General features: G+C 43.9%; 2 protein-coding genes across 3 annotated transcripts; both read right to left on the bottom strand.

Moving 5' to 3' along the window:
• Positions 1-6,976: 6,976 nt before the first annotated feature.
• On the bottom strand, positions 6,977-22,291 carry MYOZ3 (myozenin 3). Its single transcript, XM_069953672.1, has 6 exons — positions 22,270-22,291; positions 13,565-13,651; positions 10,808-10,962; positions 10,212-10,416; positions 8,396-8,573; positions 6,977-7,532 (listed from the first exon to the last, which is right to left on the bottom strand). The coding sequence occupies exons 2-6, from the start codon at positions 13,641-13,643 to the stop codon at positions 7,346-7,348; spliced, it is 804 nt and encodes a 267-aa protein (XP_069809773.1). The 5' UTR covers positions 13,644-13,651; positions 22,270-22,291; the 3' UTR covers positions 6,977-7,345.
• A 2,578-nt stretch (positions 22,292-24,869) lies between these two features.
• On the bottom strand, positions 24,870-120,309 carry SYNPO (synaptopodin). Of its 2 annotated transcripts, XM_069969113.1 has the most exons (5): positions 120,237-120,309; positions 118,679-118,823; positions 76,980-77,843; positions 38,593-40,424; positions 24,870-27,408 (listed from the first exon to the last, which is right to left on the bottom strand). In XM_069969113.1, the coding sequence occupies exons 3-5, from the start codon at positions 77,386-77,388 to the stop codon at positions 26,866-26,868; spliced, it is 2,784 nt and encodes a 927-aa protein (XP_069825214.1). In that variant the 5' UTR covers positions 77,389-77,843; positions 118,679-118,823; positions 120,237-120,309; the 3' UTR covers positions 24,870-26,865. The 2 variants fall into 2 exon arrangements, with proteins under 2 accessions (XP_069825214.1, XP_069825216.1); XM_069969115.1 differs by lacking the exons at positions 118,679-118,823; positions 120,237-120,309 and adding an exon at positions 110,955-111,135.
• Between the last annotated feature and the right edge of the window lie 6,509 nt (positions 120,310-126,818).

The raw sequence follows: 126,818 nt of genomic DNA, 5'->3' as shown, positions 1-126,818 counted from the left end.
CACACTAATGACTCAGCCATCGTTTGTGGTGCCTGACTCATTAAAAAGGTCATTCAGTCTTAGAAAAACATGCCTGCTTTCTTCCAGAAACATCACCTTTCCTGTCCGCCATGTGGGTTTTGTAGCTCAGTTTCATTGAAGTGAATGGAGCTGAAATGTAATACCACAAACAACCTTAGGGGTGGTGCTGTTTTTGGCAAGAAAGTAGCTGTGCTTTTTGTAAGCCTGGATAACTCCTTTAAATGAGCGCCAACTTCGTTCTCGTTCCCCCTGTTGGCCATTGTAAAAAGAATCATTAAAAATCTAGAGTTGAGGCAAAAAGCTCATCTACAGGCCTATGTATCTCCATGGTAACAGACTACAAACAAACCCTATGCAGTCTGATCCTCCTGTCAGGACCTGACATCTGTCCATGCAGTTTCTTCCTGGATGGAAGCCTGACTGCAGGATGCTGGTTTGTGGTCTGTAACCTGACACTTTGGTCTGTACAGGAGCTGTAGACCTAAGTTGGTCTTGCACATAGGATGCTTGGCTGGTCCTGATAAAATCCATAGACGATATATACAGTGTCTTACATTGAGGCCAAATCGCAGCTTTGTGCTTTACAGCCTGATTGGTTAAATAGGGTTTTCCAGGATTAGAAAAAGTCAGCTACAAAAACAGCGCCACACCTTGTTCTCAGATTGTGTCTGGTATTGCAACTTGTCTCCATTCACTTCAATAGAGCTGATCTGCAGTACCAAATACTAACTGAGGACATGAGTGGTGCTGTTCTGATAGGAAGTGACTGTCTTTCTAAGACTGGATACCCCCTTTAAGGAATTGTTGTCCTTACATGATCTAATATTCCATTCTTATTCCAGCACCTTCCAGTTTAGTTGCTCAGACATATCTATGTTGTCTTTGCGGGATCACAGAGTCTGATTCCACCTCTTTCCTTGGCCAAGTTATTTGCCCCCTAGTGGTGGGAAACGGCTTCCAGTACTTGGACGCCTTATTACGTTTACACTGTCACAGCACCTAGAGCATGACCGCCAGGCGTAGCCTATATTTATTATATCTATAGTATTACCATACAGTGTCTGCTTCTTGTACACTATGTATCATCACAAGCCTTACCGCTTCGTGTTTCCTTCCTTTCTCCTTGGGCTAAAGAATATAAAGCGTTGACTTCTGTATGGTCCATGAATGCAAGTCTGCTGAAGATCGTTCTATTAGTCCAAATGTAGCCGCCTGGTAGGAGGTTATTGTCCGCTCTATCTGAAGCGCCCTGCGGGTGGTGCGGCCTGTATGATGTAGAGTATATTGATGTGTTACTAGTATAATATACAGACGTGTGTACGTTCAGGCCTCTCCAGGCTGGATACATTGGGGGCTCAGCACTTGCACAGTCACTATATGCAGGATGATAAGCAACTGGTGACTATTGGGAGACTTCCCAGCTGTTAGATGGTTCGCCTTATTGCTTATATGTAATGTTGTGACCGTACAGTAAAAGTTTAATAAAGATAATAAAACCAGTGGAAATGTCTGTGTGGTCATTAACTTTAAGGGTTATCCCGTATTCAAAAAAGCACAGCTACTTTCTTGCCGAAACAGCGCCATCCCTGTCCTCAGGTTGTGTGTGGTATTACAATTCAGCTTCAATTTACTTAAACTGAGGGCAGGGGTGGTGCTGTTTGAGAACCAAATATCATAGTGCAGAACAAAACACCTCTTGAGTGCTGCCAAATATACAGAATACAAAGTGGTGCCAAATCAATAACAAAATGTTTTTCCGAACCAGAGAGTGCAACAATTGATTACCAGTGACAGAAGATGATGGATGCACCCTTAAAGGGGTACTCCAGTGAAAAGCTTTTTTCCCAGTAATTGAAGCACATCACAAAGTTATAACTTTGTAATAAGCTTCAATCACCTATCTGCCCCCTTTTCCCCCCCTCAATCCCCCACCAGGAAGTGAAGTAAACTTATTCTTACCTAATGACTGTTGACCCCAGGCTGCTCTGTGGCAGCCATTTTGTGACAAGGACATCATCAAGAGGGAGGCGGGTCTAAGCCCTATTAGGCCAGCCTCCCTTTGTCAGATGACACAGGTTGCTCAGCTCTGATTGGCTGAACAAGATAATAGCCATGTAACAGTTTTACAGAGTCACTTAGACATCACAGGAGACAAAGTGCATCATGGGAAAGCTCAAACTAGGAAGTGAAGAAAAAATGAAGACACAAACTGGAGGTTCAGGGACCTGCAAACTGTGGGAAATTCAAACAGAGACAGACTCAGGAGGGATGGTAAATGTAAAAACTATATTTATGATTGATTTTTTTTTTTCTGTCCTGTAGCCGTGTTTTCCAGGCAGCTTTTGGGCTGCAGCCAACTTCTTCAGCCATCAGTAATCAAATGCTGCACGCTCAGGTTTGGATGAATCCGAGATCTTTATTAGGCATTGGGACTTGTTCCAGGAACTGAACAGGGAGAGGAGCTGAGCTGAGACACTGATAGCATAGACTGAGGTGTAGCTAATATTACCCCAGCGGATACCGCATGTCTGCACACACAGCGACTGCTGCAGTTATATAGGGCACTGGACACCCTGAAGCATCGTGTCCTTGGCAAGCAACGAGACCCATCCCTTCCAGTTCTACTGTTACCAATAGGTCAAGGCAGGTAGATCCTTATGTGTTGTTGCAGCACATACCTGGCTATGCCACTGCCATGTTTTCTCTCCTACAGCCCTTCCTTAAACCTAAGTGGTTGTGTGTCAAACGGAAAGCTCCTTGCAGCCATCTGTCATTGGCTGCTAACAAGAAGCTTTTTCATTGGCCAACTCTTTTTCTGCTGTTCCTTGAAGAGGAGAATGTCAGTCTCACCCGGAAGTGAACCACAGCTCACAGTTTGAGAATTGTTGCCCTGGAAGCTTCCCCCACAAGGGGGCACAATCCATATTGGTTGGACGTGCATTGTTTGCCATCGGACCGTTTAACTTTCTGGACCAGACAGCAATCTGACTGCCACCGATCACCCCAAGACATATAATTTACTAGGGGTATGTGCACACTGAGCAATTCTAGCGGAGTTCGGCCGCAAAATACGCACGGCATTCCGCCTGTTTAATTGCAACATTACTCCTTTCTATAGAGCAAAATGGGAATTCAGTCTGTCCGTGCACACAGTGGAAAATTCCGTCCGGATTCCACATGGAATCCTCGTTCCGCCTGAAGAATGAACAGGTTTTTCTTTGGGCAGATTGCGCTGGTAGAATTCCATAGAACTCTATGGGAGTTAATTTTTTGTGCGAAATTCCACGAGTGCTATAAAATTAGTGGTATTCAACATGGAATTAGAGGAAATTCAGCGAGAATTGCTCAGTGTGCACATACCCCAATATAGTGATATCAGTAATAGTGCTGGCTCCAGCAAGCCTTTCTGTAATTCACCCCTTACAGGAAGTAGAAGGTAGAAGAACTACAAAATGTGTATTGTCTCCAGCTCCCTGGCTCCTCCCTCTCTCTGTAGACAATTCGTCATTAGAGATGAGCGAACCGGGTTCAAGTCGATCCGAACCCGAACGTTCGGTATTTGATTAGCGGGGTCTGCTGAACTTGGATAAAGCTCTAAGGTTGTCTGGAAAACATGGATACAGCCAATGACTATATCCATGATTTCCACATAGTCTTAGGGCTTTATCCAAGTTCAGCAGCCACCGCTAATCAAATGCCGAAAGTTCGGGTTCGGATCGACTCGAGCATGCTCAAGATTCGCTCATCTCTATTCGTCATCCTCTGATGTTACAGAAGGCTTAGCTGAATCTTGATCTTTAGCCCCACCCCCTGAGTGATGCCACCATGTCTGACCAGTTTCTTCAGCCTGTATAACCACCTTCCTGTCTTATGCACAGATACATATATCTCTTTATTGGGACATTTAGGAAGAGTGAAGTGTGATTACAGCGTGCTGACTTGTGCTGAATGATGCTACAGAAAGAGCAGACTGGGAGTTAATGCAGTTGGTGCTGCAACCTCACAGGTTGTGCAATAGACTGCAGTGACATTAGATGTTCTGCAATAGCTTTGGGAAGGAAACTGGCACGAGTGCCGTGGAAAGGGATTAGGCAATGTGGGAGGACTGTGGTGAACACTTGAGGAAAACCATTGCTTTCTGTGACTTCTAGTGCTCGTCGACCAACTGTTTAACCTGGAAGTTCAGAACTAAAACCCTCAGAACAAATAGATTTTTGATCGTTTCAGAACTGTGGCAGACAGCCATGCTCCATGTTTCTGCAGCATTTTTACCTTCTGTCGGAGTACCCCTTTAAACTTACCTTCCATATGTCTACTATTTCTTGCTGTCCTAGCAAAAATTAATTATTAGGCCACTTTCACATATACCAGAATTGCAATCGATTTCACGATGCGGGTTCCGCAGCGAAATCTGCTGCGATTCCCGGTAGTGTCAGTTTGAATGGATTTACATTCTGCTGCGAGTATACAAACCCTTTCCCCCTTAACCCTACTTATCAAATGCTGCACGCTCTGGTTCGCTCATCTCTAGCAGAGATGATCGAACAGCGGGAATTTTCAGGTTTGTTTGAACTCGAACCTTCAGCTTTTGACTCCCGCTGCCTTCCCGTTCTGTGGGTAAGGTGGAGACAGCCCGAGTACCGCCTGGAAAACAGGGATACAGCCTATTACCTAGGCTGTATCCCTGTTTTCCAGGCGGTACCAGGGCTGTCTCCACCTTCCCCATGAAACGGGAAGGCAGGGGGAGTCAAAAGCTGAAGGTTCGAGTTTGAACAAACCTGAAAATTCCCGCTGTTCGATCATCTTTAATCTCTAGTAATGAATATTTGGAAGGGCGTATGATTGCAGGATCAGACTACACAGGGTTTGTTTGTAGTCTGTTACCACGGAGACAAATAACTTCATAGGAGCTGTAGACACAATAGAGTAGGAGATTTTTCATCAAGACTATTTACAAGGTTGCTCCCTTTTTTTTTTTATTTTGGAGCAATAAATAATGTATATAAGTAAATGGTCGGTTGGACATAATAAAATTATACTACAATCTAACGGAAAGATTGACAAGCATTGAAAACCAAATGAGCAGTAAATTCGAAAGCCCCTTCCTTTAAGCCCCCCTAGCCAAGCTTCTGCGAGTCTTACAGTCACAGATGGTGACACTTTGCTTAGCGAAAAGCATGTTCTAAAATAGCCTCCAACCTCGCCACCTTTTTTTTATATCCTATTTATGTGCAGGCAGCCGAATTTTACGACTGGGGCTATAAAAAGTCTCTCTCGAAGTATTTCTTCCTATCAGGATCGGCTAAGATAACCTAGCGGGAATATGATAATGACTGCCTCCACTATATTTACTTTCATGAGAGATTACTTTTTTTTTTTCCCCCACCATCCAAATGTAAAATATTGCAGAATTGCCTCGGAGAGCTGGAAATGTAAATGTACTTTCCATAATTTATGTTAATCTCCTTCCTGTATGAATAGCCCAGCAGGACTGGTAGAGAGAGACTATAAAATCAGCCACATAAATGAAGCAGACGTGAATGAGCCACAAAATAAGCTTTTATTGAGCCGAAAAATTTTGTTTTATGCACAAAAGAAAAAAATAAAATAAAACTGCATATAAATAAGTTGTGTATTGTGCGCTGTATGGAGGGGATACTTTATAGTGGACATAGATAAAATATAGTTAAAAAAAAAATTATATATAGTCGCCTTCTGGTTTGTTGGTCCACTAGAAAGTATAATTACATTGGCTGAACATCTTTTTTTTTTTTTTTTTTTTTAAGCAATACGAGCCATAGGTATTCTAGTGGTGGTAGCCGCCTATTTAAGGAGACCATCGCTCTGAGATTTTTTTTATGATTTAAAGGGGTTTTCAAGGCTTGGAAAAACAAAGCGCCTATCTTGTCCTCAGTTTGGGTGTGGGTTTTGCAGCTTAATTCCATAGAAGTGAATGGAGGTTAATTGTAATACCACACACAATTTGAGTGTTGCTATTTTGGAAGAAAGTAGCTGTGTTTTTTCTAATACTGGATCACCGCTTTAAATGAGCACCAACTATGTTCTCATGCTCCCTTTTGGCCATTGTAAAAAGATCTATGGTAGAGTTGGGGCAAAAAGCTAATCTATGGGCCTTTGTATCTCCATAGTAACAGACTACACACAAGCCCTATGTAGTCTGATCCTCCTGTTAGGATCTGTCATCTGTCCAAGAAAGTAGCAGGTTTTTCTTTTTCGTTCTAATCCTGGATAACCCCTTTAATTTATTTTTGTTTACATAATATTTTTTGAGTATTCATAGAAATAGGTAAACATTGCATCTATAAAAGACTATGATCTGTGTAATGATTCAGAGTTATAGGCTGTGTTATACTTCAGAGCTTCATTCACACTTCTGCACAATTTAGTATTGAAATTCCCAGTAACATCTGTGCGGAGTTTATGTTGGTAATTTACCCTCTGGATATTGTATACCTCACCCTAGACACTATACAGTAATTTGATATAGTAATGCTGGTCTTAGCTAAACTGTTAAAGGGAACCTGTCACTATGAAAAAATATTTAGTGTGAACTTATAGAGCAGAAGGAGCTGAACAGATTGATATAGTTTTATGGGGGGGGGGGGTGTGGAATTAATATAACATGTATTTCCTTTATTTAAACCTCTGCTTCTTCTGGGCTTAGGAGTCCAGTGGGCGGTCCTAATTAGCGATTGGCCTTTATCACTATGTACGTTTATGCAACCATGCCGATCATTGATATCAATCTGTTTAGCTATTCCTAATCTGTAACTTGATGTTCGTAGATTGACCAACATTGTTCTGCTGACATTTTCTCTTTAAGAGTATGTCAGTAAGAGGCGCTCTCTCCTAGGTGTTTTAGGGTGCCAGATACCGTTGGGAAACCTCAGATTCAGCAACGATAGTGTAAAAGAAGACTCAGCACTTCAGTTGGTGTCATCAAAATAGTAGATTTTTTTCATACACAAAAAAAAACAGAAAGTAGCACCACCCCATCACCACCAATATCACCATGAACATCTCTTCTCTATGAGGCACTATGCCCTGCCATAGTACCCCCTACTCACCAATACCCAACACCCACCCTTCATTTTATGTGGACCATCAGGAGGCTCAGTAGAGTCTCCTAGGTTATCAAAATATTCTTACTCCTTTGCCCCTAATAGCGATATATACAGTATAGCATTTACCTATTTTGCCACCAGGGATCGCATTAAGCCAACACAGATATGCGAAGCAATGCCAAACCAGCCTGTTTTTCCCCCTTTAGGACCCTCCGTATAATGTATCGGCAGATACAAGCCTACAAGTCCGGAGATTCCGGGACATATTTATTGGCCCACCCCCGAGGAGCTCTGTTGAAGCTGGGCCTGTGGCACATGAGGTCCAGTCCACTGGTGGATTCCTCAATTTGAGCCTGTAGTTCTTCAAATATATTTGGAGCTTCACCATTGTATTCTATAGATAGACTTCCAAATGGGATTGGTGTCCTGAAGAAAGGAGGAAATATATGAATTCATCTTTAACAATAAAAATGTCCTTTCCTGTCTCTAAAGTCTATAGGCACAGGCCAGTGTGGCCTACTATGGCTCTATTGGAGTCCCCCTTATTAGGGTATTTTCAGACTGAGGAATTCGCGCAGAGAAGTTTCGGCGGATTCCGTTGCTCCCCATCGCTAACGGCTGCACACATGTCCGTGTGGCGGCTGTGAGGGGTGGCGAGCGACGGAATCCACTGGAACTTCTCTGCGCAGATTCCTCAATCTGAACATACACGAGAGCCATCCATAGTCTGCTAGAATACACATAAATTTCCCATAACTTCCCATTCTCTGGGGCCAAAGAAGTAATGTTTCTCTTCGAGGAGAGCATCATATAGACGTGCTTCACTAGGGATTCTGGGAAGAAGGATATACAAAGTAGCTCTCTGATGTCATGTCTTGGAGGTAGCTACAAATGGGTAACCTCCCCTTCTGGAGAGATTTCTGGCTCGGCTTAAATCTCTAGTCATGTTGTAAGGCTTCTAAAGTCACAGACTAAGGGTATGTTCACACTGAGCAAAACAGACAGAAATTCCGAGCGGAACCCGCGTCGTGGACTCCACTCAGAATCCCGCCTGCCATAATATCTCAATGTGATGTCTCGCGTGCCTCCACTTTCTGCCCAAAGAATTGACATGTCAATTCTTTGAGTGGAGAGCGTTGAAGCGGTGCATGAGACATCACATTGAGACAGTGAGGCAGGCGGGATTCTGTGTCCACGGCACGAGTTCCACTTGAAATTTCCACCTGTTTTGCTCAGTATAAACATACCCTTAAAGGGAATTCTACATTTAAATGATGGATTTTACGTACCTGTTAAATGTGCGGTATGTGACGTTGAGAGGTTTCTGTGGGGGAGGTGGGAGCTTCTCGGTGGTCGGTATTACATACTGGACATTGTGGCTTTCTACCCAAGGAGACTGGTATGATTTGGGGATGGCGGTGCTGTTAAATTTCTCATATGGAACATTTCTCCATGGTCCAGCATAACCTGTCATCAAAAGTAATAGACTGAGTGAAAAGTCCATAAACTCAGTGCAACCATAGAGAACATCAGCCAGTACTGGGGTCCAAAGATCTTATACGGCTATATAAGCGATGAATCCAAATAACATACAAAAAAAGCCCAAAATGCTATTTTAATGGCCCAACTGCAAAAGCCAAAGGGAATATTTACTATGTACTGTTTATTTTGTGAGGTAATGTAAAATGTGCGCTGTGCGGCACTATCATTTCGGCACTATTATAGTCTCTGACACTAGTGGCTGTGTCATTCTGTACAGCACATTTTCCTCTGTACCATATGGGACAGTTAATCTCTTACTGTAGGGCACTACTATTTGTATACTGCATGGCACTATTATTTGTGTACAACATAGGTCTCCAAACTGCGGCCCTCCATGATGTAGCACTATTATTTATGTACTGTGTGGCACTGTTATTTGTGAATGATATAGCAAAATAGTTTTTATATGGTGTAGCATTATTATTTGGGTACTGTGTGGCACTATTATTTGTGTATTGTGTAGCTCCATTATTTTTATAGGGCGTAGCAATATTATTTGCGTACCGTGTGGCACTATTATTTGTGTATTATTTGCATACAGCGTAGCACTATTATTTATGTACTGTGTGGCACTATTATTTGTGTATTATTTGTATATGGTGTAGCACTATTATTTATGTAATGTGTGACACTATTATTTGTTTATTATTTGTATATAGTATAGCACTATTATTTATGTACTGTGTGGCACTATTTGTTTATTATTTGTATATGGTCTAGCACTATTAATGTACAGTTTGGCACTATTATTTGTGTATTATTTGTATATGGTGTAGCACTATTATTTATAAAAGTGTGGCACTATTAGTGTAATATCTGTATATGGTGTAGCACTATTATTTATCTACAGTGTGGCACTATTATTTGTTTATTATTTGTATACAGTGTAGCACTATTATTTATGTACTGTGTGGCACTATTATTTATGTATTGTGTAGCTCCATTATTTGTTTACTCTAGTATTGTAGTATTATTATTTATGTACTTGGCACTGTTATTTGTGAATGCTGTAGCACTATTATTTCTATACGGTGTGGCACTGTTATTTCTGTATTGTGTAGCTCTATTATTTGTATACGGTATAGCAATATTATTTTTGTACTTTGTGGAACTGTTATTTGTGTATTGTACAGCATCACTATTTGTATAGGGTATAGCACTATTATTTATGTATTGTACAGTATCATTATTTGTATACAATGTAGCACTGTGGTCCAGTTATATGTTCTCTGTATGGCAATATGAGACATCATAATTTACCCTAAGCTTAGGACCTCTGGTATCTGTTATGGAATATCCCACATTTCTTTTCTCACAGATTTATACGGAATTTCACCAGAAAGCATTTGTGGTATGGTGGCACAGTATGACCCTTCGTACACTACAGGTGCCATATAGCAAATCCATATATGATGGTCATTCGAGACAGACTGGTTGCTAAAAGCTATAGAAGCTAGAGCCTTCAAAATGTAAAGCAACTATAACTATGTTTTTTTTTTTTTAAACCTGGCAGCCAGTGTTTCATTCTGCCCGTAGTTTCCCCAGCATGAAAATTACAATTACCTGGAGCTATACCATCTGGATTAAGGGACATCTTCATCTGCAAGACTTTTGGAGATTTCTTAGGAACATTGGGTGGAGTCTTATTGCCTCCTGGGACTACATGAATTTCAGTGCAGAAGTTCTCCTTTCCATGGGCCCCTCCTGTGCCAGATACATCATTGGGTACTGACTGGTTAGCATTTATGGCATTGGCGTGGCCTCCTGCCTGGTAAGAAGAAAATAATTTTATGGGCTGAACCAATCCATACTTGATTGCTGGAAACAAGGATACCATTCAGATAATTTTATGTTTATCGCTCTCCAATGGGATCAGACCTAGGTGTCTCCATGGTAACAGACTACAAATAAACCTTGTGTTGTCAGAGCCTACAGTTTCCATCTATCTGTCCGCTACTTCCTGCTAACCTGCTATATGTATGTTAGTAAGAAATAGGGGACAAATTAAGGCATCTAACCACAGGTCTGCATAGTTGATGCAGATACAAGACAACGGATTTTTAAATTGACTATTTGCAAAATCCCTTCATTTAAAATTTTAAATGAATTGGAACAATACAGTGGTATATAGACATTCGCAATGTCTCTTATATACTCACATTGATACGATTTGTGGGGTACTCGAATGTAAACCTTTGTGCGCGCTTCTGACGCTCCAAGTACATACAAGAGCCGCGGTTGCGCTGCAGTGAGAGCTCTTCCATCATTAGATCTTGGGGGACGCTAAGTTTTTTACCCAGATCTAACAGAGGGGCTGCAAATAAATAAAACAAAAATATATATATGTATATTTATATATATCCTGTGTATGTGTGTGTATATATATATATATATATATATATATATATATATATATATATATATATAAATTATATATATATATATATATATATAATAAAAAAAATAAAAAAATATATATATATACCGTGTATATATATAGTTTTTTAAAAAAAATTTTAAATCATGTATAGCAAGCTTCTCACACAAGATGGCGCTGTTTTCCTTCTTACGATTAGATTATAAAATAATCTACGGCTTCCCTAATGACTGTTCCAGACGTATCACTAAATCTCCAGCTGTACTGAATCTAGCGGCACTTTCTAAAATTTAGAAGCCACTTAAGGTGTCCATACACTTAACCATGGTGTATCGGAAATCCAAGTGTGTCACTTGTAAAAGCCACGTGCCCCCAAACTGCGATGCAAATTGATACTGCTATGTGAACTGGCACCTTAACTCTAATAAGGGGGGAGTATACTAAGTAATATGCGCTGGGATCCTGTCACATACTCCAGTATAATGGAGAACATAATGTGAGGAGAATTTATTATGTGTTTTAGGTACTTTTCATATTTACTTCAACAGTTTGGGAGCTGTAGGAGTAGTAAAATATTCCAGATTTATTTGGATGTGCTACACCAGGCATGAGGTGTTTTAAAGGAACATGTATTGAAAATGCAGCCCGATCGGCAGGCAGTATATTATAGAGTAGACAGAGCTGAGCAGATTGCACATATATATATATATATATACATACACTCACCGGCCACTTTATTAGGTACACCATGCTAGTAACGGGTTGGACCCCCTTTTGCCTTCAGAACTGCCTCAATTCTTCATGGCATAGATACAACAAGGTGCTGGAAGCATTCCTCAGAGATTTTGGTCCATATTGACATGATGGCATCACACAGTTGCCGCAGATTTGTCGGCTGCACATCCATGATGCGAATCTCCCATTCCACCACATCCCAAAGATGCTCTATTGGATTGAGATCTGGTGACTGTGGAGGCCATTGGAGTACAGTGAACTCATTGTCATGTTCAAGAAACCAGTCTGAGATGATTCTAGCTCTATGACATGGCGGATTATCCTGCTGAAAGTAGCCATCAGATGTTGGGTCCATTGTGGTCATAAAGGGATGGACATGGTCAGCAACAATACTCAGGTAGGCTGTGGCGTTGCAACGATGCTCAATTGGTACCAAGGGGCCCAAAGAGTGCCAAGAAAATATTCCCCACACCATGACACCACCACCACCAGCCTGAACCGTTGATACAAGGCAGGATGGCTCCATGCTTTCATGTTGTTGACGACAAATTCTGACCCTACCATCCGAATGTCGCAGCAGAAATCGAGACTCATCAGACCAGGCAACGTTTTTCCAATCTTCTACTGTCCAATTTCGATGAGCTTGTGCAAATTGTAGCCTCAGTTTCCTGTTCTTAACTGAAAGGAGTGGCACCCGGTGTGGTCTTCTGCTGCTGTAGCCCATCTGCCTCAAAGTTGGACGTACTGTGCGTTCAGAGATGCTCTTCTGCCTACCTTGGTTGTAACGGTTGGCTATTTGAGTCACTGTTGCCTTTCTATCAGCTGGAACCAGTCTGCCCATTCTCCTCTGACCTCTGGCATCAACAAGGCATTTCCGCCCACAGAACTGCCGCTCACTGGATGTTTTTTCTTTTTCGGACCATTCTCTGTAAACCCTAGAGATGGTTGTGCGTGAAAATCCCAGTAGATCAGCAGTTTCTGAAATACTCAGACCAGCCCTTCTGGCACCAACAACCATGCCACGTTCAAAGGCACTCAAATCACCTTTCTTCCCCATACTGATGCTCGGTTTGAACTGCAGGAGATTGTCTTGACCATGTCTACATGCCTAAATGCACTGAGTTGCCACCATGTGATTGGCTGATTACAAATTAAGTGGTAACATGCAGTTGGACAGGTGTACCTAATAAAGTGGCCGGTGAGTGTAATATATATATATATATATATATATATATATATATATATATATATCCAGGCTGGAGTGTATACCATGGGGGGAGATTTATCAAACATGGTGTAAAGTGAAACTGGCTTAGTTGCCCCTAGCAACCAATCAGATTCCGCCTTTCATTTTCCAAAGAGTCTGTAAGGAATGAAAGGTGGAATCTGATTGGTTGCTAGGGGCGACTGAGCCAGTTTCACTTTACACCATGTTTCATAAATCTCCCTCATGGTTTTAGTAATACCTTGTAATACTGTGATCAAAATCTCTGCTCATTCTGGAGTCAAGTGGGCGGACCTTATTGGTGACTCCTACAAAGAAGGCTGTCAATCACTGATTAGGGCCGCCCACTGGACTCCTAAACCTAGATTTAGATCAGTTTATTAGAATCTGGACTATAGTACAAAAGTATATATCAATCTAGTCATCAAATCTGCTCTATAACATCGAGAGAATACTGCCTATTGAATATAATAAATCTCTGTGCGCCATATGTAGACATTAGTAGTATAATATGATACTATCTGCGAGTTGTGATGATGACCTCTATAATTAAAGTCAAGTCATCCTTTCCGGTCTTACCTTCCCCTCTAATTTCCCTGACAATGGCTGATGCCAGGCCTTTCCTCTCCTTCACCAGGTCTGCATACGTGGGAAACATTGTGCCGGCTGCAAAATAAAGAAGAATAATTATAGAGCGTCATTTTATCTAATACAGTCATTACCCCCAGACAACATATTATCTATTGTCATGCACATAGGAACCAGAGGGAAGAGCGGAGATGGGAAAGTACAGATACGTGAATGAGGGGGGGATTAGAGGAAGGATTAGAAACTATGCAGGTTATTAGAAAGTGCAGAGTCAGCAGTTCTGCTTTTGATGGTGAATGAGAATTTTTTTTGTCTGCGAGTGGTGTATTATGGGTAAATTTCCTGTAATCGCTTACTTTGGTCTGCAGTAACTGGAAATATTGTAGGATTACTAACCAGTTTAGTCCATTCCTATATGTATGTTAGGACCTGGGTTATACAGACCTATCATATATCTGTGTGTGTGACACCTCACCCAAGTGTACTGCATATTCATGGATGTGAAGACCCCCTGGACTACTCCACCCATCCTCTTTAGGTGGTCAGTTGCTCGGTAAATTTCAGGCCCTGGTTCATTACTTAGAATAGGAACCGTACATGATAATTGCTGACCGCCTATCCTGTAGGTGTCTCTCTCTAATATCAGAGTGGACAAGAAAGTATGATAGTACAACCCCTTTAAGGGTATTCTCACACAGGGTGGATACTCTGCAGTGGAAGCAAATTATGCAGATTTTGGTGCAGATATTAAATTTGCCATTGAAGTCAATGGGAAAATAATACAAATTGTATTCATACTATGCAGACAAGATATGCAGATACGGTAAATCCTTTCCACTTTGCCACGACCAATATGTTCCACCATATGTAAACAAACCCTGAGGATATATTCCCACGTCTTTTTCTGGTCGTTTGATTCCAAAGTTTGGACTCAAACGGCCAAAAAGAAGATGTTGTAGGAATATACCCTAAGGCTATGTTCACACAGTGTATTTTTTATGATGGCTGTTGTTTCCAATTAAAACAACAGCTGTTCTTGTCAATTATTTCTGGATGTTATGCATTGATTTCAATGCAATTTTCAATGCGAAAACGGCTGTTGTTTGACACTCGCTACAACGGCCATTGTTTTTGAGTGCCAAACAGCGGCCATTGTTTGTGCATTGTGTGAACAAAGCCTAGGGCTATGTTCACACGATATACTTTTTATGAAAAGAATGGACGTTGTTTTCAATTTATGGCAGTGATTTACACTGAAGTCAATGCAAACAATGGCGGTTGTTTTACACAATGTATTGAACAACAGCCGTTGTTTGCTTTGGCCGTTGTAATAATGATCATGTCATTTTTTTCCGGCTGTTGTTTATATACTTCAATGCAATTTTTATTTAAAACCACATACATTTTGAGTCCCAAATTACGGACGCTGTTTATATGTTGTGTGAACATTGCCTAAAGGTAGATGCTCATGCATAGAGTGCTTTGAGACTTTAAAGATCATGACACAGTACTCTGCTATTGTATCCACAGTTAAAAGGATTACAAAAAACAAGCTGCTTTCTTCTAAAAACAGCACCACCCCTATCCTCAGGTTGTGTGTAGTGTTACAACTTGGCTCCATTCACTTCAATGAAACTGAAATGCAATACCGCTCACAAACTGAGATTGGGGTGGTGCTGTTTTTATTTAAAAAAAAAAAAAAACAGTTACATTTTTCTAATCCAGAATAACCCCTTTAAGAAAAAATATAAAACCCCATTTAATTGAATAGGTTCACTTCAAAGACCTGATACTGTAAGTTATCTTCACAGAATATAAAACTTCTAGGAGGGCTGGATAAAGCTCAGTGAGACATTGGGAATGTGCTTAGGACTGCACAATGACGTCTTTTGGGCTTCTTCATTACAGCAGGGCATGGAGGGCAGCGGGATTCTACCATAGTGTACATAACACACAATGTACTCATACCTATTAATAGTAGGTACCAAGGGTTAAATGTCTATTCCCAGTGTTAATTGTAGAAACCTAAGAAATATAATCACTTATTATACAGATATAGGAGAGGGATTCCTCGTGGTATATTAGGGAATGGATACAGCAGCTATAAGTCGGATTACAGCATATGGAGGTCAGAATCTCTTGTGCCCTGACTGCTTGGACTAAATATCAGTGGAGGAAGAGGAGATGGGGTTTGTGGTGGTAACCAGTTCTAGTTCTCCTATACCAGTGATTTTCAACCAGTGTGCCGCGACACATGGTCAGGTGTGCCGCGGGGAAAGTTCCCCAAACTATGGTGCCCCTGTGTTTTGTTCGGCAATGTGCAGCGATCAGTGGCAGATTATAATGTGGGCGGTTGCGTGGTGCGCTGGGGCGGGCCATGATGCACGTATCCAATCAACGTGTGCGCTACGGCCTGCCCACATGGGGGAGAGAAGCACAGGAGAGAAGCAGGGGGGAGAAGTATGGTGGAGAGAAGCACAGGAGAGAAGCATGGGGTAGAGAAGCACAGGAGAGAAGCAGGGGGGAGAGAAGCACAGGAGAGAAGCAGGGGGAAGAAGTATGGTGGAGAGAAGCACAGGAGAGAAGCAGGGGGGAGAAGTATGGTGGAGAGAAGCACAGGAGAGAAGTAGGGGGGAGAAGTATGGTGGAGAGAAGCACAGGAGAGAAGCACGGGGGGAGAAGAGTATAGTATAGTGAGTGAGAGTGAGTATAAATACATTTAGAATCTATATTATTAACTATATGTATAATATGTACTGTTTTAGTGTCATTTTGTGCCATTTTGGTTGGTGGCATGCCCCGGGTTTTTTTAAGTATAAAAAGTATGCTGCGGCTCAAAAAAGGTTGAAAATCACTGTCCTATACAACCAGGAATCTATGGGTAGGGTGCCTTGACATGTACGTCAATGACTGCTCAACCCAACAATAGTTTCTGGTTAGCTTTGCCATCGTTCATGTTCTAAATGCTGAAGCCACAATGATAAGTTGTTGTCCTGGCCCACCACTTACGCATTGAGGCTCTCCCTCATGACCATCAACGGATGACGTCGGTGGTGATAGGGGTCGGGTGTGATGGAAAGTTATGGCTGGACCCCTTTGCTGTGGGAGAGAAAAGACGCAGCCAGAGCTCTCTGGCTGCAGCATACCCTTCCCCATAGAGAACACAGGAACACACTGCCATATACCTTATGAGTTTGTTATCCTTACCTGCCGCTCGTGCATGGAGCTCTCTGGCAAAACCTCCAACAGATGATGTCGTTGATAGAGAGAGGACGCAAGACAGGATGCTTCCTGCTGTAGTCAAGCTGGGCCCTGGCTCTGCCAGGTCCCCTGTCAAGGACACTTAGTCAGTCCAGTGTAGTCTAGTCTGGAGTGTGGTATTGGACAGATGTATGGAAAACACAGAGACCCTTTTCTTCTTTAAAGCAACACTTCTACCTATAATGCAGTGCTAAACACCAACAGAGAGGACAAGTCAGGGATCACCCCAACCCACGCTGTGAACAACTTAAATACAGTGCAGGACAGTATCCTACAAGCTAAAAAGGAACTGATCCGGATAGAGCAAAGCAGTCAAGAGCCTATGTACTCTATCTCTTAATGCAGGTGAAACCAGATAACGTTGGACACCTTGCTCAACTCAGGTAACAAGGTCTGGGGCTTGTGTCAGCCTAGGAGGACAGGTCACCGACACTGTAGGGCAACAGGTGGTTACAGCGACACAGGTCGAAACACAAGCAGTCTTCTTCTTTCAAGTATTCTTTTTCTAAAAATCTGGCAGAGCACAGTACTACATTGGGTTGGGACTCTCAAGACAAACTCCTTTACACTACTCAGAACTCTCACAATCTATTCATCTCCACTTCTTTGAACTCACTCAACTCTTCTCAGCACGCAACCAAGTCAGCACTGCTACTTTACGCTCACTAACTCTACAGTTCTCGATGCAGATCTAGTCAAGTCCAAAGTAATTGTCTACTTGTATGCCAACATATTCGTCAGTAAAGGTAGAGTTTATTTATTTTACCGGGACTCAGTGGTTATTGTACTAGCACCTACACATCAATTACACTGTCCTTGGGTTATCTCCCCTTTCTGTGGGTGGCAGTACCGACAGTCCAGGTGGGTCATAACTCCACTCCGGATCACCGTGATAAGCGCCCAAGGGACCCCTCACAACCCGGCAGGACACTGACCATTGGGGAAAGGGTATAGCCAGCCTCCAAAGCTAAAAGCAGGTGTGCTGTATACCTGTGTGCTGATTCAGCACTGGCGTCACAACACTATACCACCTGGCTGAGCTATACTCCACCGACCAATCACCATTGTCGTGGAGTCACACTCTACCACCTAGCAAGTGACCGGTCGCAGTTGCTACAACACTACCCGGCAACCCTGAGACACCACCACAATAGGGGTCGGGTGTAATGGAAAGTTATTGCCCAATTTCTTTGTTTTGGGAGAGATAAGCCGCAGGCAGAGCTTTCTGGCTACAACATACAGAGAACACAGGAACACTCGACCATGCTGACTACAGATAACTAATGGCCGAATGATTGTTAAAGAGGACCTGTCACCCCCCCGTGCTGGGGTGACAGGCTCCCAACCCCCAGTTAGATCCCCTTATACAGACCTTATCTGACCGAGTCCCGCTCCCGGAGCCGATCCCGGGACGGAGATATCCTGGTCAGAAGCCGGCGCGCGCACGGCTCCATTCATTCTCTATGGACGCTGGACCTATCTCCACAGCGCGCCCCCCGGCTTCTGACTGGGATATCTCCGTCCCGGGATCGGCTCCGGGAGTGGGACTCGGCTAGATGAGGTCTGTATAAGGGGATCTAGCTGGGGGTCGGGAGCCTGCCACGGGGCACGGGGGGTGACAGGTCTCCTTTAAGCTGCCAGCAATTAAAGGTGTATGGGGGCCTTAGGCTGACTGACAGCCATAGAACATATATGTCAGAAAATTGTCAAAACAAGATGCTGTTGTATACATACGCAGACAGGCACAGGCTGCATTTACTTTATTGGCCTGAACGTACTCAATTAGTGACTACATTCAGGTCATTAAAGTCAATGTACATTACATAAACATCCCATTTTCACAGTTTGCTGATATACATATGCCACAGACACCATATTCGTAATATGAACCCTGCCTTAAGAGTTGTTCACATTGCCGTTAGGATCCCACATCAGCACTTCTGTCAGTTTTAAAGGAAAGCATAGCACGTAGTGCCCGTGACCTCTGCAGAACCTGACTGACTCCATTATAGGTCAGTAGGGTCCGTCAGTCGTCATGGCTTCCAATGTAGGCACAAGCTCCAATGTCAGTGTGAACATGGTTTAAGATTACAGGGATCATAAATGAAACCGTCCTAATGAAAAGTGTCACTAGTGTCGCCCATAGCAACCAGGGTTGGCTGGTTGCTATGGACAATACTGGTGACAATCTGTTAACAAAGAAGTATTTTTAGGAACAATACACATTTAAAGGGGGCGATTTATCAAACCGGTGTAAAGTAGGACTTGCTCAGTTGCCCCTAGCAACCAATCAAATTGCACTTTTCTTTCTACACAGATTCTTTGGAAAATGAAAGATGGAATCTGATTGGTTGCTAGGGGCAACTGAGCCAGTTCCTATTTAGACTGTCCTTTTTGTAGATTATAAAAAACGTCACCATGTTTTATTAGAAGATAATGAAAGTAATTCTGCATAGGGTTTGTGTGCCGCCTTGTGGCCTTCCACATACAATTCCATCATAGGCAAAAGCCATACACACCAAGTTACAGATCAGACCCTCTAGCGGCGGCTAAAGTTTTACAAGTTTTTTATTGAAAATACAGATCTGTCACATGATAAGACATTGAGGAAAGGTTGACGCGGTGACACACCAATACAATCACCAGGTAGAGTCTGTCTTAGGTCACGGTGTGGCATTTTCTGCAGCGAACCCACTCAGGATCTCTTCAACCATTATAAATAAAGGGACAGTGATCAGCGATCAACTTTGTCTCTTTGTTTCTTTTCCACTTTAAAGTTGAATGTATAAGTATGGACACCATCATAGTCCCATAGAGATACATAGAGACTGTCATGGTGTCTCCAGGGAGCTCTGCTTTCAAAGAAAAGTTGAGGAGAATCTAAGGGACAAAGTGATCATATAATCTCATCTGTCTCTTCATTCTATCGATGGGTGTCTGTGCAGCTCGACCCCCACCATTCATGTCAGAAGCTAGGTAAACTATCTTTCCCTATAGGATGCATGCAAACAAGACTACCATAAGTTTGTTGGTGCCCCCATCCTCTTACCCTCCAGCCTCAGAGGTCGTGTATGGTCATGGTCATTTACACTATGGAAGTTGTAAAGCGAGTCAAGTCTCATACATAACTAAGTCCACTGACATATTGTCCTCATAAATAATACAATAACAGTATATGATATGGCTCGTAGACCGCTTTAGTCGTACGGTTGAGAAGCTCACCTGGTGCGGATGTCACGGATGGAATGCTTCTTTCCTCTTCAGATCTTTATAGCCTTTGTATATTTGGTTTCTTGTATTCCCTTGTGTCTATATTTCTTCTGTCGCTTACATTCAGCCTTTATTCCCCGTTGGGTGCTGAGACAGCTCTGCCTTATCCCCAGCTGTATTACTTCTTGTATTACTATCCTTTACTATGTCTTGCATCTGCTTCTGTCTATCTCCTTCCTTAGTGCCCCCTCCCTCTATGTTACTTTATTACTTTCTTCTTCTTCTCCTCGGTTCCTTCTACCCTCTTGTCTCTCACTCTCTCTTCTGACCCTTGCCTCTGTCTCAGGATATCTGTTGATGGTCGTCCACCCATGATGTAATGTCACTATTACAGGGTCATGAGGTAAAGTTAGCACAGAAGACTCCAAATGTAAAAACCATCATGGCTCTCGTCTTTCTAGCATGACTTAAGTTTACAGTATGTCCTGCCTTGTTGCTAGGTGTCTATTACTGATGTAGGCTGATGACCGTCAAATTCCATTACCAATGCAAGCTCATATCGAAAATTATTATTTCTGTTATTTAGAAGCATATGGTAACATTCACAATTTGGCCACTTGACCCCCTTCATTCTACCCAGTTTTTAGGTAGGGCCCATTTATAGTAGTCAATTATTCTCACTTGTTTCTTTTAGAGTGCTATAAAGGTATATATATAATCTTTATCAATTGTGGGACAGCGCTGTTGGCGGTCCCATTGGATTAGAGAGGGGAGCATTTGAAGTTGATGTTGGCGGGTATCACTCCTCCGTTCCTCTCACTGACCGTTGGAATCAGTTTACCAGTTTTCGCGGACTTAGAGATTGGATCGAAAAGATTCTTCGCGCATGCGCGCATACTTAGAAGTTTTAAGTCAGTTTGCCGGTTTCGCGCATGCGCGAACTTAGAAATTTTTGACTGAGGATGTCTCCGGCGCATGCGTACGGACTCTGAAGAAATTGTCCACGTCTTCCTCAGGCGCCTATGCGTTGGATACGGTCCTCTGTGGTACAGGATGTCCGCGTCTGCGTACGACCTTGGACATCATGTTGGAGTCCGGTATAACAGTCAAGTCACTTGTGTGTCAATGCTTATTACAATACAGTATTTAATACAAGTCCTAATTGATCTGTCTATAATTGGAAAGTATCTTCTGTATTTGATGTTGGGTTAATGTATTATTGTGGTGGACAATGAACTATATGCTATATGTTCATTCTCTATTTATGATAAAATGATACAATGGAAGGGGGGAGGGGGGGAGATAAGTTTGGGGATTTAAGACCTAAAAAGAGTACTGTCCATTCCCTTAACTGGGTATTGATGTATTGCTATATAATTAATATTTATAAGAAGGGGGTGAAGGTGAAACCTTCATTCAACCCTTGAGGCGCAAGTGTCTTGAGCCTATGTATCCAGCTTATGAACTTAAGCTGGATGAACTTAGCAGGTTCGGCAGTGTTCTCCAGACCCAACTAAAGGAGTTGAATGCATCCAACTTCTCCAGCTGCCGGGAGTAGTGTTGAGTAAACTTACCGATTGTTCGGGTCCCACCGAATCCAAACGCTTGGCAACTGATTCCCGCTGTCTGGAGAAGTTCAATGCAGCCCTAGGGAGTTCTGGAAAACATGGATTCAGTCTATGGCTGTATCTATGTTTCCCCAACTCCAGAGGGATGCATCCAACTTTTCCTGCTTGATCTGTTTGTTCTAGAAGAAATAAGCCGCAGTCACAGCTTTTTGGCAGTGGCTTACCCCTACTCTCCTCATAGAGAAGACAGGAATGCTCGGCCGTGTCAAATGTTCCATGTTTTCCCCAACTCCAGAGGGATGCATCCAACTTTTCCTGCTTGATCTGTTTGTTCTAGAAGAAATAAGCCGCAGTCACAGCTCTTTGGCAGTGGCTTACCCCTACTCTCCTCATAGAGAAGACAGGAATGCTCGGCCGTGTCAAATGTTCCAGTGTATGGGGAGGATACGTGGTGAATAGGAGAGATAACTCATGGCTGAACAGTTATTAAAAGTTTATGGCCACCAGGGCCGGCTCCAGGTTTTTGTGGGCCCTTAGGCGACACAGTCTCAACGGGCCCCTCATTCATCCACTATGCGCAATCATTTGAGACACAAACACACATTACTCACACACACACATTATTGACTGACTGACACACATACACACAACACTTACAGCTCAGTCTTCTCCCTCTTCCTCTTTGTCGTGCTGCTCTCCACCCTGTAAGGTTGAGGACCTTTGGGTCATGTGATCAGATCCTTCACCCTTTTCTCTCTCTGTGCAGGTCCTGCTCTCTCTGTGTCTTCTAATGTTTAGCGTTCACCCTGCCCCTAGAGGCGCTGTGGGCCCCGGGTAACCCTTGTGCTGATGCCAGCCCTGATGACTACCATAATACACATTAGTCAAAATTGTATCGTTGGTCATGTTGGAGTTGTAGAATTTTGCACCTAACAAAGTGACATTTAAAAAATATAGATTTACGTTAGGTGTGTTCAGTGGTCTTCCTCGTACATTGTTCTATGATGGTATTTATGGCCATATGCCAATTCATAAATTGTCAAAACTGAAGTATTATTTTACTGGAGACCAAAATATCCCATAAATAGAGGCCTGATATCTCTTCTTCTTTTTTATCAGTACAATATATGTAAGAATTTGTGCACTTGTTACCGGTCAGTTCTTTATAATAGATAGTAGGGGCCTGCCGAGCCGCATTGCTGAGGGTTAGTGATGGATGCTTGTCTGGAGGAATTGTGACCGCAACGCAAAGAACACACAGCAGGTAAAGCATAAAATAATGTTTATTCAGAAGCTGGCTATACACGGTAAACACAATGATGCAAGCACATACATCGCTTCTAGGGACATATACCAGGTGATCCCTTAAAAAATGGGCCAAGAAGAGACACGAGACTAGGCCCAGAATGCATTGCAGGTCCATCCAGCAGATGAATGCATATAGCGTTATGATTGCCTGATCATATTATATGATATCGATGTGTTTGAAATGCTCAACATCACTTTAACTACTATAATGTGATTCTTAAATGGGCTGTCCAGGAATAAAATATATAATTTAAAAGGATCCGGTCATTGCTGTGTTCAGTGATTGGCTGAGAGGGTACTTCCTGTTTACAGATGGGGGCCAGGAAGTGCAGATCAACAGGGAGTGGGCACTACAAAAATGGCGTCGGCAGAGATCAGGAAGGTGAGTAACATTTTTTTTAAGTCAGCCTGAGCACTTACAAAAAAATACTAGAGACAATTCTCGTGAAATACTGATTTTCCCCTCTAGAGGGCGCCATAGTTTGTCTGTTTTCTCACCCTGAATAAAGTGGTTAGTGTATTAATTAACAGACAAGAGACTGATTCCCGTTCCAGGATTATACAGACCTCATCTCCTCTTTGGTCCTATAGCACCACTCAGTGATGTCCCCTGTAGGCTGTTCTTTATGTAGTTCATACTACAACATCCATTCCTCTTCCAGAGTTTTTCCAGGGTCAAAAAAATAAAGCTGCTTTCTTTCAAGAAAACAGCGCCACTCTTGTCCTCTCAGTATGTATGTGGTACTGCAGCTCAGATCCATTGACGTGAAAGGAGCTGAGATGTATTACTTCAAACAACCTGAGGACAGGGGTGGCGCTGCTTTTTGAATCCTGGATAACCCTTTTAAATGGCAATCCTCATCTTTATAAAATGACGCAGGTGGGAGGGGTGTTGTCTCCTTCACTATAAAAATTATACAGATCTATGGTAAGTGCCGATACACGTTGATCATCAGTTGTTTCCAATTAGCACAGGGTACTTTTTTTCTCTATTAATGTTTCAATGATCCCGTAGATGTTTATCCAGACATCCGTAATGCATGTTGGATGGATATCTATGCCATGAGTGCCTCAGATGCTTGGCTCGGCCTTTAAAGGTTATAAGACTAAGAATAGAATGGATAAATTTCATCACACCCGAACATTGCCACCTGGAGCTATCCAAGAGCCAGGAGCTCCTTACATCACGGCTACAAGGAGGAGGGAATGGAAGAGATGTGGCAGTGACCACCAGCTCCCCCGGTCATTGTTGTTGTGGGCTCCTTCTATGAAGTTGATGAGGAACTAGTCATAGTCATAACTATCTATCACTATATTTGCCAACTTGGACTTGCTAGTTCAGATTTTTTCTTGAGACAATACTGGGAAAGTTACAAAGTGGGCATTTAAAGGGCGTTCCTTAGAGATTTCTGAAGCTTAAATTATTTGATTTTGGTCCTTAATTTTAAAGGGAATCAGTCAGCTCTAGATTATACTCTGAGCTCAATTGTCAAAGAGAATGTGCTGAGCAGCTGCATGTATGCTTCCCCCCTCCCCCACCCCTTCCTGTCCCCAAATTGTGCTTGGTATTTCAACCCAGCCCCATTTAGTTTTACTAGAACTGGGCTGCACAACCACACCCAAACTGAACAAGAGTCTTGCTGTTTCTAGAAGAAAGACCTGAATATCTTCTTTAAGGTATAGAGTTCATCTTTCAACACATCGGTCATGGAGAGGGGTAGGGAAGGGAGGAGACCTGCATGCAGCCGCTTAGCCTGACGTCTTTGACTTTTGAGCCCTGATCATATTCTATAGCTGATTCCAATTAAGTCTAGTAAAACTTCCCCAACAGACCACCTCACTGAGAAGACCACTTCTGATCTTGAACAAAAAAATCCTGAGACTTTCAATTCTTTATGTATATTGACTGAGGAAACATGACCCCTCTAGAGGATCATTTTTGGGGTTTAGTGATATTTCATCTCCATGTAAATGCTGCCATGGTCTAATGACTTCAAACCACTCAGATTTCCATTGGGTCTAGTTTTCCACACTTCTAGATTCCTCCTATGTGTGTGTGTATATATATATACCTTCACATTGTTAATTTCAACTTACTTCTGCTGCTAACTCATTTGCATCTTCCATACTGGGGCCAAATTTCGATAAATTCTATATGAATAAGTAGGGGAACATCCTACGGGAACTCACACCCAATGACGTACAAGGTTGCATGGGACTTTTTACCCCAAAGAATAACACAGGTAACCTAAAAATTTATCATGAACGTCAATCAATGAAAAGTTTCTGTGGATACCAGGACCGCCTTTAGTCTACTGTCCACCATGGTGTTGTAAGTGATGTTGAGCATTGTTCTGCATTATACAAGCTGGTGCCCTTCGACACAATGAAGTTCAATGTAAAGCATGTTCCTTATAATACAGCATGGACCAACATGGTGCATTGCATCAAACCGCTCCTCAGTGCATTGGTATAAACCATATCCAACCATGTCTTTCTTGTTTTATTTTGACTTTTCTTTTGAGGAAGGTTAAAGGACCATGAACTAAAGTGCAAGATACCATATAGGTGTATATAACTAAGAGTAGTGTTCCCAATATATAAAAGAATACTGGATATTATAATGTAAATCCATCTCGTCATTGGTAGAACGATAGGTCATGAGGCCGATCCTGAACTGGGTATCTACACAACATAGAAGCTTTTATAGACCCTGGGGCTGCATACAACATCCCATGCTTTTGCACTTACAATCGTGACTTTTCATTCTATATTCGTGGTCCTTTAAGCAATCCACTTAGCTTCAGCTATTCCCAAATTTTACTGTTTCCAATGGAAACTGTTGGGTTAGGGCTATGCCACAAGGCTTGTTACTATAGCTTGAGCCTAGTCTGAGGAATATCCATAGTCATCCCTACTTACTAGGGTGTCCCTAGTGACTGTTTTTATCCCTGCACAATGGCCACCAGCCATTCATCCATGTAGATAAGTGCCGTTGGAACCCATTCAAGTGAATGGGGCAGTTTGCAAGTAACCAGAAGCACTACTGCTGAATAAGAAAATGCGACTGGATCCCAGACATTTTGAGATTGAAAAACTCAAGCTGTAGCCTAGCCTCCATAGCTGTCTACACACTTACACATCCCTGTATTCTGTACCGTCACATTCATAAATCCATCTACGTTTCCTTCCTTTTTGTCTATCCTCTTTCCATTCACATATATTGAAACCTAACACACTCTCCCGGCAGTGGAAAGTTATCAGCCATTGTAGTGCATTGATATATGTGCAGCCAGAGGCCTATGCATAGAATACTGAGAGGTTTTATCAGTGCAAAGGCAACTGTTCAGTCCCGATTCTCAAGTCCATAAGCCATCCCGAATATCGTCCTGTCATCGGGTCATAAATCGCAACCTCACAATATCCCATCCCATGTTGTCATTTCCTTCTTTACAGACTAGATCGAGCGGCTTCCAAAAGATCTTTGTAATATATGGTAATCTAAGGAATTGTCCATCCACAAAAACAATCCCCTCCCCCCCCCAAAAAAAAAAAAAAAATTTACGTTATGTTCCGATATCAATCTCATATATCATCACCATTTTCTTTTCTCGGTAAATCATTAAAAAAAAAAAAAGATGCAACCTGGCGGATCATGACAAAGTATCTCCAAGAATAACGATATGAAGGCTGATTTAGAAGAAAAATCTCCAAAAAATTACAAAGCATTAAAAAAAATTCAATGGTCCATATTGTTACAAGTTTCATCACACCCCGTTCAGTGTTTTTGGATGAGCTTTGCACTTTAAATTCCAATCTGAAAGTTCAAATTTAGAATTTTTTAAATTTTCAATTCTTACTATTTGGCAGTTTGGGGAATGTTAGACTTTTTGTGTTCTTTAGGCTGAGTTGGTGTATTCCAGACCACTTTGTAGGCAGAGTAATTTATGGGGTATACTGGAAAGGGGAGCCAGTAGGTAGACTATCCCTCTTCAGCCGCAGACTCCCATACCATCCTCTGGGGGAGAATGGATAACTCCGGAATCCTGGAGATTTGGCCCCAGAGTCTTCGGACTCTACAGAAATATCAGAACCGGTGGGAGATCTTCTAGCTCTTGGTGTTTCCGGCAGAGAAGATCCATTGCCTACAGTGGGGCTCCAAGGTGTGCTGATGTGAACTGGGGACTGAGGACTTGTGACCCCCCATGGGGAAGTGCTCTTACGTTTGGCTGCATTGATGATATTCCGAGCTAGTAAAGCTTTCATCTGTTTGCCAGCCTTGAGGTCGTTCTCCATTCTTAGAGGTGACGGTGACTGGGATCGATCGCTCCAAGCCGGAGACATGGAGCGAGGTGGTGGAGGACTTCGAATGACCATTCTTTCATCATAACACTGTAAGGGTGCTGAAGAACTTGCCCACCCATCCAATGATTTACTGTGATGAAGTGCCCTGTTGTTTGAGGATCCAGGTATGAATTCCTTTGATTTCTGTCAACAAAAAAATATAAAGGGTTAAAAAAAAAAACTTACGGCTTGAGCTTAGACCAAGAAATGGCAATGGCAAGTGATCTTACATGGGGATTACCACAATACTACAGGATTCTATCCCTTATTTATCCACCTTAAAGAGGATGTACCATAAGGTACCGGGAAGCCGGTGCTGGGGTCCGTTTTTGGAACCGCGGCCCAGTTCCGGTGAACGGCACCATTCTATCTAAGGGTCCCGGGCTGGCCTGCCCCCAATGAGAGGGAATTCCCTCCCCTCTATGACGAGGCTTGATTCTAAAGGAGACGCGTCATAGAGGGGAGGGAATTCCCTCCCACTAGGGGCGGGCTGGCCCGCCTCCTGTGCTTCAGCATCGGGACCCGTTGATAGAACGGCGCCGTGCACAAGAACCGGGCCGCGGTTCCAAAAACGGACCACTGCACCGACTGCCCCGTTATGGCGCCGTTTGATCCATGGGTCACATTAAAGAGTATGTACCTGATGGTACATCCTCTTTAAGCTTTTGTGCCTTTGCAGCTGCTGCTTGACATTGAGTACTGTTACGTAACCAGAATACTCGGGTCCTTCTCCTGTTCTGTGTTTCCCAATTTTATTCTAGTTAGGTAAGGACTTGCCCTTTGGTCTGAGAGATGAAGTATATATATATAATATATATATATATTTTTATTTTCATAAAAAAACACCTTTATTTGAGCTATGAACGGTGTCAAAGAGGCGGGGCCTATTATTATCTGGGCCCTCGCGCCACAATGCTTTACCATGCTGCATGCCCATCCCTTGCAAAATCAGTTATGTACACTCTGCATACAGCACAGTGAAGTGTAGCAGTTCTAGAGCTCAGTGAATAATAGGCTCCGCCTCTTTGACACCACAGCACAAAAAAGTTTTTCTTTATGAAACTAAAAACACAAATACAGGCAACAACCATATATTCTGAATGCTTTCATTGATATCTATACATCGGTGGCATCAGCTTAGTAAGTGGTCAAGGGGTTACAGATTCACTTTAAGCAGCCATGGAATTTTCTTAGAGCTGGTGTATAATTGCGGACTGTGATCCTTACATCAGTGCCCGGGGGTATAACTTGCCCTCATTAACTTCATGTACATTGCCAACTCAAGGAAAGGTCAAAGCTGTGTCGGCAAAGGACTATCAGCTATGTTACCAGTAACACCCTTTAAAGACTGTCTGTACCAGCAGTAAGCAATGTTGTCCATGTTGTCCACCCCCTCACCGGCCATCATACTAATCCTTTAAACTTGTGCTGTTTATTGACCCCTGGACTCTTAGCAAGAACACAATAACTTCTTCCACCCTCATTTCATCGGCTGGTTGTGGCAGAGTTATATAATGTAATGGGATCTGTGTATAGTAAGATGTCATGGACGGCACCACCCTCTCCATTACACTGCATCATATTATTATTCTATTCAATTGTCTGGTATTTCATCTCATGCATGACTAAACTAAAGTGCCTTCAACCTGATGTGACAAGCACAACAATAAGGATCTGGGTTGGGACATGACCTCATACAACAACTGTTTTACAGACGGGCTGGTGTGTGGGAGACTACTAGGCCATGCAATGTCCCCTGGGAAAAATAATATGCAAAGTAGCTCTCCTTTAGAAGGAAAAGAGCTTGCTCTCTGTTGCCACCTACTGGTGATAGAATCCCTGTAAACCAGTGCTCTACCTCTTAAAGGGGTTTTCTTATCACAACTAATAAAGTTATACTTGTAGGGCTCGTCAAGTTAAATACATTCATTTAGAAAACTGATATACTGTTTTTTCCCTCCCATTGTTGACCCCTCATTGTCTAGGTTACCTACCACCACTCTGCTCTAAAAGCATTAGTCTGGTTGGCGTGTACATATATACATATTAGAGCAAAGTGGTGTTCCTTATCATAATAGGTGGGATTATAGTGAAAGGTGACACATGTATATAGATAGGACTTAATTTACAATAGCTGGGGCTCAGAGCTCAACAATATCATCCCTAAGAAATCCCCTTTGACCAGGTCCAATAGCATGCCTAGAAACCTCTCCCATTCATGTTAAGACTATATACATGGGACTTGCTGTAAAAACAGCTCATACAAGATGGCTGCCCCCATAATAATGGACAAAAGAAACAACATGTTTTAGTATCTGTAATTGGTAAAAAAAAAAAAAAAAGAAAAAGAAAAAAAATCTGACTGAGCAGGCCTAACATGTCACGTCCCAGGTCCGCACACAAACCCAAAAGTGTCCGGGATCAGGAGACCAGAGCTGCAGGATATCAGCACCAGCGATGGAACAGGGGAGGTGAGAGCATGTCACTTCTTTCATCCTCCCCAGCCAAAAATCACCCCAGCCCAGAGTTCTCCCTTAAAGTGTTTGTCTGGCAAGTTTAGCAGAGATGAGTGGCTAAAAAGAAATCAACATGTCAGTCTGGATCAGGTGGAGAAGAAAAGGAAAGTGAATGACTTCCATCAGAGAAGACGTCACTGGATGTAACTGCACTGTAATCACTTATGCAGTCTGCAGAGCCTGTGTAGAGCTTCCCCTATATGGGTACTGTATGGAGGTGTCTGGTCCCTGTGTAGTGAGTTTTCTTTAGCAATTATATGGAAGCGTTATTCAGTAACCTTATGGTCATGGTGTGGCGGTATTTTATACTGGTATTGTTGGTAATGTTTGTCTTGGTAATAGTGGGTTTTATTCAGTATCACCATATGGCGGCATTATTCATTAACTGTGCCGTGGTAATATACGGTTATAGGGGGAGATTTATCAAACATGGTGTAAAGTGAAACTGGCTCAGTTGCCCCTAGCAACCAATCAGATTCCACCTTTCATCCCTCACAGACTCTTTGGAAAATGAAAGGTGGAATCTGATTGGTTGCTAGGGGCAACTGAGTCAGTTTCACTTTACACCATGTTTGATAAATCTCCCCCATGGTGTTGTGGAGCTACGTGTCCTCATTGTACTAGTATTACTGGTCATGTCGACGTCAATGTATTAGGTTTTCTTTTCTTAGTCATTAAACAGGGTTTCTTACCTAATAGCATGGTGGTAATATTTGTTCCTTATATACTGGTATTATTTAATATCTGTAGGATTTTTATTGAGAGTTATTGTATATGTCCTATTCTGGATCCTAAGCTACATAACAGTGGAAATATTTCTTTATACAATTATCCAGTGGTTGCAAAACTACAACTCCCATCATACCTCGCAGCCTTTGACTGGGCATGATGGGATTTTTTAGTTTTGTATGCTCTGGACAGACAGAGGATATAAAACATTGTGGCACAGGGACAACCCCTTGGGTGTGATACCACCTTTGGCCTGCAGATGTCAGCAGTTCTCCCCATAAACTGTAAGCTGCTGCTGCTCTGCTAAGCAGTATGATAATATTGGTCACTTAAATTTGCCCTGCATTGTTTAAGCATTAAAGAAAATTCTTTTACAGCGCTGTGGTTGACATTTAACAAAGAATTCAATTATCATTTCCTTCTAACAGGTATATAAATAGCACCGACTGCTCCAATCCAGCCTCATAGAGATGCTATGTAGATGAAGCAGAGCTCAGCTGTATCTGTGTTATCCATAAGCCAATATAGTCCTTGCCTTGTAGCCATATGAACTAGGGCAAAGTGGCTTGTTTGCATCGCCCAGTCCATAGTTTACTCCAGCATCACATAACTATTCCCAATAGTAGGTAAAAGCACTAATGAATGACTTAAAAAAAATAAAAATAAAAATAAAAATCAGATTTTTTTTTACATCTCTATAATCATGTTATATAACTTTGTAATATAATTTTTCCATTGAGTAGCAGCAGTTTATAAGGGGTGGCACAGTCCTCTGCTGCCACCACTGGCCGTGTTGGGCACTGCAGGGCAGCACAAGCCTCTTAATTAAGGCAATGTAAAAAAAAATTATCATTTTTATTCGCTGGGATTTCCCTTTGAAGGGAACCTGTCTCATTGAACAGGCATCAGATTTTGCTGGAATTCAACCCTGATACTGACCCAGCAAAATAATTGGCATACATAAGAATCCTGCATGACTGCTGGCCAAGGTTAGTTCAGGTCTCTGTAAAGATGGGTATGAAAACATTGGGATGTATATGGATCCATGGGGACCAAAGTTAGAAAGTGCCAGAGATTTGTAACTTACTTCTATTAATAAATTCCCAGTCTTCCAGTACTTATCAGCTGCTGTATGCCCTGCATGAAGTGGTGTATTCTTTTAAATCTGACAGAGTGCTCTTCCTGCCACATCTGTCCATGTCAAGAACTGTCCAGAGCAGCAGCAAATCCCCATAGAAAACCTCTCCTGCTCTCCAGACTGGAAAGAATATCACTTCCTGCAGGACGTACAGCAGCTGATAAGTACTGGAAGAAGTGAGTTTTTTTTTTTTAAAGACGTAAATTACAAATCTCTGCCACTTTCTGATACCACTTAGTTTAACAGACATTTTTTGTTCTGGAGTACCCCTTTAAGTTAATAATATTAAGCTGTTGGAGCACCTATGTCAATCAGCTGTGTATCATGTGTATTGTATGTATCAGTATTAGTTGTATTTGGCTCTCCGCAGCCCATTCACCTTAGTGGAACGATCTTCAGTAGAAGCGTCAGGTTGTACTGAATATATAAGAAATCGAGGGGATTCAGCACTCACACAAATCCCTCGGCCCCTATAAAGGGGTTGTCCAGTAAAAATATTTTTCTCTCAAGTCAACTGGTTTCAGAAAGTTATATAGATTTGTAATTTACTTCTATTTAAACATTTCAAGTCTTCCCATACTTATCAGCTGCTGTATGTCCTGCAGGAAATGTTGTTTTCTTTTCAGTGTGACACAGTGTTCTCTGCTGCCACTTCTGTCCGTATCAGGAACTGTCCAGAGCAGGAGAGGTTTTCTATGGATATTTGCTATGGCTCTGGACAATTCCTGACATGGACAGAGGTGGCAGCAGAGAGCATTGTGTCAAACTGAAAAGAAAACAACATTTCCTGCAGGACATACAGCAGCTGATAAGTATGGGAAGACTTGAGATTTTTAAATAGAAGCAAATTACAACTCTGTATAACTGTCTGAAACCAGTTGATTTGAAAGAAAAAGATTTTCACTGGAATACCCCTTTAGCAAGCTACCCAGGCAGGGGCGTAGCTAGGATTCACGGGGCCCCATAGCAACACAACACAAAGCACTGCGTATATATATATACATATATATATATATATATATATATATATATATATATATATATATATATATATACACGTTACTGCTGGTGCACTGATAACCCCTGACCTCTGCACGGAGCTCTGCACATTTTCCTTTCCTACTTGATTGCCAGCTGGAGAACAGAGGTCAGAGGTTATCAGTGCAGTGAAACAGAGATCTCTGTCTTCTGCTTGTTACCCCTTTTTTGTGTTGCAGTTTGTAAGTAAACATTGGGTCACTTACACACTGCAGTACATAGGGGGTTAAGCAGAAGGACATACGCTCTTACCTTCTCCCCCTGGGCCCCCCTCCTGCACGGGCCCCATAGAAACTGCCTACCCTGCCTCTATGGTAGCTATGAAACTGTGTCCAGGCATGATAGGAATTGTAGTTCTGCAACAGCTGAAGGTTCCCGATCCCTGGTATACACAATAAACAAGCATGGTCAATGAATAATCAGAAGGCAATGTCTGATCTACAGAGCAGTAAAGCAGAACATGTCCTCCTCTAGCAGTAGCGTACGGCACATGTGGCTAAGCTGTTTCACCCTGAAGTTTCACGTTTTCCAGCTCTATTTTTATACTTATTTGCAGATAATTTTCCATCCTCAGAGAAGTGACAGATCACGAGCGAGCGTCCATCAAGTCTATGGTGTTCTTTTTACGGAACAAACAATTTTGCAGCCATTACCGTGACAGGAGCGCAGACCTGTGTAAGAGTTTCGTCTCTGGCAATGTCACATTGTACGTTGTCGCGGGATTCTTGTGATGTATTGTCGGGATTTAAGGCCTTTTGTGTTATTTTCTGGTGTATACCAGTATCATTCGGTTTGTGCGGAACCATTAGGGATGATGAATACTAAGTGTATGGAGAAGAGAGTTTTCTATTGTAAGGAGGCTGTGAATTATTTATGAGCTCTGCTGTTTGCTCACACTTTAAGGTCCTATTAGATGGCGCAATATGGGGCCATCTATGGAAGGAGATGAGGGCTGATCGGCACTTGTGTGCAATGTCTACAGAATCACACTGCCGGGCCGCAGGAACGATCCCGGGTATTTAAAGTGTCACTGTTGTTTACATTTTTTTTTGCAGAAATCAATAGTCCAGGCGATTTTAAGAAGCTTTGTAATTGGGTTTATTAGCCAAAAAATGCATTTTTATCATGAAAAAGCAGTTTGAATCTCTCCCCCTTGTCTTCATTGTTTTTTATGGAGAGGGGAGGGGTGGAGGGAGATGAGGCACCAAAACAGGACAGCAAAGAGTTCATTTACAGCTACATCATGGTGCTATCTCCTCTGAAGTCAGCACTGACCTCTCTGACCTCTGAATATCAACTTTCACACAGGTCCTGCTGTGTAATCCGTTGTTCTCTGCTCTCTGCTGTTGACTAATCTCCCTCCTCCCCCTCCCCTCTCCATCGATTAGACAGGGCTCGACTGATGTAAAAGCAGTGATAATAGCAACAGATAATGAGCAGTGAATGAGAGAAAGGAGGGGGGCGGGACCTGGGGAAAGTCTTTTTGAATGCAGATAATGGAATAGTTGCCTAATAAACCCAAATACAAAGTTTCTTAAAATCTCCTGTACTATTGATTTCTGGAAAGAAAAAAAAAAAATTCAACGACAGTGACACTTTAAATATATTGTCGTCTGTACATTGCTGGTTTCCACAGGGGGATAGCCCTAGTCGGCCGATAAGGATATATGTTGGCACAGCACAAAAGATGTGATCAGCCGAGGATCGGGCGTTTTCCCGAGGATTGCTGACACTTTTATAGGGACCAAATAGTGCCCGAAGGAGCTTTTTTAGCAACACTCTTTCCGAAACTCGGTCTTTGTAACAGGCCCCTTAAGGCCCTATTCCACGGAACAATTATCGGCCGTATTCGCTACGGATGATAATCGTCCCATGGAATAGAGTGCAACGATCAGCCGACATCGTTTATGTATAACTGATATAGCAGCGATCTGCTGCCATCGCTCCGTTGAATAGGAGCGTCGGCAGCAGACGCTGCTATATCCTATGGGCTGCCCGGACGATCAGCGATCACCCGGGCAGCCCCCTCGCAGGTCCCCGCCGCCCCCTCCCGTTCTCACCCGCTCGCTGCAGCCGCGTTGAATAGCGGCGGCAGCAAGCGGGGAACGAGGAGCAAACGAGCGCTGAGAGCGCTCGTTTGCTCCTCTGACGACCCGTGTAATAGGCCCTTTAGGCCTTATTCACATGATCCGTGCCGCGATGTAGAGGAGGATCGCGGCAGGGATCACCTAGCCGGAGCCCTGACCCCCCCCCCCCCCCCCGCCCGGCACGGATCCCCCCCCCCCACTCCTCCTGCAGAGATGACAGGAGAGCATGATGTGCTCTCCTGTCATCACATCTACTACTCACCTGTTCCCTGGTGCTGACCGGCTACGCTCGCTCACTGGAAGTGGCTGGGACTATGCTGCCGGGAAAAGAAGGCAGCGTAGTCCAGGCCACTTCTGGTGAACATGTATGCCGGTCTGCACAGGCGAGTAGGTGAGTAGTAGATGCGATGACAGGAGAGCACATTATGCTCTCCTGTCATCTCTGCAGCCAGGAAGCGATCCGCAACCACGGAAATTTTACGGGACATGTGAATGCAGCTTTTAAAGGGGTACGTCCACACTACGGAATTCTCACGGAGAACTCCCCGCGGATTCCATCACTCGCTCCCCTGCGCTCGCACTTGAATTTCCGCCTGTCCCATAGACTCCATTCTATGGTCAGGCGGATTCCACTGTCACCTATTCATTCTCACGGCGAAATTTGCCTGACCATAGAATGAAGTCTACGGGACAGGCAGAGAGTGAAGCGGAAGCGCGCGTGGACCAGCAGCGGAATCCATGGCAAGTTATCCATGAGAATTCCTTAGTGTGGATGTACCCTTAGGCTTTGTTCACACACTATATATTTTCGCAAAACTATGGCCATGATTATTACGAAAATATACGTTACCTTGCTGTCTATGGGATCCCTGCCGGAGCATATACACGCGGTTTACGGTCCGGCTGGGATCCCTAGCGGCGCCGCATACAACTGACATGTCAGTGCACACTATGGAGCGAGAGGCTCGGCATCAAACTCTGCGGCCCTAAAAATCATGATGATCTTTTCTGAGACCGGCCGTTCCGTGATCTGGCCGGGTCACAGAACGGCCGGTCTCATACGCAGTCTGAACATAGCCTTAGGCCGGTTGATTTTTATTGCAGAACTCCCCACTGCTCACTATGGAGCGTGTGGCAAGAGCCGCTCGCTCCATAGTGTGCACTGACAGGGTTATCTGCAGCCGCTATTCAGTGTCATGACATGTCAGTTTTCTACAGTGCCGCTAGGGATCCCAGCCAGAGTGTATACCCTGTGTATACACTCCGGCCGGGATCCCTTTTGCCTGCAGCACTACATAAGTTCCATGGAACTTACATAGTGTGAACATAGCCTAAGGGTGCATTCACACTGAGGAATAGGTGAGGAACTAAGAGGAAAGTTTTCTGCTTGAAATTCGGCAGCTCCAGCAGTATAGGAGCAGAGTTCGAGTGGAATTTGAGCGGAATGCAAGCCCTTATTTATTTTTATAGGATTCCTCTAGCGGAATCCGCCTAAAGAATTGACATGTCAAGTCATTGGGTGGAACGCGGATCCGCGACGGAATTTTCCTAATGGAAATTCCGCTGTGTGAATAAATGAGTGGAACACAACACAATAGAAAAATGAAAGGTTCATTTTTTACAGGCGGAATTTCGAGCGGATTCTGTGCGTATTTGGACGTTGAATCCACTCAAAGTTCTGTGCGTATTCTGTAGTGTGAACGCACCCTTTGTTTCACACGTCCCATAATCTACGGATCCTATTTCTATACTTAATTATTAGATTATTAATTATTAATGTCTATTGGGCTATTCACACACTCAGTAGATCACAAGGATGCAATCCAATCCTGAAAAAAAAGCACATGGTCTAGTACGGACCCAGATTTTTTGCGGATTCTCTCATAGAAATCAATGGGATCCGCTATTTTCTACAGATTGTAACCTTTTGGCATCCATATTTCCGTTAAAAAATAAGAATTAGCCACATGTTAAACGGTTGTGTATCTAAAAAAATGGATTTACGGAAACACGGATGCACAAACAGTAATTTTTAGCGGATTGTACGGGTGGATAGCGGTAGGAATCTACTCATCGTGTAAATAGCCCAATAGGAAACAATGTGCACTAAATCAAATGCGGAATTATGGATCCGTAGATTATGGGGCGTGTGCATAAGGGCTAAGTCTGAATCCTCTGTGTCATGTACAGCCAACTCTGTAATGTGTATTGGGGCCCAACAGATGATGTTGGGGGGGAGGATGATCAGGCATGTTGGATCCCAACTGGTTCTCTTGTTCTCCACCAACACCATAAGAACTGTTTATTCTGCCAGCAGTGTATGGCCACCAGACAACAGAGCTGGATTAAGATTGGTGGCCTTCCCTAAGCAAAAAGTTTAGTAGTTGGCCCCAGATCTTTAGACCCCGACCCTTCCAATCCCCTATTGCAGTCACATATAGGGAAGATGGTTGCTGCTTCGCATGTTGTTACATATCTAGCCACCTATCGCCTTTAAAGGATCGCAGAGCAACCATTGTGGATCACTTTTCTCCCGAGACCTACACGAGTATACATTACTAATTTAAATGTTGACTACTTGGGGCTTAGCTAAAAGGTTGGCCCCATAGCAAAGGTTTGAAAGGATGCCATGCCATTACTGCATCGCACCAACCTGGGAGGGATGAAGATGCCTGAGAGGCCAAAGCTAAAATTACAACAACCGTACCGAAGGGAGATTGGTTGGTGGATGTTACGAAGCACTTGCCCTCCATGCCCTTCCTATAATCCAGCCCTGACAGCAGACAAGACTGATGAGTGATAATGATGGATACCAATATCTCATTAGATACAAGTGCATAGTCATATGTGACTCCAGCAATACCAGTCCCGGCTGCCAGGGGATAGATGACAACCAGGATCCCGCTCTGGATTATGGGTTACTAGGATAAATGCTATACCAGTAGCAAAGGTAACAAACAGAACAGAATTTCTCTGGTTCAAGCACTACGTTCATCCATCAATACAATGGAAGAGTTTCGTGGTCAGATCCTACACATCACTGACTACGTAGGGGGTAGCGTTGGCTTTTCTGTAACATGTAACGTCTAGTTGACTTTTTAGCACCCCATAAAGTGACTCAGCGCTCCATAAACACATATAACAGTACCAGGGTTATCTTATGGATCAGCTCAACCAGCTAAGGCTTAACATCCCAATAAAACTCTGACCCTCTTGCAAATGATGGCCCACAAGAGGAAATGATGCATCTATTGTTGGATTCCTCAATGTAACAGACCCTAAACACCCACTATGGAACTTCAGTGTAAACATGCAAAAAAATTTGTTATATGAAATTTACTGATGAGATAGGGTTACGTGATATGTAAATTTTTTGAAAAAGAACACAATGACGCAAAAAAAGAAGAGAGAGAGCGGCACAAACATACACAGACAGAGAAGTCTCAGTCATACAGAAGTATTCTCTTTAACATACCCATAGCAAAAAGTGCTTAAATAATCGATAAGAGAAAGCAAGAACTCAGAAAGCCAGGAATTGTCCAGAAATGGTACAGAAGATGCGAAAGATGAAGAAGGCAGGAGAACTTCAGAAGTCCAAGCAGAAAGTAGAATGTTGAGTGTCTTTAGAGAACTATTTCACATGGTTGTGGTAGTGGCCCAGTTAGGTCTAACTATGTAAGTTGTATGTTTTTGTATGGATAAAGCACCATCTGACCTGCTTTGGTCTCCGTGCCAAAGACGCCACCACTGCTAGTACTCCTAATGTTCGCAGTTAAAAAGATTAATAATATTATTTGTAATATGGAGAAGGTTTCCACACCTGTGATTCCAAACCAGCGTGTTTGGCAGAAAATGTTGGCCGAGGTGCTTGTACTACAGTCTTGTTTCGAGGGGCTGAAACCGTCATATTTGAGAAGGGAACGGGAGATATTGGCGAGACATTGTTGGTTGGTGTTCTTCTTCCGAAGCTGGAAGGAGTATCAGGTGCTGGAGATGGTGACATGTTGGCAGACGAAGGTGATCGGATAGACTGGAAATAGGATGGAGAATACATAGTAGGAGAAGGAACTATAGGGGAGGTTGGGCATGATGTTTGTCTGTTATATCGGTGCGATTCAAGCACCATAGGCTTGGGTGGAGGTGCAGCTTTGGGAAGAGTGCTCACAGGATCTTTAGCCGGTGAGAGGATGAACAAAGAAGACTGGAGCTGGTATGGCTGGCGTTTAGATATTTCAAGTTCCTTTTGTGCTTGCATGGCTTCTGAGGCACTATTAGTTACAGGCGGAGAGGTGGGAAGCTTTGGTGATCTTTGGTTGCTCTTGGGTTGTTGAGTAAATGGAGGAGGTGTTGTTTTGGAAGCAAACTTCCAAGATGGTGGCAGAGACATTGTAGGAGAAGGAGATCGAATGGAATCTATTGGTGAAGGGCATTCTACCACAAAACGTTCCATTCTGGATTGTCTCCGTGCAAAAAGTTCTGCACCTTTCCCTTTATCCTCAGAAAGGCCTTGCACAGGCATAGGCGGTGGCTTTGAACGTATACCGGGAGACTTTAGACCAGATGACCAATCAGGTGTTGTCTCAGCTGGATCGACGTTGTTTGCCGCATTAGGCGATTTATTCAAAAAATTAGAAGCTTCTGCCCCAAGAGCAAATGGTTCATCTTCATTCACTACATCTCCATGTACTTTATGTTTTCGTCTTTCATCTGAATTTTGCACCATTGAGAGGAGTTCCGGATTAGGCGCCATCTTTGGCTTTTCAATAAATGTGAACATTGACTTCTTAGGTCCTTTCCGTGCAGATATTGATTCCAGAATACCAGTCTTTGGTGTAAGTCTTGCTTCTCCGTGGTTAATCACTTGTTGCACAGGGATAATATGAGCCGGCTCTATGGGATATAAAGCCGAATATGCAGGAGGGGACCGAACACGAGTGACCGGTGGAGGACTCGATAAAGTTTCTGCATAAGTGGGTGGTGGAGGGAGGTCAATAGTAGGGCTTTTTTCTGTAGAAGGCAAATTCGTCTTGGTAGATGATTGACCTCCGAAAGGTTTAGCTGTTCGGTTAGTTATAGATACTGGCTTTGATAAGGTTAGGTGAACTTCACAATATTGTGGGCTTGGTGAGCCATTTTGTTCTTGCTTAACAGGAGGTTCTGTTTCTTGGATAGTCTCAATAATTAAACCATTAGTGTTAGAGTTTGACACCGTCAATGAATCCTTAAGATATGCACTAAGAGGTCCTTGGTGGTCTTCCTCGGAAGCACTTGGGGAAGGTGCACGTTTATCTATAGGAGGGAAGTCGCTATCTTTGGTCTCATCTGCCCACATATCATCTGTGCTTCCATGGTTGGTTGAAGTTTCTTCCATGCTGTAGAAACGTGAGGGTTTCTGAGAGCCAAACTGAAGTTCTCTATTTTTTAAATCCGCAATTTTTGGAGCATGTTGGGCCTGGATGGGCCTCTGTACTCCAGCTTGTTGTTGGGCAAGTTTCTTTTCCTCAAGAGCTTTTAGTTTTTGCCGACGTCGGTGAAACAGCTGAGCTCCCCTCGAACAACTTCCTGAAGGGCTTAGCTGGGAAGCATTGTGGTCACTAAGCAATTGCGCTTCCCTTAGTTCTTTCTCTGTTAGACTGATGCTTCTTGGAATATCTGTGGAAAAATAAGAGAATATGGTTACTTAGCTATGTATAAAGCAGAAATGAAGAATGACTTAATTACTAAGGAACATGAAGAAATCACAAGGGGCTCTGTTGAACAGACCACAAGTTGGATTTGGGGAGAGACTACTTATTATGTTAAATAATTTATCCTTTTTTAACATTTAGGTACTAAACAGGCGGCATGATATCCTAACAGGCACCCGTGTTGCTCACAATATAGTTTTAATCTAAAAAATGCTGACACTTTAGAGAAAATATGGTTTAAAATTGAACGATGGCTCCAGGTAAAGTGTCTAGGAGGCGGTCTCCCAGCTTCTTCCTGCCTAGTTTATTTTGATTGACATATTTCTCTCTATTAGTATATATGGACCAAAACTATCAATTAAGCTGGGCTGGGCAGGAAGAGCTGGGGAGATCACTTTTGGACGCTTTACCACATTTATACTATCATAATGCATGTATTCTATTTGGGTATAATATGTGTGAACGTAGCCCATATAGTTCTGATTCACTCCTCCACATGATTCACAAGCATCAAAATGTAAGGCCCGCCATTTGCTCATGCTTTAAACCCAAATCATACCGGGAACCTCCCAAACCCCACTAAAAAATCTATAACAGAGACCCCCACCTTCCATGTTTCCATTATAATACCAATGTCTTCTTACGTGGCAGTTAATATACGTTATGTATATTATAATTCTATGACATTTAAGTACGTCTGGTAAAGTTAATCTAATATTTCACTTCACCGAAAAAAAGTTGATGTTCAATGACTGGAAGAACTCCCCCCATTTTTAAATTCTTGCAATTGACAAAGAAAAACAATGTGGTCAAATGGCAACTTGGGAGAGGTCATAATTTTACCACAACTCAGAGACGTTATATGATCGGTAGTGTGTTAGTGCTGTTTCAGGATTCTACTGTATGAGTTGGATACAGTGGTGGTGGGGCCAATAGGTAAGAGGGGCCACTGCCACCCTCAAACCAACAAGCAACTGTACCATTGTCTTATATGTCCCTGTGTAATAAGTAGAGACGAGCAAACCTGGCTGAGGTTGGGGTTTTTACAAACCCGGACCATCAACATTTGACTCCCGCTGTCTTCCAGTTCCGTGGGGAAGGTGGAGACAGCCTGGAAAAGAGGACTACAGCATAGGTCATAAGATAGTAGGAGTCAAATGCCGATGGTTCAGGTTCATACAAACCAGAACCTCGGCCCGATTCGCTCATCTCTAGTAATTAGGTATGAATGACGGCTCGAAATTAACCAGCAATAGTTCTTTCAGCTGTCTGCATGATAGGTGAGCAATGTAAAGGGGATGATGTCCGTATATTATAATTAGAGATGAGTGAACCTCGAGCATGCTCGAGTCCATCCGAACCCGAACTTTCGGCATTTGATTAGCGGTGGCTGCTGAAGTTGGATAAAGCCCTAAGGCTATGTGGAAATCATGGATATAGTCATTGGCTGTATCCATGTTTTCCAGACAACCTTAGAGCTTCATCCAAGTTCAGCAGCCACCGCTAATCAAATGCCGAATGTTCGGGTTCGGATGGACTCGAACCCGAACCCGGTTCGCTCATCTCTAATTATAATGAACTGTTTCACTCATACAAAGTTAACGTCTTGGTCATTACGGTTAGAAGGTAGAGGTAGGAGGAGGATCTTCTAAGAAAAGCATCCTTATGTAGATGAAGAATGAGAGGAATGCCAGGACAGTCAAAACAGATATTACATTACATAATATTATTTCTTTGTGGCCTTTATGTCTGGAGCGTTCTTATCTCACTGACGCTGCTTTGTTTACGTGGGTACGCTTTTGTCTGCTCTTTGTTCTTCCAAAGAAAGGGGGAAACCTGAGCTGCCAGAGACATATCAGGCTGCTCGGTGATAGGAGTGTGATAGTATGGAGCAGCACTAGTAGAAGGCCACAATTTCGCCTTTTCTAAGGAATTACGGGGCATAATTATGGGTGTAGTTAGCAAAATGTCAACTTGACAGTAAATAAAGACCATAAAAATAGCAACTACTGAACAATGAGGCTTTATGGTGTTTATGGGTGAAGGGAGACATTTTATGGACGACGTAATTTTTTTAAACAACTGATTCTTACCAAGAATTCAAGAAGTGGAGATCCTCTAAGTCAAGGATGAGGAACCTTGAGTCCTTCAGCTGTTGCAAAACTACAATTCTCATCATGCATGGACAGCCAAAATGAAGCTTCGGCTGTCCATGCATGATGGGAATTGTAGTTTTGCAACAGATGGAAGGACGAAGGTTCCCCATCCCTGCTCTAAGGTGATCATGAATGAAGACAAGTACTTCGGTCATGAACAGTTTACCTTCAGGTATGGCGGTTGTGCTGACATTGGCACAACACTACTTGAAAGTATGAAGAAAGTAAATCCTACCAGCTGCCATCCACTTCTTGGAGAAAATCCACATGGGAAAGAAGAGCAAGGTTAAAGAGTAAAAAGTGTAGTCAGGTGTTAGACGCATCAAGCAAGAAGGCTCTACATGCAGTAGCAAAGTACAATGTGATGAGTTATGACCACGCATTTCAGGTCCCTTCATCAGGTCAAAGAGATGAAAGAACCTGTTTGGCCCTGAAACTCATTATATTAACTCAATGAAGTGTACTTTGCAACTGCATTGAGAGCCTATTTAATAGATGCGACTGGCCTGGTTCTTGGACTGTAATTTTTTGCCAAACAACGCAATAGTCTTTTTTTTTTTGTTCTGCCTCATTGTTTAATGGCGTTTTGTGATCTCACCTAATAATTTTTTCTTAGAGAAGAATTCAGGACTGGAAGTTGATTTTATGGTACTTATGATACTTTATATATTACTTCATCTGGTTAGTATTACTGAACACAGAAGATCATTTATTGCACAATATTGTGATTATAGGCGCCCCCATCATTTTTGGACTGGCCCACTACTGGTTGTGTTGAACACAGGGATACTAGGTATCTAAGTGGCTGCTTAAGAAACCCTAAGTTCCAACTGGTGCCAAGAGATGGCGTCCGTTGACTTTCAATGCGTACATTTTTATTATCATCAGATTCTTATGTAGTTAATGGGGCACCCAAACAATATGGCATACTCGTCGTATTCACATAAGCTAATTGACGTCTGTTGACATAGCGGCTTACTTCCATCCCAAATTGTTGTCCATCAGGGCACAGGAAGCCTGGTCCCTGCTATGTCTACATATAACAAAAGTGCCACATACAGCTATTATCTCCAGCCCACTAGACGTCTATACGTTCTGAATAGAAACGGAGAACGGCTAATTATTCAGGAAGTTACCAGCAGATTGGAACTACGATAAAGAGGAGCGACTGAGGCCGTGATGAAGAATTAAAAGCTGAAGTAATGTATGTGACAGACCATACGTCAGCAGGTCATTCATCATTAGTATGCTGAGGACCGGGCTTCGATGGGATTGTGCTGCAATGACGGCATGAATCTTGTTTCTCTAAGTGGAAAAAATTCTATAGGAAATGTTTACTTGGACAACTCGAGACCTGACACCAATGGAAGGGCCATCATTATTTCCTATTCAATAAATATGCTTGTACCAAAGACTTGGAAACAAGAGATGACCCCCCCCCCCCCCTATTATTCAGTAATTATAGTATATGTTAGTTTGGTAATTTATTATTAGGGACAAGAGAGAAGCGAACTAGTCGAAAGTTGTGGTTCCCACAAACTCAAACAATCAGCATTTGAATCTAGGCAGCAGCCTGCATCCACCTTGTCCAGGTAACAGAATTCTTTTGGGGACCATTGAGGCCCTAAAGGAGGTAACCCAAAAAGCTGGGCTATGTGTGCAACATGGCCTTATAATAAGCGGGGAACAGGGAGGAAGCAGAGCACAGGAGGAGTCCTGGAGCGTGGATGGGTAATGTATACTGTTTGTAGAATCATCAGCTGCTGGCCATGAATCGCTATTGTACGGTCGACACCCAACAATTTTAGGTTTTGGCCTAAAGAAACGATCCTCTGATGATCGGTTCATCGGCTGATCGTTGTCTCTAGTACACTAAGTGATAATCGGCCGAATCGGGCCGATTTGGCCGATTGTCGCTCCGTGTAACAGGGCCCTTAGCAAGACTTGTTGCCAACCCAATGGCAAAATTCTGTGGGCCAACTATTACCCCTACTGTATAAGTGTTGCTGCTAATGTCAGTGACCTGATGAACCTAAGGCTTGAGAAACATCGCCCTAGAGAAATGCAGAATTAAAAAGAAGTTGAGCGTGTTCTCTCTGCCACTTTGCTGCAACCATGCCATGTTTTATCATATGGAATTCGCGCCATGTGAAGCCTCATACTACAATTTTAAATTTTGGGTGAAATTTTGGGTGAAAACACAGCTACTTTCTTGCAAAAGCAGCGCCACCCTGTCCTCAGGTTCTGTGTGGTTTTGCAATTCAGTTCCATTCACTTCAATGGAACTGGCCCACAAAACCACACCCAAACTGAAGACAGGAAAAGTATTGTTTCTGGAAGAAGCGGCCATGTTTTTCTAATCCTGGACAACCCCTTTAAGACTTTAAGTAATTTCCTTTGCAACAGCTTCTAATTGGTATCATTGTATTGTGCCGGATATAATGTGTGAAGAATTAGAGGCTGATATATTTTTCCAAGATATTTCCAAAAGTTAACTAAATATATAAAGTGACACTTTTACTCCGCTCTTGGTAGACTGAGCTGACATTTCCACTGGCGGCCTGAAAGTGTGTTTCTTGGAATATGGAGCTATTTTCAGAGCGGTTTATTCTGATCCATAATTGGCACCATGTGTGAACATATGCGCTAGGAATGCTGGGTAAACAGGTCCGCTGTAAAAATGTGCAATATTGTTTTACTGGGTCTCGATAATCCATAATGTTATATTACATGTATGCGAAATTGCTGGCCATTGTGATTCCATTGAATGTTTCTAATGCAGATCTGTGCCCATCATGGCGTCATGGCTACTCTGGCCGGCATGTAAACTGGATCTCATTAACGAATAATTTTTTTTACATAAACAGACCGGTGCTGGCGTGGGGAAGCTGGTGGCACGGTCCTTTATTGGAACCGCCGCCGGGTTCCCATGCATGGGGCCGGTCTATTCCCGAGCACCAGCCTGGCTTAGAGCGCCAGGGGCAGGCCCGCCGGCCCCCAGGGTGACGAAACCCCCTCCCCTCTATGACCCAACACCATTAGAATCAATAGAGGCACGTCACAGAGGGGAAATCGGCACACTGGGGGTTGGAGGACCTGCCCCCGGTGCTCCGGGGCAGGTCGGTACTCAGGAATAGACCGGTGGTTCAAAAAAAGGAAGGCACCACCAGCATCCCTGCGCCAGCACTGGTCTGTTCATGTAAAAACCCAAAGCAAGGCACCTAGTGGTAAATTCGCTTTAACCCGTTCCAATGAACAGAGCACCAGAATTTGGCCACCAATTCATTAATTCTCTATTAGGCTTACAAAAAATGCCAAGCACTGAACTTCCAAAAAGAAACGCCTGATCCTCAGCTGACTCCTCAGTGTCTTTAGAACATGCTACAAAATTTATCATCATCGTCCACGCATCTTCCTGTGTATACAGGGTTATGTGTGGGCAATAACGATAGAGGGAAACATGCAAATATCTGTGCTGTCAGTTTCCAGATCACAAACAATGGACTGCAATGTTGTTCCATTTTATTTGAATAGGACAACAATGCAATTGTGTAGTATGCCGATAGATAATAGATAGATAGATAGATAGAATAGATAATAGATAGACAGATAGATAATAGATAGAATAGATAATAGATAGGAGATAATAGATAGAATAGATAGATAGACAGACATATAGATAGAGTAGATAGATAGATAGATAGGAGAGAGATAGGAGATAGATAGATAGATAAATAGATAGATAGATAGATAGATAGATAGATAGATAGATAGATAGATAGATAGATAGATAACAGGAAATCCCACGGCACTCCGAAGATTCAGGTGAAAAAATTATAAATTTATTGTGATAATATTTCACAGCATTCCATGTGCGCGACGTTTCGACAGCTTCTCGCCGTCATTCTCAAGCGTGATCAATGAAACATATTCACTCTCTTAAGTACATCAGTGTAAAACGTGATTGGTAGATACAAACAAGTGATAATTGGTACATCTGTGTAGGTTAGTTCACGAGGGGGGGCTCAAGACACTCCCCTAGTGATTCACAATGTGCATACAAAGTGTTAGATGTGCTATATACAAAACTTGTAGAAATCAGGCTAAGGAGCATGAAATCAACTAGCGAAAACAATACAGTATTGCTTTCGCTAGTTGATTTCATGCTCCTTATCCTGATTTCTACAAGTTTTGTATATAGCACATCTAACACTTTGTATGCACATTGCGAATCACTAGGGGATTTTTTCACCTGAATCTTCGGAGTGCCGTGGGATTTCCTGTTATATATCCTCTGAGCATTGGTCAAGTCTCGCCTGCTGGCACCTAATTTTGCTGCGTGCTGCTGCTTCCTTTCCTTGTACTAGATAGATAGATAGATAGATAGGAGATGGATAGATAGATAGATAGATAGATAGATAGGAGATGGATAGATAGATAGATAGATAGATAGATAGGAAATAGATAGATAGATAGATAGATAGATAGATAGATAGATAGATAGATAGGAGATGGATAGATAGATAGATAGATAGATAGATAGATGGATAGGAGATAGATAGATAGATAGATAGATAGATAGATAGATAGGAGATGGATAGATAGATAGATAGATAGATAGATAGATAGATAGATAGATAGGAAATAGATAGATAGATAGATAGATAGATAGATAGATAGATAGGAGATGGATAGATAGATAGATAGATAGATAGATAGATAGATGGATAGATAGATAGATAGATAGATAATAGATTTTTTTTTAGGTGACCCCTTTTGGAAAAAGTAAAGAGAGAATAACGCATAAACTACTAACTTTCAACTCCACGACCCTGTGATATAACAGAACCAGGATCTATGGAGTATGAGAAGAAGAGCTCAGCTTTACCTCAGAAATGCAGCTGACTCTCCAGCGCTACCGCAAGGAATGTAAAATACTGTATTTTATGTTACTTTTGAGACAAACAATTTTAACTCGATATCCGTCTCTCTTCCTTTTTTGTCGTGGCCAAGACCAGTGTATTTATATTGGCCGCAAGTGTAAAGCAGAGAGAGAAGCAAAACAGAATAGGAAAGCTTGGCCGCAACAAACATGGCCGACATCTCTATCCAAATCCTGCAATTTGCTGGATGATAAAAGGGCCGGTCGGAGACATCGGTAATCGCAGCCGCTTACAATAATAGAAGGGTATTAGGGGGGTTTTGCAGCTGACATTGTAACTTATAATCGAACAAATCATTAGAGTATGCCGCTGCTTTCTAACAATGGGGGAACATATTTTTTTTTTATCTTTCACTGTATTAAAGTCTACCTGTCATGGCGGCCCGCTACCGGATCAGCAGCGATTCCTCTCTTAATTTGGAAGAGTTGGTCTCCATGGATATGAACTCTCAATAAAACAGTAATGTGCATTCTTCCAGAACACCGCAGGCCTACCTCCAGTGCTTCATGCCAGACCGGTGTTCTGAAATAGACCGGCACTGTGCACGGAAACCAGGCGGCAGGCTCAAAAAAAGGACTGTGGCACCAGTGCCAGTCTGTTCATGTAAAAAACCAAAAAATAATGTACCTAGTGGTACATTCGCTTTAAGGTCTCATTAAGCAATACTATTCATGGAGACCCAAAATTCCGGATTTTGGAAATAGCCACTCATCCGGTAGCACGCCATAATGACAGCTACACTTTAATGTCCTTCGTATTTTTTCAACATACATGCAACAGCCAGCACTCCATTTACTATAGGATGCTGCTCCACTCTGGGGACATTTAGAGGAACAGTCACATGGATCACATGGATTTTACAAATGGTACGGAACTGAAAAATAGGCTACAGTATGCTAAAAAGAAGCAGATAACGTATTCAGCTCAGGACCTCATGATATCACCAGGACATGACGCAGCTGTATGGGACAATGGTTACTGCGCCCTGTTTCGTGTTTATTTTTTCACATGAAATCGCGGTATTTCTTTCAAAGCGGAGTCTAAGTTTGTTTTTCTCAACATAAAATTGGGTCTCGGTTCACGAGGAGTTACATTCCACACCCTGCTGTACATTCCACAAATTTTATTGGTTTCACCATTTGTTTGAATACTGTAATACAGGAGGAAATGGGTTAAATGCAGTTTTATGTATGTACAAGGTAACTACCTAGTAACTCCTAGTCCTGCTCAAACAAGAACCTGGCTACCTGTGATTCACAGGAAACATCTGGGAAATGTCTCCATTACTTTCAGTTCAGTATATACTGATATAAATGCAGGCGTGCAAGTATTATGGGGGCAGAGGTAGCAGATAGGTCCTGGCCTAGGGAGGCCTTAAAGGGGTTATCCAGCGCTACAAAAACATGGCCACTTTCCCCCTACTGTTGTCTCCAGTTTGGGTGGGGTTTTGAAACTCAGTTCCATTGAAGTAAATGGAGCTTAACTGCAAACTGCACCTGAACTGGAGACAACAGTAGGGGGAAAAGTGGCCATGTTTTTGTACCGCTGGATAAACCCTTTAAGGCTTCACCACTACATAAAATTTCTTTGGGGCCTATGATTTTCAGGTTATACGTGTATTGGAAAATGTAAATGTAATAAGGTAATGTTATGTGCCATCCAGGGGAGTAACTAGAAAGGGTTGGGTCCCATAGGTCCCTTCCCCCATCCCACAGTAGGTAATCCCCCTGTTTGTTAGCCCTCCTCATAGTAGATAACATATGTTAGGCATCTCCCCTGGTATACCCCTAGTAGATAGTGCCCCCCATGGTAGGCATCTCCTCTAGTGTCCCCCATGGTAGGCATCTCCCCTAGTGTACCCCATGGTAGGCATCTCCCCTGGTATCCCCCTGTAGCTAGTATCTCCATGGTAGACATCTCTCATAGTGTTCCCATGGTAGGCATCTCCCCTGCTATCCTCCTGTAGATAGTGTCCCCCCAAATAGGTATCTCCCCTAGTATCTTACCCCCCCTCAGTACATAGTGTCCCCCATGGTAGGCATCTCCGCTGGTTCCCCCTCTGTAGATAGTGTCCCCCAAAATAGTTATCACCCCTAGTATCCTACCCTCCAGTACATAGTGTCCCCCATGGTAGGCATCTTCCTGGGTAGTATGATGACAGCTCAGGAGGCCTGGTGTATTGCAGGGATGGGCCCCCTTATGCAGTGGGCCCCATAGCAGCCGCTATGGCTGCTATGGTGGTAGTTACACTCCTGGTGCCATCCTGAAATCTGCCACAATAATATAAACTCTATAGAAAGCTGCAATGGCGGCCATAATGGTTGTCACACACTACTTGAGGGCCCCATTCAGATGTATGGACTCCTTGTATTTTAGATTTAACCCTCTAGAAACCCAATGGTTCTATTGAAGAGAAGGTATAGCCCCACAGAGCCCACACATGCTGTAAATTAGTTTCAGTAGCTCCTCATGGGCGGGGCTTTATATACAGCATATGGTACAATATAGTGTACTAGTATTGTGATATACTTGTGGTTACATTGAATAAGGGCTAACAACCTACTCCATTTGCTTGTAGAAGAACCGTTCATCAAGGTATGTTTGTTACTACGTACTCAGTAGTATCTGCAGAGTGCACCCATAAACAGAACCATTTGTGCTCCCTAATAGAAACAGTACAAATGCAGTGACATTCAGCCCCCTCTAGTGGCAGCTGCAGGTATTGTGGCTTTTACCTCATGACCTTTTCTAAATGTATACGCCCCTGAGGATCCACATAAAGCTGAGTAAAAATCAACTATAACCCACACAAAATGAGGAACATAGTTATTTTCAATATATCTGGGGGGTTTCCAATCACTTTAATGCAAAACATAAGTCCAAGCAATTCTAAATGATATTAGGGGAAATGTTATGACTCACAATGAGCCACAGTATGATTCCCTTTCAGTACGTTTCTTTCCCTTTGTATCACCATTTTTCTTGGGCAGTGATCTGCCTGGAAATTTCCCGGAATCCGCAGCAACTCGCCATGACTTATTATGAAGCCCTGTGATGCATGATGCAAGATAACCAATCTGTATAACCAATCCCTGCTAACAGGAGATGTCCCAGATGATTGGAGAACGGCCAATGTTATACCAATCCACAAGAAGGGGAGTAGAGAAGAGCCCAGTAACTACAGACCAGTGAGCCTGACATCTGTAGTAGTGAAAATGATGGAAACGCTTCTAAAAAAGAAGATAATGGATCACCTAAGAATCAACAATTTGATGGATCCAAACCAGCATGGCTTTACTGAGGGCCGATCATGTCAGACTAATCTCATTGATTTCTTTAATTATGCCACAAAAGTACTGGATGAAGGTGGTGCTGTGGATATCGCCTATCTGGACTTCAGCAAAGCTTTTGATACAGTTCCCCATAAAGAGCTGATAGAGAAGTTGGAGAAAATCGGACTTAATCCCTGGATAGGTCAGTGGATTTGTGGTTGGATGAAGGATAGATATCAGAGGGTTGTTGTTAATGGTGTATATTCCGAGCAGAGACTGGTTACAAGTGGTCTGCCACAAGGGTCTGTTCTGGGTCCTATTCTTTTTAATATGTTTGTAAGTGACATAGGAGAAGGTTTGGTAGGTAAGGTTTGTCTATTTGCTGATGACACAAAAGTGTGCAATAGGGTGGATATTCCTGGAGGTGTCAGTAATATGGAAAATGATTTAGCTTTGCTAGATAAGTGGTCCAAACAGTGTAAATTCAATGTTTCCAAATGTAAAATAATGCACTTGGGGAGGAGGAATCCTCTATCCGAGTATCACATCGGCAGTACTGTGTTGGAAAAGACTTCAGAAGAGAAGGATTTAGGGGTAGTGATTTCTGACAGCCTTAAAATGAGTCACCAGTTCAACCAGGCAGTGGGGAAAGCAAATCGTATGCTGGGGTGTATAGCTAGAGGTATAACCAGTAGGAAGAGGGAGATTGTGATCCCGCTGTATAGAGCTCTGGTGAGGCCACATCTGGAATACTGTGTCCAGTTCTGGAGGCCTCACCTAAAAAAGGACATTGATAAAATAGAACGGGTCCAAAGACGGGCTACAAAAATGGTGGAGGGTGTGAGGCATAAAACATATCAGGAAAGACTTCAGGATTAGAATCTGTATAGTCTGGAGGAAAGACGGGAAAGGGGGGACATGATTGAAACCTTTAAGTATTTTAAGGGACTAAATAAGGTTCAGGAGGGAAGTGTTTTTAGAAAAAAACTGAGCTCAAGAACAAGAGGACACAGTGAGAGGTTAGTTGGGGGAAAGATCAGAAGCAACGTGAGAAAATATTATTTTACTGAAAGATTAGTAGATACCTGGAACAAACTTCCAGCAGAGGTGGTTGGTAAATCTACAATAACAGAATTTAAACACGCCTGGGATAAACATATATCTATCCTAAGATAATAAGAAAGAAAATACTAAAAGGGCAGACTTGATGGACCCAGTGGTCTTTTTCTGCCGACAATCTTCTATGTTTCTATAAGAAGTATGATTGACAGCAAAGGGTTAAGTGAACAGAAAACCAGAAGTCTGCCGCTGACTCCTTGCCCAAGACCTGTGGCTTTCTGAAAGTATGCACCAGAGCTGGCTGCTCCTCTGTGTCCTGGCAGTCAGGCAGAGAGGCTGAGGCTCCACGTTTCTGCTGGCTCTCTATTTCATGCACCAGCCCCTCCCCATGCCGAAGAATTATTAATCCGGCCCTATAATAAATTCATCTAGAATTTCTTATTCCTGATGAGGACTACTCGTGTCACATTTAGCTTGTATTCACAGACACAAGAATAACTGTGGAAACTTTCTTGAAATCACACACACAATTTCCTGAGCGTGTCTATGAATTAATATGGAATGTTAAAGGGGTTTTCCAGTTTCCCCCGAACATATGACATATCATTTAGATGTGTCAGAAGGTTTTTTTCATAGGGTGGGTCTCTGAGCACTCAAGACAATGTTCTGCAACCTGGGGCTCTGCAGCTGTTGCAGAACTACAAGTCCCATCGGGCATGATGGGTGTTGTAGTTTTGCAACAGTCAGAGGGCCAATGAGGGGTCTCCTACTAGTACACATCTGTGGCATATCCTTTAAAGAGGTAGTCCAGAATTGGAAAAAAGCACAGCTACTTTCTTGCAAAAACAGCACCACCACTGTCCTCAGGTTGTGTGTGGTGTGCTGCAAACTAAGGACAAGAGTCATGCTGGAAAGAAAGCGGCCATGTTTTTCTAAGCCTGGAGAGCCCCTTTAATCAGTGTTCAATGAAATGTAATACAACGGCCTAAGGGTCAGTTATTGGATAATACTGCCTTAATAGAGCCAATGATAAATCAATAAACAACAGCCCCAGCTCCTTCACCGTCTGTTTGGGTCGTTTTGATTCATAAAAAAAATTATCTCCCATTGGCAACACATCTCCCCGTGAAATGGAAGATATGCTTTTGCTGACTGATTCTGATTGCTTTTTTGGCCATGACCATGAGTAAGAACACCTAGATGCCAGAAACACATTGGTTTGTACATAGGGATTGTAGTAGTATGATATTTAAAGGGGTAGTTCACCCAAAAATGTTTTCTTTCAAATCAACTGGTCCCAGAAAGTGCCAGAGATTTGTAATTTACTTCTATTAAAAAATCTAAAGGGTTCCAGTACTTATCAGCTGCTGTATGTTGTGCAGAAAGTGGTGCATTCTTTCCAGTCTGACATAGTGCTCTTTGCTGCCACCTCTGTCCAGGTCAGGAACTGTCCAGAGCAAAAGCAAATCCATGTTTTTGTGGCCATGTTTTTGTAGCGCTGGATAACCCCTTTAATATGGACCTAAAAATGAGACTAGAAGCATTAAGTGACATCTCTACTTAAACATTTTTTATTCCCAGAAGGTAAGTTGTCCCTTTCAGGAACAGTATGGCTCATCCATTGCCACAGAGAGTGACTGGCGGTGTAGTTTCTCAGTGCACCCTCCTCAGGAGCCGGATGTGTGACATAATAGGGCCCATTCTCCAATATTCCATATGAACCATGAGCTGTCCGTCATTGCTGTGCTGGAGCCTGATGACACAGTCAGTGGCTAAGAGACTCCCTGCCGCTAAGCCGCCTGTCCGTAAACCTTTTATAAATGTGTCCATGCTGCATTGTGTGTGCCAGGTGGTGACGGGGGGATCATCGGGTGCTGACTTAGCAGAATGCTAGCTGTCCCTTTCAACCTCACCCCCCCCCCCCCCATCCTATCTGCGCTCTCAGAGGTCAGCTGTAAAAGTCATTAGCCCATGGCTTAGTGAGACTGGAGGTAATATTACATAGTAAGGCCGCACTACATCACCAAGCAGTTGTCTGTCATCCATACACTCTTATATAACTGGACCAACAGATGTAAGAGGCCACACTATAAGTAACACACCTCTACCTGCAACAAGAGAGAAACAGGGGACCGGCAACTAACTAATCCAGGCCGAACAAACACATGTATAGTCCAGATAAGAAAAATCAGCAGTATTGTATACGACGGTGCTCATTCAGGGAATTACAGCAAGCGATGTATATAAATCCAATAAGTAAGAAATAGGGAGAAGGCACTCACCATAAAAAACTTCTTTATTCATCCAAAAATATAAAATCTTGCAGAGCATGTAGCAGTCGGCGGCGACGCCATTCAATCACTGAAAGGTGTAACAGCCGTTTCACGTGCGCAGGCGCGCATCATCAGACCGATGATGATGTGCACATGCATGCGTGAAACAGCTGTAACACTTACACTGTTACACTAGGACGGAGGGCCACAGTGTTTATTTCCCACTTTCCCCTTTCATGACCCTCGGTTCAGTACTGACTTTATTGAATGCTAACAATTCAATGGGCTTTCAACTGTACGCATATCCTTGCTGGTTTTTGTTATAATGGCTGTAGGCCCTACCCACATAAAGGATTATGATACTGCCTAAATACGTGATGGTGTGTTCTAGGTCCTACCCAGATACATGATTACAGTTCTGACCAGATAAATGATGCTCCATTTTTAATTGTATTCATAGCTACAGATAAGTGATGGTGGGCTGTAGGACCTACCCAGATAAGTGATCACCATTCCACCCAGATAAGAGATGGTGGGCTCTAGGTCCTATCCAGATAAGTGATTACAGTTCTACCCAGATAAATAATCATGGGTTGTAGGTCCCACCCTGATAAATGATACTTCATTTATAGTTATATTTATGGCTGCAGATAAGTGATAATAGGCTGTAGGACCTACCCAGATAAGTGATTACCATTCCACCCAGATAAGTGATGGTGGGCTCTAAGATCTACCCAAATAAATGATTACAGTTCCCCCCCAGAAAAGTGATGACAGGTTGTAGGTCCCACCCAGATAAACAATGCTCCATTTATAGTTGTATTAATGGATGCAGATAAGTAATGATGAGCTGTAGGACCTACCCAGAAAAGTGATCACCATTCCACCCAGATAAGTGATGGTGGGCTCTAGGACCTACCCAGATAAGTGATTATAGTTCAACCCAGATAAGTGATGGTGGGCTCTAGGACCTACCCATATAAGTGATTATAGTTCTACCCAGATAAGTGATGGTGGGCTCTAGGACCTTTCCAGATAATTGACTACATTTCTACCCAAATAAGTGATGATAGGTTGTAGGTCCCTCCCAGATAAATGATACTTCATTTATAGTTGTATTCTTGGCTGCAGATAAGTGATCATGGGATATAGGACCTTCCCAGATAAGTGACTACATTTCTACCCAGATAAATGATGATGGGTTGTAGGTCCCTCCCAGATAAATGATGCTCTATTTATAGTTGTATTCATGGCTGCAGATAAGTGATGAAGAACCTACCTAGATATGGGCTGTGGGTCCTAGCCAGATAAGTAATGGTGGGTTGTAGTCCCCATCCAAATAAATGGTGCTCCCCTATGTTATATTTATTATGCAATTTAATGGAGACACAAGTTGGAACAGCTCTTAAAATAAGTGGCTTAATAAGGGAAATCAACCAATTCTAAGATGGGACCTGAGGCATAGGGTCATATTGCAAATGCAAGTGTCATCAGAAGTAAATCCGTCTGAAAGGTCAAGCACAGCAGACATGACGGCTAGCCAACAGTGGGTTCCACTTTGGACTATTGCCTTCTTGTCACACAAGTCCCTTGACACCAAGTTAACCACAAAGTGTCCCCCCACTGGGACCTCCAGTGATCACATGTTCTGTGGGGAAACCTAAGTGTTTGATTTCCCTACAGCGCCACCCCAGGGAGAATGAGGCATTACACAGTGCCTATTTATATCAATGGGTTCTGTCATGCAGGACTAGACAGGTCTAGAAAGCAGGTCAGCAAATAGGTTTAACAATGGGAATTTCCAGCAGTTTCTGGGTTGTTCTTGGTGGTTTCAGGATGGGACTTTTAATTTTCCACTCGTTGGTATCTATCTTCCCTATCTTCCCTATTGCCTCGTGAGTATCACGCTTAGAAATTGTGTGTGTTTGTATGGGTGGTAATGGAACGTAAATCTATCCTCCAACTCTCAGGTACTTGGGATGATCAAGTTACTGTTGATTCCCAAATTCAACAGATGTTGGGTATTCAACACGGGGGAGATTTATCGAACATGGTGTAAAGTGAAACTGGCTCAGTTGCCCCTAGCAACCAATCAGATTCCACATTTCATTCCTCACAGACTCTTTGGAAAATGAAAGGTGGAATCTGATTGGTTGCTAGGGGCAACGTACATATAACGTCATGTATCATGGAGATTTCAGTTCACTAATCCTAATTACAACTTCACGATAGCCTAAAGCCTAACTGGACATCAATATCGGATCGGTGGCCTGCTGACAGCTGTTTGGCAGAGACGGATACACAGTTAGCCGGAAGCTGAAAGCTCCGTACATTGTATAGTGGCCGTACTGGGTTACTACATCTCAGCTCCCATTCATTTTGATAAGAGCTGATCTGAAATAACTCAGCATGCCCACTACACAATGTACACAACGCACCCCACCGATCTGATACCCAGGACCCATCCTGTCTATAGGCCATAAATTGGAAAACTCCTTTAATGGATCCCAGCAGGTCTCTATAAGCTGCAATAGCAGACCAAACCTATTGACAGTGGCGAAACATGATGCCAAACGAGAGCTCTGCTCCCCTCTAAGCCAGCAGAAACAGATGCCAAAGCTGTTCTACCAGGCCGCATACAGTAAAGTGGCATCTACAGGGACAATGTGCAATACACAATGTAAGATTGCCATAGATCTACAACATCATTAGGCGGTAAATTAGTCTGGGAATTCATCTACCGCCAACAGCTGAGACTTTTACTGAGCGAGATGAAGGATCCTTAAGACTGGCATCCTTACTGCTTCACCCACGTCTCTTAGAGATCCTAGGACTCCCTATAGAACAACCGCAACAGCTGCCCCTGCTCCCAAGCCATGCCCAATCTCCCAAGCCTGAGAGGCAAACACAACCAAGCACATACAGCTATCCTCTTACCAGACGCAAACAATGAAAAAGCAGATAAAAAAAGAGTACAAAGCAAAACTTCCCGTATAGAGAAGATGGTTCAGGTCAAGGAGGGAGATAGGGAGACAATAACATATTACAGATCAAAGACACCAGAGAAGACTGGAAGGAAGTCGCTCATGTGTGATCAAGGTAAAGAGGTTTATATAAAGCAGATTATACGACTGGCAAGTATAGAGCGGGAGAGGCAGGACAATGGGAAGGATGGAGGTGTAATACAGCATGTAAACAGCAGAATAATAGCAGCAATAATACAAAGACGTAGCGGAGGATTATATGTTAGATTATAAATGAGTAATAACACACGTAATCCTGTCATATAGAATCTGATGTTACTGCACACACTAGTGATGCCACTAATAGATACTGTCATATAGAGTGTGATATTACTGCACACACTAGTGATACCACTAATAGATACTGTCATATAGAATCTGATGTTACTGCACACACTAGTGATGCCACTAATAGATACTGTCATATAAAGTGTATTAGTACTACACACACTAGTGATACCACCAAGTAATCCTGTCATATAGAATGTGATATTACTGCACACACTAGTGATACCACCGATAGATACTGTCATATAAAGTGTATTAGTACTACACACACTAGTCATACCACCAAGTAATCCTGTCATATAGAATCTGATGTTACTGCACCAATAGATACTGTCATATAGAATCTGATGTTACTGCACACACTAGTGATCCCACCAATAGATACTGTCATATAGAGTGTGATGTTACTGCACATATTAGTGATGCCACCAACAGATACTATGACATAGAATGCATTAGTACTACACACACTAGTGATGCCACCAATGGATACTGTCATATAGAATGTATTAGTACTGCACACACTAGTGACGCCACCAATAAGTACTCTTGTATAGACCCTATTACTACTACATGCACTGGTGATGCTACCAATGAGTAGTGTCATATAGAAAGTGATACCAAAGACACTAGTGATGCTGTCATATAGAATGTGATATTACTACACACACTAGTGATGCTACCAATAAGTACTCATGTATAGGCTCTATTACTATTACACAAACTAGTGATGCCACCAATAAGTACTCTTATATAGGTTCTATTACTACTACACACACTAAAGATGCTACCATATAGAATGTAATACTACTATATATACTATTGATGCCACCAATAAGTACTCTTATATAGGTTCTATTACTACTACACACACTAAAGATGCTACCATATAGAATGTAATACTACTACATATACTAGTGATGCCACCAAAAGATACCGCCATATAGAATGTGATATTACTACATATACTAGTGAAGCCCCAAAGTACTGTCATATAGAATGTAATACTACTACAAATACTAGTGATGCCACCACTAAGTACTAATATATAGAATGTAATACTACTGTATATACACTAGTGATGCCACCAATAAGTACTGCCATATAGAATGTGATATTACTATAAACACCAGTGACGCCGCCAATAAGTATTGTAATAAAGAATGGAATATTACTACTTAAATTAGTGATGCCTTCAAGTATTTATAATATAATATAATTATTATAATATAAAATGATATAAGTATTAGAATATAAAATGGAATACAAGTACATAACAGCGATGCCATCAAACTATACTCCAACTATATACTGTATACACTCTATATACCCCATTAGTACTGTGTAGTATTCTGCAGTCAAATATAATGTAACACCAGTGATGCCACCCAACCTTCTCAGCAGACAGCTCTATGGACACAGGGAAGTAAAGACACATTGACCTCCCCATCACAAAGTTGCTCTCTTATATATCAACCTTATATGTAAAGTGACAATACAATAAAACAAACCAATAAAACTAATTTCTGCGCACACATAGATGGTTAATATGGAATCTATATATATATATATATATATATATATATATATATATATATATATATATATATATTATTGCGAAGTTCTAAACTTTTGCTATTTTTTTATTGTAACTAATCCATGTGTGGCACAGACCACTAGAGAATACCCTGAAAGTAATGATTCTACTGCTGGGAGTTGTTGTACAGCTATAGTTGCCCTATGCCCTGCACTATATAATGCATCCAGTGCCCCAGTCCCCACACCTGTCCCATCTGCAGGCAGCAGCAGTCTCACCTCTGTGGGATTCGGGGCTGTCTCCTGGTCAGTCTGTGCTCGCAGGCTGTAGACTTGCCCCATTTAGCAGCGCTCCCTCCTCTGCTCACAGCACAGACAGATTGGATGTCCTGTATGTGCTCTGCAACTGGCTGTGTCTGTCAAAATACCTCTTCTCACCACAGTGAGCCGGGCCTGCTGACGCAGTCTTCCTGCTCCATGCCTCCCTCTGCCTCTCGCTGCTGGGCTTTCCTTTCTGTTTTGGAAATTTTCCTTCCCTCCTCTATCAAACTTTTCTAATATTTTTTTTTCTTTTCTGACACAAGTGCATATCTAGCAATGTTTGAAGCTGGCGAAGAAGCTACGGTGTATTTTTGCGAAAAAAATTTGAGATTATTTATTGAGTGTCCACATAACGGTGACATATATATATATATATATATATATATATATATATATATATATGTATACAAAATTGTACAAGCTTACATGATCATGGTGTCAATCTTTCGATTAGACCAGTGGTATACATAGTGATAAGGGGGCTTCATAGCAAACATTAGGAAACCTTTGGCCCTCCAGCTGTTGCAAAACTACAATTCCCATCATGCCAGGACAGACGAAATGTTAGGTGGATTAACACTACAACTTGCAAACCCCCCTCCCAGTTACAAATCCTTGTTTTGCTATTGTTGTACTGCCTGCAAAGGTTCACGTTATCTACTAAAACAGATGGGGAACCTTCATCCCTCCGGCTGTTGCAAAACTACAATTCCCATCATGTCTGGTTCTGGCTGTCCCGGCATGATGGGAATTTTAGGTTTAGGTTTCTCATCCCTATACTAAAATAAGACATGCGGTCCCCTGAGTCTGGTAAGGTGCCCAATAGCAGCAGCATGATCTGGCTGGTACTATAACAATATGTTATACATGTGTTTGACCTCTAGGGGTCTCACTACTTGTATGTGGGTACTAGAGCAATGTGGCAACTTTTTAGATTAGATTGCCTGAGCCATCTGGTAAATGAGCACTGATCTCATAGGTCGGCCCATGGTTGCAGAACCAATCAAATGGAGAGGGCCACATGGCAATCACTGGATGCACATCCGACAACTTTTAATCGGTTGCTTGTTCCTCAACTGATCTTTGTCCCTATTAAACATAGTGATGTTGGCCTGTTCATCTAATAATGGCCCCTTGTAATAGGGCCCTTAGCTGTACCAGACAATGTTCATGTAATGGCAGCCTTATGTAATAAAGAGATTCTCGGCACTCACTCACTACTCTGCACTTTTGGTGAGTGCCGAGAATCTCTATTTGCATTCTATTTGCAATGTGTGGGACTTCCTCTCTACAAGCAACGACACGAAACAGAGTGCCAACTATTTTATTATTGGACTCATAATAAAGAGGCTGTAACCAACCTCAAAGAATGAAGCATTCCAAAGTGGCACATGGCGGCAGCGGTGGGATAGTCTTGTGGAAAACCCTTTCAAGTTTGACCATTATATTAGATGTAGAAGAGGCGTTAGACTTTTACACAATATCAGTACGAGCTAAAGCAGCCCCATACCTGAGGTAGTCCGAGTGACCCATAATGGTGGTAGATCCAGGAAATAGTCACTGACTAGATCCAGGATGCTTGGAGCACGTGCACTAGGCTGCCCTTTACACACACGTTTGTTCTGGAGTTGGGAATCGGCATACTCTACAGACGTATCTGTGGTCATACGGCTGCGCGGCTACGTCTATAGTTTGTGTATTTTTCCGATCCTCTGTCTCTTCTTCCTTCTTTGCTCTTGGACACACCTATGTACACCTCTGCTTCCTCTATTTCTTTTGCACACAACAAAAGATCTCACATTCTATGGGAATGTAACACCCAGAAGATATTGGCATGCTACTAGATGCCAGCTGCCAAAACCAGCGCATTGAGATATAGGAGAGATTAGATGATAAGGTGAATTTACGGGCATGGGGAATGTGTTGGGTTCTGCTTGGAAATTCCAGCAAGTGTCATCGCCTCAATGAGATCATTATAACTTAAAGGGGTTTTCCAGGCAAAAGTGATTGACGGTCTACCAATCTCTGATCTGTAGTAACCACCCATGCCCACTATGGCAACTGCTTCTGGACTCACTTACTGCATAAATCCAGCCATGGCAGCTGGTTAGTGCATCCTGCCAGTCAGCAATTGATTGGATAATTTTTGCCCAGAAAACCCCTTTAAGTAAGTGTTCAGCCAACAACTATCTATTGACTTCACATACATTTGTACACTAAGCATAGCTAGACAGAACTTTGTTCCCCCGATACAGGACTCCAAATCCCCTCAATAAAGAGAGTAAAATCATAAGCTATTGGTTACCTGTCGTCACCACTAGGGGGAGCTTATGAGCTTAGTGCATACAGTTTTATTAGTAAGCTCAGTATGCAGTCAGCTCTTTATTTGTGACTACAGGAAGCCAGGGGTCTCTCATATAACTGCTGATTTGGAGCTTTGTGTTGGTGAATCACAATTTTGAGATATTTACAAAATGATTGATTACAATGATCGACATGTTGAATTTCAACTGCCAAGTTTTTATGTTGTTTCTTGGCTCATTGGAACCAATTGTTTTTAGTGCCATAGAACAACCATAAACATTTTAGCTCCATCCCTCTAAAAGTTCTTCCTGGAAATTTATGAACAAACTGGCAACTAGGTGTTACCATTTTCCATGTCAAAGGGGTGTGTCTCTAGTCTTGTCTTGACTGTCAGCACTGTATACAGACATGACCCTCAACTCAACTCCCCTTTGTTAGTTTATTCCTAGATTTCTAAGAGGAATAACAAAGGGATGATATAGCATACAGTTTTTTTTTTCAGGCACGTCAGGAGAGGTGACAGCTCCCATTTAATTATATAGCAGTTTTTTATAGGGTTGTAACTAGTTTACATAATGTATGACACTGTTGTTCGGTATTATTTCAGCATTGGCATCGTATCACACCGCTACTTAGGCATTGTACAGTATATTATTCTTGGAGTGTGTGATGGTGACGGCACAGTAAAGCACTGTTATTTGGGTCACTGTACGGTAGTGTTATTTGGCCACTGCTATATTGGTTCTTATAATTAGCTATGTAATACGGTATATGTGACATACGCCATATGGAGGGTATAGGCTAATGATCAGGGCACTAGGCAATGTAAAGCTCTGTGTACATGATCCCCAGACGGGGTTAACCATAGTACAAAGTGACAGACTCTATAGGCCAATATTCAATGACATTGACCTGATAGAGACATTGACACTGGTGTGTGACAGACGCTCTATGTTTTCATTGTAAAGGAAGACTCAAATGCTGTGTTGTGATCCAGACCCCCCCCAGCGTCTACCATTAGTCTGTCCACACATCCTCTCGTCTTACATCTGCTCCATTGATGTTCTGTCTCCATAGAACATTTAAAATCTATTTTAATTATTCATACATATATTCCACACACCTGACTGCCGAGCTACCTGAGAAGAGGTGAATGCCCTCAGACTCGTGGCTGCCCTGTCATATCTCACATTACCTCACTAACCTGCCGTACAAAGTACTATGTGACATGCAGCTGCAGAAAAATAAGGCGCGTCAGTGAAAAGTAGTAAAATGGTGTAATATATCTCTGTATGTCACAGTCACATGTTAATAGCGCTGGAAATGAGACGTGTGAGAAATGTCAGTACTGGTAGATGTTGTTATAAGATGTATATATTTTCCTCTTTAAGAAGTTAAGCACGGGCGGGGTGTATGCTAATTTGAATTAGAAGGGACACCCATGAGTAATTTTCCAGATAGTTATGGAGGTGGGATGTGTTTCTCATTATAGAAATATCTGTAATGCTGCATGTTGTTATACGATGTATATATGTTCTACTTCAAGAAGTTAAGCCGGGGCGGGGTTTATGCTGATTTGAATTAGAAGGGACGCCCCTGAGTAATTTTCAGGGTAGTTATGGAAGTAGGCTGTGTTTCTCATTACAGAAATATCTGTAATGGTACATGTTGTTATAGGCTATGTTCACACTACGTATCTTTCCGGCCGTAGTGCGAACCGCGAATATACGCACATAGTTTTGAGGTTGATGCGTTCGCTTGAAAGTATACGATATACGCCCGCACAGTGCACACTACGTATAAACTTACGACCGGATCGTATACGGCCGTGGATTTCCATGCGGTCCCGTACGAAGTACTTATTTCAGCCAAATTGAACTTGATTTTTCGATCCAAGAGGTTCTGTGAGTTTTATTGGGCTGGGCGAAGATTTCCAAGTAAATGACCTGTTTCAGATCGCTTCGAAACAAGCTAGGGAAGCATAACTGTACTACGGGCGTATGTTCGCGGTTCGTACGCATCCGGCCGCATGTCGATTTTTCCCACGCCCGAAGTTTCAGCCGCACATGCACGGCGGCGTACGAAATGCGTCCGGAATCGTACGCAGTGTGAACATAGCCCAAAGATGTATATATTTTCCTCTAAAAGAAGTTAAGCAGGGGTGGGGTTATGCTAATTTGAGTTAGAAGGAACGCCCCTGAGTAATTGTCAAGGTACTTATGGGTGTGGGCTGTAATTATTCACAACCTAGAGTTTAAATATTGGTAAGAATGTAGTTGTAAATGACAACCCCAATATACAGGCCACACCTCTTCTTACTTCAGTCAGGAGGCAGGCAATTAGGGGTGTGGCTTCAAATACTGGCCAGAAGGTAGCCAAATCTCTTTGCTTATCAGAAATGCTAGGTTCACATTAAAGATACGCTCACCCTGACAAAATGAGATACCAAGGTATTTGTACACTAACAGGCTTGGACCCTATGGACTTTAATGGCTCAAACATAGTCAGCTAGTGACTACGTTTGGGTAATTTTCTGAGTCTAAACACATACGGTATATATTTGGAGCATGACCTGAAAGTAGACACTAGCTGACCCTAGCATTAGAATAGTGTCAAGAGTTTATAGGTTGGAAGTCCGGATAGTCTGTTAAGTCGGCCAAACAAAAATCCAAATAACTCGACCCTTCTTTTCACATAATCATCTACCTGTGAAGAGTCAGGAAGCCGCCATATTGATTTGAATAATAATGGATCCCATCTAAAAAGGTTAAAAAACTAGACTAAATTATCCATTAGTATTATGCAGAATAATCTATGGGGCTGACTAGTCGTATTCCTGTACCAGACACTGCCCTGACCCTGACATCCAGCCTGGATCAGCACAGTCTAGGGTTACATCAGGGATGCTCATGTGACTAATGGTCGCTGAATGCACAGAAGAAGCTCTATTTTCTGTGCTCACAATGAAAGCCCATTCTATATCAATGTTGGCTCCGGGTTTACCAGACTTACCACTGAATCTAATTGCCAGAATATTTCAGAATTTATGTATAAAAGTCATTGTACATAAGAGCTTGGTAATGTATAATATACAGAGATGATTGCCTGGGGTTATAGATATTACACAGGCTACTGCAGGGACGGACACAGACTGCATAGGGCCCCTGTGCAAAAAATTTGCCTGGGCCCCCCCATAAGCAAACCATGCCACCACATTCCTGGCTGCCCCCCATCCCCACTAACTTCCCATCTTTGCTGACCCCCATTCCCACACACAATACTCCACCTGACGCCCCAGTGGTCCTCCAGATCATCAGGATGCCTGATGCCACTATCGCCAATGTGCAACCGCATCCTGAGGCAGGGCAGGAGCGCGTCGCCGCTAGGGCCAGCTGTGGCTGACATATCCAATAGATGAGTGGGGTACATGGGCTGGGCCTGGCCTCTCTGCGCTGGTGGGCCGTGGGTGGCAGGACATCTGATCAGGCGCCTGGTACATGGGTGGATGGACAATACATATCACCTATGCCGCGGAGCCCGGGGCAGTGGAGGGGCCCGCTAGGCTGAGGCTCAGAGTCCGAGCCTGAAGGGCCCCTTTGTAGGCCTGGGCCCCTATCAGGCGCGCATCACTATGTGTAATAGCTGCGTAATATGTGCAGCCCTTGCTAAACGATTATCGGGCTGTGTCATAGGCCCAGTAACCGATTTAGCAAAGCAGCGCTCATCTACAATAATGATCAGGTCTTCTAATAGGACCCTGGGAGACTCACATAGAGCATCTCATAGGGCTAAGTAGGGTCTTTATACACTGCCCGGTAGGAAGCAGTAAATCTTGTTGACTAGTGCTTGTTTGCACAAGGCTCGATTATCATGTGACGATTGTTTGTGCAGCCACTTAAATGCATTGTTATGGGCCACACATCTTGTATAGTGAAGGAGATGTGCGGCCGCACAAAAGATTCAGTCAACCCATGTTTTTCCCTTAAAAAGTTCTAGGGGTAGTTCAGCAAAGAAAAAATCTTTCAAATCAACTGGTGCCAGAAAGTGTCAGAGATTTGTAATTTACTTCTATTAAAAAAAATCTCAAATCTTCCAGGACTTATCAGTTGCGGTATGTTCTGCAGGAAGTGGTGTATCCTTTCCAGTCTGACACAGCACTCTCTGCTGACATCTCCGTTCGAGACAGAGAAGTAGCAAATCCCCATAGAAAACCTCTCCTGCTGTCTAGACTGAAAAGAATACACCACTTCCTGCTGGACATACAGCAGCAGATAAGTACTGGAGATTTTTTAATAGAAGTAAATTACAAATCTCTGGCACTTTCTGGCACCAGTTGATTTAAAAGATTTTTTTTAAATATTTTGCTAAACTACCCCTTTAAATATGTATAATTATATATATTATATATTACTAAATCCTTTCTAAATTTGAATTTTTATTTGCTCACAATCTATTGAAGTCATTTCAATCGGATCCTTCATTGTAAATCAAGCAACAACTGCTGCCCTCCAGTCAAGGCGGCAGACCAGCTGACCTATAGGACTATACGTCTTGACCTCCGTCAAAAACTGCTACCGTCAAAATAGCTGGTGAACCTGAGGGCCTCAAGAGCAGCCATTAATCTTTACTACAGAAGGACAGGAGGTGGTAACCTGAGAAGGAACCTAGCAGCAAGTCTAAACTGGAGAGAAGGGTAACCGTCTTCTTCCATTGCCAGGGGGGCACATTAAATACTTACACACCCCTTTGGCAATAAACGTGTAAGCCTCGGGAGCCTGTGCCAAAACATTACAAATCTGCAGGTACGTATAAAAGAGAATTCACTGTGACTGTAAAGTAATTACATAGATAATTACTGAGAAAATCCCCCCGGTGCCCGGTCATGTGGAGCCGTATGAGGCAGTCATAACAGAACAAAACAGCCCTCACAGGGTCCTATTAAGAGTAACACAACACTCCATCAATTGGTATACACAGGAGGGCAGAGGGGGGTCTGGGCCGGAGCAAAGTCCACTTCCAGCTGTGCCACAGAGCCCTTATTAAAATCAAATGTTCCGTCCCCTTTGATATATGTGAAGCGGGAGGTTATGCGTGAGCTGTCATGATTTGCTTACAATACGTAGGCTCTGTGTGCACAGATGGGCCAGATGGTAAAGTTAAAAATCAACCCTGATCAAATAACCATATCCGACTATCGTCTATAGAAAATATCAATATCGGAATATTATATGGAGCGAAGGAGAATTAGTACAGAAAAGCTTCTATTGGGTAGGCACCAGCTAAACCAGTCCAAGGTGGCCTTTAAGCTTTTCCTAGCCAGTGCTTTTAAGGGTGCGTTCACACCTACAGGATCCGCAGCAGATCCGCAGCAGATTTGATGGTGCAGATTTGATGCTGTGTTCAGTTATTTAAATAAAATCTACTGCAGATCCGCAGCGGAAAATACGCTGCGAATCCGGTAAGTACCCTAAAGGTCTTATCCAGCGCTACATAAACATGGCCACTTTCTTCCAGATACAGCCCCACTCTTGTCTCCAGCTTGGGCGGGGTTTTGCTGCTCAGTTCCATTGAAGTGAATGGAGCTTAATTGCAAACCGCACCTGAACTGGAGACGAGTCGTCTCTGAAAGAAAGTGGCCATGTTTTTGTAGCACTGGATAACCCCTTTAGGGTGTGTTCACACTTACCGGATCCGCATCGTATTTTCTGCTGCGGATCCGCAGCAGATTTCATTTAAATAACTGAACACAGCATCAAATCTGCACCATCAAATCTGCTGCGGATCTGCTGCGGATCCTGTAGGTGTGAACGCACCCTAAAAGGCCTGTGTCTAGGGTGACACCATTGAGGGGGGCAGCACTTAAAGTGTTAATTGATTATTAATGCCTGCCCATCACCCATGTACACCTGAATACTCATTTACCCAATAATCAGTCCATATAAAAGGCCCTTTAGATTGCCCCTTCCTCCATTGTGCTTTTGACACTTAAAGGGGAGTAGAAACAGCACTGCTCTTGTCCGTAATATTTGTGTCGTATTGCAGGTCATTTCCATTAAAGTAAAATTGAGCCAAGATGTAATACAGCATACAACCAGAGAACAGGGGCGGTGCTGTTACTGTAAGAAAGCAGCTGTTGTTTTTTTTTTTTTTTTAATCCTAGGGTCATTAAATGAGCACCCATCCTGCTCCTCTTATCAGGCCCCCATTGGTTCATGTAAAAGGGGCTTTAGTGGGTCCGTTCTGCTAGTCTAAATATTAGCTGATGACCCACTTTCTGCCCCCTGCCCACAACTATTGTGTAACAGCCTGCATACAGTTCTCTGAGTGTTCAGTGAAGCCCATTCATCTGTCACGGTTTCCCTTTTCCTCACCAGCTGCAATATAGCATCTAGCACTTATAGCATTCCAGTTATGTTGTCTTTATTCCCTCCCTTATGTACACATCTAAAACGATCCCCGACTGCCAAAGTGTAATTCCATAAGCAACACCCAGTTACTGTTGTTAGTTTATTTTTTTTATGAACCAAGTGAGAGAGAGAGACATGGAGGTCTGGAACCCTCAGAAGATAAAGTTTCAGGGCAAAGACCTTGGTCCTTGCATGGCAGGAATAGTTTGGATTCCGACAATGCTGAATGGAAGATCAAGGGAAGCTTCCAGAGTAGAGATGATGCTTGAGTCTGACTGCTCGGCATGAATACTGGTGGCTAAAGAGGTTAGAGGCAGCCATGGGGAGTCCTGGAAAACATGGATACAGCCATGTGGCGCTCATCTCTATTCCTGAGGTGACTATTCATGAGTAATAGACAACCCTTTTGGCATCATGCAAACAAGTCAATGGTTTTGGCTAAAAAGGGACAATGGCACCATATGAAGCAACCCTAGGGGTTTGTCACTTTCCTTCACCCATATACCGTGTTTCCCCGAAAATAAGACATCCTCCTAAAATAAGACACCCTAACTAGTCTATCAACTAGCCCAAAGTATGGCGCCCCGCGAAAGTAAGGCAGTCCACCACTGTCCTGGGGGAAATTTTACAGCGTAAGTACGATTCTAATGCACCTGTCACCTGTCTGTTGGAAGTGCATTTGTTTTGGGTCTTTCCCGTAGTGAAGAGACAGAGAACAGGGCCGCTCACCTCTCTCCCTCCCTGTGCCGCTCAGCTCTCTCCCTTCCTGTGCCGCTCACCTCACTTCCTTCCTGTACGGCTCACCTCTCTCCCTCCCTGTGTAGCTCATCTCTCTCCCTCCCTGTGTCGCTCACCTCTCTCCCTCCCTGTGCCGCTCACCTCTCTCCCTCCCTGTGCCGCTCACCTCTCTCCCTCCCTGTGCCGCTCACCTCTCTTTCTCCCTGTGCCGCACACCTCTCTCCCTCCCTGTGCCGCTCACCTCTCTCCCTCCCTGTGCCGCTCACCTCTCTCCCTCCCTGTGCCGCTCACCTCTCTTTCTCCCTGTGCCGCACACCTCTCTCCCTCCCTGTGCCGCTCACCTCTCTCCCTCCCTGTGCCGCTCACCTCTCTCCCTCCCTGTGCCGCTCACCTCTCTCCCTCCCTGTGCCGCTCACCTCTCTCCCTCCCTGTACCGCTCACCTCTCTCCCTCCCTGTGCCGCTCACCTCTCTCCCTCCCTGTGCCGCTCACCTCTCTCCTTCCCTGTACCGTTCACCTCTCTTCCTCCCTGTGCAGCTCACCTCTCTCCCTACCTGTGGCGCTCACCTCTCTCAATCCCTTAGCAGCTCACCTCTCTTCCTCCCTGTGCCGCTCACCTCTCTTCCTCCCTTTGCCGCACACCTCTTTCCCTCCCTGTGCCGTTCACCTCTCTCCCTCCCTGTGCCGCTCACCTCTCTCCCTCCCTGTGCTGTTCACCTCTCTCCTTCCCTGTACCGCTCATCTCTCTCCCTCCCTGTGCCGCTCACCTCTCTCCCTCCCTGTGCCGCTCACCTCTCTTTCTTCCAGTGCCGCTCACCTCTTTCCCTCCCTGTGCCGCTCACCTCTCTTTCTTCCTGTGCCGCACACCTCTCTCCCTCCCTGTGCCGCTCACCTCTCTCCCTCCCTGTACCGCTCACCTCTCTCCCTCCCTGTACCGCTCACCTCTCTCCCTCCCTGTGCCGCTCACCTCTCTCCCTCCCTGTGCCGCTCACCTCTCTTTCTTCCTGTGCCGCACACCTCTCTCCCTCCCTGTGCTGCTCACCTCTCTCCCTCCCTGTGCTGCTCACCTCTCTCCCTCCCTGTACCGCTCACCTCTCTCCCTCCCTGTACCGCTCACCTTTCTCCCTCCCTGTGCCGCTGTAACACCTGGAGTAGTGGATCCACCAGACCGTCACCAGCGATGGCACTAAGCTCACCAGGGAGCGGAGTCTAAGGGGCCGCTGGTTTTCACCAGAGCCCGCCGCAAGGCGGGATGGACTTGCTGCGGCAGGCGACCCCCAGGTCGCTACCCCTGGCTTGGTTGCTAGTGACGGCAGGCGAGGCGTGGCAGGAGCAGTAGGCAGGAGAATAGTATACGTGCTAGCAGGTGGCGGATAGGACTCAGGAACAATGGGAAGGCAGCGGGCAAGGACTAGGGACTGAAGACAGGAACAAAGGACAAGGACTAAGGTCAGGAACAACAGGGAGCTGGGGCAAACGCTATGGGAAGCATATAGAGGCTCCAACACCTGTAGTGGGGCAGAGCTGGATCTTATAGGGAGTGATTGGTGCAACTAACCAATTAAGGGCGGACTGGCCCTTTAAATCTGAGACAGCCGGCGCGCGCGCGCCCTAGGAGGCGGGGCCGCGCACGCCGGCCGGCACAGACGGAGACAGGAGCGGAGGAGAGGTGAGGCGCCCCCAGGGGCCGAACTAGCAGCAGCGCCGGGTTCCTGCACAAGGACCCCGGCGGCTGCATGGGGCAGAAGGAGGTCGCGGCGGCGGCCCGGAACACGGGACGCCGCGGCGGCCGTGACAGTACCCCCCCCTTTGGCCTCCCCCTCTTTCTTGCCTGCAGATGGAGGCATCAGGCAAGTCTTGGTATTCCGCCGGTAGGCCGGACAAAGGCTTGGCGGGCTCGGGTGACAACATAGAGTACTTGGGCTGAGGTGACCTCAGACACTGGTTGGAACAGTCCTGACCCCAACTGAGAATCTTCCCGGATCTCCAGTCCAGCATAGGGGCATGTAATTGCAGCCAAGGGAGTCCCAGGAGGATGGTGGAAGAAGAATGGGGCAGGACGTAGAAGGAGATCTTTTCCAGATGTGAAGTGCCGACCTGGAGGACTAGAGGTGCGGTCTGGTAGTGCACATGGTCGGTAAGAATCTCGCCGCCATCTCTGGACCAATGTAGCTGCAATAAAATTGCCTGCTGACCCAGAATCGAGAAAGGCAGTAGTCTGGTGAGTTTGTCCTGAGGGTGTCTGGATGGAGACTGGCACAGACAACTTCAGAGAGGTGGCATTCACACTTAGGGAGACCTCTCCCACCGGACCTAGGTGCTGGAGTTTCCCGGACGCTTGAGGACGTTGGGGACATCTCAGCCGAAAGTGATCCGAACCACCGCAGTAGAAGCAGAGATTCAGCTCCAGACGACGAATTCTTTCATCAGGCGTCAGGTGAGCCCGTTCCACCTGCATAGGAATCTCAGGAGTCGACTGGAACTCCGGAACGTCAGGATTCTGGAAGACCGGCGCCAGCTGGTGATGGCGACAGGACAGGCCTAGTCGCCTTTCATGCCAGACCTCCTCCTCTCTCTCAGAAAAACGAGTATCGACCCTGGTGGCCAGTAGGATAAGTTCGTTCAGGGAGGTAGGTAGGTCTCGGGCGGAAAGCACGTCTCTCACCCGACTGGACAGGCCCTTCTTGAAGGTGGCTATTAGAGCGGCCTCATTCCAGTCTAATTCTGCCGCCAGGGTGCAGAAGTGGATGGCGTAGTCACCAACAGAGGAAGTTCCTTGGGATAGGTTGAGGAGAGCAGTCTCAGCCGAAGACGCACGGGCAGGTTCCTCAAAGACAGAGCGGAACTCGGCCAGGAAAATTCGGAGATTAGCAGCCACAGGATCATCACGGTCCCACAGTGGTGTGGCCCAGGCCAGAGCTCTACCTTCCAATAGGCTGATGATGAAAGCCACTTTAGAGCGCTCGGTGGCAAACTGACTGCTTAGAAGTTCGATATGCATGGTGCATTGGGTCAGGAATCCTCTGCACAACTTGGAGTCACCAGAGTATTTACTTGGGAGAGCCAGTCGAAGTGTAGAAAAAGCAGCAGGAGGTGGTGAGCGCTGGGCTGTAGTATGCTGCTGTAAGGCGGCAGTGAGTTGCTGGATCTGCTGCGACTGTTGCTGGATTTGTTGCGCCTGTCGGGCGACCACTCGGGCTATGTCACGGATATCAGGCACCTCGCCAGGATCCATGGTTGGAGCCTACTGTAACGCCTGGAGTAGTGGATCCACTGGACCGTCACCAGCGATGGCACTAACCTCACCAGGGAGCGGAGTCTAAGGGGCCGCTGGTTTTCACCAGAGCCCGCCGCAAGGCGGGATGGACTTGCTGCGGCAGGCGACCCCCAGGTCGCTACCCCTGGCTTGGTTGCTAGTGACGGCAGGCGAGGCGTGGCAGGAGCAGTAGGCAGGAGATGGTGCTGGCAGAGGTCTGTAGGCGTAACCGCAGGTGACAGGCTGAACACAGGAGCAATGGAGTAACAGGGGAGCAGGAACCAGGAACAAGGACTAGGGACCAGGTAGCGGATAGGAATCAGGAACAACGGGAAGGCAGCGGGCAAGGACTAGGGACAAGGACTGGAGACAGGAACAAGGGACAAGGACTAAGGTCAGGAACAACAGGGAGCTGGGCCAAACGCTATGGGAAGCATATAGAGGCTCCAACACCTGTAGTGGGGCAGAGCTGGAACTTATAGGGAGTGATTGGTGCAACTAACCAATTAAGGGCGGACTGGCCCTTTAAATCTGAGACAGACGGCGACAGGAGCGGAGGAGAGGTGAGGCGCCCCCAGGGGCCGAACTAGCAGCAGCGCCGGGTCCCTGCACAAGGACCCCGGCGGCTGCATGAGGCAGAAGGAGGTCGCGGCGGCCGTGACAGCCGCTCACCTCTCTCCCTCCCTGTACCGTTCACCTCTCTTCCTCCCTGTGCAGCTCACCTCTCTCCCTGCCTGTGGCGCTCACCTCTCTCAATCCCTTAGCAGCTCACCTCTCTTCCTCCCTGTGCCGCTCACCTCTCTTCCTCCCTTTGCCGCACACCTCTTTCTCTCCCTGTGCCGCTCACCTCTCTCCCTCTCTGTGCCGCTCACCTCTCTCCCTCCCTGTGCCGCTCACCTCTCTCCCTCCCTGTACCGCTCACCTCTCTCCCTCCCTGTACCGCTCACCTCTCTCCCTCCCTGTGCCGCTCACCTCTCTTCCTCCCTGTGTAGCTCACCTCTCTCCCTGCCTGTGCCGCTCACCTCTCTCCCTCCCTGTGCCGCACACCTCTGTCACTCCCTGTGGCGCTCACCTCTCTCAATCCATTTGCAGCTCACCTCTCTTCCTCCCTGTGCAGCTCACCTCTCTGCCTTCCTCCCCGTGCTTGTCCTGTGACACTCCCAAGAAATAAGATATCCCCCGAAAATAAGTGCCTCTTTGGGAACAAAAATAGTGGCTCTTTGGGAACAAAAATTAATATAGCGTCTTATTTTCGGGGAAACACAGTTAAAGTAAACGGGAAGGCAATAGAAACATGGGGCATGTGTTCTGTGGTTTCCACCTTCATGGAGGACCTTAGGAGTTTCTACCACCAAAACTAGAGGGAATTTGGGGCATGTGCCCCAGAACTTCTACTGTCTGGGGACCTAAAGGACTGCTACCGCTGACCCTCACTGCCAATCAAACCAAGAATAGATAACTATGTATACATGTGGCTCTCTTTATCTAAAGAACTTGAGACCCTGGGTGTCTCCAGAATTCCTAGACAGGTCATTGAAGAGCCATGTGCAGATAGGGTCACCATGTGGCTAAAATAGGGGGTTAGATTGGATCTGCTCCCCTGAGGGGGATTGGGCCTTAAACATGAAAATAGAGCCCAATATATTTTCTTGTAAGGCAACACTTTGAGATTACAAGTTTTTGTATTTTGTTGACCATTTGCCAATGTACAACTAAGATCTTTCCGAAGAAACTAAGATAAGTTCCGGAGAAATGTTTCTCCATCTCCGAGGTGAGTCGGGATAATCCTTTGAAGGTCTGGCTATGTACTCTGAGCAGGAATATTTATAGCTATTACCCTTAGATCTGTGGTTCTTTGGGAACTTACTCACCACTTTCTTCTCCATTCCTGCGTCCACCACACACAATGTTAGACATTAGGTCAAAATCCTGATATGTTCTATAATGATATCAGTATGGAGTTTATGGAACTATCTCAAGTTGACTAAATGTCAAAAACAATCATACGGAGCTGGTTGATCGGCTTTTGTCTTCTTTTGGACTTTTACTAAAGATCTGCTTTTAATTAGACCTTAGAAGGTATTTTATATTTTTTTTATATATAGAAATATTTATTTAGTCAGATACTTATTGTTTTGTTTCGTATCACTTGAAGCTCTATGGCGAGGATTAAACATTGGCAGGGATTGATGATCTGCTTCCAACAGTTTCTCCCCACACATTAAGCAATTACATTGCAGTAACATGTGTATGCCAGGTGCAGGGAACATTTTTCAGAGTATAAGCATAAAAAAGTAAGCAAGAAGGTAAAGTACGTAAAATGTAATCTTCATGTGTGCTTGTATATACAGTAATGCTGGCTTTAGTTAAGACATCAAAGAGATTTGTTGACTTTACATGAATAAGACCCATTACTTGGTGATCCCATTTTATTGATGTGCTATCTAGTAACCAGCACACTATGTGGTTAGCATTGATTATTTCGGGGGATTGGGTTCATCTGTTAGACTACAATTATAGTCTATGCTAGGAGAGACTAAACTTGCAGATGTTCTGGTTTGGACATTACAAGGCTTTCAAAAGGCTACTGTATGAATTAGCTTTTCAGTTACATGGATGCGGTTTTCCTATTCAATAAATTGTATTTGAACTGATGATAATAACAGAACTGTCCATCCGCAGGTTTAAAGGTCATCATTGATTGTTGAGACTTCAAGCTTTTTATTGGAAGAGCCTGGCTCTGAGCTGTTTACCTGAAGAACAAGACTCCAAGTTCCCAACCTGAAGAACAAAGCTTCAAGTTTTCTACCATGTAGTTCCATGTAATATACCAGAAAATAGTCTCCAAATTGTAAATCTGAAGAACGAAGCACTACCTTAAGAACTAGACTTGTTTATCCACCTAAAGAACAAGGCTAAAATGTTTTCTGCCTAAAGGACAAGGCTTCAAGTTCTCCATCCAAAGAACAAGACTCCAAAATTATAATATGATGACCAAAGCTCCAAATTTTCTACCTTAAGAACATGGCTTCAAGTAATATACCTGAAAACCAAGTCTCCAAATCTGCAGACCAAAGCTCCACCTTAAGAACTAGGTTCCCGTTTCTCCAGCAAGGCTCAAATGTTTTTTTGTTTTTTTTTACCTCAAGAATAATGCTCAAAGTTCTCCACCTGAAGAAGAATACCCTGTTGCCACCTGAAGAACAAGGCTCCAGGTATAACACCTAAGAAACAAGACTACAGGTTTACCACCTTCAGTACAAAGCTCCAAGTCTTCTACCTGAACAACATGGCTCAAAGTAATATACTGTACCTGAAGACCAAGTCTCCAAATTGTAAGAACTAGGCTCCAGTTTCTCCACCTAAAGAACAAGGATTATTTTTTTTCTACCTAAAGAAAAAATGCTCCAAGCTCTCCACCAAAGGGCCCATTCACACCAAAAAGGCGGAATTCCACGGCAGATCCTCTGCCACGAATTCCACTTTGAATCCCACTTGCCTCGGTGTGTCAATGGGATGTCTTGTGCCTTTCCGCTCAAAGAATTTAAATGCGAGGCATCCCATTAACACACTCTGCCGCAGAATTGCGGCTGTTTTACTCAGTGTGAACATACCCTAATGAACAAGTCGGAAATGTTTCCTTTCTAAAGGACAAGGCTAGAGGTGTGCCACCTGAAGGACAATGCCCCCCATTCCCTTCCCAAGTTTTACACTTGAAGATTAAGGCCCAAAATTCTGCACCTGATGGACAAGGCTCCAGATATAGCACTTAAAGGACAAGACTCCAAGTTTTTTACTTAACAAACAAGGCAGTGCTATGAAGGTACAGTAGCTTGTCATGAGATCCTGTGCATTCAAAGAGTCTTATACTTCTCTTTATGTACAAGTTGCTAATCTTACCTCATTGAACACATTAAAGAGCAGAAGTTCAGCTAATAGACACTATTGATGGCAATGAGCGGACTTTCCAACATGTTTGGGTTTGGCAACGCTCTTCAAACCCAAACGCTCAACGTTTGTCTGCTGGAGTCTGAAGAAGTTGGTTGCTGCCCTAGGGCTGCCAGGAAAACATGGTTTCCAGGACTCACTAGGGTGGCATTCAACTTCTCCAGATGCCAGGAGTCAAATGCCGAGCATTCAGTTTTGGAAAATGCTGCCATACCCAAACAGTTCGGCAACAGTTGCCAACAGTTGCCGACAGTTCGGCAAGCCCACTCCACACTACTCATAAACTCTTCTGTCTATCACACATTATTTGGTCTCTAAGGCAAACTGAGAATGTTGGGAATAATCCCTATTCTTCCACTATCCATCTTTTTATGGATTTATAACACCTACTAAACACATGGGAATACAGCCAACAGTGGTATTTACTGGCCCATACTTACTGTAGCCATTTCATCATGGAAAATATCTGCATTTCTAAGATACCGGGAGATACCTCATAGGCGCCGGCCAGTATGTGGAACGTAAATGTGTTTTTCTAACAACTGGATGTTTCCAATAAAATGCAGAGAAATACAACTTCCAGGGTCGTGACTTAAAGTTGACCTGATATCCAGCAGTTGGGCGCCTGTATCTCTGAACTTTATTGTATATGCATTTTACTACTTGAATGAATGAAATGAAAACCTTGTGTCAGATGAGCATGCTGAGAAAAATGAAAGCATCCGAGAGTGGAACAATTGACTTCTGTTATAAAGATTCTACATGGTTTGGTTTCGTCAGCTTAGTTAATACCAATAAACCTCCCTATTCCCTATAGACAATGAGTAAGACGCGGCAACGGTAATATTTCTACTTGCTTGCATAATTTCCTATTAAACACTCGGCATGTAATAGATCCTTGGTGGAAGAAAGAGATTGAGTATCAACCTTATCCACATATTTCAATCATTATAAGGGCCCCAATATTATACATACATAGGACATTGATTGAACTTACGTATCTTCTTCGAGTGTTGGAAGGAAGAAACCACCTTGGTGTTTGGCACAATTTTCCATTGAAGGTTGTTTTCATCTGTCTTGATAGGAACAGGATCCAATTTCACAGGAGCCTCATCAGGTTTGGTTTCTTCTTCATTTCTAATATCTCCATCTTTGGTGAACCCATTGGAAGACTCATCGGGTTCTTCTTCAACTATTGCCCACACGGCTGTCGTAACCTGAACGAAATTGTTGTTCCTTTCAGATTCTCCATTATTATTGTTTTCCACATCCGGGAAGTCATCTGGGGTAGTATTCCGAGATTCATGCCCACCTGCATTGTGATCCACAAACCCACAAGGAAGCCCATGAGCATCTACAGCGCCCCCTAACGTGCCTTGTGAGGCTGTGTTAGACTTCAGCATCATGGCTTCTTCCTTTCAAATGGATTCCTGCTTCTAGAAGATTTACCAAAGCGTGATCCTACAGGAAGTCATCCACATGATCTGCAAAGCTTATCTGTAAATGGTTAATAGATCGCCTTTCTAGGTGTGGAGTCTATTATTTATCCGGTAACCAGGAACTTCACCGACAAGCTCAGAGGTTGATGCTGCACGTTTATATATATATGCAGGTTACTTCATCTTTTCCACTTAAAAGGATGTGATAACAATTTCATACAGCAGTTTCCAAATGTAATATTTGTTTTTGGAGATAGGGCGGATGAAGCGAGACGTAATCGGCAGTCCTCCTAAGGAAATGATGGCTTCCAAACAAACCGATGTAGGTCTGTCACTGATGGACGGTTGTTAGTGTAGCTCCAGGTCTGCTTGGCATGCTCGCTCCTTCCTCTTGGATTTTAACTTTTTCCCTTTCCTGTGACCTAAAATGAAACACAAATTGACAGATTATTAAAAGAAGCACATAAAGTATTATTATAGAGCTTGACTGTGATGGTGTCTCCAGGTGGTTTTAGACATAGCAAGTCATTTTTGACTATTGAGACTAAACAGGTACATTAGAGAGGGGGTCCCTGCCCTGGCACACCCATACTGTCCATGTATTACACAGGAAATGTCTGGCTAGCCTCAGCTTCCTCCAGCAAAATCAGCTGTTTGCTGAAAGCTGAACCCATGACAATCACTGAACACCATAGGGTCGCTACTCTATGGTATCATAGCAATGGTATCATATTAAAAAAAAGAGTTAGAGGAGAACTCTGGCCAAATAAAAAAACAGGGATGGTGGGAACAAAATAAAGAATTGATACTTACCTTTCACTGTCAGTGTCCTGTAGCAGTCACGGCCTTGTGACATCATGAGCTGGCTCAGAAATGCCCGCTCAGCCAGTCAGTGACTGAGGCGTTACAACTCTACAGTCACCGACTGGCCGAGCGGGTACTTCCTGTCGGGTCATGAGGATAAAGAAACCTGGGAGATTCAGGAGACCGGAGGCTGACAGTGAGCTGGTGGCACTGCGGCTGTGGGGGCACCAGGACAGGTGAGTATAAATATATAGGGAGATAAAATTAATGCTACCCATTAGGGATGGTCCGAACCTGCCGAGGTTCGGGTTCGTAAGAACCTGAACTCTCGGCAATGATTCCCGCTGTCTTCCACCTCCGTGGCTATGGCTGTATCCCAGTTTTCCAGGCGGTCCTCCGGCTGTTTCCACCCTCTCCACGGAGGTGGAAGACAGCGGGAATCATTGCCGAGAGTTCAGGTTCTTACGAACCCGAACCTCGGCAGGTTCGGACCATCCCTACTACCTGTCTCTTAGCTTATGATTGTTTGCAAAGTCATAAAATCATGTTTAACCTCCAAGTTCAAGTGCCATAAAGGTGGTGCTGAGCTGCAGCATGCATGTCTCCTCCTCTATACATGCAAAAGATGTCAGCCAACAGCTATCTCTCCCAATTCCTCCACATATATGAGCTTTCATGTGTTCTCAATAGAAAGAGGGAAGAAAGGTTATGCATAATAGCTCTCACACCACGTAGGCAAAGTGATGTCTCTTCAAGTCAGTGAAGGACATTGACTGGGGATCTATGCTAAGCCAAACACTGTCTTGAAAGGACACAACTCAAGTGGTGTGAGAGCTATTTTGCCTATCCTTACTTCCCAGAATTCCCATTGGAGCAGGAATGGCCTTTAAAGCAATTTGGTACCCATAATCTGACTCCTCCAAACCATATGTACCTTCTTATAGCTGCTTTTAATCCAAGATCTGTCCTGGGGTCCGTTTGGCAGATGATGCAGTTATTGTCCTAAAAAGCAACTTTTAATCTGGCAGCCCCATTCCCTACGGGAGTGGCCTGGATTGTGTATGCATTAGGCTGGCACAACCTCTCTGTCCCTCCTCCCCACCCTCCTCATCATTAGGAATGCTCCAGGCAGATTGTCTCCTATTCCCCACCTGTGTCAGCCCGGCACATGGGCTGGATCGTTTAGACACCTGTGCAAATGTTCAGCATGGAGAAAATGTTCCAGTGGCATTCCTAATGATGACGAGGGTGGGGAGGAGGGACATAGGGGTGGTGCAAAGTTAGGGCACAGATATTCTAAGCCATGCACGTAGGGCATGGGGCTGTAAGTTTAAAAGTTGTTTTTAGGACAATAACTGCATAACCTGCCGAACGGACCCCAGGACAGATCTTGGATTAAAAGCAGCTATCAGAAGGTACAAGCGGTTTGGGGGGTCAGATTTTGGGTACAGAGTCGCTTTAAGTCTGCACACGTCTTTATGATAGAGAATTAGTATCTGTTTGACCCACATCAATTTAAAAATAGATATTTTTTTTTTTATTTTGATAGTAGTCAGTGCATGATAGGCAGGCCTCTCATAGGCTGGGGTCACACATGTAGTTTTTTATTATATTTTCTGAGCCAAAGCCAAAAGTTGATCCAATAGGAAGAAGTATACATCTGTTTTTTTACATTTACCTTTTTTTTAACATCTAGTTTTGGGATCCAAAAACTGCACGTGCGATTTTCATGTTACAATTTGAAAAAAAATTAAAAATTAAATTAAATAAAAAAAAAAAAAATCTTAATATAGAAAAAAAACTTTTATTCTCACTGTGAAAGTGCTCCACACAAGGGTATAGCTAAAGGGTGTGCATCCACACTGGAAGGACTCCAAACCGCTTTGCCACATAAGAAAACAGCTGTATTATACATGATAGGGGGAGGAACCGATTACGGATTCTAGAGCTGTTAAAAAATTTAGATGCCAATGTTGATAGCTTCAGCTATGGAGAGCTACAAAAACATGGCCACTTTCCCCCTACTGTTGTCTCCAGTTTGGGTGCGGTTTTGAAACTCAATTCCATTGAAGTAAATGGAGCTCAATTGCAAACTGCACCTGAACTGGAGACAACAGTAGGGGGAAAAGTGGCCATGTTTTTGTAGCGCTGGATAACCCCTTTAAAGACCAAAGTCTGCTGCAGACCGAAAGAGCAACATCATGGAAAAATTAGCATGAGGACTTCCGGATCCGGCTCGATGATGTGAGGACGTGCGCGCCAGAGCTCCGTCCCCGGACCCGACTGCCGAGGGCTGCCCCGCCACTCACATCGCTCGCCAGGGTCTCCAAACCCGCACATCACTCCATCCTTGCTCCGGTAATCGGATGGAGAAGTTTATTACCCGCGGCGGGGAGCCGGCTGCAGCCGCCGATCCACGGCCCCAGAGGGAGGCGGAGAGAGGCAAGATGGCGCCCGCAGCACCGCTGACAGAAACTGTGGCGCAGATACACCATGTGCCTAGTCAGCTTGATACTCAGCTCCCGACCTCACAAGATCTCTTCACCCCAGGGGGAGAGGACCTTCTTCCAGGGCTACAGGTAACCTGCAAACAGATGGCGATAGAGGTAGCTAAGATATTGGTGCCTGACCTGGTTGCCTCTCTGGAATCTACAGTGGCCACATCTTTGGCGCAAATGCAAAACACACTGACAACGCATGCTACTCAGATTTCAGAGCTGGAAGGGAGGATGCAGAGAACGGAGGGGGAGCTAATGGAGACTAAAAATTGCCTGATCAATGTAGTCAGAGAATGTGAATACCTTAGGGTGAAAACAGAGGACCTTGAAAATCGCTCCCGTAGGAGCAACCTGCAGATGGTGGGACTGCCCGAGTCGGTGCCAGTGTCACAACTACTACAGATATGCTCCGCCGAACTACCGGCTGCTCTGGGCCTCACCGGTTCCTGCCCAGTAGAACGAGCCCACCGTATGGGGCCCCCCCCCTCCATCAGTGACAGACGCAGTGACCAAACGCCTGGGGAACAGGCCGCGTCAGGTGATCATGAAATTTCTCAACTTTGCTGATAAACAAATGATTATACAAGCGTACAAGAAGACAAGAGCGGAGGTCGCCATACGTGGTGCGAAGGTACTACTATTCAACGACTACTCGGCTGAGGTGACCAAACAGAGGAAGGCATTCGCACCCATCTGCACGCTACTGGTGAAACATCAGGTCAAGTTTGCTTTACAGTACCCGGCAGTCCTTAGGATCTTTCATCAAGATGGCTCCATGGAAACCTTACGATCACCGTTGGCTGCGTCCTCTTTTGTGGATTCGCTGAAGAAAGAGGTGGATTCTGCAGTGCCGTCTGATACGATCAAGAGGAGACGTACACAAAGTCCGCGTTCAGCCCCAGAAGCAATGGACTGATCCAGGACATGTGATAAGTATTGTAGTGCTTGGAAGCACTTATGCGGGTTCAGCTGTGCTACGGCTTATAATAGTATAGTTATGGTTTAGCTCTCTACTCCTTTATTCTCTTACTCTATGTTTAGTTTCGAATGGGGCCTAGTTGATTTCATATCTCCCTGATATTATGGGGTAACCAATAGGGCCCGGGGAGGGCTGGGGCGCCATACTTGTTATTTCAGATAATTTAGGTTATTATGGGGAGTTCACGAGGCTCCTCCAGGGCAGCGAAAGAAGTGAAGTCCACGACTACTTTCACTCGTACTTTGATTTATTTGACTAATGTCATTACTATTATCTGCTATTTTGTCACGATTCTGTGGCGTTTTCATGTTGTACAAATTGTATGTACTTATGGTTATATTGTTTTTTTCTGTTGCCAAGGAGATTCACCCCACCTGCTGACGTATGGTTGTTTTGGATCCAGTGACATCACCCCCCCAGAGGTAACCCATTCACGCACATAACATCATGGAATGTTAAGGGACTACATTCCCCTAACAAGCGGATGAGCGTGCTTAGACATCTAAAACGGTTAAAAACGGATATAGCGTTGCTCCAGGAAACTCACCTAACCGAGTCGGAATTTTTTCGAATGAAGAAGCTGTGGGTGGGTGATGTCCTGGGATCCTCGGCGGTGAGAGGGAAGGCAGGAGTAATGATATTGTTAAGCAGGAAGCTATCATACACTATTCTGCACTCGGAAGCGGATGATCAAGGCAGGATGTCACAAGTGGTACTTGACTCACCTTCAGGTAAATTGCACATTTTTAATATCTATGGCCCAAATGATCATAGTAAGACCTTTTTACAACATCTAGAGTCGGAGGTACTGCAAAACAAAGGGAGCAGTTTAATAGTGGGAGGGGATTTTAATGTGGTATTACATAATCTGGAAGATAGAAAACGCACACGTACCCCCAACACATCCATGACTAGCAGGGACCAACTCCTTCAAACCCTCCTCACATCCACCCACCTAGTTGATGCCTGGCGCCACCTTCACCCCGATGACAGGGAATACACCCACTATTCTTACGCACACGACATGTGGTCCCGTATAGACTACTTGCTCCTGTCACCACACTTACTACCCAAAATATTAGCAGCGGAAATCCATGACTTAGCTATTTCAGATCACGCTCCGATCAGCATCACCATCCGCCCGGACTATCCCAAAGGCACAGACATCTTGTGGCGGTACCCCACGACTTTGGCCAAAGACGCAGATTTTCTCCTGTTTTTGAAAGGGTGGTGGGCTGAATATTGTGCAGACAATAGGGAACATACAGATAATCCTTTTCTGATGTGGGAAACAGCAAAAGCTGTGTTGAGAGGGAGAATTATTTCTCACTACTCTGCGAAAAAGAAGGCTGCAGTCCTACACTTCAACTCCTCCACACAAACCCTAAGAGCGGCATACACTAATTACCTACAAATCCACACTACTGATAATAAAGAGAAGTGGGTTGCCGCCAAAAAGGAGTTTGATCTGGCGCAAGATGTGCTGGAAAGTTTCATTAGAGATCAAAAACAGGCTGAGTTCTTCAGATTTGGAGACAAGGCCGGTAGACTGCTGGCAGATCTTGCGTCAGGCCAAAGACGGACAACAAATATATCGTACATTAGAGACGAACATGGCACCCCCCAACATGATCCCAAAACTATTAATTCCCGATTCCAGCAATATTATAAAACGCTGTACACCCAAGGCACACAAAACATCTCAGAGGGTAAAGCGTTTCTTGACCTGTTAGATCTCCCGTCAGTTACCCCGGAGCAATTAGATATTTTAAATGCACCACTGACAATACAAGAAATCGAACACACTATTCAACACTTACCGACTCACAAAGCGCCAGGGCCTGACGGCTTCACTAGTGAATTTTATAAGTCCCTCAGACAAGACATCACACCCACTTTGCTGTCAGTATATAATCATATATTAGCTAGGGAAGAAAACCTGCCTACCGGGGATATGGCGTATATTAAGGTGCTGCCGAAGCAAGGAAAAGATCTTTCCGACCCTACTGCCTACCGCCCGATATCATTGATAAATCAAGATGTCAAAATATTGTCAAAAATAATGGCGGATAGGCTAGCCGCTGTCCTCCCCTCTCTTGTAGGTCCTCACCAGGTGGGCTTTGTATCGGGGCGAGCGGCAGTTACTAATATAAGAACGGTCTTGGCAGTACAGGATACGGTGGCGAGGAGTGGAGACAGCGGGGAACCCCCTGCCTTGTTAGGGATTGACGCAGAGAAGGCATTCGATAACATCAACTGGAGTTGGATGCAACTAGTACTAGACCGCTTTGGGGTTTCTGGCATGTTAAGATCCTATGTTAACGCCTTGTACAGAACACCCAAGGCCAGAGTCTATACAACGGGCTTCTTGTCGGATGTGATCCACCTGCAGAAGGGCACACGTCAGGGCTGCCCGCTGTCTCCACTCTTGTTCGATCTCGCATTGGAACCGTTAGCACGCCACCTCCTCTCCTCCTCAGTATATGAGGGGATCCGGGTAGGAGAAAGGGAGGTCCGTCTTACCTGTTTTGCCGACGATCTTTTGCTCTTTTTAAAGTCCCCCTCCAAACACCTTCATCAAGTGTTCACTGCTTTCACCCGATATGAATCCTTTTCAGGATATAAGATAAATCCCACAAAGTGTCAGCTGATGTATCTGGATACTCGCACCTCGTCTTTTACACCCCCACAGGGAATAGAGGTGGTATCCACATACCTCACATACTTGGGGATAAAAATAGGCAAGTATCCCCAATCCCTCTATAGACTCAATTACGCCCCACTAATCACTAAAATTGTTAGGGAATTAGAGCGGTGGCGAACCCTGCCATTGTCTCTCACGGGCAGAGCGCACTTACTTAAAATGGTGAGCTTTGCGAGACTTCTATACCCCTTGCAAACATTACCTCTCCTGTTACGCCACTTGGATGTCAGGCAGCTGCAATCTGCTTTTATTGCATTTCTGTGGCAAGGTAAACGTCCACGCATAGCATACAGGAAACTCTGCCTACCTAAAAGTAGCGGGGGCCTGCAGCTCCCTGACATCCGACTGTATAACTTGGCATCACTGTCTAGACATGTACGGGATTGGATCTGGGGCACATCATGGTACTCCAATCTACCCTTAGAACGCAGCTTTGCACATCCATGGAACCTTGGAGCGCTTTTACATACCAAACGTGCAGACTTACCTCGCCCCATCAGGACTAGTCTGCTAATGACCGATACCATAGCCGCGTGGAAAGCAATCAGGAAACTGTACTCGACACCTTATTGTATCTCCAAGTACATGCCTTTCTGGAACTCACCTTCCTTCCCGTTAGGGAATCAAAATAAATTATTCGGCACTTGGAGATCCAAAGGGGTTCTATCTGTTAACGATCTGATAGATGTCGAGAGGGGAACTCTCCACTCTTGGGAACATGTGTCCGCAAAATTTGACCTTCCGCAACATCACAGACTCCAATATCTACAGCTTATAAGTCACTGTAAAAGCTTAGTGTTAGATTTTGCTAAAGCTGAGCGAACCAACAGGTTTGATCAGCTAATGGGGACCACAGGTACTAAGATGTCCTTATCTGATTCCTATAAACATCTGGCCTCACACACCTTGGACAGGTTAGGTCACACTCTGTTTACAGCCTGGTCGATGCATATAGAGGACGCTGACTTACATACCAAAATTTGTCAGGGTATAAGGCTTGTTCGCCAATCCATTGTAAGCGAGAGGTGGAGAGAGATGCACATACGGCTTATTCACAGGGCCATTTATGCCTTCAATCTCACTTACAAAGAGGCTCCTGCACACTATCTACGTCACTGTCCTAAGTGCAAGACTCCCAAGGCGGATTTATTCCATGCCCTATGGGCATGCTCACAAGTGACCCCGCTATGGAATGAAGTCGGAAATTTTATTAAGCGAATATGGCAAAAGTCTGTTAAGATTGACCCGGTTAGTTGCTTGCTTCATTATACCTGTGAACGGTCGGATGATCCCGAACCACCTCTCGTAGCTAATAAAGCCATTCACAATGTATTATTGGTTGTGGTTAAGTGTTTATTGCGGAACTGGCTGATAGACAAGGTCCCATCGATACAGGACATTAGTGACACTCTAAAACACTTGGTTAACATGGATAAGATACATACACTTCTCAACAAGGAGCAGTCCACAAAAACTTTCTTTGCAAAATGGAGAACCTTTATAATCCACACCTTCTCGAGGGAAGAGATCAAACACCTTATGAGTCCCTTTAGACATACTGAATGGTATTATACTGAAGATTTGAAGGACACACTGGGTCCACTAAAAATTACCTGACAAGGAAAAGGGTGGAAGGGGGATCTCCTTGGCCTTTATATATTTTTATGTTTTTGGGTGTTTTTGTATGTTTATGTTAACGGCTGGTTATGTTTGTTAACGGTTATATAGACCTATGTATGGTTTATGGCACCACATTGTGCAGATGTGACGACGCTAGAGTGGTGAACGCCACAAAAAATGGAAAATACGAGGACTATGCAACCTGGACTATATAGGGTGAACAACTCGAATAGCGCGGAACTTTTTGGTATGTTATATGTATCATTGTTCATCTTGTATTGCTATGTTCTCTTTCTCTGCAAACTCGTGCCAATAAAATTTGGTTTAAAAAAAAAAAAAAAATTAGCATGAGGAATGGCAGATGTTTCATACGGATTAACATTCAATAATTTTGAAGAACAATTTTTCTCGGACCACTTTCATGCCCCAATCTGTAGTTTTGTTTTTCCCCCTGGCGTCTATGAAATTGGCTGTGAAAGTTAGGTGAGGGGAAAGCTTTGATGCTCCTTAATTTCACCACTTACTGATTAGAAGTGTTTGAAATCCGATTGTCTTGATGCTGTTTGTAGGAACAAGAATCCAATTTAGAACAAGGAGCCTTCAAAGCCAAAGCATTCTCTAAATTCTCTATGATGGATGAACGGAAAATTGGCTACAGGTACATCACATGCTTACGAAACGCTGCTTTTTAATATTTCTGAACAGGAGGGGGAAGTTAAAACAATATAAACTCTATAATTTCCACCTATGAGGCCCCTTACATGATGCTTTTTTTTTCTAGATGTTTTAAAAAAAAAAAAATAAAATTTCATGGAACATATAATAAGGTATAGAACATACTCCTGAACTGTCCCATAGTCGTCTATAGGCCGAGCTTTAGGCAAATGTGCACTCTTTTTTCTATGGGTTTTATCAGCTAGACTTGAACCCGCTGTGCAGCCCAACTGGTTCCACTCTTAGACCTTAAAGTGAATGTAGCATTAGGTACCAGTGCCAAGCGGGAACTGGGTGGCGGTTCAAGAAAAGGACGGCGGCATTAAAATCCCCGCGCCAGCTCCGGTCTGTTCATGTAAAAAACACAAAGTGAAACCCTCTGTGACGTAGCATCACCGTGCGCAAAGCAATGTACCTGGTGGCACATTCGCTTTAGAGTTAGAGTACTTTTTAGGTTTTCACCCTTCACCCTGTTCCAGGATAGGCTACTTTGTCTCTACTCAAAGGCCATAGGGGGAAAGCAAAGAAAGGATCTGTTCACACACTGTTGAAATTTAGTAAATGGCCGTTATTTAATGGCAAATAATGGCCGCTGTTTTAAAATAACAGCAATTGTTTACCAATAAATGGCGTCCTTCCACTCAATTTCAACAGTGTGTGAACGTAGCCTTTCTGTGCTTTCAATCCACTCCTGGTTTTGGTTGCAGAATACTGTGCAAAAATACTGTGTGGGAACCTAACCTTAAAGGGGTACTCCAGCAAAAAAATCTTTTTCTTTCAAATCAACTGGTGTCAGAAAGTTATTTTAGATTTGTAATTTACTTCTATTTAAAAATCTTAAGTCTTCCTATACTTATCAGCTGCTGTATGTCCTGCAGGAAATGTTGTTTTCTTTCCAGTCTGACACATTGCTCTCTGCTGCAGGAGAGGTTTTCTATAGGAATTTGCTGCAGTTCCTGTGCAGAGAGCACTGTGTCAGACTGAAAAGTATACACCACTTCCTGCAGGACATACAGCTGCTGATAAGTATGGGAAGACTTGAGATTTTTAAATAGAAGTAAATTACAAATCTATATAACTTTCTGAAACCAGCTGATTTGAAAGACAAAGATTTTTGCTGGACAACCCCTTTAAAAGGTATAGTGCCCTGGTCTCTTGTTGCAAAACTCAGACTCCCAATTCCCTGACTGTGTTCAGGTTACAGTCTGTAAATCTTTGGTAAATCACTGATGTATACAGTAGATATGTCTCACACCTCTCGTATATTATAAAGAATTGCTTTTGCATCGAGAAATAATAGGAATAATATGTGTTTTTTGGCATTTTCCTTAAAACATTAAAATTCCAAATGTAATGAGTCTGGTTATTATCTTGCCATCATTGCTTCCCCTATCATTAACCCCCCCCCCCGTCCTCATGTGTTACTTATTCAGTGCTGGTAGAGAAGGTGCATTAGTTAAAAAAAATATATATACTAAGTATTGTTTATGAGGAGTTTGCCGTCTGGCTTCAGTTTATATTAACACTGAGCTAGATGAGGCAAACAGAGAGGAAATCTGGAAGGGAGAAACCTAAAGGACGACTCTGTCACTTCTGTTAAGTAAACTCATTTTTCAGCTATTACACTTACATAGATGGAAAACATGAGAGTGACCTTCTTGTAATTCAGTTATAATGGTAATATAAAGCAATAGAGACATATCCTGCATTACACAGACTAGTCAGCGAGGTGAATGGCCATTGTGTAATGCTTCTGTGGTGTCCCACCACAGGTGTTTCGTGTTTCTCCTGTGCACCTGTCGCAAAAGCCTCTTACTCCAGGTTAAGTGGTGATGAAGGTAGTATTCTCTAGTTTCACCACTAGGTGTCAGTGTTATTTCTAAGTCCTGTTGTTTTATGCACAGCTAAAGTTAGGAATGAGTTACTGTTGTTGTTATACCATGTGCTTTTGCTTACCTATGGGGGGTGCTCTCTACTTCTAGCCTATCTCTTCTTTTCTTTCTTTTGCACACATTCCTTTCCTTCACTCACAGGGTAGATAACACATCCCCTGTAGGAAGTTACTTGGTGAGAGGATGTGTAGCATCAGTTCTGACACAGATTCTCATGGGAGAAGGACACACAGAGCAGACATCCCTACAGGGCCTGGCTTTTGCCAGGACTCTCGTCCAGGACAAATCAGTGCAGTGTGTGTTCAGTCTAGTAAGTGAGTTGGTCAGAGACATCTGTATGCAGATGCAGCTAGAGACAGCTCGTTTCACTACTACTTCTACTATATTAACCATGCAGTGTTAAACACTACAGAGGAAGGAGAGTCTGGGACCGTCCTAGCCCACGCTGAGAACCACTCTACAATTCTGAAAAGAGGAACTAGCCTAGATAGGACAAAGCTACCAGAAGGTCTACGTATCCTATCTCGCAGTGCAGGTAACTGGGACGCCCCCGGAAACTTTCTTGACAAACCCCTCTTTTCTCCTTCCTCAAGCATCTCCTCTATACAAGTTCAAGCACTAAAGTCTGTAATTTATTTATCTTCTGCTGTCAAAGTGTATTGTACTATTAAGAGACTGTACAGTAAAACTGTTCTATTTTACTATCACTTGAACTCAGTCATCCTTTCCTCCGCACCAGCACCTATACACACTAGCCGCACACCTTGGGTCATTTTTGCCCTTTCTTTGGGTCACAACTATACCATCTTTGGCTGAGCTGTCACAACAACACCTATACCACTACCTGAGTATCACCCCCCCCCCCCCCAACACCACACTTCATCTCCCCTGGGATGGCGCTGTAGGGAAACTAAACACTTGGTTTTCCAACAGATTACAACTCATCCCTCTTGCAGAGAGAAACTTTGTGATTGGCTTATTATTAAGGGGGTACTCAAGAGAAAATAACATTCTTTCAAATCAACTTGTGTAAAAAAAAGTTATATATAGATTTGTAATTTACTTCTATTTCTTTCTATCTCAAGTCGTCCCATGCTGCTGTATGCCCTGCAGGAAGTAGTGTATTCTTCTCAGTTTGACAAAGTGCTCTCTACTGCCACCTCTGTCCATGTCAGGAACTGTCCAGAGCAGCAGAAAATCCCTATAGCAAACCTTCCCTGCTCTGGACAGTTCCTGTTAAGGACAGAGGTGGCAGCAGAGAGCACTTTGTAAGACTGGAAAGAATACACCCCTTCCTGCAGGACATTCAGCAGCTGATAAGTACTAGAAGACTTAAGATTTTTAAATAGAAGTAAATTACAAATCTATATACCTTGTTGGCACCAGTTGATTTGAAAACTTTTTTTGCATTACCACTTTAAGAGAGACAATTTTTCTTAGGGAAACTAATAGTAGATAAGAAGACTTTGACCTGCTGTTATGCTCCAGCTATATGGGTTCCATTTATTACAGCTAATTGCTGGGATGCTGAGATCTCCAGATGGTTCTCAACTGCCATCCCTTGATTGGTGAGAAATTACCCCGCCTTAGGGGGCGCCAGCTGTGCAGGGAACTACACAGCAACATAACTGCACAGCTTGATCAATTCATACACAAAATTCTGATGTGTTTTATATTTAGCCAAGCGGCACTAGTATCAGCCATAGGTGTGATGTGCAGCACTCTGTTTCTTCCCTGAGCCACATTTTGTTTCTCTCTTTTCTCCGTGTTTTGCACTCCTCCTGGTGAGACCCACATGACCGCAATTAGCAGGAGACACCTGAGTGCACATGGTTTTAATCCCTCCTGTTTTTTTCCCATTCTGTTTGCTGCAGCTATGGTGAGCGCAATACCTTATCCAGACTTGTGCTGCTTGGGGGCGACCTTCTCCGCCGGCGGTGCTGGCCGGGTTCTGGTGTGGTGTTTTTGGGTCTGGTCCTGTGGCATGGGGGTCGCAGGGCCGTCCCATGGCCCCCGTTCCCTGGCTGTGCACGCCTGCGGGGTTGGTGGCCACTGACTGGCACGGTGTGGACTTAGTGTAGGGACCCATGTGTATCAGATACCGGCACGAGGTACATGGGGCAGTATGGCTTGATCAATTCATACACAAAATTCTGATGTGTTTTATATTTAGCCAAGCGGCACTAGTATCAGCCATAGGTGTGATGTGCAGCACTCTGTTTCTTCCCTGAGCCACATTTTGTTTCTCTCTTTTCTCCGTGTTTTGCACTCCTCCTGGTGAGACCCACATGACCGCAATTAGCAGGAGACACCTGAGTGCACATGGTTTTAATCCCTCCTGTTTTTTTCCCATTCTGTTTGCTGCAGCTATGGTGAGCGCAATACCTTATCCAGACTTGTGCTGCTTGGGGGCGACCTTCTCCGCCGGCGGTGCTGGCCGGGTTCTGGTGTGGTGTTTTTGGGTCTGGTCCTGTGGCATGGGGGTCGCAGGGCCGTCCCATGGCCCCCGTTCCCTGGCTGTGCACGCCTGCGGGGTTGGTGGCCACTGACTGGCACGGTGTGGACTTAGTGTAGGGACCCATGTGTATCAGATACCGGCACGAGGTACATGGGGCAGTATGGCTTGATCAATTCATACACAAAATTCTGATGTGTTTTATATTTAGCCAAGCGGCACTAGTATCAGCCATAGGTGTGATGTGCAGCACTCTGTTTCTTCCCTGAGCCACATAACTGCACAGTAGATCGCGCAAAAGCAGCTTTGCTGGAAAAGTCCATCCCCTGCGTTCTCAAGATCGGAAAAGGTTCCAGAAATGAGACCTTAACGTTATGATGTCACAACATGACATCATGGATATATCCCTTTAATATAAACGTTCCTTGCAGCGTCCCCGCATGCACATCTGGCCATCTGCAGATATACCATAGGATCCAACCAATGTAGTCAATGACCTAATTCTTGTACAAACATGGCCTGACATGTGCAGGTCTCGGCCCTGGGAAACAATAATTGGCGCAGGTCAAGCTATTTGCATGGAATTGGCCTCATTCATTTTATTTGCCTGACTTAAAAGAAATTATTAGCGAATGTGTCTATTTAAACAGATGGCGAATGGCATTGATCAGACACATGGGACCAGCTCAGGTTACCATTCCCCTTTTTTCCAGGAATGTCAGATATGCCAGGTCTGTTCTCCCTTTTCTTTGTTTTTACGATTTCATCCTGACATTAACCCCTTGGTCACCAGAGCGGACACATAAGAGTTCTGTAAAATGAGTCACCCTCCCCCTCTACAGCGTCCTAAGGGTTAAATTTCGTCCGACACCTAGGATTGCTGTTTTAAACCAGTCTCCCTGTCTTCTCCTGATCCTATTCCTGTTCTCTAACATAGAGCCTTGCCCTCAGGCAGGAATAAAATGGCTGAGTCAGAGTTCACCAATTCAAGGCATGCGACGACTTGCATTGGACTGCTGGATTTGGCGGATGGAGTCACACGGGAGATGTGCTATGTCATCAAGCTTGTAACTCTGTTTGGGTTAGGAAATCTATAGAACAGAAGCTTTCCATCAATGCTGCTTCCTTTTAAATTTAATCCTGTGGATGAAAAACCTGTATGGAGGTTTAAAGGGGTTATCCAGCGAAAATCTTTTTCTTTCAAATCAACTGGTTTCAGAAAGGTATATAGATTTGTAATTGAATTCTTATTAAAAATCTCAAGTCTTTCAGTACTTATCAGCTGATGTATGTCCTGCAGGAAGTGGTATATTCTTTCTAGTCTGACGCAGTGCTCTCTGCTGCCACCTATGTCTGTGACAGGAACTGTCCGGAGCAGCAGCAAATCCCCATAGAAAACCTCTCCTGCTCTGGACAGTTTCTGTCTCGGACAGAGGTGGCAGCAGAGAGCACTGTGTCCATTTTCTGCAGGACATACAGCAGCTGATAACTCCACCTGTGTAGCAAGACTGCAAAACATATTGGGGGAGATTTATCAAACATGGTGTAATGTGAAACTGGCTCAGTTGCCCCTAGCAACCAATCAGATTCCACCTTTCATTCCTCACAGACTCTTTGGAGAATGAAAGGTGGAATCTGATTGGTTGCTAAGGGCAACTGAGCCAGTTTCACTTTACACCATGTTTAATAAATCTCCACCATGGTCCACAAATATATATTGACATATGAATGAGGCTTTACTCACAATTGCTAGTGGATTGTTAGGTTTTGTAGAGTGAACTGGTAACAGAGTCATGGGTGGCAATGGCTTTTTAAAGGGGTATTCCAGGAAAAGTGAACGTGATCCAGGGGGGTCCAAACTCATAACCCCCCCCCCCCCCCCGCCGATCTCCATATGGTGTCCCTGGCTTCTGTATTATGAATAGAGCCGCAGGTACGGCATGTGACTTGCGGCTCTATTCATTCCAATGGAGCAACGAAAGAGCCAAGTACACCAGAAGACCCCTGTACTTGGCTCTTCCCATCGGCTCCCTACGGATGAATACAGCCATGGGTCATGGCTCTATTCCTTACACAGAAGCCAAGGCCTGATATGGAGATCGGCAGGCGCTACAGAGGTCGCGATCTCCTACTTTTTCCCTATCATGTAGATATAGGAAAAGTTCATTTTTTCCTGGAATACCTCTTTAATACATATGGGGAACAAAGGCTATCTGGCCTGTTACTGAAGGGTGTAATGGAAAGGTGACTACACATACAGGCCATTGCTTTGTATGGGAATAAGTAGCTGCAGACTGGTTAGAGTTGTCATGCTGACCCCAGCCCAATCATCTACAGTGGGCATGCAAATTAAGATGGTGGCCCGGTCTGATGAATCATGTCTACATCATATGGATGACCAGGTATATGAATGTCACTCATCTAGGGAGAGGATAGAACCAGGATGGACTATGGGAAGAAAACAAGCCTGTAGGGAAAGTGTGATGGGCAATGTTCTTCTGAAAATCTTCAGTCCTGGTATCACGTGGATGTTACTTTTACACATACCATCTCCTTAACCAATGTACAGACCAAGTCCTCCCCTTCATGGCGGTGGGATTACCCAATATCAGCAGGATAATGTGCCGGCCACATTGCAGAAACTCTTCATGAATGGTCCGAGGAACGTGTCAAGTGTTGTAGAAAATATCTCTGGTCTATGGAGTTTGCACTTCATTATATATAGGACTTAAAGGATTTACTGCTAACTTTTGGGAGCCACATACCATAAGACACCTTGTGGAGCCCATGCCTCAAAAGGTCAGAGCTGTTTTGGTGACCTACACAGTATTAGACAGGTGGTTTTACTCTTCTGGTCAATGGGTGTATATCTTCTCTATTCATAATCCAGAGCTAATGCTCTCGCTGTAATGTAAATCTATGTAACATGCAAGAGACAGGCCGATAGAGTCATATGCTATTAATTTTGAGGGCTTTATTTTAGGTACGGATGGAAAAAAACATAAATTGTCCATACATTCCGATAACATTTTGTACGTTATGTAAATTTATCGTCGTGTTCTTTATCCGAAAGACAATAAATTTGTCTGCACCTATGCAGGAGTGAAGGTCAGCAGGTAACGCACGATAAGCTTTACAGCCGTATCACCATCAATCTGTCAGATAGTATGCAGAACTTTGGATTCCAGGTATGGAATCTTGGGGGAATCCAATGAGCGATAACTTAATTTCTGTCTTCATAGATAATCTACTCCCATATGAAGTGCACCATGTTGATCCCAGTTTGGGAATCCTGACCCCATTATCGCTCTTTTATGATTACTTATTATTTAAGATTACTTCAAATCTGGGTAGATTCTGTAAACCTTTGTGAACAATTTTATCTGAATGATAAATTTAAAGGCTTCTCCCATGAATACGTCACCTGTTCATAAACCCTTCCGTGGGGTAGGAGGAGAGTGCCCGGGTACCGCCTGGAATTCTGAGATTCAGTCTAGGTAATAGTCTAGGTAATAGGCTGAATCCCAGAATTCCAGGCGGTACCTGGGCACTCTCCTCCTTCCCCACAGACCGGGAATGCATCAGCAATTAAATGCAGAAGGTTCATGAATGTTCGCGTTCGATCGAACCTAGGATTTCCCGAGGTTCGATCAACTCTAGTGCTGACGTCGGCACTGCTTACATCCGGGCACTGTGGCTGTGCAAAACAGATGATCAATGAGGGTGCTGGCCCCATCGATTAGGTACTGATGGTTAGGCTGTAAAAAAAATTGCATGGAAATCCCCTTTAATTCCCCATGTGCTAGTACTACAGATAGATTGAGCCTTTGCTGCCGGGTTCCCAGGAACGGGACTATAAAGAGGGAGGGATTGTGTTTATCTGTATAAAAAGGGACATCTCCGTGCAGTTTGGGGGCGCTTAAAGTGACTGTACCACCAGGCCCAGGCAGAAGCACTGGAGGTAGGCTGACCCACCCTTAGTGGGAGGAAACCCCCGCCCCTCTATGATAGGGTTCCATTGATTCTAATGGAGTCACGTCATGGAAGGGCTGGAGTTTCTTCCCACTAAGGGTGGGTCGGCCCGCCTCCAGTGCTTCAGTCCAGGCCTGGTGGTACAGTCACTTTAGGGGGCATAAGATGCTCAATTTAGGTATGGAAGATGGGTGTTGGGGGAGTCAGACTATGTCCAGGGTTGGGCATTGCTTGCACCCACATCCTGTTTTCACCACAAGTCTATCCTGTAATAAGCCGGAGTCATGTACATTGACACAGACAACAAAATGGCCGGCTCCATTCCATACGGACACCAGATGCAATAAATTTACGCTATAGTAGACTTCACAGGCCAAGCGTTTGTAGAATAACTGAAACAGACTCTGCAAAGGTTTCCACCTCCACAAATATTTCCAGGACTTCTCTGCCAAGTTGGAAACTGGACACTCAAAGTAGTCCAGGCTTCCCTTAACCCCTGTTATGCCTGGGGATTACACATATCTGACTTTCTCCCAGAGACATAAATCCTCCCTATATCCACAGTGGCCGCTAAATCAGAATCCTTCATCTTGACGTTATACTTTATATCCACCGAGTACCATAAAAACAAGTGTTAACTCCGTGACGTGAACCTGATACAAAGAATACACATTTCTGGATGGATGAAGAACTACCTGTAGATTACTATTAGTAATCCATTCCAGATATGTTATTTTTTCAATTATTCTGTAGAGATTGCCAGTAAATCTTTCAGACTCTGTGGACTCCAGGCTTGTCATTGGGAGATTGTTAAATTAAATCCAGTCATTACATATTCTTACATTGCTGACTGTAACAGTGAAGTCAGGGGGCACAAAGCTATTACAGTATATAGATAAAGAACACATGTAGATACTACTGTAGCCAATTATTAATAGTACTTCTCCTAGGGGAGGGTTTACCTTCAGTGTCTTGGTGAGTATTGGTGCCCTGTAGCCTCCAGCTATCATGGGAATAAAGGAGGACACGGCTCTCTTCTAGGTGCTCTGTACTTTTTGTTTTGTAAGATGTAAATGTTTGCACTCCATTCAATACAATGGGATGGAATCAATTAAAGGACAGGAGGGGGCCTATACTGCCCACCATCAGGCCGCTGATTAGCTTAAGCAAGACCAGACCCCCAAATTACATCAGACCTCGGATGATATTCCCTTAACAAATAGGACCCCAGACCTCCTAAATATATCAAACCTGAGACCCGGTAAGCAAAGCAGACCAGAATCAGACCCCTTAAATGAACTAAATCCAGGACCAGACCTCCCTAAATAAATCAGACCTCACATTAGACCCCTTAAGTAAACTAAATCCCAGACCCCCCCCTAAATAAATCAAACCTTAGATCAGAACCCCCTAAATAAATCAGACCTTAGATCAGACCCCCCTAAATAAATCAAACCTTAGATCAGACCCTTCTAAATAAATCAGACCCCCCTAAATAAATCAGACCTTAGATCAGACCCCCCCCTAAATAAATCAGATATTAGATCCCCCCCCCCCTAAATAAATCAAACCTAGATCTGACCCCCCCTTAAAAAATCAGACCTCACAACAGACCCCCCTAAATAAATCAGACCCCAGACCTTCATAAAATATCTGATGCCAGACCAGACTCTCTATATAAATCAGACCTTACGTCAGGCTTCCTAAATAAATCAAATCCTAGACCAGACCCTCTATATAAATCAGACCTCAGAACAAACTCCCTAAACAAATCAGAGCCCAGACCCAGGGCCGCCGATAGGGCAGTACAAGTGGTACTGCCGTATGGGGCCCGCACGGCCCCCCTTGCCACCTGTTTTTGAGCATCCCGAGAAGCTGCGGCCGCGCAGCTTCTCGGGATGCACTGATCGCTTTGATGTTCCGCCCGCACATTGAGCGGGCGGAACATTAAAGCGATCAGAATACAGGAGCAGGACCTGTCAGCGTCCTCCTCCTGTATTCCCTCCCATAGGCTGCCAGCACTTCATACCAGCAGCCTATGGGAGGCCGGGCCGTGACCTCTCCGGCAGGCGTGATCATGTGACGTCATCACGCCTGCCGGAAGTCCCGTCCCTGCGGCTCGCAAGATGGAGCCCGAAGAGGAGGAAGAGCTGCTGCCTGCACAGCGCGGATTAGGTGAGTAGGATGTTTGTTTTTTTAGGGGCACCTCTGGGGGCATTATTAGTTCATGGGGGGCACCTCTGGGGGCATTATTAGTATATGGGGGCACCTCTGGGGGCATTATTAACTCATGGGGGCATCTCTGGGGGCATTTTTAGTGTATGGGGGTACCTCTAGGGGCATTATTAGTTCATGGGGGCACCTCTGGGGGCATTATTAGCTCATGGGGGTACCTCTGGGGGCATTATTAGTTCATGGGGGCCACCTCTAGGGTCATTATTAGCTCATGGGGTACCTCTGGGGGCATTATTAGTTCATGGGGGCCACCTCTAGGGGCATTATTAGCTCATGGGGGCACAGCAGGGAATCCTACATACAGGGGGCACAGCAGGGGATCCTACATACAGGGGGCACAGCAGGGAATCCTACATACAGGGGGCATCCCACATTCCTACTCGCTTTACTGCACATAACACCAAACAGCGCAGTTACTATGGGAGCCTACAGGAGGGAGAAAGGAAAGGAAGTTGCTAGAAATGTGCGGAGCCTAAATTGTTTGTCTCGCAGGTTCTGAAAAGATGAAACATATCTGGAAGGAATCATCATGGAGGACTGGGCCGGATGGAGAGGAAAAGGGAAAGTGACGCCTCAGATCAAAGAAGACGTCACCTGTGAGTCACTGTATGACACTTTTCTTATTTTGTAGAACATCATTTAGTAGGGGCGCCCCGAGGTGACAGCTACTACATTATCTGTACTCAGAGATATCACTGTGTTATCTGTGCTGTTACATAGGACTGCAGGTGACTACTACATTATCTGTACTCAGAGATATCGCTGTGTTATCTGTGGTGTTACATAGGACTGCAGGTGACTACTACATTATCTGTACTCAGAGATATCACTGTGTTATCTGTGGTGTTACATAGGACTGCAGGTGACATCTACTACATTATCTGTACTCAGAGATATCACTGTGTTATCTGTGCTGTTACATAGGACTGCAGGTGACATCTACATTATCTGTACTCAGAGATATCACTGTGTTATCTGTGGTGTTACATAGGACTGCAGGTGACATCTACATTATCTGTACTCAGAGGGATATCACTGTGTTATCTGTGCTGTTACATAGGACTGCAGGTGACTACTACATTATCTGTACTCAGAGGGATATCACTGTGTTATCTGTGCTGTTACATAAAACTGCAGGTGACATCTACTACATGATCTATACTCAGAGATATCACTGTGTTATCTGTGCTGTTACATAGGACTGCAGGTGATATCTACTACATGATCTATACTCAGAGATATCACTGTGTTATCTGTGCTGTTACATAGGACTGCAGGTGAAATCTACTACATTATCTGTACTCAGAGATACCACTGTGTTATGTGGTGTTACATAGGACTGCAGGTGATATCAGGTGATTTCTCCAGGTTGCAGAAGTTCAAACTTTATCGTGCCCTGGTGTGCTGGTGTCTGTATGTGTGTATACATGTGTGCTGGTGTCTGTGTGTGAGATCAGTTCTAGAGAACTGGCTTATATACCCCATTTTCCCCAGTGGCTTAAAATGTAACCTCTGTTATACAGTTATAAAATTGTAGAACCTAAATGTGAACAAGGTGCAATTCAAATAGACACTTACTCAGGGCCGATTCTAGGTTCTATGCTGCCTGAGGCGAAAATTGAAACTGCGCCCCTTCCCCCGCAAACACAACTATATACCAGCAGTGAACATTGCTTATATAACTACATATCAACAGTGCATACAGAACTATATAACAGAAGTGCATACACTAAGGGTATGTTCACACTGAGTAAAACAGGTGGAATTCCGCGGTGGAACTCTCCGCCGCAGGATCCCGCCTGTCTCACTGTCCCATAGCCCATCTATGGGAGAGCGCGCGCTCCTCCGCAGCCGCCGCTCTCCGCTCAAAGAAGTAACATGATACTTCTTTGAGCGGAGAGCGGCGGCTGCAGAGGAGCATGTATAAGTGCCAGTCTTAATGGTGGTGACATATGGGGAGCCAAGTGTTAGAGACCCCCAAATAGTATAGGCCTCAGACGGCCTAATACTGCCAGCTTCAGACACTCAATAATACTGTTAGCCTCAGAGACCACCTTACCCATATCATCATACTACTCCCCCCTTCATCCTCCTGCCCTATCATCATACTACTCCCCCCTTCATCCTCCTTCCCCCTCCACCATCATACTACTCCCCCCTTCATCCTCCTCCCCCCTTCATCCTCCTGCCCTATCATCATACTACTACCCCCACCTTTATCCTCCAGACCCTCCATCATCATACTACGACCCACTTTATCATCCTCCTGCCCTTCCATCATCACAGTACTACCCCTCTCATCCTCCTGCCCTTCCATCATCATAGTATAACCCCCCTCATCCTCCTGCCCTTCCATCATCATAGTATAACCCCCCTCATCCTCCTGCCCTTCCATCATCATAGTATAACCCCCCTCATCCTCCTGCCCTTCCATCATCATAGTATAACCCCCCTCATCCTCCTGCCCTTCCATCATCATACTACAACTACCCCTCTCATCCTCCTGCCCTTCCATCATCATAGTACAACCCCTCTCATCCTCCTGTCCCTCCATCATCATACTACTACCCCTCTCATCCTCCTGCCCCTCCATCATCATACTACTACCCCTCTCATCCTCCTGCCCTTCCATCATCATAGTACAACCCCTCTCATCCTCCTGTCCCTCCATCATCATACTACTACCCCTCTCATCCTCCTGCCCTTCCATCATCATAGTATAACCCCCCTCATCCTCCTGCCCTTCCATCATCATAGTACAACCCCTCTCATCCTCCTGTCCCTCCATCATCATACTACTACCCCTCTCATCCTCCTGCCCCTCCATCATCATACTACTACCCCTCTCATCCTCCTGCCCTTCCATCATCATAGTACAACCCCTCTCATCCTCCTGTCCCTCCATCATCATACTACTACCCCTCTCATCCTCCTGTCCCTCCATCATCATACTACTACCCCTCTCATCCTTCTGCCCTTTCATCATCATAGTATAACCCCTCTCATCCTCCTGCCCTTCCATCATCATACTACTACCCCTCTCATCCTCCTGTCCCTCCATCATCATACTACTACCCCTCTCATCCTTCTGCCCTTTCATCATCATAGTATAACCCCTCTCATCCTCCTGCCCTTCCATCATCATACTACTACCCCTCTCATCCTCCTGTCCCTCCATCATCATACTACTACCCCTCTCATCCTCCTGTCCCTCCATCATCATACTACTACCCCTCTCATCCTTCTGCCCTTTCATCATCATACTACTACCCCTCTCATCCTTCTGCCCTTTCATCATCATAGTATAACCCCTCTCATCCTCCTGCCCTTCCATCATCATACTACAACTACCCCTCTCATCCTTCTGCCCTTTCATCATCATAGCATAACCCCTCTCATCCTTCTGCCCTTTCATCATCATACTACTTCTCCCTTCATCCTCCTCCTGTGCCTTCATCTTCATACCACTAGCCCCTTCATCTGTATTTAAAACAAAAAAAGCCATACTCACCTCACCAGTATGGACTCTCTAGTCTTCCAGGGACTCCTCTCCCGCTCTGCATGGGTGACATAACTCGCGCTCGGCAGGGGGCGGGGCTTCCCGCGGCAGGGGGCGGAACTTCCCGGGACATGGTTTTGCCGGGGCTGTCTCGTCAGAATCAGGACAGTCCCGGCAAAACCTGAGGGCCCCCACCTGCTCCCCTCCTCACCATCCGGACCTGGATCCACCGCTTCTCCTTTCCCTCGGTGACAGGAGAAGACGCCACACAGGCCCCTTCCCCAGGCCAGGTCACAGCGCCATACACGCTCTCTGTTGTACAGCATTGTGACCTGGCCTGGGGGAGGGGCCTGTCACCCAGCGGATGCCGTACAGGGGAGAGGATTATAGTGTGAGTGGGGGCGTCCTCTCCTGTCACCGAGGGCCCCGAGCCTGGCGGCAGTGCATCCCTAGAAGCTGCAGAGCTGCAGCTTCTAGGGATGCGGAAAGGGGGACACCTGAGCGGGCGGCGGGAGTCAGATGACAGGGCAGAAGTTGCCGCCCCTAAAGGGACCCCAGAATGTGCCGCCTGAGGCGGAATACTCATTCCGCCTCATGGCAGAAGCGGCCCTGCACTTACTTGTATAGCTGTCTCTTGTGCTCTGTATGCAGTGCATTATACTCACTCTTGCAACGTACAATTTATAGCGTGTCTACAAGCCCAGCGGGGCTCATTATGATGGAGACTAAAACTTATACAAGAGTGGGGTAGGGGTTCCCCTGTATTCAGAATGCTGTTGAGTGCTAGGCAATGCCCCGTCTGGGATTATTGAATTTCGAGGGTCTATGCAGAGCAGGATAAAGACACCTCTGCTGCACAAACAGGATCTCCTAGAAAGCGTTCTCACCGCCATGTATTCGCTATCACTGTCTTGGGTGACCTAAACTAGTCTGCCTGGGGGGGGGGGGGTGATTTGTATATGCTCACTAACATGGAACAGCCTCATTATATTAGCCTTATCAACATATTCTATGTTAGTGAGCATACCGGGGGGGGGGGGGGGGGGGGGGGATATTGGTGAACATATACAAATCAAACAGCCCCCCAGACCCTCGAAATTCAATAACCCCAAACGGGGCATTGCCTAGTACTCAACAGCATTCTGAATACAGGGGAACCCCTACCCCACTCTTGTATAAGTTTTAGTCTCCATCATAATGAGCCCCGCTGGGCTTGTAGACACGCTATAAATTGTACGTTGCAGGGGTGAATATAATGCACTGCATACAGAGCACAAGAGGCAGCTATACAAGTAAGTGTCTGTATGGTGACATTTAAATTGCACCTTGTTCACATTTAGTTTCTACAATTTTATAACTGTATAACAGAGGTTACATTTTAAGCCACTGGGGAAAATGGGGTATATGAGCCAGTTCTCTAGAATTGATCGGAACCAAACTATACCTCCTAGCAAGGCGTGGGTCGAACACACAATTTTTTTTTTTATTAATGTGGGGGGCCCAGACACTTTGGTTGTATGGGGCCCCGAAATTCCTGATGGCGGCCCTGCCCAGACCTCCTAAATATATCAGACCCCAGACCAGACGCTTTTAATAAATCAGACCTTAGATCAGACTCCTTAAACAAATCAGACCCCAGACCTTGTTAATATATTAGATCCCAGACCAGACCCTCTAAATAAATCAGACCTTAGGTCAGACCCCAATAATAAATCAGGCCTCCGATCATTAACACAAAAAAAAAAAAAAAATCAAGGGCCTCTAAATAAATCACAACTCAAATCAGACCCTGCAAACAGTGCCGGACTGGCCCAACAGAGGACCGGAGAATCGTCCGGTGGGCCCCCAGTTTTAGAACCTGCACTGACATGTCTTTTCATACTGGTTCTTCATTGGTGGGCCCCCAGGTTCATTTCCTCTGGTGGGCCCCAGATACCCCAGTCCGACACTGCCTGCAAATAAAGTAGACCCTGACCAGACCTCAGATTAGACCCCTGAATGTATCAGATCATTGACCAGACCACCTAAAAATTCCATCCTCTATAGCAGCAAAGGGATCAGCCCCATCTCACACAATGTAAGGCATAGCCACAAGTTGTCATTCAGTAGTAAAATTGGGCACTGTGGGCGGATGAACAAGGCTTATTGGTACCCACCCTCCAAATAGTTAGGGCTTGCACCCATTATGGTTTATGGCGTGCCCTGTCTATTAAAGGGGAGCTCTGCCCCACCCCCCTTTATGGTTCACTGCATAATAATACAAATGTCTCTGGTTCTGAGGAAATCTGGGTGATATGGGCATGTGCCTCGGCTGTTCGGTTTCAGGGGGAGGCACCCACAAGCCCTTCTGCCTCTTACAGGGGTATTTAGAAGTAGTGTGAGGTTTAGATGGAATAAGAACCGGGTTTAGTTCTGTCTACATCTCAAGTATGTGGTATGTGATAATCCTCAGATAATATGATAGTCCTGCAGCTGGCCCCATGGCGGGGGATATATGTGTGATATAATCAGGGTGTGTCCCTACAATATCAATAAACAGCACAGGTAATAGACCTGATTTTCTACATACTATAGGGGTGACATAAACCACAGATAGAATACGCAGCATACAACATCTTAAAGTGAAAGCTCCAGTACAATAAAGATTATAGGAGAGATCTGCATGAATAACGCTTCCTTTATTTGATGATATTAATGGGATTTTTTTCTTAACCAGACGCTCCTGCGTCTTTGTAACAGATTTGTAATTTACTTCTGTTTAAAAATCTCAAGTATTCCCATACTTATCAGCTGCTGTATGTCCTGCAGGAAGTGGTGTTTTCTTTTCAATCTGACACAGTGCTCTCTGCTGTCCATGTCAGGGACTGTCCAGAGCAGCAGCAAATCCCCATAGAAAACCTTTCCTGCTCTGGACAGTTCCTGACATGGACAGCAGAGAGCACTGTGTCAGCCTGAAAAGAAAACACCACTTCCTGCAGGACATACAGCAGTGGATAAGTATGAAATTACAAATCTATATAACTTTTTGAAACCAGTTGGTCTGAAAGAAAAAGATTTTCACTGGATAAGCCCTTTAAATGACTGTTTCCAAGCTGAACTCTGATTACAGCTCTGGAGTATAATTCAGACTGTAACTCAGGATCAGTGCAAGATAAGCAATGATATATTCAATATAAATTCAACAATTATAGAAACTGTGACATTGTGTTAAGAAGTGGGCATACATATTAATGCTTTTAAGAAACGTTGGCAGTCGGAGATCTCACCCATAGTCTGGGCACTCTGGTCTCACAACCCACAAGCCGTACTGCGGTATATATTATTATTATTATTACTGCAGCCATAATATTTTGCTCCGCACTGCAGCCATTGATATCTGTTTGTGTAGAGTCACCTTCTATTTATCTGTTTTTTTCTCAAACATTTTCACACAGGTAAAAATAATCTTTCGTAAATACAAGATGTCATCGTTTTTGTCTTAGCGAATATCTGGGGTTGATAATCCGACCAAATAATAATATTCTCAAGAGCATTAGATCAATAACAATCCTTGTTTTAGAATTGTGGTGTCTGGATTGTCTTGTGGGAAAAAAAACAATGGGGTTGCCTTGGCAACGAAATATACTAAAACAGCGCCACACCTGCTCACAGGTTGTGTGTGGTATTGCAACTAAACCATATTCACTTTAATAGGACTGAGCTGCAATGCCTGGGCATGGGAATTGTAGTTTCTCAACAGCTGGAAGTTCCCCATCCCTGGTTTAAAGTATATGGGGGCTTCCAGACTCTCTCAGAACAGATAATGGCAGGAATAAGTAATAACTTTCCTTCCCTTTCCCCATTTAAGACATATGTAAGTTTGGATGAGCCAAATGTCCGTTAGGGGGCTTGGCCGGGATGGCCTATTTAGCTGAGAACTATGGATTGTCTTGGGACATAAAAGCTATTACCTTTCCTTCTCCCCAGCACTCCACTTTTGCCTTGTATTAATCTTGTAGTATACCTTCTGTGGTGTCCCACCACGGGTGTTGCTATTGGTTACATGCTTTGTAAAAGCCTGTACTTATTGTTAGTGGTGATGAAGGTAGCGATAAAGTTTCACCACTAGATGTCTCTGTTATAGATGTGTGTATTCAGATGCTGCACAGCTGTTATTGTTTGTTTGTGTGTCACATGGATCTGTGAACCTATGGGAATCTTTTCTTCTTCTCTCATATCATCTCTCTCTTTACTTCTATTGCACTCTTCACCCACTCACAACACACCTTAGATACCCTGAGGAAGGAAGTCACATGGGTAGAGGAAGTGCATGAGTCTTTTGCGTTGGACATTGGAGAGGAAGGACGCAAGCTAGACAGTTCTTTACAGTGGTCCTCTCTGGGCCTTGGTCCTCTGTCATGTCTCCTACTCTCAAGGGTCAGTCTTAGTTAGATCCCTGTATTGGTAGGACGCAAGACAAGAAACAGCTCACTGTTTCTTCTCAGCTAACTCTATGCAACACTATGCAGTGTTAAGCCTTTACAGCAGAGGACAAGTTAGAGATCACCTCAACCCACACAGTGGACTAGGAGAGTCACAGTGCAGGACAGTATCCACAGACAGCAGTAAGCTAGGAACTGATCCGGATAGAGCAAAGTTGCTAAGAGCCTAGAAACTCTATCTCGCAGCGCGGTTGTCAGCAGGAAACCCTCAGCATTCCGCTCATCCCAGGTAACAAGGTCTGGGGCCTTGTGTCACCATCATAAGACGGGTCACCCGACACTGGTGGTCATTAGGTGTTATGAAGATCCAAAGGTCAATACACGGGCACAAGTATTCTCTTCTTCTTCTAAGTATTCTTCTACCTCATCCTCCAACATCTCGACAGAACACAGTACTACTTGGGTTGAGACTCTCACAACATCCTCCTCTCAGCTACTTTGATTCGTTGTATCTCTCAACACACTACTCAGTCAGCACGACTGTACTCTTCACTGTATTCCTATCACAGATCTGGTTGCTCTATCAAGTATACGACTGAGTGTATTATTAAGTGTCTTATCAAGTGCTTTATCAAGGGAACTATGCAGTGTAACGTACCCTGTCGAGGGAAAGCTGTATAACTTGCTGCACACAAGTACTTTTCAATTAAAGAAGAGATTATTTATGCTAAAGAGACTCTGTACTTCTTCAACCAACACCGACACAGTATACACTACAGCCTTGGGACATTTCCCCTTCCTGTGGGTGGCAGTTCCGATAGTCCGGGAGGGTCACTAGACCACTCCGGCCATCCGTGATATCTTCTCAAGGGACCCCGTAGCAGCCCGGCAGGACACTGTCCACAGGGGAACAAGATATAACTGGCCCTTTAAAATAAAAACAGGTGTGCCCCCACATCTGTGTGCCTAACTGGCACTGGGGTCACGACATAACATCACTGGGCCCGGCTGTATGTCGGCCAACCACCATAGAACTGGCGTCACACCTCACCATCTAGCAAGTGACCGGCTGCTCCTCCACACTTCCTTAGAAGGTAAAGGTCTCCATACACTTTATACTTTTGTCAGCTGTAGCCACTTGTTGCAAGATTGGCTGTCAGTATAAGGATCGACCATCCAATGACAGATATTGTCGGTGGAGATAGGGGTCAGGTGTGATGGAAAATCGCTTCCCAACCCCTACGTTCTCGGAGAGATAATCTGCAGCCAGAGCAGTCTTACCCCTCCCTTCCCCATAGAGAACACAGGAACGTTCAGCACGGGCTGAGGATGGGAGAGATCATTGACAGCTATTAATTGATATTGATATTACCTGCCAATGACACCCTGTCAAACAAGAGGCGAACATGCAGACACTATACAAATGTTGCCCTTGGTCACATTCGAACCCAGGACTCCAGTGTTACAGGAATTCTCTATAATACCGCATGAGTAAAGCACAATGTAAGCGCCATCTCTGGGGCTGGGGTGTGTACGCATTCTCCAGTGTTAGAGGTCATGCCCTGTACAAAGCTGTGACTCTGTACATCTCTATGGGGAACGTTGCAGCTATAAACACATTATATAATGACGACATCTGATTATATCCCTTCGCATATTATCATTTTTTGGCTTTCAGCTCTAATTTATCTAGATCTCTTTGTAAGTGAAGCCGGATAGTGTGGGAAGTCAGGACTTCAAAGGGAATGAGATCTAAGAACGTCACTTAGAATCAGCAGAAGCGAGGGATCCGGATGGTGTAATGCAGAACTGTAACAATTAGCACTTTCATTGCACCTATTGCTTACTTCACCTCGCTCACACTGAGTCAGCATGAGCTCACCCTCAGAAACTCCCCGCTCCTAATCTTACACTCTTATAGGGCAGTAAAAATTTCTTTAGGCTGAAATTACACAAGCAGACGAGCAGTTTGTTTTTGTGGCAGTTTTTTACCTTAAAGGGGTATTCCAGCCAACAAATTTTATATATATATATATATATATATATATATATATATATATATATATATATATATAGTAAAGGGGTGACAACACCCTTATTCTGGTCCAATGGCCCAATGGCTCTGTCGGAAACTGCAGGGCTGCTCAAGCCCAGGTCCTGACACAGTTACATAGCGATAAAGAGCCTCCCCTGATGTCTATTTTAATGTATGTTATCATTAGAGAAGACATTACATTTGGGGAAGCTGCCTGTGTCAAGTAGCGCTGCAGGCGTGGCAGCCTATAGCGGAACAAGGGGTGATGGACAAATATCCCTGCTTAGTCTGCTACAGGGTGCTGCTGCTGACACAGGCAGCTTCCCCAAGTGTAATGTCTATTCCAATGATAACATGCATTACAATAGACATTAGGGAAGGCCCTGAACTGCTATCAATATCTCATCAATATGTACACAGATTCAGGCTTGAGCAGCCCTGCAGTTCCCGATACAGCCATTGGGTCTGTGTCTCCATACTGCTATATATACCTTTGTAAAGTTATATTACGAAGGTATATAACTTTATTAAAATAATGTTAAAAAGACAAGTTTAAGTACAAGATTACTATATTTTCCGGATTATGAAATGGTTATAGAAAATAGTACAGTCTTTAAAACCATCTGTAAGGACTGAGAACCTTCTGGAAGAAATGCCAGCTTAAAAGGTCAGAACAAAATCTGCTAATAAGCAATAAACTTGTCCTTAAGTCATATAAACTTCCTAATCGATTATCTCGTCTTTGTCTTATGTTGTGAAATTACACATTATATTAAAGGTCTGGGCTGGACTATCAGACTTCCTGGATTATGCAAATCAAAGGAATGCTCAGTCTACTTCTAATTTGCCACGTTATTTAAAAGTAGTTTTTTTAGCATCAAAATGATAATTTGTCAATATTTACGTCTATTAAAGAATGTCTGTAGTCTGTCTGTAGTCTGTTGCTAAGGAAAAAGTAGAAGCAACTGACAGAATTTTTAATTTACAGTAAAAAAAAATAACTGTCACTTTATTAAACTTTTGTCATGTTTTAGTGCTGTGGCTGAAGTTTTGATCTGAGAGCCCCTTCAATTACTTAAAGAGATTGTCCAGGGAGCCCCTTTAACTACTTAAAGGGATTGTCCAGAGAAAATTAACTGGTCCTCTATCCATAGGACCTTCCAGCTTACTCAACTCTTTCTGGTGGCTCCATAGGAATGAATAGAGCCACCAGAAAGAGCCAAGTAAGAATTGAAAAGAGCCATGTGCCATATCAGCAGCTGTATTCTTAACCAAGAGACCGGAGGCCCGATGTGGAGATTGGCATGGGGGTACCGAAGTCAGACCCTCCGTGATCTCTTACATGTGGATAGGGGACAAGTTAATTTTCCCTGTACCACCTCTTTAACTAAGCACTATGCCTCATTCTTGATCACCTTTTCTGTTGACTGCATAGACCTTCTATGAGCCTGTAACTCTCTTTTTCTGCTCTCCGAAGAGAGATGATCAGAAGTTAAAGGGATGTTCTAGGACATATTCATTGATGGCCTATCTTTAGAATAGGCCATCAATATCAGTGGGTTGTCCACATCCAGTGACCCTTCCAGTCAGCTTTGTAGATACCACAACATCTGAATGAAGCCAGACGCCATCAACCCCTTTAAGAAGCACAGCACTCAGTTGAGCACTGCCAGCCCTTTGTTATTGTGGGGGTCCCCAACCCCGTGCCTCCAGGGTGATATATTAACCATACTGACCTCGGTAACCAGGTCAGTCCTGGTGATATACTATCAAGCTGTTGTCACAGTCATGTGACAGGAAGTATTATGGCCACTATGGCATTATCTATAGTATGCAACATATATATCTACTATTGACATGGGATATGGCAAAAAAAGGGCAAAAAGTAAAAAGTCTGCCAATGATGAATCTGAATTTCTTGCACAATTTTTTTGACGGAAACTAAGCACATTTCATTGAATTATGGCCTCATACAGTATCTTGAATGGTTTTCCGGCAGCAAGAGTGCTTTAGGAGTCACTTCATTCATCGTGCAAGTTGGGGCATTAGTTGCATTCCCAGACTACACCCAGCTGGTTTCCTGCACAGTAGACAGATTCCCAGACTGGGGTGGCATAGCTGATCCTGAAGTTGGGGTATTGCACACAAAATACCACCCATTATGTAGGGCGCATGGAGAGCTACATCTCCAGAAGCAGTACCAGCTTGCTAAGTATGTCACATTGGAGGAGCCGGCCCAGCCCAGAGTAATTCTATACACAGTCACTTCAGCTGCAAGTGATTACTCACCAGAAGGTTTATTACACAGGATATAATTATAAGTAATGGGCATAAGGTAGGAAGGGTATATTCTCAGCTAGCGGGTGTTGTGTACCCAAAAATAACAGGCGTTCCACATCTGCGTCAAAGTGCATGCTACATGAGGCCATTTCCATATAAACCAAATGCTGATTAATATCTGAGCCATTAGTTTATTAACTGATAAGGGAACATTCGCATGATGACGCCTTAAAGGGGTTATCCAGGATTACAAAAAGCACAGCTACTTACTTGCAAAAACCTGACCACCTGGTATTATATTTCTGCTCTATTCACTTCAATGGAAGTGAGCGGCAAAACCCCCAACCAAACTGAAAATAAGAGCAGAGCTGTTTCTGGAAAAGAAGCAGACATGTTTTTATATGCCTGGATAACCCCTTAAAAGCACTTACTATTTACTAGCTAATGTGATCCTTAACATATTCGTAAATGACTCGATTTACCAAAAATAACTTTTCCCCTAGAAAATAAGCTCTCAATCAGTGTCTCACTTTTTGCTGTCCTCTGCCTGTTGTCAGGGGAATTCTGTCTCCATTAATATCTAGACCAGGACAGAAAACAGTAAGTTGGGGTAGGGCTTATCCATTGCTCCTGGGCTGTGCACATGCAAGCTTCCTGCTCCAGATGATCCACACTGTTCCTGAAGGGTAAACCAAGGCTTTTCTCTCCTCTCTCAACATCCATATAATTCTAAGCAGCTGTCACTCTTGTGAAAATATCAGTGTAACCTCTTCCTTGCTGTGATGCTGTTGTTTCTTTAAGGGGCAGCCTGCTTTCCCTTCCTGTGATACCCTGACTCCTCCTGCCTATGATACCCTCAGCTACTGATATCCTATAAGGCTGCATATGCATTGAATTTCTCCTGTTGACAAGCAGTAATGACATAATCCTTTGCTTACAACATAATCGAATGTAACTATATAACAACATTACATTCCATGTCGCCGCACAGCTTCAATCTGCAGATACAAAGTCTTATATAAATAAACTTAATCTAATAGAAAGAGCATCTATAATTACATACCAGAATAACAACCTTTACAACCAGAGATTAATGTTAGATGCAGATAGAAATGTTGTGTTTTTCCTTTTTACGAGATCCTGTGGTGATGTCTACAGCATTCTGAACTGGTTCGCCAATTCTGATTCCCCTCCCATAGAAACACATGGAAAATCTGCAGCTGCATCTCCCCCCTTCCCCTCTCTTCCCTCTAATTTCACGATATTATTGCATATACATTTACAGAACACAGAAAGACAATTTACATTTTATTAGAGTCACTCCAGCTAGTACAATCTGACATCTGACTACTTATCTACTCAGTGCTGAGATCAAGGTGTAAGAGTCAAGAGTCACAGTTTAACCAACCCCCGTATATACTGTACCTTTGGGCGTGCCCATTTTCTTTCCTTAGCTAAATATTGCCATTCTACTTCTCAAGTATATACAATATCAGCCTTTTGTATATTGTTATTTGCGCGGTTGCTTGGTAACTCTCTTCTGCTGTGATTTATCTACAGTATATCATGCTCCATTTGTATGCTCCGACACCAGCGATAAGGTAGCAATAAGAAGAGAGAGCGCTAAAGCATGGTTATCATAACCTTCTGTGCAGGATGCCTGTAATATATCTCCTGGGACAAGGAAGTGAAATGTGAAAAATAAGTGACTGATATGATATTAACCTCGCTGACTGCCAATATGTGTTTTTATAGCGGCCATTAAAGGCCTATTAACAGCACAGCAGAATAAGTCCTTTGTAGGTGTCACAGTGGCTGTAAGACCATGTATAACCCCTTAGATGCCACGGTGAACAGAGACCACGGCACCTAAGTGGTTTACAGAGCCATGCCATTGAGGGCTATGAGGTGCTTATATGTTGTCATGGTCGGAAGGAGCCTAATAATGGTCCCCCTGGCCTGCTATGTATATATAGAAGGGGTTTTCCCCTTAAAATTGATTGGCTATTATCAGGATAGGTCATCAGTTGTTGATCAGTTGTTCTTCAGGGATCAAAATAGGAATATTCCAATAAATTCTAATCCTGGAATTGATCTGTTAGACATACAGGGAGTTGTAGTTTCGTAATATTTGAAGAGCCATAGTTTGATGATCATTGCTGTAGACTGTAGACTGCCGGAGGGCACTGGTTGTTTACATGTGTCTCGTCTACAGAAGAGAGATGTGTCTTTAGATGTCTATACACTGTATATATTTCATATGTATGGATGAGACATAAGTAAACATCACCCCACCACCCCTCTCCCCTGATGATCTGGCAGGAAACGAATTAGAGCGCACACAGACATTAGATCATGTGATTTAGTGGTATTTCTAGGTTCCCAGATAAATCACCTTATATTCTCATAGAGACAACTCCTAGCCATATGCCTTACTAGGGAATATAACCAGACCGAAACTCTCTTTATAATTCAGAACAGAAAACTGCTATCTACATGGGCGGCCATTCATTCGTTTGAATTATCGTCATGCAATACTACATTTCCCCTGTAGACACCACTCTAAAGGAAGATAGCAGCCAATGGCTACTTCTCCAAAACAAATCTCAGCTGTTTTCCAGGACTTGACTCGACTGGAAACCAGTGGCATAGCTAAAATAAAGGCAGACCATGCCACTACTACGGAGTCCATGCACCAAGGGGGCCCACAGGCATCTGGCTCTTTGACTGTGAGCGTTTATGATGCATGCTCACAGTTAAATGCTGCAGTGCTTTAACTGGCTTCCTGCCCTACCAGTCCCTCTTGTGGCCAGAGGCAGCACTGCACCTCCAGCCACAAGAGGCCGCTCTCTGTCCCAGCGTGATGTCACTCGTGCACTTCAGAGCTGGAAGAAAGATTGAATGCTGCGGGGACTGTGGCGGGGCAGGTGAGTATGTGTATGAGAAGGGGGGTTCATGTAGCCCCACAGCAAAAAGCTGTATGGGGGGAGGTAGGTTGTACAGCCCCATAAATTATATATAAATATATATATATATATATATATATATATATATATATATATATATAGCAAATAGTGGAAAGGACCCCCTCCATACCTAGAGATGCCCCTTAAAAAATATATTATTTTTAATTTACTTAGCAATGAATGATTAAAAGTTATGAAAATTCTTAGCATTTCAACAATCCGGAGCTCATTGCCGGTAATATTCTTTAATTGCATAAATTGTCACGCTATTGCCAAGGTAATCATAATAAAATGAAAACATTATGGCTGCACAGTAACCAGATAATACAGTCCACCTGCCATTTATGTGCTGATAGCTAATGTACACTTTAAACATGGTAGTAAAAGAATAAAAATAGACTTTATTTACTGTAAATGAAAAAAAAAAAAATTCCACACATAGGGGAAGTCCTCTAGAGAAATGCATAACATGGGGATGAAAAGTAGAATTCCCTATAGGAATCTCTACTTTAGCTGGCCTCTTGATTTTGTAGGTGCCAGTCTCTTTAGGAAAAAACTGTGCCCACCCATCAGTATCCCAATTTATTAGAAGAAATCACAAAATTCTGAAGCAATCGGCTCTGATTTGCAGGAAAACCTGATAGTAAGTGTTCGGTTTTCCTGCAGCGCCATCACAGGGGAAATGAAGTATTACACAGCGTCCACTTAAATCAGTGATTTATCTGTGATACAGGACAAGACAGGTCCTCCAAAGCAAGAATGTAACCGTTCTTCAACCGGGCCAAGAGATAAGTGTCCTGAACACAGCACTTCCCAAACTGACTCAGAATTGCCTAATAGGGTGTATGATAATAGTTTTTTTTTTTTTCAATTAGATAACCCAAAGGCAAAAAACAGTATCATGACATACAAAATAAAGTTTTCCCATCACTATATTGAATAAGTTATAAATGCGTTATTGGTAGGTGTCTGACTACTTAGTAAGCCCATACACATTTCCCAAGGACTATAATTAAAGGGGGTTGCCGAGCACTAAAAAAAATTTATATTTTGTGGGGGATGGCATGAAAATAATATTTGGCTGTGCCTGGCGTCATATCTATTTCCCTACAGGATGTTTATTTAGTTATCATCTTGCCTGTCTATAGTGTGGATTCCTCACAAACGGTTGCAGTGAATACAGAGAAACCATGACTAAGGACCCAGTGGGGTCTAAAACGCATCGGTATCACTTGTATTGATAATAAAGCATTGAATATTGCATGAGCTGGAGAGGAATTCTTTTCTTCGTCTATTTACATGAAAATAATAAACAACACATACTCACCTACTTCTAAACAACACATACTCACCTACTTCAGTCTCCTTCAGTTCCATCTATGATGTGACAACCTGCTTAGCCAATCACTGACTGCAGCAATGTCCTGTCGTGCTCATTGATTGGTTTGGATAAAATATATATAAGGGCCCCTTGCTTCTAACAGGATTGTAGGACGCTTGGCACATGGCAATGTTCAGAAGCTCTAGAGAGAATGAATGGAGTGCTGACCATGCACAGGCTCTTCGCTGCAGTCAGTAAGGGGACAGTCTTTCTCTATTTTTAGGATCTGTGGTGGTCCCAGTGATCGTACCCTACCCATCATCGTGTTATCCCCTACTATGTGGACTTTTGGGAGTACCCCTTTAACACTGCCGCAGCTACGAGTTTCCAGACGCATAGACCTACTGTATTCAGGACATCAAAGGGCCTCCCAGATAGAGCTGTATCCAGACTTGTCCTCACCCTGGGTAAAAGCAAAGAGCCTTAGGCTACATTTACACGTAGAGCTGTCTGTAGACACAGACCGGTAGCTACAGAGAGCATTACGGATAAGTCTCCATAGCATTCATCAGTGAATGGGTTCACCAGATGGGCGTGTGAACAGGCCATTCAAATGAATGGGTCCGTAGTCTGTCCACAATTGTGGACAGATTTTACGGACATGTCAATGAGGCCTTTTGGCACCCACCTGGCACCGGGTGCCGCCACCCCCCTGGTCCATGAGCTTTTACTTCTGTAAATACAAATTCCTGACATATCTAAAATAATATAACATAATATATAGACTGGAAAACTGAATTGAAACAATGGTAAATGTTACATTAGATACTACAGTGAGGCCTGCAAATGAGTTTCTACACGTCCTGTAATGATCATCAATAAAGTAATGAAGGTGGGTGTGTAGGATATATAATTCGGGGAACACGTGGGAGCACAATTATATATTTAGGGCGTATGCTCTGTAAATCTGCATCAGTTGTAGCTGAAGCGCTGGGTTATTCTGTTTATTATAAATAAAGCTTGTTGAAATGAGCGCTCCATGTGCATTCACTTTCTCATAGAGTCTAGACTGTCCGCTCTAGTTTGGTTTTATACTAAAACAGACATCTCCTATAGATGTACTCAGTAATAAAGAGGACAATATCACAACTACATCCACATAAGCTATAAGGATAGAATTATCAAATGTAGTGCAAATGACCAGTGACATGGTTGCCCCTAGCAACCGATCAGCGTGCTTCTTTAATTCTAAAAAGGCTCTGAAAATGAAAGCCTGATTCTGATTGGTTGCCATGGGCAACTGCTCTCTGCATAAGATTTGACAGATCTCCCCCCCCCCCCCCAATATTTAAGATATTGGTGGGACCCTTCATCTCTCTAAGGCCGGGTTCACAACACGTAAGACACCAGCCGTTGTGACCCAGCCATGTCACAGAACGACCGGCGTCAGTGAAGTTTATCCTGGCCGGTACTAGGGATCCTGTCTGGAGCGTATACTATGAGTATACACTCCGCCTGGATTCCCTCTGACTGCAGTACAACGTAATTTTTGTATTAATCACAGCAGTTGTTGAAAATCGGCAACAACGGCGGTGATTAATACAAAAGTTACGATGTATGAACTCAGCCTTAGGCTATGTTCACACTATGTAAAAAACACGGCCGTATTACATAACAACGGCCATATTTGTGCAAACAACGTCTGTTATTGTTTGCGCAAATAAGGCTAATACAGCCGTGTTTTTCACGTAGTGTGAACCCGGCCTAAGACTGTATATATGGGGGCCTTCCAATTCTCTCCTGACAGATGGTGTAGGGAAGAAGAGGATCGCGCATATTGGATTTCCACTCCCTAATCCTTTTGTTCTTGTAAAGATAAGCCACCCCAGATGTGTCTGGCAGCGCCTCACTCCCCTATCTTCATTCAGAACATACAAATGCTTGCTTGTATAATGTGTATGGGGTGAACAGGAGAGATAACTGATGACCAAACTAACCTTCAGACCCCAGCTATTAAAGGTGTGATGGTCACCTTAAAGGGATCCTGTCGCACTGACAATACAGTCCAGTCTGCAAGCATTGTGTTATAGAGCAAAAGGAGCTGAGCAGATTGATATATAGTTTTATAGGAGGAGATCAAAGACAACTTGACAATCTTTTATTGATGTAAATTGATTGATGTATAGGAGTCATGTGGGCGGTGCTATCTGCGTTTATAAGTGTACATGTAGAGTGCTGTCAGTCATTGAGTAGACCATACTTGTCTATTTTGCTCTTTCTGGGCTAAGTAGTCAAATGGGTGGTCCCACACAGTGATTGACAGCTCTCTGCATACATACTATACACACAGATAGCTGTCAATCACTGAGTAGCACCGCCTACATGGCTCCTTGGCCCAGAATGAGCAGAAGTTTACATCAATAAATGACAGGTTATCCCATAAAACTATATATCAATCTGCTCATACTCTCCTGCTCTATAACATGATGCCTCCAGATTGGACTGCATTTCCAATGTGACAGGTTTCCTTTAACGTCCGTGACTGGCTTTAGCCTTGGAATGAAGACGTAAAATGGAAATGAACACAGATGAACCTGTAGTGACATCTCCTCCTCATGTGACAGCACTAGGAGCGTTGAGATAGCAAGACTGTAAAGAAATAACACACAGAAACCCCCTATACATATACAAAGGTCTCTACCTATCTATATAACAACACTAGCACCACTGGTATCTATATAAGAAACATGTATCATCACTTCTTCTATATCACTGTCTGATATATTACAGCCATGTTTCTTGGGATAAGTCACTGCAGATAAACTTTTCATGCAGCAATCTACATCTGGGCATAAGCATCACCATTAGGATGGTGAAAGTGATACCTATGCCCATAGCACTATTATTAGTGACACTAACCTATGTGGGGATGGGGAACCTTTGTCCCTCTGGCTGTTACAAAACTACAATTCCCATCATGCCTGGGCAGCGGTATTGTAGTTTTGCAACAGCTGGAAGGCCATAGGTTCCCCATCCCTGTCTTATTTATAGTGTGTGACTGCACAACAGGTACCAAATAGACCTCAATGATATGTGTGTGTGTATATATATATATATATATATATATATATATATATATATATAGTTCAATAGGGGTCCATTGTTTTTAGCCGACACTATTCTCCCAAAGTAAACCCCCAAGGAATAGGCCAGACCATTAGACCAATGGGCCAGACCATTACATATTGTAGTTACTACCGGGGTACTACAGTGAAAATCGACTACAGTAAAAATCCACTTAAAATCCACTGGTATCAGAAAGTTATACAGTTATAAAAGCTCACACCTTCCAGTACTTATCAGCTGCTGTATGTCCTGCAGGAAGTGGTGTATTCTTTCCAGTCTGACACAGTGCTCTCTGCTGCCACCTCTGTCCATGTCAGGAACTGTCCAGAGCAGTAGCAAATGCCCATAGAGAACCTCTCCTGCTCTAGGCAGTGTCTGACATGGACAGAGGTGGCAGCAGAGAGCACTGTGTCAGAATGGAAAAAATACACCACTTCATGCAGGACATACTGCAGCTGATAAGTATTGGAAGGCTTGACATTTTTAAAGTCAAGACATTTACAAATCTGTCTAACTTTTTAAGACTAGTTGATGTGAAAACATTCATAAAAAGTAGTCAGATCGATCAAAGAGACAACAGTAACCCAGAAAAGCTGAGCCTTAGCAGAAAATATTAAAGATAAAGGGGGGAGATTTATCAAACATGGTGTAAATTCAAACTGGCCCAGTTGCCCCTAGCAACCAATCAGATTCCACCTTTCATTTTCCAAAGAGTCTGTGAGGAATGAAAGGTGGAATCTGATTGGTTGCTAGGGGCAACTGAGCCAGTTTCACTTTACACCATGTTTGATAAATCTCCCCCAAAATGGCTACCTGGCTTCTGGCTTGAATCCAGCTGTGCCTAGTAGCAATGCTCTCTGTAACCTGGGGCAAGGATACGTTTGCTGCTCTATCCTTGCATCTAAATACATGTAGGACAGAGGGGCCTTTCTGTGACACCCCCTGGCCCCAAGGTCCCCCCTCTACTATGGTCTTGTATATGTGTGTCAGCGCAGTTCACATACAGTGTATACAACCTTGTTTAAAAAAATAATAATAGTAATAATAAAAATAGATAAATAAAAAAAATATATATATATATTTCACAATGTTTTATTCATTACCATTAAATATAAACCTTAACAACTGAAATGGCCAATACAGCTCTGCTACATCTGTATACAAATACAAAACGAATACAATAGAAACAGCTATCCCTCCATGTAAACACACTCAGGTGCACTGGATACCTACCTGAATTTGCATTCCATTCATTGGCGTACATATCGTCACCTATCCTATCAGTAAACCCCCGAAACGCAAGAACACCTGTATCCTGCTAACAATGACTAGCTATAAATGCTCCCGCCTTATCCATTCCATAGCAATTAAGTCAATAGAAGATATTGACCTTATACAATAAGTAAGGCAAATGTGACATGTAGCAGAGCTGAATTGGTTTTGAGCACAGCGTAAGAAGTTTGCGTAAAAGTAGCGAGAACATAACAAACAAATGTATCTGTCAAAGTCATCACATATACATAGCACTATATATATATATATATATATATATATATATATATATATATATATATATATGCAGAAATAAACAACATCTATGCATGTGGCTGATTAGAATGCACAGCTGTATCTTTTCCCATCACACATAAACTTTTGTTCCCAGAACATTCCATGCCCCCCATGTTATCCATCGCCCCCATCCCATCACTGTGATGCATCACTAGGCAGGATCTTACCTTCCCTATAGGATTGTGCACAAGGCGCTCAGTGTTCCTGCATCCACCTATCCACAATGAAGTGCAGGGCAGCTCATACAGACACACACTCTCCCTGTGTCACTCAGCAGCCCAGGGCTCAGGAAGAAGGCAGGGAGAAGGAGCACTGAGGAGGAGAGAAGGGGGTGTGGAGAGGGGAGTTTATTAAACAGAGCACCTATTGTCTGCAAACCCCAGCATATGGTATATTTCATACATATTGAATGCATTAGGCTGCTGGAGGTGTAGATAAGCAAGACTGGGGTGTATACAATGTGGGTGATGAAGAAGGAATAAGGCAGATAACTACTTGAGCCTCAAGTTTTGCTAGAACTGTGTAATGAATGTCTGCTCAATCAGTTTTGTAGTCGCATCAATATAGGGGGTCCTCTGGACTGGAGAATATTGGTCCCCAGAAGTGTATGTAGGGTCCCAGGTAAGATAATCTTTAGGATAGTATTCCTGAGGCTTAAAGGGAACCTGTCACCAAGACAATGCTATCTAATCTATCACCACCATGTTATAGAGAAGGAAGATCTGAGCAGATTGATATATAACTTTGTGGAAAAAGATCCAGTATAACATGTTAATTTAAATCCATAAGGAGTCCAGTGGGCGGAATTACAATGAACTGGACTCTTTAGCATGGAAATATCAGAGATTTCAAAAAATAAATTACAAGTTATACTAAATCTTTTCCCTACAAAAATATATATCAATCTGTTCAGCTCCTTCTGCTCTATAACATGATGCCAATAGCTTAGGTAGCATTTTCATGGTGACAGGTTCCCTTTAAGGTGAATCTCTTACCCCCCGACTGCCTACTGAGCTAGAGGCACTGCTGGATAGATATGAATAAAACATTCAGAATATACCTATGTTGTCTATGTCTTAGTTTTTCCTTTACATAAAAAAACAAACACTTTTTTTGGTCTGTGATTAGTGTCAAGGGGGCGGAGCCTATAATTCCATGGGCCCTATATGCACAGTGCAGATTATGCAGAGAAGTGGGCATACAGCACAATTAGGCAAGGCAGCGCTAGGACCCAGGGAACGATAGTAAGTGCCACCAAATTGATTGATCTCTATGTGCCAACATAATGTCACACATGATATATTGGGATCCCATAGCCCGACTGTATGAAAAATCATCCGACAATGGTTTTATAACTGTATACAAAATAAGAAATTACTATATATATATATATATATATATATATATATATATATATAGTCACATATGGATATTTCTATGGAACTGATACAGGCCGGCCTTGACTCCTGCTGAACAGGTCCCATGTGACGCGTACACCAAAGTGGTTTTCTATAATGTCTACTATCCTGTGCTGACAAGTACTGTGATAGTGTCAGCATTGCATTGCATCATCATGATACACGCATGAATCTGTGTCATTATACAGGATATGGAGAAATTCAGTGCTGTATTTTATGATGACGTATATGGCCCTGCTATAGGGCCCTGAGGATACATATATAGGTAATACAGGCTGTTATTACTATCTAAAGTACTCTTACTTACGGTAAATATTAGCAGTCCAAAAGAGAAAGTAATGGCCCAGAGCTTACACACCCAGCGTAGTGTAAGCAGCACTGACACTGCCAGTGTAATCCCAGCTGTAGGGGAGGACTCTGCTCTCTGTTATTGCTATGGGTCAGAGGGCGGCACAGGCAGACACCATAATAACAGATCTGACAGATCTGACATTGGAACTTATCAGTTACAGCGTGCATTATGTAACAGTGCAATCGTGTAACCTGAGCCTAGATTGCAAGCTCCTGGGAGCAGGAAACTTATAACAGTATATACTCTAGCTAGGCCAGGGACAATTTTAGCTCTTTAAAGACCTATGGCCCCTATTTGATAATTTGCCCCCAGCCATTTCTCAGTGAAACAGATGCTACTGCTCCAAGAGGCTTAGGGGGAAGGGGGTAGAAGGAGGGCGAGGGTTTCTTTTTGTTGGGAAAAACATGGTGGCGTCCTTCTGTTGTCTATGGATCATCTGATCTATTTCACTAGAGTAGCCATTATACAGCATTAGTACCAACACACAAAATTGTTACTTACCAGGCCCGGCTGTACATACAGACAAGCTGCTGTGCAGAACCAAAAAATGACAAGAATGCAGAGATAGCAGGTGTGCCACAGCCGCTCTATTGTGCTGACTGGCATAGAGGTCAGACACCCACTGATCCCCAGGAAGGGCCATAAATATCAAAGGGTTTGTCTGGGTAAAATGAAAAAAAAAATGCTGCACAGAAGGGGGCGCTGTAAACACAATAAAGAAGTGACAATCATCCTGGTCCAGCACCTACTCCCAGCTCCTCTGTTCCCCAGTTCCTGTGCTAGTACAACCCACTTAGCCACTGGATGACTGGGGGGGGGGCACTGCCTATACCTTGGCCAGACAGACCTGGCAGATAGAATAGATGAGACCAGCAGAAGATGGGCAGTGGTGGCACCCCAGCTGAGCTTGATCGGGATGGAGAAACAACAACCTCTTTAAAACACATTTGAATGATAACATACCTATTTCCTTCAGTCGTCATTAGATTTAAGAAACAAACTGCATCCTGTTATGCATTGAACAAAAAAAATGTATGCAGTAAGCTTATAAGCGCCCCCTAGAGGTGACGGCAGACAGACAAATTTTTATTACTAAAGGAGACGTCCGCCAGATTATAAACTCTGGCAGGGGCAGGGGGGAAATTGATAACGAGTACTAACTTACTTCTCCCTGTGACGTGTTGAGGTCACGACTTGGGGGGAAAAGGCCTGTCGTGGCTGATGGACTGGCCATTCATCCAATCAGTGACTGGAGCAGTGTCCCGCCCCAGTCACTGATTGGCTGAGCGGCCAGTCCATCCGCTGGGCTGTGACCCTGAAGCCTGATGGAGGCCCTGCGGCCAGTCCCGCCACTCCCTGCAGGCACGGGGAGCAGTAAGTTAGTACTTGTAATCACTCCTGCCGGCTGCTGGATTTTGTGATCCACCGGAATTATCCTTTAAACATTATGGGGGAAGGGATGTATAATCTGTGCAATTTTTTTTTTTTTTTTTGCATGCACACTTTTACTTTTTCCATGCCAGTCCATGCACAAAAAATTATTACTAGGGGTATGGGCCTTGATAAATAAAAATGCACAATTTTTGCACTTTTTTCTTTAAAAATGGATTACAAAAACACCTTTTCTGCCAAAATAATGGCGCAAAAAAAAAATTCTACATACACTCCTATATCTACACAGGAATTTCGGAACTGTAGAAAAACAGCTCTGGTTCTCCGACCTCTATAAAGATAGTCCTACATACAGAGATTTACTGGTGATGACATAATGGCTTTCATCATGTTGATGACTCCTACAAAAGGTTCCACACCGGCAGAGAACACCTACAGAGTGATCCCCCTTGTATACCATGCACATCTGGATTTTTCCATTCCGCTAATAATGTGCAATGTTTATTTCTCTTAAGCTAAGATTATTACGGTGCCGCGTTGTTAACCGGTGTCCATCAATACATTAGCTTTGTCACACGACAGTGAAATGACGGTAAACTTTCAGTGAAGTGGAAAGTGGTTAACACTTCTCTCACAGTGATCTGAACGAGAATACAGGCAGGACGGGAGACGTGTAAAGCTCTGGAACAAACCAACGCTTGTTCTTCTCGTCTTTGTGGAGATGGAATGTGCCATGAGGCTAGTTTATTTTTCTATAGAGTTGCCACACCTGGAGCTGGGCCTGGAATGACGGGAAGAGAAGATGAGGCATCCTTGGAAGCAGTGGTGCAGTAAGGTAAGGGAGTGATGCCAACTCTGAACACAGTTGGGTACTCATCAGGGTAATTGCCGGAGCACTCTAAATTCGGTTCGTGTTAGGTCACCACCTGGCTGGCACCAGGACTACAGATTCCTCTGCTTTGTAATGACTTGGCTAGATCCGCCAAATATCTATAACACACTCTGAAACTCATTTAGACAATGAACTGTGTTCACCTTTTGACCATGGTTATCAAGTTAGATCTTCTCCAGAAGAAACTTTTTTTCTAGTACCACCTACTGGAGGCACGGACCTGGAGCGGAGAAGCTGCTGCACCTCACACAAATGGCTGACACTAATGCCTCTTGGCTACATTTAAAAAACAACGCCAGGATGTTGGTATATAATTTGATCAAACCATATTGCCTCATGTACCACGTGCAGGTCTCCTGGCACACATGAGTCCCTACACTAAATCAACAATCAGCGACCTCCAACCCAGCAAAGCGTGCGCAAGCAGGGAAGGGAGGCCTCGGAATGGCCCTGCAACCCCACTGTCACAGGACCAAACCCCAAGGGCCTTTTCTCCTTTTTCTGAGTGGCAAGCACTCCTCCTGGTAAGACCCATGTGACCCCAATTAGCAGGAAGCACCTGTGCACACATGGTAAGTACCTCCTAGTTCTCCCATTCTACCTCCGGTGCAGTGGTGAGCAGTAAGACCTTGTTCACACTTGTGTTGCTTGGTGGCCGCTTTCTCCACCGGGTTTGGTCCTGTGACAGTGGAGTTGCAGGGCCATTTCCTGGCCTCCCTTCCCTTTGCGGTCGCTTTGCAGGGTTGGCAGTCGCTGACCGACACAGTGTTGATTTAGTTTAGGGACTCATGTGGGCCAGGGAACCAGCAAATGGTACAAGAGGCATAGGTGTGAGGTGCAGCAGCTTTTTTCTCTCCATGTCCGTACCTACTGGAGGCAGCTACCCTATAAGTCAATGTCTGACTCATAAAAGAGCCCAGAAACATTGCTAGGGGATATCAGACAAACTGGAGCCTTGTGGAGGATCTATCTGTGGACAGTTCTCTGGGGGCCTTGACCTCTTGTGAGTATATAACAAGTGAATAGTACAACTCCAAGCCAACTACTGGACCTACCTCAAAAGCCTTCCATCCAGCCATTCAGTGCCCTACCCTCTAATCACAAGAGACAAGAACAGATGCATTCTCTTCTCTTAGAGGAGATTCTGGTTTGGCTTATAATATGTTATGTTTCAAGACTCTATAACTAGTTGGACATTGACTTATAGAGTAGCTTCCTCCAATATGTGCCACCAGAGGGTCAGCGTTCTTTTTTCTGGAGGAGAGTTAATTTGCATACCTTTTTTTCTCAGGTAACTTTGCATGGTCTATAAGACCCTACGCCAGCTAGGGGGTCTCCTCAAGGAGAACTATTATCCTTACCCATAGGTGAGTCCACAGCAACAGTTTTTTCAACTCAACCACAGCCCCAAAGGAGGTGCACAGAGATGCGGGGAGGCACCAACACAGAATTTCAACAGAAGAAAACTCTGCACTTCATAAGACAAGAAGAAAATTCAGATTTTTTTACAAGACAGCATATTTCACATAGGACAATTGACAGGCAACGTCTCTCTGCCGAGGCTGAGTGAATAGTGCAGTGACTGGCTGCACTTTTCTCTTATACAGCGGGACAGCCCATTGACTGGCAATCTGGGTGGCCCACCCGACATTTGCCCAGTCAGCCATATTGCCTGTCCGGGCCTGACTGACTGGTTTGGTCAAACTCTAAGACCTCCGTGATTTCTAGTATGGAAGGAGCATAGTACAAATTCCACTGAAGCTGCCCCTTTGGCTTTTTCCTAGTCTAGGAGTGGTACTATATGGAAAATAGAAGGGGCTAGGTTTACTGTTTATTGTAGTACAATGTGCTAAAGTTTGATAAAACCTGAGCAACTTTTAGAAGATGTTTGACTCCTTAAGCAATGACCTCATTGACCTACATCTCATAAGTAGAGAGATCAGCTCATCTCCTAAGCATGTGGCTGGATTCTATGGCATAGCCAGGCTCCATGGTAATGATACAGCTGAATTCTTTATTTATTGTCCCGCAATTTGCTTAATTTTCACTTTAGGAAATTCCCAGGTCTATAACGTATCATCATCTTCATTCCTGTGTCCATAACTCTGTCATGTATCAGTGGAGTGTTCCAAATTTCAACACCTGCTAATACATATTTTTTTATAGTAATTGTGTAATGGGTTCCATAGAAAAACTAAGAAAGCAATGTGTTATTATTAGGTATGAAGCTAAGGTAGTACTGGAGCTTGTAAGGTGGCCATGATGACCTTATGGCTCTACTGCATATTACAGAGCCCCATGTATCCTCGTGTAAGGTGTCTTTCTATAGCACTGTCTACCCTCTTCTAAAGGAGACTTTATTGGGACAAGAAAAAAACAAAGTCAGTTACAGTATATGGATTATGGATACCATATTACAGCTCCATACCATTTAGGTACAGTCTATGGCTGGGTTCACACTACGTATATTTCAGTCAGTATTGTGTGAACAGAGCCTTTCTGTGTTTTTAATCCACTCCTGGTTTTGGTTGCAATATGAGGACCACAATACTGACTGAAATATACGTAGTGTGAACCCAGCCTATAACTGCATCCATCTTCTCAAGCTACTGGGTGTCAAATGCCCTCTCCTACTCACGACACAAAGCACTGCATACATATATATATATATATATATATATATATATATATATATATATATATATATATATATAAAATTTTGTATGGGACAATCAATGGAGACTCGTAAATGAGTACTCCATTGGAATTTTTCACTGTTCTTCCTGAGTTCAGTGATTGTTGTGTTTTGTTGGTCTATTTACCATTGCCCCAGTAGCCAGAATCCTGCTCCACACTGACGAGGGGCAAATACCCCGAAACTGCAGTCTGTGGATGAATGCCAAGCCTTGGTAACCCTTGTCTTATGTCGTTATACTTGCCACAGAGTTAGACTCTGACTTGCAGGGGCCACCCTGGTGTTTACCTATTTAGGTCCCAAAGCTCGTAACAGAGTGAGGACCTGAGGGACTACGTATCAGGGTGGTTTGGTGCTCTCCCCACTAGGCGGCACCCCTTGGCAATGGGCTTCCTTCTCTGGAGAGAGGGATATCTGGCTATTTCCGTGTTTTGAGACTCGTAACTGAGGCTCCACGGACCCCTTTTTTTGCATATTCAAATTTTGTATGGGACAATCAATGGAGACTCGTTAATGAGTACTCCATTGGAATTTTTCACTGTTCTCCCTGAGTTCAGTGATTGTTGTGTTTTGTTGGTATATATATATATATATATATATATATACATACATATATGTGTGTGTGATGTGGCCAAAAAGTAAAATCTCTTGTGGCCAGAGACAGAATCCTGCCAGCAGCTACAAGAGTGACTGGTAGAGCAGAGAGCCAACTACCTTGTCCCCTGGGCCCCCCCTACTGCACGGGTTCCATAGCAGCTGCCTATCCTGCCTCTATGGTATGGTAGCTACGCCACTGCTGCCTTGGGAGCCATAAGTTGGTTTCCTCTGTCCATCCAAAAGTCAGCTGGTGCAAATAGAGACTACTTTTGGAGATCCTTGTTAGAAAGTCCAAACTCCTTGTGGCAGTTCAGAGTGAAGAGCTCACAATCCCTTAGAAGACTTTCTAGTTTAGCCCATCTCTAAATCCATAGCAATACAGTAGGTCCACATCTACGGTAGGGGGGTCTTTCCTGACTCATGGCAGGTGTTGGAGGAGAAAATGGTTGGGCCCCTTTTGTTATTCAGAATCCAGCTATCGGATATTGGCCAAGAACAGTCTGACATGTACGGCCAGCATAGATGTCATACCACATCACTGCGCAGGTTCTCTTTCCACACTTAGCATACTGTACTGTAGTAATTCAATGCTTTTTTTTTCTACTGTTTAACAAATACATTAACATCATGGCATTTTCAGGTCTCTAATTTTCGGAATATTTTGGCATGTCAAGCAAAAACCAGATCAAAGCGCTATAAACTGCTTTATAGTAACGAATGAAAGAACACAAAACGAAAACCGCAAACAACACACAAACATAAACCCCAAACCCTAAATGAAGCCGCCCGATCCCCCCGGTAATTAGACCTATAAACAGAAGCCTCGTCCAACTCTTAATCAAAACAACAAGTTACATTTTTTAAGACTCCATCGAGCCCATCAAATTTATTCCTTTTCCAGTCCAGGTCTGCTGGAGAGTATTTATTGCAAGTTAAACAAATACAGCGCTGGATAAGGAAG

This window comes from Dendropsophus ebraccatus, chromosome 1 (assembly GCF_027789765.1).
Source record: "Dendropsophus ebraccatus isolate aDenEbr1 chromosome 1, aDenEbr1.pat, whole genome shotgun sequence".
In the NCBI taxonomy this organism is placed as follows: Eukaryota; Metazoa; Chordata; class Amphibia; order Anura; family Hylidae; genus Dendropsophus; species Dendropsophus ebraccatus.
The sequence above is the reverse complement of the archived record's forward strand: the minus strand, read 5'-3'. Positions and strand labels throughout refer to the sequence as shown.

Excerpts from the sequence above, each read along its gene's own strand:
- MYOZ3 (XM_069953672.1), bottom strand. The coding sequence starts at position 13,643 with ATGTTTCCCACGTATGCAGACCTGGTGAAGGAGAGGAAAGGCCTGGCA. Across the intron at positions 10,417-10,807 it reads ACCCCACAAATCGTATCAAT|GCAGGAGGCCACGCCAATGC; the intron begins GTGAGTATATAA and ends TCTTCTTACCAG. Across the intron at positions 7,533-8,395 it reads ACATACCGCACATTTAACAG|GACACCAATCCCATTTGGAA; the intron begins GTACGTAAAATC and ends TCCTTTCTTCAG.
- SYNPO (XM_069969113.1), bottom strand. The coding sequence starts at position 77,388 with ATGATGCTGAAGTCTAACACAGCCTCACAAGGCACGTTAGGGGGCGCT. Across the intron at positions 40,425-76,979 it reads CCAACACTCGAAGAAGATAC|ATATTCCAAGAAGCATCAGT; the intron begins GTAAGTTCAATC and ends ATTTTTCCACAG. Across the intron at positions 27,409-38,592 it reads ACGCTGGTTTGGAATCACAG|AAATCAAAGGAATTCATACC; the intron begins GTGTGGAAACCT and ends TTTTGTTGACAG.